We start from the raw sequence: 124,670 nt of genomic DNA on the forward strand, positions 1-124,670 counted from the left end.
ATATGTCCATTAACCATCTTTGCATCTTGCTGTAATTTCATCTACTACAATGCTTGCTTTAGAATTGTATGTAATTCAGTTGGCCAATACACTATAAAATATTCCATGCGGTGTAATTGCATACTGCGGAGTGTTGCCCACCTTCTTTAGCCCAATCAGGAGCAGGCGTAAATCTCACATTCTTTTCGTGTATAATATTGTATCAAATCTTCGTTCCGTATTGTTACCATATTTGTAGTATCAGCATAAGGACTGTCACTCAGAGGTAACACGAAGGAGTTTTTATCAAAAGAAAATTTCAAAGTTCATATTTTGATATTTCTCTTGATGCTAGGGTTCCCCGGTTTGTAATTCGTAATTGTATGTTGCCTTACCCATGTGTAGACCTACCATTAAACAGAGTTTTAAGCGTCAGTTTGTCAATGAAAAAAACATATTTAAGTCTGAAAACTAAACTTTATACTGTCCAAACAGGGAAGAACATTGTTTCCATTGTAATAGCGGAGTTCGGGTGTTCTTGTCAATACAACCACAAAGATAGACGACATCTACGGCCATTATTCAAATTTTTGAAAATCTCTCTGTCAACGAAACCTTGAGGCTGTCAATGGCGAATGTTTTCCTGAGCATTTTTTTCAGAAAGATAGTCACTTGAAAATAGTGTTAATCCAAGACAGAAAAAGTTTCGGCCCTCAACCTCTTCCAAGTTCATGACTTAAAGTTAAAGTTATTTAACTGACCTGAAACAAAAGATCACAGTTTCTGTACAAAAATTTATTATTTTAGGTACTATTATCATTTTCTGTTTTCTTGATTCTAGTGAAATACGATTTGGATGTTAGTAAAACGGTTGACTGTATATTTCAGTTTTTTAATATATTATCAAGATAGCTTTTCGCTCTAAATCTAAAAGGAACTGAATTATGTTGTTGAATTTCACTAAGTTTATATTGGCCTTGTAGACTGTGTTATTTAATGTTAATCCATTGTTCAAGAACATGTTTGGTGTTTTTTCAAAGTTGCCTGGCTATATTTTGGGGTTGTTCTAAGGGAGAGTTTTAGAACTATTTAGATATAGATTATAGAGATTAAACTCAGTTCAATACTAACCTTTGCTGCTGTAAATAATCTGTTCAGATACACCCCTGTTCCACACTCATTATAGTCTTATGTACCAGGTGCTACGTCAGATAAAAAACAATAAGACAGTCTATCACAGAACAATGGCTATAAATGTTGCCATCAAAGCAACGAAATCTTTCTGTCTTGAAAATATAATTAGTCTATGGACCTTGAAGATTGGAACATGGATTGTCTGTATTTATAATGAAAACCAGTTGATCTTTCAAAGTACATTTAGCCTGCTAGATGAATTGGCCTTTTGTCTAGTTTTATTGAGATAGATTGTATATCTAAACTTTCGAGTACCATCGAGCTTCAAAAAATAATTTCTGAATTAATTGACACTGGTTTATTTAGGTACGTCAAGTACTCTTCAGCATAATATGGAATAAAGTGTAAGAAGTCAACGAGTGGACATACTGTTATAATATATTATGGTCAGGTCCAGTTTGAAGTGGACACTCAAATTATATGGTGTTTTATCCCTGTTTATTCTTGACCTAACAATGTAGGTCGTGATTGTGTTGTTGATTGATGTCACTAGGCAATGCCCAGAATGAAGAACACTATTGCTACAGAATAGGACTTTCTTGTTGAAATTGCTTAACTGCTAACTGAACTTCAACGATCTAATGACTAAAACTTGAGCTTAGTGAAAATATTTTCAAACGATATCTTGAGAATTTTTATGAAGTCATAACTGACCCTTGACCCCTGTTAAAATTTTCTAGAAATTGACCCCTTATCATCTATATAACTAATCAAAAGTAATGTTATAAGGGTTTTTATGATCAGTTGTAATTATACAGGATTATTTAAAACTAGTTTATATTATTGACTATTTTATTATCTTACAATTATTATAATGTTACACCCTACAGTTATAACATATAGATCTGAAATCATTTGTAAGAGTTGGTCCACTATATCATAAGCATTAATACACCTTTTATTTAACTTTTAAAAAATCCAGCCTTAGTTCTACATTTGAAACATTGTACCTCACGTGTACATGTAGAGCACAATTTACTATCGGTTGGTTGTTTCCATGTCAAATTAGAGATCTTGAAGGCCGAAACATCAAATCAGGATAATATTTCATTTATTTCAAGTTGGGAATAGTCTAAATGCTAAAGCTTTCGGAATATTCACTTAAGGGAAAGAAATTTCAATATATGTACAATTATATTTTATATTTGCAGTGGTAGAGGATGAAGAAACCAAAGTTGAACGAATAATAATGATGCATTGTAATTAAAGGATTAATATTCGACTTGCCGTTAATTAATACTGTGATATCAAGCTGTCTTTCATTTCAACTTTGATTTATAACTCACCTCGTCTTGTAGCACATATTTAAGGTAAGCATTATTTTTTAGACCAGTTAATAATAAAACAAAGCTCGTCCCATGTGACGAATGCACAATTTTCATCAATACAGATAGTTTTAGAAAATGATCGAAGGTTAAATTTGAGCAACGTTAGATAATTTTCTGAACAGGAGTGAGAATTCAAGAATGAGAAATATTCTACAGCACAAACATCTTCGAATCAAACCTTATTTACTAGAGCTCGTCTGTCGACAGATGTTTGGGATACATAATCCTCAATAGGTCGCTAGGTTTGAAAAATACGGGGGGGGGGGGGAGGAGTTGGTATTCCTCTTAATTCGACTAGTTGAATTAGCATCACTTTAGTCTGAATAGTGTTTTCATGTTTGAATTCTTTAAAATAGACTGTAAATCAAATTAGTTTTACATTACAAAATAGAGAAAAACTCCTTCAACTCAATCGGCACCTGTTTGGGACATAAAATTCATCATCAGGCCAGTTAGTCAGAAAAGAATATTCATGTCAACCTGAATTTGAAATGTTGAGTTATATGTCAGTTGCACAATGAAGGTCCAGATGTTTCGGTTAATTTTAATAGGGGTTACCGAAAGTGAGGTCGCCTTTCCAAAAATTCGAAACGAAACATCTAGATGCACATTCAAAAGATTGGTGCGTTGAGTTTTGATTTAAATGAGATTTCAGAACATTCAGATTTGTTCAATATTTTATTTTGGAACTGTTGAGTTGAGGAATCAAATATTACATTGTTATAGATAATTAATCAGCGAGGGCGCATATTATCTGACGTTGCCTCACGTTGAGTGCTAAATGTATTATCGAATATCATGCAATGATTCTGGCGGAAGCTTGACAAAGTTATCTCACACATTTGACTTAAAAATAATTTCCATGTGTCCTCAATGAGCCACCGTAGAGATGCGGTAGAGTTTAAGTCAATTTTATAAAAAGAGAATAAATTAAACATAGCGACAATAAGGGAATAAAAACACGGAAACATGGCCGAATAAACACTGTTGTTAGATTTTGTTTACATCTTGGCTAGTGTATGAACGGTGTTTTATAGCCTGGTATGTGATGGAAGTATTCAGATTTCGTACTCGGACCATTTTCATTGTTAACTGATGATCGATTCTGTCTATATTAAGTTTTGAACGACTTTGTTCAAGTTAATACGAATTGACTATACATTGTGTAGATATCGAATTTTTCTGATATATTTTTCATGCCTTTTATATTTCTATCAGTATTACATTTATGTCCTATGTAATTTGGTTTAATATTTCCTCTTTGGACCGATTTACAATATCATTAAATGTCATTTTATAAAATTTGTGTTATATTCAATTTCACAAAATTTAGACGAATCGTTTAGATAGTTTCGTAATATTCTGAGGGTAACTAACTACACTACACATCAAATTCAGTAGGCTGAATAATCGAAGTCTGCGTTTTAATCAAATTCATACAGTATTTGTGTTGTATTATTATACATATAACTCAACTTTTTTTAACAACATAATCTATCTGGATGATTAATATTGTAGAGAATAACAATAATATCTGTAGGCTGACTGTATATACTAATCAATATATTTTCATCATTTTAAATTTATAAACATTATTACCAACCAAGTCCCAAAAACAAAATTTTATCGTTAGCCTAAAATTTCCCATGTTATGGTTCTCTCTTATGACAATGGTCTGTCGTCTGAACACTATCAAACTTGCCAGTTATGACTTGTGGCTTTATCATCATCTTGATGGATGTTTCGGGGCTCTAAGTTCGCAACTGTCAATTATTTATGTCAGTTCTCTCATACCCTTCTTGCTTCCATGATATTTATATTGAGAGTCACGTTCTTAGCGTTCGATCTTGTGTTTCACATATATTTTTATAACATTGAGAAGAATTGTGAAATGCATCGATCCGAAGGAAATTACAGGAGATACAACAGCAGTGATGATTAAAAATTATCAGCCTCTCACAAAACATGTTTTTATTTCGTTATTATGTAGAAATCTAAATAAGTAGTTGTTCACACGTAAAATAATGGCGTATTGACCACACCCAATATAACATAACATTACCATGGCAACAAGTATATCAATAATTAAATATATAGACTATTCATTAAAACATCTCTTGTTACCATAGTTATCTTAACTTAGTCTCTTAAACAATATTCCACTGGTTTCATCTCAAGGTGCAAATAAGGGATGAGTTTATAGAATGAAATCCATGCGCGCCTTTTTAGAAAACGTCATTGTTGGTCGCATCTACTTGTACATGAAGCACAATGCCTAAAGAACACCTCTAAAAATAATAACACCAAGAAAGCACCAGAAAGTACTGAAGAAGAACGATCCAACTGGGAGCACAGAACATTAGCCCCACAAAAAAAACTAACAAAAATTGTTTATATCAATACAAGGATAACTTTGAATTATTAATAAATATGACTGAGGAACTTCCTTAATAAATGAACCAATATCATACTAAACACATTTCTATAAAATGATATAACGGGAAATTAAAACTAGAAAAAGCTAAAGAAATGATAGGAAGTTAATAGAATAAAATGAAATTGAAGTAATGATGGATTGTGTGCAATATTAAAATAATATTTAAAGAAGAATGCATAATTTGAAAGTGGTGCGCCCTTCATTCTGTTGCATTATTAATGCGTTTAAATAGATCTTTCGTCATGTCACTAACCCGAAATGAAATTTTTTACAGGTAATTAAGGGGCGGTAAACGTAACCATTTATATTAAAATGTATAGATTTAAGGCCTGACTTTGAAATACTAGATTATCAATACTCTACCCGATATTTTCACTAATTATAATATCACGATTATTAAAAATAAAATAACAAGACTTATAGAATTTCATCAATATATTATTACCTGGTTAGATTATCATCAAATTACATGATATATTGGAAAATAGATTAATTAATGGATAGTTCTTCATCAATATTTCATATCATATTTCAAATTTATGTCGCAATTTACTAAGTTTACAGTCGAATGTTCCATGCCAATGTATAAATATACAGATTTAATAGAAGTGGAAAAACATTCTTGCTGTTGAGCTCTATTTCTTTTACTACTGACAGGACAGTACCACAAGTCTAGTTGTTACCACAGACAGAGGTTGTTACCACAGACAAATGTTACCAGCAAGAGGGGTTGTTATCATAACTGCGGATGTTACTACATACAGGCAGGGATTTTATGGGTTGCTACCAAAAATTTGGATTACATAGATGGTTACTCTAAACAGTGGTTGAAATTAAAACCGAGTTGTACCACATTTTTTTTTCTACAGACAATGCTAGTTTCTCTGTCACAATGGGTTTCTTTATTGATCTCAGGTCCATTTTGCCACAGAAAAGAACAATTTGCATCGTACTAATTGTATTCATATAACTTCATTTATGTTATATTGTTCTATAAGCGTCAATTTTGAACCAATTATGAGGCTAATTTTATTTATTTAATTATAAAAAACTAATAAATGATTATGACAGTCAATATTGATTTGGAGTGGTCAATACACAGATTATTGATATTGGCCGTGACAGTAATGTCATTAGAGTTGTTTGGCTGGACGTTATACATTGATTGCAATCGTGGAACGTTTATGGCGTATTAAGAATTGAAGTCAAATTTCTTAGTGGTATTTCAAACTTTCGGAGCCTTTCCCTTCGTGCTACCAAGATAGTTATTAAACGTTGTCAGGTAAGGGTCAAAATAAAGAATAAGCAAATTGAAAGGTGTGAATTTTCCAGGATGACCAATATTATGACTAGCGTACTTCCAAAGGTGCCTATTGTTAATAATGCTTCACAAATACCTTGACATCTTGTTGACACGACTTTCTCATTTTTAGACTAATATCATACCTTGGCATTTATCAATACCATAATGAATCTTCTAGTCTCAGAATTACCTGTAGACAGACGAAGGAAGCTTGGGAGGTGGTGGTGTGTGATCTTTATAGATTAATACTTGCTGAGAGAACACTGACTATGTTCTGGATTGTTTTGCCTCAGCAAGACCTTGTGCATGGACATTCCTTCCAGAACACAACCACATTGAAAATAAGCTACAGATTTAATATGTAATGATAAAAAATTCTCTTATTGAGAACTTTAACCTTCGAACCTAACCTTCAACTCTATGTTGTAGGAAATTTGAAGGTCAACGAAGTTCTATTAATTCCATATTCTTATTGATTTATCTGATATTGTATTGTTAATTATCTTGTATCAATCATTTCATAAAATGTTTTAGCTGTTTTACAGGATATATTGATATCGTTAATAAAAGACATATCAATCTCTTCAGTGTGCACTGAAACAGAAATTTAACATTTCATCGTTAGAAAAATGATATAGCATGAAACTTTTCAGGAATATTTTAGATACTTTTTTCAAAGATTTCTTTCAAATGGCACGAATTAAAATGTACTCAAAAAAATCAATTGACATTGGTAAAAGTGTCTTGTTCATCATAAAATCTAAAATGTAAAAAATCTATAGCTGTTTTTTCACGGTTTTCTCTTTTCTACTGTCGGATGAAAAAAGGTACGAGGGCGGACTTTGATAGACTCATTCCAGATGTTTTTTTCTACATCGTTTTTCATTTTGGGAAGTTTGAGGTGCATTTCTGATTCGCTGTCAAGAGATTTGGCACCCATATTGATTTTCTTTCTATATGTGCTGTATCATTGTTAGTGGACAACATCTACACCAACAAATTGATGAAGCCATTTCTTACATGATTAACTGAATGAGTATTGTACACATTATCAATCTATGTAATGATTTGAAAATTGTCTTACTGGTTAGCTCACTCTTTATGCCTTCTCATTCAAATATTACCTTTCACACAAATATTGATTAATTCGCTTGAATACAACTGATAAACTTGATGCAAATAATACACTTAAAACTGTATATTTTTAATTCACAGAGCGTTACAAAACGTGTCTTGATATTTGGTTGGGTGAGCATGATTATATTTTTTGAATGAGGAAATACCTTATAATAGACACCTGTAGCTGATTAAAGGGACTATAATTGGTACTTCTATAGTTTTGGTTTGTTAGAGTTTTGGGAAATAATACGAGCATAGTTCTGCATCGTAAAGTGGACATGGGTCTGGTTACATATTAGAGATGTGCAATGTTTATGATTGCTTGGGATTCGGTGAAACTACAAATTTGAGAATAAACTTTGGATTTGTCTTGAAAGATCATTTTCCTTTAACAGAGAAGACTCTCTTCATATAATGTAATTTATTTCTCTTAAAGAATATATTTAAATGAAGTAATGATACTTTATAAATTCAATTACACGTGTATTAAGTCAATGTGTACAAAATGCAATTTTCCACTCGATGCAATCAGAAAAATAGATTGTGAACAAGATATGGGTGACATTTATACTGAATGGATTTTTAATTGACACCTTATAACCAATTTCTATGAACATATTAGTTATATAGATGATTTGTTTTTAAATTTTATAGTTGATTTGCTGTATTTATAACAAATTAAACTGTCTATGGTGGGAATTTTTCTATTTGTGAACAAATGGCATAAGTCAATGGCTATAGAAATAGAATTTAATCATTATTATTAACGTACAACACGATTTTTGAACCAATGTATATATAACTTATATATCATCTTGGCGATATTTCTTAAACTGAATGGAATATTCGGGCACATGTGGAGAAAATATAGGAAGTAGTAGTTTTAAATAGTAAAGCAACTTGGTAAGCTGAAAGATACAAAATAACTTTTCCTATAAGGATCTTTCTTTAGAATAACTCATTGTATATTTATACTTGCAACAGGATTGTTAGATTCTCTGCTCATTATGTAGTTTTTCTCTAATTTGCGCTGAAATGATTCATTACAAAATGTAGCAGACTCTAGAGGAAACAATCCCTGCTACTTGTTAAGTGTCTTAAATATTCCGGTGATTTATTTTATTAAGTTCGTAACATCTGTCACAGATCAGTTATAAAAATAAAGGTTAATGTTACAGTTTAACATAAACAATGTCAACTCAACAAGAAATCAATATAGTTTTAAGGTATAGAAACCTCCCACCTCCGATAGTTAAAACAATGTGTATAACACTTTACCACCTCTCTTTCCATACAGTACCCTATGCAATTATGGGTTATTGGCGGTCCGAAATCCAAGATCATACAAATTTTGACAATTTAACATTCTATAGAAAGCGGACCTGGTGTAGTAGTAAAATACTATTTCAAAGAGACACAAACTGTATGGCTGAAATTCACAAAATGTTCTATAATATTTTATGTAGTAGTCTATGACCTTATTTAAATTTCTTAAAGATTGTCAATAATTTTGTATAATAATATTAACTGACGAGTGTGTCATAATCATATGTAGCTTACCAGAAAAAGGCAATAAAAGGTGGTGAAGAATATTCAAGGAAACCTTTTCACCCAAGTAGAAAACAGTTAAGCATATTAAATAGCAAGATGTATACAATTTCAAACTCGTGTTGAGTTTTCCTTGTCATTGTTATACGAGTGTTTTAACCTAAACATGAATTTTGGATGTTAACGCACAAGTCTAGAATAAATAAACCAAGTACTAACGATCCGGACCGAAACCCGAAATCTATTACAGCATTTTGACGAAATATTGGTAGCAGCTAATGAAATATATGTATCATAAGTGAGTAAGTATTTCTTAAAGAAATACTGATTGAAAATGATCTACTGCCGTTGTATAGTGTTAGATCTCATTGTGCCAATAATTGAAATAATTTAGCCAATAAATTTTGTGGTTTCTTGGAAGTTTCAGATTGTCTTTTATTTGACTAATTTTTTGATGTTTGTGAAAACGTTTGGATATAGTGTGTTTTATTTCATTTCGATTAATATTTCTCTGAGATCAATTATATTGTAAAGAAAATATTACACTCAACCTGTCTTTTGAAGTCTGAATAGCAGACAAATTTCAATTCACTGACCATGTAGGCCATTATCATTTTTTCTTCCTTTCGCTGCGCTTAAAACGACCAATTTTGAAATTCAATTTTCATAATTGTTTGCATTTTCAGAATAATGGCTCCCGGACACAAAAATCTGCAAAAGAAAGTGAACCAAAAATTTATAGATTATATTTTACTATTTTTACTGGTGATAGATATTGGTAAGTATGGTAATGTTATACTCATTTCGTTTTACTTATAATAAATTAAGATTGTAGTGAGAACTAGTGGAACACGCATCTATGTCCATTGCGGAAATTAAGTGCAATGCTGGTTTATTACCGTTTTGTAGAATTTGGAATCGAGTTGATGTCGACTTTAGTAATTGTAGCATGATGTTATGTCTATAGGAAGGCATACTTCTATGATTTACCGAGAAGTTGACAATTTTTTCCCTTAACAAATTACACCATTACTATGGTATTTTACGTGGATCCTGTGTTACATTTTGACTCAGAAGCATTCATATTTTTTCAAGGACCATGTCTACCAGTTGATTCTTGGTGGCAATGATTTTTTGCAATCATAAGCTTCCTATGTGCGTATTTTATTTTTGGTTTGTTATTTCAGTGATAGCCAATAACCCACCAAGATTGAATATTAAAAATGTTTTAATTTGGCCAGAGAATACCCAAATTGGTAAGTAAGAACAAAACGTGGTCTTACTAATTTGAATGCCACATGAGGTCTAACTGTTTCTTTTAAATGATTCAGATTTAGGTCTCATTTACTTTTACTTCAGAAGGGACTTATTTGCTTGTTCCTACATGTACCTGTGTTTCAGATGTGTCTTTTTGTTCCTAGTTTCTAGTCTGCCTCGTTTACTAGTACCTCAGATGGTTCTCATTTACTTGTACCTCAGATGGTTCTCATTTACTTGTTCCTGCAGGTGGTTCTCATTTACTTATTCCTACAGGTGGTTCTCATTTACTTATTCCTACAGATTGGTCTCATTTACTTGTACCTCAGATGGTTCTCATTTACTTGTACCTATAGATTGGTTTCATTTACTTGTTCCTACAGATTGGTCCCATGCACCTGCATGTACCTGTATCTTACATGCGTCTCATTTACTTGTACCTCAGCTGGGTCTCATGTACTTGTTCCTACAGATGGGTCTCGTGTACCTGCATGTGCCTGCATCTTACATGCGTCTGATTTTACTTTTACCTCACATGCGTCTCATTTACTTGTTCCTACAGATGGAACTAATTTATTTTTACTTCAGATTTGTTTTATTTACTTGTTTCTACAGATGTTTCTCATGTCGTTGCATTTCAGATGGGTCTAATGTACTTGTATACCTCAGATTTGTTTCGTTTACTTGTACCTTAGACTTGCCTCATTCATTCGTTCCCTAGATTGGTCTACTTTATTCTTATACCAAGTGGGTTTTATTTACGTGTACTTCAGATGGATCTCATTTGTGTAATTCTAAGATTATTGATAGTGACTCATTCACCCGAACTTTATATATTATGTTCCATTCATCGGAATATTAGATATGTCTTTTTCAACTGAACTTTACATGTGTCCCATTTACCTGAACTTTATAATGTTACATTCACCTGAACTTTATAAATATTACATTCACCTGAACTTTATAGATGTTACATTCACCTGAACTTTATAATGTTACATTCACCTGAACTTTATAAATGTTACATTCACCTGAACTTTATAAATGTTACATTCACTTGAACTTTAGATATGTCTCTGACATTTATTTGATTATTGTTTCTAGCTTTGTTTGTGTTCCGTTAAAGTCGAAATTAATGTATAACAATATTTTTCAATTTTTTAGGGACTATAATAGGAAATCTAACTGGTATTGATGAGGATGGTCCTAGTCCGTTACAATTTAAAACACATACCCAGGAAACAGGAAAACTGGTCGAACTGAGTGAACCTCGTGATGTTGGTGCTGACACTAGAGTGGTAGATATTATACTAAAAAAGGAACTAGATAGAGATTACGTAAGTCATTGAAGTCATCTTTAGAGACTTTAGAGTTCTGAATAGTGAACTATTTAAATTAGTCTGATAATAGAATAATGCCCTGATCCTGAACATTGACTTCTAAACAAAAATCAGACAGATCAAAGAGTGACTTTAAAAGGCTTTAACTTGAAGCGTCTCAAAGGCCATACACACTATGAGCCACACAAGTTATCAAAGTGAACACTATTGATCTTATTTTTTAGGAACCACCAGAAAGAAAATTGTATTTTACGGTCACGGATTCAACGAGTGAGGTAAAGACACTTTACACAAGTCTGTGATCATTGACGGCCCAGAACCTAGAAAATCATATATATATGTAACTGCTCAATTGATTCTTGTACGGCCTGTGTATTCATAATACCTACCTGCATGTGCACAGGAACCGAACACAAGAACCAACAACCACCTCTGTGCATAGTCTGAAGGTGCAGGTGTAAGTTACCCAAGAATGACAGAAGCATCATCAAGTTTAGCCCCAAAGTTTGTAGCAATGCATAGTATTACCTTCACCTATTCATTTTCTAGCATGTGTTATGTTTAATAATTTATGTTTTCTAGGTATCTGCCCAAATTTCCCTATTTTTAAGTGATGTTAATGATGTCAAACCTCAGTTTGAAAATTTACCATATAAGGCAACAGTAAATGAGGTAAATAATAGAAATTTACTCTTTTAAATAAGTAACAATGCCTCCCCTCCTCTGTTTTGTACACTTCTTGATTGCGTGGGTTACGTGTGTAAATGATGCAAAGTTGCTTCTATAGACTCACGCAAATTGGTCACATTTTATTATTTTATTTCATTAGTCCAGAAAAAGGAAAACCTTGGTTATTTTTTATATTTTTATAAACGACTGTATTTCAGAGTGTGGTGCCAAATTCTGTGATATTTAGTGGAGTTCTGGCAGTAGATCCTGATAATGGTAGAGGTGGAACCGTACAGTATTCTATGGAAGTTGGGGTAAGTTGTCAGCCTAAGAACCTAATATAGATTACAATAGTTGAAAATCTGAATTTAGTCTTCTTTCAGCAAGTTGAAAAGGTTGCTTAAAAAAATGTTCAGTCTGAAATTCTATTACCCTGAAGATTAAAGAAATTTCATTCCAACCACAATAGAACATTATCTCTTTATTTTTCAGTCTGATGCTCAGGGAGCTGATGAAGACTACAGGACAACGTTTCAGATTGATCAAGTAACAGGCAATATCAGTGTTATTAAACCATTGAATTATGAAAAACATAACTTCTATCAGTTTAAAATCAGAGCTGAGGTAAGATAGAATATTGTTATTATATAGTAAGAAACATATTGTCTAAGGTAAAGTTGAGTTGACAAACCTCGTCACAACTGAAGGATCTGCATAAAATGCCTTGCAGACTACGTAGCAAAATATGACTGCAAAATATTTTTGCTGTTAAAATATTGTTGAATACATCAATATTTTAGAGTGATATGGTAGTATTAAAAGTGAACCTGTTACTCATAGTTCGAGCTGTGTGACCTTCAAACAACAGATCTACCTCAGACTATGTTCTCTCCCTACTGGAGTTGAAATTATTCATTTGTATGACTAAATGTGAATAATTAACATAGATCTAACTCTTTGTTTTAGGTCAAGCGGGGTTGGTTGAGGATCTAACTCTTTGTTTTAGGTCAAGCGGGGTTGGTTGAGGGTTCTCTAGTGTACAAACTCAGCAATCTAAAAAAATTGATATAATGTATTAGTCAGCCAATCATAGTGTGATGTTTTCCTACATTTTCCAAATATTATGAAATAATTTCTGATTTCAGGATGGTCTAGGTTTAGAAGGTATACCAGTAGATTTTGTAGTCACAGTGTTAGATGTTCAGGATACACCACCTTATTTTGTTAATTTACCTTACAATGTGGAGGTAGAAGAGGATGTTGCTGTGGTAAGTTAGGAGAAATTGTTCTTCTCTCGTGCAAATTTAATCAGTGTTTTGGATGTCTGCATAGTGACTAATTCTCAAAAACACACTCTTAAGAACACTAATTTGGAGAGAAATAGAGGTAATCATATAACTGTGGTAAGGCGTTGTTATTTATTGCGTAGAGTTATATACTCAGTATGGTATATATTATGTTAAATGATGATATTTTGGTATATTACAGGGAAAGTCAATATTACAAGTTACTGGTATAGATGGAGATCGTGGTGTACCAAATAGTTTAACTTATAACTTCATCAGAGGTTTGTATATCACTCTATTTTCAGTTGTCATTTTACTCTGGTTTATTTCTGAGCACAACCTTCGACCTTTATGCATTTTTGAATGTTTTGGAAATTGTAAACTTTTATTGTAGTAAGTTCATGGTAGGACTATGTCTAAGATATAAGAGATAATCAAGCATTTTGGTTTTATAGCATGTAGGCCTAAATGTTTTGGAAAAAGTGCAGACAAAAAAGAGGCATTACATCTGAAATCTGTGTGTCTGTTTTTCTCTAACTCTTTTTGTGGTATTTCATGATCTTTTTTACAACTTTTGATTAAATGTTGAATACCAAATATATCTACACTGTTTTTGATGTTTGTCTTTTGAAAACAAATTGACACTTTGAGCACCAAATCTTTCCTTTTCACAACCTTTTTCTCAATGTACACAAATTTTTTACAGAAAAGAATATCTATGGGAGAGGTTTGTACTTGGTGAAATTACACCTGAAATAATCATTAATATATGCACATAAATCATCATTTATATTAACTCATTGGTCAATGATTTGTTATAATTAGGAATTGATGTCCCCTAAAATTCTTTTGATCCAGTCTATGGAAGAATTTGGAATTTTTGAGAATGATTTAATGAAGAATTATTTATAGAAAGTAACCAATAAAAAATATGAATTAAATTAGTAATTAAACAAATATGGACATCAATTGTTAACATTTATTTTAATAGAATTTTTCAGTTTTGAAAACCTTACAATTAATATCCTTCTTTCTTTCTTCAGTTTAATATAATCACCTCTTCTCAGAGAATTAATATATAATTTAGATGGAATAAGTTTTCAGTTAGTATTTAGTTGGAAATAAGTTTTTGTTATAAAAATATGTTTGATATAATTAAACAATTGAACTTTTAAAAAAAGACAAAGTTATAATTAATGCCAAATCATTACTACAGCATAAGTGAAGAAATTTTTTAACTTTTATTCCTAAAATGAATGGTCTCATTTCTTGGTTTCATATTAAAAAATATCCAATACTTTGACAAGTTAAAGAATGTATATTATAGATTGTATATAAGATGAGAATTACATTAAAATATTTTAGGAGATTTTGAGAAGTTTAATATAGATCAGAGAACTGGTGTTATAACAGTAAATACGTCTCTAGATCGTGATACACCAGATGTAAGAAATACTGGTGGAGTATACGCTATGTATGTTGAGGTAGGTACAGAGCATCTTGTTGATCCCTCTGGTCAGTGGCCACTGTCGGTGATGCAGGTAAGAGGGGCTGACATGGAAAAAGTGTTTAGTCGTTTGGATGGGACAATAAACCAAGGCTCTGTGTGCCACAGGCTGTGCACGTTAATGATCCCTCGACTGTTGGAAATCGAAAAAGAGCAGGCTAATGCCGCTGTCCTGGCAAAATTTCTTCTCATCGCACCCTGCATTGCGTTGCCCGTCTTCAACCGCCCACATGGTGCATAAAAGGAGGACGTAAAACTCTATTCATTTCATTTCATTTGGTCAGTTGCCTTTCAATGAATCAAGATGTGAGTAGAAGTCAATGAATTGTCTCACAATTGCCCTTCCCCTGTTGAAACTCCATTACTATTCATACAGTTCATCGCAAAAATCACAATAATTTAGTTTGTGACATGACAGCATTTTTCAATAAATATTAGAGCTATGGAATAAATAATTGCAAGTTAGCTCCCAGTATTCTATTTCCCACCAAAGTGTAATTAACAGACTAAATTTAACCGTTATATTTTGCCTGGATACCCTATCTATTTCTATATTACAGGCAAGTGAAATAGTACCAATAGATCAAGTCAATAATGGTGATACTGTAGCTACCACATTAGTTACTGTAACAGTACAAGATATAAATGATAATCAACCAGCCTTTGATTCCAGCAACTACCAGGCTTCTATTCTAGAGAACATGCAGAATGGTGTTCCTATAGAGTTTCAAACTGGTACTATGAGATGTTCAGATGTAGATGAGGTTAGTGGGATAAATGACAAAAGTTTGGTGGTGTTCTCCAAAGAAGCTGCCAAACTCAGAGTGTTCTGGCAGTGACCTTTGTGACCTAGCTGTATATTGGGATATAACTGTGTACAGATAAAAAAAAAGGCCAATGCCAATTCTAGAATTCCTGGTTGACACATTTGTTTTATGTAGAACACTCACACAGCAATTTGATTTAGCTAAACTGAGGTATTTAGCAAACTTCATCATTTCAGTCATGGAGTAACAACATGTTTTAGGTTCTGTTTTAATATTTGTAATATGTTGCCATGTTATTGATTTTAATTCCAGGGCACCAACAGTCATTTTGTGTTGTCTCTAGAGCAGAATGGTCAACCATATTATGATTTTTCTCCCCTACCTGCAGAAGTTTATTCTGAATCTACCATCTTAATACGAGTCAATAATTCGGAGAATCTAGATTATGAGAAAAATAAAGAGATAATATTTGAGGTTTGTTGTAAATTAAAGAATGTAATTAGGAAACTGTTATTGTACAGATTTATAATCCTATTGTTAAAATTGAATATTGGAAAAGTTGATTAAGAATACAGTGATTTAAACATTGAAACCCTGTCATTTAATGCCAAGATACTTACAGAGCATCTCACTATGTGTTACAATCTAAAGACTATATGTGTTATATTGATTATTATATTTTGTAATATAGGTTGTAGCTAGAGAAGTTGATACAGTAGAAAGAAGATCTAGTACTGCTACTGTGACTCTTCAAGTTAATGATATGAATGATAACCCTCCTGTCTTTCCTAATGATACATATCTTGTTAAAATCAATGAAAATACTCCAGTTCGTACAGAAGTGATCCTTTTAGAGGTAAGGTTCAGTCTAATTTCTCCAGTGAAGTTGTGTTCAGTTAGTAATAAATGAGTTTAGAGTAATAAGTAAATCATATTTAGTATAAGAGAAACTCTCTTATAGAAGCACTGGCCTAGTTCACAAGTAGATTGTGACATCTAAATAACAAAGATTTGGTATCTTCTCAATTTATTTTTGGAACCATCTGTCTGTTTAATACAATACTTAAACAAAAGATTGTCACCTCGAAATATGATCTAAATCAAACATTGTTGGACATAAAAATGGAACAAAAATCAAAAGTTACATGTACTAGAGGATGATCAGAGGGCACATAGAAGCATTGCATAAAACTGTTACCAGTGACTGTTGTTTCATAAGGCTGTGTGTATATATCATTGGCTTATGGTTTAACAGTTGTATTATTTGTCTCTATGGTAACTGTTGTAGGCTACTGATGCTGATGATGGACTATATGGAACAATTGTTTATTCAATACGAGGGGCTAACAATAAGTAAGTATCAATATCTTTCATGTCAATGAATCTTTTCATCTTTGGTTGACTCACATACATCTGTTTTGTAAGTCTAATCCCTGTACAGTTTGAGAAAATTTCAGCAATATTACAGTCCTGAAAAAAACTGTCCAGATGTCAAATTTTTAAGGACATTTATCTAATTTAATTTTGGACATTTCTCTCGCCTGACTGAAACATGATTTTAAGACAAGTATCTATATATAGATTTGGAATCCAGCCAGCCAGTGGTCAGGTGTATATTGCTAATGATATTGATAGAGAAGAGGCAGATGAATATTATCTAACAGGAGAAGCTAGAGATGGTGGAGGATCACGAACACCAGTTGAAGTCAGGATCATAATACTAGATGTTAATGATAATGCTCCAGAGTTTAGACGAGAAAGTTACGAAGCCATTCTCAGAGAAAGTGATTCAGATTTTCTCCGACCTTTATTTGTTGAGGTATGGGAATAATTAAAAAAATAATCTGAATCACAAACGTTTCCAAATTTTCTCTGTATCTTTGATACCCAATCATTTATCATGTTAACTTAGCATAAGAATATGGCCCTAAACCAATCAATATCTAATACTGTGTAGTTAGTTATGTGCCAACTTTTAGCATGTTATTTCCATTCTATTATTCTATTGATAACACTACTGGTACAGTTTGAGCGTGTGAAAAAACAGTAGATAAGCCTTTGTGCTCTTATTGCTTATTCATATGTAAGCAAGCTTTGACATTGTCTTTAATGTAATAATAATAAAGCTTTGTAATTGTAGGCAACAGATGAAGATCAAGTTGGGACTAATAATAGTATAGTAAAATATCGTATAGTAGAAACACCAGCTAACTTAGAGTCTAATTTTACTATAAATCCCGATACAGGCCGAATACAAGTTATAGATACAATAGATTATGAGGAATTAGATCCAGTATTAGATGGTATTATTAATCTAAAAGTAGAAGCTTATGATCTGGCTGTTGATTCTTTATCTACAGTTATTAATGTTACTATTACAGTTGAGGTATGTTTGATTTTATTTTTATTATGAGCCATGAAATATCATTATGCCAATAATTGTGGAGGTTTGCTACATCATAATGTTTGAAATAGTCTAGACTGAAAAAAATAATTATAACTTGCACTAGGCTTTTCTTTCTGTAACCATACTTCATTAAAACTAGAGGAAATATAATCCTTCCATCAGAGAGTCACTTTTCTTGATTGTTTTTAGTAGAGTGTGTTTAATTTTCTAAATGATGATAAGAATAATAGATTGTAAGTAAATATTGAGCCAAACAGTCATTTGTAATTATCCCAATCCTCTGCCTGAAGCGATGACACAGTATATATTATGTTCTTTTCTTTAGGATCGAAATGACAACGTTCCTAAATTTGAAAAGAATGCCTATACAGCTACAATTCCTGAAAACTCTACTGAAGGCAAGTTGATATTATTATAGTTGGAGACTAAAGGGTATTAACTCTGTCAAATGCTTTCAGATTATCTCCCTTTAGTCTTCAAACTAATTTCTCTTATTTATATACATGTACCTTAGCGTTATAAAAAAAATTACTTTTATGGCAATTCTATAATTTTACTGTTTATGACTCATTCCAATCTATTTACAGGAACTGTATTACTGGAAGTCAAAGCTTCAGATTCAGATGGAACAAACCCCAACAATGAGATAATTTATAGAATTGAGAGTGGTGCCTTGGATAAATTCAGAATTAATTTTGAGACTGGTCAACTGTTGGTAGAAACAGGAGCTAGACTGAATCGAGAAGAGAAGGATGTATTTGTTATGAATGTATCGGCCATTGATAAAGGCACCCCACCACAAACTGGACGTTGTACTGTAACAGTTACTCTCACTGATGTTAATGATGAAATGCCAGTTTTTAAACCTGCCAGTCAGACTGTAGGTATTATAGAAAGTGCCAATGTGGGTGATGCATTGTTGAGTTATACAGCAAAAGACAATGATGACAACAGTCAACTACAATATGAGATTATGAAAGATCAAATCAAGGCATATAATGAAAGAAATCAACTTATTGATGCTGAATTGTTAAATGTAACTGTAAGTATAGAAGGAGATTTTCTTATTTTTCTGGAATAAAGAAAAACTTATCCAACACTTCATCTACAAATATTATTTCTTTAATTCTCATTCAAGACTAAGTGAGAATTATCCATAAAAATAATGTGGGAAGGATTTGTGTCTACAAAATTTTGAGTATATTTTTGATATTATAGAGGTCATCATGTATTGAATATTTTTGACCTGTCAGAAATGAAACACGTATAAATGAATATGATTTATTTTCAGGATTATTTCACTGTTGTGACTGACAGTGGATTGGTTGTTATCTCTGGGAAATTAGATCGAGAAGTAGCAGAGAGAATTGAACTACCTATAGTAGCTACTGATTTAAACGCTTGGAGACCTGCTGAACAAACTGCTAGTGGTAAGATAAAATAGACATCACTATATACTCATCACTCATCAAAAATCTATCTTTAAATAAATGTTTTCTATTATACTTTCTGGAACACCTAATGCCACTCGACATTCTTTTGAGAAGTCCATATAACTAATATTGTATATTTTATATATTTTAAGTACTAACGATCCGAACCGTAAAACCCTAAATCCAAAACAACATTTTGACGACACATTGGTAGTAGCTAATGAACTTTTCGCAGTAAGTATATCAACCACAAGTCTAATTTTATAAATCTAATTTTAATTTCAGCCATTCTGACCATAGTTCTAGCAGATGCCAATGATAATGCTCCTGTGTTTAAACCTAGCTCAACTTATACTGTTAAGATATCAGAAGGCCAAGATATTGATAATGAGGCTCTACGAGTCGAGGCTACAGACCCAGATAAAAATCAACTGGTAAAATTTACTCTTGGATCTGATGGCGAGAAACACTTCAAAATTGATGAAGACACTGGTGAGTAGGTTTCTTTCCGTGGAATTTCAAGTCATGAAAATCATACATCACAATTACTGCTCTGCATTTCAGAGCACATCATGCCACTTGAGTGTACAATTATATTTTATTTCTTCTGAATTTAAAACATCACTAACAAAATAGAGTCAAACAATCCAAAAGATGAGAAAATTCACTTTTGAATGATATTCAGATTCCATATATATTTGTGTTTTTAAATTTTAGGTATAATTAAGATCAAACAGAAATTAGACAGGGAAAAAGAACCCACCTTGACATTCTCAGTTGTAGCAGAAGACAATGATGTATCACCACTGTCATCAACAGCAACTGTTTCTGTCACTGTTCTGGATGTCAATGACAATGCACCAATATTTAGAGAACATCCTCAGTTTTATACTGTCAGAGAAGATGCTGATGTCAGTACAGAGGTTGGTGAGATCCAAGCAGATGACCCAGACACTGGAAATTTTGGGAAGGTGTTTTATCAATTAGAAGGAATTGACAGTGATGGAACTTTTAAAATTGATGAAAATTTGGTAAGCAGATTTAGCTATTTCATAATACCAAGTTATCTAAACAATATCTTAATTTCTGATGGTCATTTAGATAATTTGATTGATAAAGAATTGGTATCAACTGTCCTGGACGCAATTACTTAAAACACTTTCTTTAAAAAAGTGACTCGTATTAAAGCCTTATTTGTTTTTTTTTTCGTTAGGGTGTGATTTCTGTTGATAAAGTTCTAGACAGAGAAAAGAAAGGTGAATACAGTCTGGTTGTCGTAGCAACTGATAATAAACCAGATTTAAAAGATCAACGATCCAATCGCACAACAGTAACAATACGACTGGACGATATTAATGATAATTCTCCAGTCTTTTTAAACAGTGATTCTGATATACCAAATATACCAGAATCTTCTCCTTTAGATACAAACGTCTTCACAGTGCAGGCCTCAGATAAAGATCTCGGAAAGAATGGAAGTGTAGAATATTCTCTGGGAGTAGACACAAATGCTACAAACAACAATGGAGAACAAATTTTTAGAATTGATCAGAATGGGAAAATCTTTGTTGCAGCTGATTTACGTAGTGCTCTTGGTTTACGTTATGTCACAGTTGAAATTCAAGACAAAGGTGTCCCTCCTCTTACAAATAGTTCAGCATTCTATTTCCGAATAGCAGATGTGAATGACGATCCACCATCTTTTAAAATTCCTGATCCAAATAATCCAGTTGTGCTTACAGAAGAGGTGAGAGATTATTTTCTGAGCCAGCCATAATTTTTACGATTTATTGAACAGGGTTACATTCCGCAGACGTAACTATTGGCAGATCGGTAATGATACAAACTGAACAGTGTTATAAGCCAGGATCCAAATAGACCTTATATTCATTATTATTTCGTATTTTTACTCATGTAACCATTTGTTCCATTTTATTTTATATGGATTCATTCCATCTTCGCCAGGGCCAGCCAATCAATACAACTGTAATAAATATAGTAGCTGAGGATGATGATCAAGGTGAAAATGGACGAGTTGTATATTCAATCATGTCTTCACCAACAGATGAGGATTGGAAGAAATTTGACCTTGACCCTCTTACTGGTCGTCTGAGTAACAAGGAGATCCTTGATCGAGAAACACAGGAGAAATATGAGGTTAGTGGAGTTGATTTAGCATAAAACATCCGATCAATATCTACCTCATACAATTAAGGTAGTGTGATTAAATTAAAACAAAACAATGGACTATGCTTCTGGAATATTCTTGCACAATAGTTATATATAAAATTCATAGATAGATCATATATATTTCTCCATTGACATGCTTGATTTGACTACAATTTATAACAAAACACTAATATATAAACTTTATTTGGCACTAGGGGACTACACAATGTGAATATGAAAATTACATAATTGAATAATGAATAATGGAAGGGTGAAACCCTTGATAAATTGTGAACAGATGATCTAAGCAGAAAAGAACATCTCATTAATAAACTAAAATTTACACCCCTACTACTTTGGGGTAGAATGAAATTATACTATAAAAGGCCAAAATAAACAAATGTAAGCATTTGTGTAGTTCCCAAAGTAGTTAAAGTGGATGGTTGTAGGATTTGAATTTGAATATTCAGGAAATGAGATGAAGAGCATTCCTGACTGATTGTAAATCTGGTCTAATGTAACGTCTTTAACAATCAGATGACCATCTTCCTAAAAGTTTGATCATATGATCTTGAACTTGACTACACGTGGCAGATGTAGCGGCTCCTATTCTAAAAGAATGGCCATTATATAAATAATGATTATAACCTAAATATTCCAAAAGAGAATGCAAATGATTAATGAAATAAATACGAGTAACAGCCTTGCCATCCTCAGTGAGAAATAATGGATCTAAATTGTAGAAATATCCATTACGGACAGAAATGTGATTAATAAGTTGAGAAACCGGACAAATTGATGAATTATTAGGGAACAATGTTATATAAACTCCTTTATGAAAATAGTCTGATTTAGAATTCTTTAAACGTAATGTTATATATTCTGGATATAACAATATATCTGAAATAGATAAGTGCTTTTGACTATTATAAGAATCTGTAACAGTCAACTCACCACATCTCAAAAAACCATAAAAAGGCAGTTGAGAACATTCTAACAACAAACAATCAGCATATCTGTTGAAAAATCCTGTTCTTAAGACTGAACAAAGATTACAAAGAATATCAAAAGTTATAGGCAATCGTGGCCGTGTTATATTACATTGCACCTTTTTAACTGCCTGTAATACACTAAAAATACGAATATTTCTGTCAGGAGCCTCAAAATACTCTGCTTTACCTGACTCTAAATAAAAGAATCTGATTCCATTTAAATATAGCTTGATAGTGTCATGCTTAATCTGTAATGTAGGGCAATAAGCTATAAAATATATCAGTAATTCTTGTGAAATAGGAGGCATAGTGCAAGCATACCCATGTACCTCATACAGCGCTAAAATTCTTCTATAGAGATTAAATCCAGATGAATAAACTTTACGAGTATTAACTGATATGGCATGTGCCCATATTCTTTCCACTACAGAGTCGAGAGTCCCCAGATAATATCTTCCATTTTCGGACAAAATTTTCCATATTGATTGTCATTTTGTAGATTCGTGTGAGAGCTTCTGATAATGGATTACCTAGAAATCATAAAACAGATATGACTATCATAATAATGATCAAGGATGTTAATGACCAGGATCCTGAATTCAGTCGTCAGAAACTAGAAACACCACATAAAATGGCTGTATTAGAAGAATCAAGTACAGAATGTGTAGGAAGTGTGGGTCTAGCAGATGATAAAGATGTCATGGAAAATTTCACTATGATCTGTTACTATATAGTCAGTAAGTTGTCTTGTACATTGACATTTTTAAATTTTGATTGAAACAAGAATTCAAACAAGAAGTATAATGACCATATGACATATTTATATTTATCAGAGAAAGGGAAAACTGAACAGAAAACGTAATTGAACCTCAAAGTTTTACAAAGAGTAACTCTTCAATATGATATAGTTTGATAAAAGTTTTCAGCATTTACGAAATATCACATCTTTTACAGAGTCATCATTAACAGAAAATTGCTTACAAACATCTCTCTTATTTTCAGGTACTGGATTAGAAGATACCTTCACCTTAACTACCTCAGGACAACTGTGTGTTCAAAAATCAATTGATAGAGAAGTAGTTCCTTACACCTATCTTGTCATCAAAGCTTCATCTAATTGTTATGAAACCATCACCCCAACAGTGATTCCTGGAGATTCTACAGTACCACCAGAATATGTAGAAACAGACTTGACACTACTCTGGGTCAATGTGTCTATAGCAGATATTAATGATAATAAACCAAAGTTTAAACGGAGTGAATTGCTCCTGGGTATCACTAAAACTATACAGTTTGGTACTTTTATTTATAATCTAAAGGTAAGTTGCTCTTCTAATCTTGCTGACTTTGAGCTTTGATACACAGTTATCATAAACTGTCAGGCCTTGGCTAACAATTCTTTATCAAATTAAATGACTTCCCAATCTTTCAAGTTTTGTCATTTTGATTTAGAAATCTGTAATCTGGAATTGAGTTCCTGTATGCATATTTAAAAACTTCAGGCATGTTATAGAAAAAAAGTATATTTTAATTGTTTAGGAAGTAAATACAGAATACAAATGATTTTTGATTTGAAATGTTTCTTTCAGAACGAAGTCAAAGATTTGGATTCAAGTGAATTTGGAATCAGTAAATTTACACAAATAGGTGATGTTGATATCCAACCAGAAGCATTACGTAATGAACTTGCTGGACAGGTTCCATTCCTTCTGTACACTAATGGCAGTGTTAAAACTAACGCCTACTTTCGATCTACTATGTATGGTTATTTTATACTCTCAATGGTGGTTCAAGACAAAGGTGGCAAAAATGACACAGCAAAATTGAGGGTAAGCTAAATAGTATGGAGTAATTCAAATTTATTTTAAATGGATTTTATGATGATGTGTTACATAATATTTTTTTAATCCATAAAATTTCTATTCTAGATTTCATTGATAAATGATAACCAAAGGTTAAAGGTCATTTTCAGAAGAAAAGTTGCTGTGGTAGGAAATTTTAAAGATGAATTTGCTAGGTAGGAACACCTAAATCTTCTTGCAATGTCAAAGTTATAAACCAAATTCAAACACACCCTAACACTTATTACCTCTAGTAGAGGCAATCAATCAGTTCATAATTATAAGATAATTTATTCTACCTTTTAATGCACTATTAATACATATAACAAATAAACAATATCAGGAGCTATGTGGACACTTCCAAAGGAAACATGAGTTGATTAACTCAATCACAGACTGGTATAGGTATTGCAGAAAACTTTATGTTTCAAGCTTCGAGTGTTCTAATTCCTATTAATTTGTTTTCCAGTGAACTTCAGAATATAACAGGATTTAGAATTGTAGTAGATGATATCAGAACTCATATTAATTCATCAGGCATGCCAGAATTAGACAAGTAATTAATTATTATATTAACATCATTTATTTTTACAGATGAAATTTTGACTTTTTAAACAGAATAAACTTAAATGTCTTAAAGATAGTGGAATAGACAGTTCAATAAATTTTAGCTTGAGATATTAAGAATATATTAATATTTCAGAACTGATATGTTTATACATGGTGAAGATCTAAAGACTAATGAAGTTGTACCTGCTTTAGATTTACTAACGTAAGATTTTCATCGTCTAATTGTGTATTTCATGAAATAATGTGTTGATGACAATCGAAGGCTCACTGGTTTTTAATGAAGAAGTATAGGCTACTATTTTCTTTGTTTCTCGGCTTGTGCTGATCAAAAACCACTAAACTTATAATTAAAAGTTATGCCACAAATTAAAGATAAAATCTGTGGATATTGTGAAATATGAAATGATTTGTTTCTATCTAATTATAGAGCTATAGATTACAGTGCTGAAAGAATGGTAGATATTTTGAATGGATATAATATAGTTAAAATTGTTGTAAGTATCAGAAAATCATATATTTATAAGCAATTATTTCTAATCACCAAATTCAAAGATACCTTGTAGAGGAACGAGCTTAATTAATATCTTAAGAGTTAAAACTTGGAACATACCTAGTTGCTCTATACTTAAACTATATCAAAACTTATAATTTAACATTGCAGGAAACAGACCCAGCAGAGAAAGAAGATAATACTATCAGGAATTTGAGAATGGCTCTAATTTTAGTCTCTGTAATTCTAGGATCATTATTAATTATCCTGGCAGTGGCATTTTATTTCAGTCGCAGGAAATATCAACGTAAACTAAAAGCTGCTACTGCTATGGCTTATGGTAAGAATAATTTAATTCATGCAATCAAGGCACTGTGGGAATTAATAGAGACTTAAAGATAGAGGAGACTGTTTGTAATCCATAGCAATTTCCTTCAATTGTAGATTAAATCTGGGAGATAGTAGATGTAGAGCAGTTTGCCATGTCACACCTATATAATCAGGTGTTGCCATTGAGAGCTGATGTCATCTAAGCTAGGTCATTAAGTCATCTGAATCAGCCCAAGTTGATGTTATGACCTTTTGTTTATTTGAGGATTTCACATTAAATCTTGATATTTTTATATTTAGTGTCCAATTCTAATGGAAATTTAGGTAAACAATGAAGTATTTTTGAATAAATCACATTTTTTTTTATTTCATTTAACTTTGAATTATTAACATCTATACTATTATAGTTCAATCTCTCTTTATATTTCCTTATTTCATTCAGGATTGTTGATTTGGTCAAATGTGCCAGTCCTATGTGTGTTGAACTAATCACTGATTTCTTCTGTACATTAACACTATTATTTATATTTTTCTCTAAATATCTTTATTTACTAACCTAAGTAATTTAGTTTTATAATTCTCTTTCTTGTGAACGATAACTATATTTCACCTACTATCACTAAATATAGAATTAATATCTTCTAATTATCTCACCTTAATTATTTATTTCTTAATTGCCAGTAATATTTTGGGTATTTCTCAAATTTTTATCAGAATAAAGTTATTTGTGTTATTTTACTATTGTTTCATTCCAATGAATGTCTTCAGGTTCATAAAACATATCTTTACTTAAAATTAGTAATTGAGCTTATATTTTAACTCATGAAAACAATAACAAAGTGAGCTCTAAGTGACCAAATGCATTTAGATTAAAAAGAAAATGTTAATCTTTGAAAATCTGTCTTGATCAGAATGTTATATTTCTTAAATTTTCTCTCTTGCAGGATCCAAAGATTCAGATTTATATAAATTAGAGATGCCAGGAACGAATATTCATTCCTATGAGAAGTAAGACCATCATTTATTTACAACTAATTTATAGCAAAGAGTGCATTTTGAACAGTAGAATATACACCCACATTGTAGCCAGATTTTCATTTTGCAATTTGGTAATGGCTGTGAATTTAAATTTTAGTTTTGAATTTTCCTGAATTTTATTTTTTTTGTTTTTAAATACCCATTTTTAAATTGTAGAACCTATATGACTTTCGTGGATTGAAATCATAGATAGGAAAAGTAATTATAGATTGTTTGAAAGTTTTAGCTTTTGATTAATGATTTTAAAGTGCTGGTTGAATTTCCACTAGTTTTTTCAAAATCATTGAGTTGAATTATTTTCTGAATTATATATTTAAATTTTATCAAAAGATTACAACCAGTCACTTTGTTTGTATTTTGTTTTTATTGACAAACAACAAGCCAGTACCAAATTTGATTAACATTGTTTGTAGCAGTTATTACTTACAGCACTCTTGTTTATTAATAACAATACTGAACTTATAATTTAAGTTGGGAGGGGGGAGGGTGAAGAACTAGGCATTATACACTTTAGGGTATCATTAGAAATTGTTTATTTACTGATTTGTAATAGTAAGAACCTATGACTGTAATGGAATGAAACTGTATTTCTCCAAAACATTATCTTAGATCTTCAAAAGTCAAATTAAAACCCTATGTTGGAGGTTGAACTCTCAAACATTATAATAGTTAATAAGTAATAATTTTTAGGTAAATCGTCTGGAAAGTGCATTTGTTTTTGACGTTATTAGGGGCATGCTATGATATACAATAAAATGTGGGGTAGTTCCTTATAGTTTTGTTTTCATTAATAGGATTTAGTACAAACAACTTTATGTCATTTTGTATCAAATTATCTCAAGGCTGTGGATTTCATGCTTTAAGTATATTCACCCAATTCCTGAATTATTTTGACTGATCCATTCTTTCTGCCTCCAGGCCGTACCCCAACTTGCCTCCTCAATCATTTGATGATGGACGGACACGGTTTTAAAACTGGTAAAATATTTAAATCCCACCCTCTTTTTATTCTCTACTTCTGATTGGTTGATTTGTCAAACAAGTTCTGCTATGGTTCTATAGAGATGTCTTGATGTTTAATTTTTGAAAATTTATTTTTCACTGAAAAATTATTATTTTGATTATCAAACTATGTTGATCCAGTGAGAATTTATTTTATGACTCATGGATGTAATCTATGAAATGTTGAGCATTATGTCCTCTCCATAGCATAGCTTATTTTATTTTATCTTCCAATTCCAAACCTTTTTTGTGTTTATTTATTAATTCATATTTTCCATCATTTTAATTCATATTTCACCTATTTAATTTTCTAGAAATTGTTTGTTTAAATTATTAACTGCATGAGTTTTATATTATGGGATAGCAAGGTTCCGCTTTGGCTTCATTCATTCCTTTTTTATGATAAATTTTCTTTTTCATTTTTCAATCATCATCACAGACTTTTTTTTTTGAAAATAGGAATTACTTCAATAGGTCAATTATCTATGTATATAAAACATTCTTAATATTACATTATTCTGTGAATGTAAATAATCTGCAGACTGCTTTGCATGTTTAAGAGATGATTCTGCCGATGAAAACATGAAATAATGTGTCTCAAAGCAAATCCAGAGAAAAAAAAGACATTTTGTAGAATAGTTGTAGATCTACTATTTTAGATAGAGTAACTGTCAAAACAGATGTCATACAGACAACATGGACCATGTAAAATTTCTAAAAGGAATTACCGTATATTATTTTCCAGTATTTCATAAAAAAAACTATTATTATTAATGTGGGAAAGGGAACTATGTTGTTTTAGCGCTTGGTGTATTTGGTCATGATAATAATATTTTGATAAGAATTAGAAGGGTTTTAGTCTATTACTAAATTACTTTTGAATCGAAAATTGTATTGCATGAATGATGTCCAAATGTGTCTGAAAGATAATCTGCATGCCCGCACATCCTTCCAAATTAAGCGCACAAAGAAATATGTACTCTGTCCATATACTGGTATGACTGGAATAATTGTAGTCACTTTTGCATGAAATTAGAATCTTGTAGAATGTTATAATATTGTAAATACAGAATGTCCTTCTTGTAGCATGATGATACAGGGGCTAAGGAAAAGTATTGGTTGATTAAATAGTGTTATAAAATTTAATGCAATAGAATGAGGTATGGGCTGAGCATTTTAAGGCATTTTAGTTATAGATATATAAATCATACATTTTGGACATGAACATTGCCAGAATAATATTTTCTATGGTACTTTTCTGCACAAAGCACGTCTGAAAATTTCATTTTCAAATATTTATTTTATTATTTCCAGTGCCAATCCTATTTATTTAGAAAAAATTCTTCTGGCTGAGGGAGAAGAAGATGGGTAGGTATATTTTTTAGTTTTTTTCTAGAAACATGGTAAATTCTCTCTATGTTGTAGATGTTGAATTAAGAAAATACTAATGATTAGAAGTAATTTAACCCAACCCTAGTACTATTAGTATTAGAATGTATTGACTGTTAATAACAAGATACAATAAATATAACACCATGTCACTGCTAGCTAGATATAGAAAAAATTTACAAGAAATTGTATATATTTGTACATTTATTAATGAAAGATCATTTCTGAATTGAAAACTATCAAAGCAATACCATTATTTCTTGATAGTGTTAAATAGCCTGTGATACGGTTTTTAAAGGCTTTATATACCCATTAATTTTAGGAAAAGTAATAGCGCCAATGCTTAGAATAATTATTAAAGGTAAGAGTAAGCAAATCCTGGCACAGTTCTTTGGCTTTTAATATTGTTTGATTAAACCTTTATATTGTTATGTCTTCTTGTGATTTTTTATCATTTCAAAATCTTTCTGTGTTTTTGATTCTTCGCTTTTAGAAGATTTTTTTCCTGTTTCGGTTTTGTCCAATAATTTGAAAATTTTACTGTTTTTAATGATGTTCAATTTATTCTGTTTCTAGTTTACCTTGTACACGTTTGATTTTAAAACCTTGAATTTCCTTGACATAAGGAACAAAAGGAATTTGTGAAAGCCATTATTCTCAAATATTGAATTTTAAAATGATTAAAAATTACTTCAGACATGAAAATATATATTGAGAAGGAAATCAGACAAGATTATACATTCTATTTTTAAATTAAACCTTGGATATGGTACCAAATTCAGCCAACATTTTAATTCAAATAATTTTCTGGGTGATAAAAGCTTATTGTCCCTACTTATTGTCCCTTATTGCAAATTTTCTCATAGTCCTTTCTGTAATTTTGAAATTTAAACAAAATATAGTTCAAGTTCTCAATTAATGATAGGTTAATCTTATGTAGAATAATTTTAATTAACAAATCAGATAACTGTGTTTCTTGGAGAAATGGGGCAATTTTTGTTAATTTAGTAGTTGATAGACAGTTTTTAGTCTTTATTGTCCTGTTTATGTTTTTTCAATGAAGTATGATTTGATCAGGGAACTATGTGTTGAAGTTTCTCTGGAATTCATATTTCTATGAATAATTTTTAACTTTTGTAGCTGACCTCTGGAATATACTAATTCCACCCTTTTGCTTTTAGTAAAGTAGATAATTATTATGATGTTTTATGCACTATTAAATCTAAATTAAACTTCTTTCTTGCACCAGTTTTTATGTCAAGTTTGGCCCAATAACAAAGTCCTAAGAATATTGTAATGTGGACTGGTAATCCATTTCTGTTAAGAGATCATCATGAAATTCTTTTACATAATTTTTTTTTAGAGCATATACTATAAATATTGTCCTTAATCAAAGCTCTTTAAATCCTTGAAATCTTTCATGATTTTCTTTTCTTTTCCTCTAAAAATGAAATAAATTGTAAAAAAATATTGGTTATTTTAAACTAATCTAATATAAGTCTATTTTACATTTCAGTCAAAATTCATTAGATGAAAATGCAATAGAAACGAACCCAAATTATGATGAACAGGAAGTGACAATGAACATTTACCCCGAAGATCGTGATCCTGGGAATGTGGAGGGGACCACAGATGTTTATCTAAAAGCAGCTTTAAAGGAACATGAAACTTCTAAAAATTTGAAAAATAATGAAATTAATAAAAGTATTCCAAATGGAAAGTTAAAAATACGGAATGGACAAACGACTTCACCAGTGGATGAGAATGAACTCAGTACAACGCGAAATATTGATGGCCTACAGACTACAGAAATTTAATATTTCCTTGTTTTTGTGATTTTTAATGTCTTTCTTGTTTTAAACATCAAAAGTGAAGTGATGATAAATCTTAGTGTGTCTGTGTACAATTTCTCAGATTTCAGATTTTGATTCCTAGTAGCCTTAACTTATAGAGCAACTTAGTTTTCAGCTAAATTATGTATATCTTTTCCACATGCAGTTAGTACACAAGGATATATGGTAGAAAAACACATTGTTAAACTTTGTATAACAAAACAATTATATGTGTACATAACTTGCGATGCCTTTATTAGTGTTGAATAATACCGGTTACTAAAACTTTCCCCCCTCCTCCTTTGAATCAACACTCCATGCTGGACATGAGAGTTGCAAAGACTCCTGGCTTTTCATTGTTCAGATTAAGAAATGTCAATTAAAGAAATCAATATATTTGTAGGCCTTTGGTTGTAAAATAAATGATGACATTTGGTAGAAAGTCCCACTTATTTTTGATAGTTTATCTTCACAATGAATGTATAAGGCAAAAAATCATTATTTTGTTAAGTTCACTTATTCTTTTTATATTTTCTATGTAGAATGATAATTTTGGAGTTATTATGGGATGAAAAATATTTGAAAAAATATCCAAGACTTTTGAAACATTTATTATAATTAAACTATCATCATGTACAGTCAATCCATCCATGTTATTATATAAATATTGTAGTACTGAATATAACACATCCTATGACACAATGGTGTTCTTGATTTGTTTTAGACAATGTTATAAAAATGTGGATTGGTATTAGATTTTCATTATAAGATGAATAATGTTAAGGAATAGTACACCATGGTGTATTGCTACAGCTGTTTTTATTTATCATAAGATTGTGTTAATTTGAATTTGGACCAAAGTGCTTTTAATCTCATATCATAAATTAGACATGTATATATTTATAATTTTAAATATTTATTAACAATAGTCCCATTGTTTATTCTTCCATCTAAATTATTACTTCATCATATATATATTACTTTATTACCTCTCTCTACAATATCCATGAAACAGATTTCAATATTTTTTTTTAATTTCAAGTTGTAGGCCTATACTACTTTAGATGAAGTTTGGGTAAAAATTTGCCTTTTATTGAATCAATCCATCCTAATGTTTTTTGACTTGAAATGAACTTGCCTTTTTAACATTCCGCCCATAAGTCCTACTTTGGCCTCCATAAATATCTTTATTTTTTATCTCACCAATGTTTATAGTACTATATTATTGGGTTGGATTGCTTTTACAGACTAACAAACCAGACACAAAAACTGAATTGGAAACTGTCATAATTATAATATACCAAGCTGACTTATGGCTGGGATACATCCACAAAAGAGATGTCATTGATTTTATAAGTTGTTAGTTTGTAAAATTAGTCCACTTTCTTATACTCTCATTATAAATGATTGTTATTTTTTTTTATCTAATTTAAATTTGTGCAATTAATTCATTTTCATTCCACTTATTGCTTTGCTTTCATCACAAATTCGCCTTGACCAATTTAAATTGCCTTCTTAACTCAATGTTTCATTTGCTAGTTTTTATCACTTATTGATGCTTCACCTTCTAAAGGCTTTTTCACTTTCAAGACGTCTGATTATCAATAATATTATTGTTAAGATTACTGGAACCCCTAAAAAGAATTCTACTACATATTAAGGTGTATTGTATTGGTTGGAACCAACAGCATATTGAAGCATTTGGTAGATTGAGAGCTTTATTAATGTTCTTTTATATTTTTTGGAGGCATTTCCTTTCTAATTTAAAATGCAAAAATTTGCCTCATTTCATTTTCAATTTTATAATTTGAAGATCTAGATTGTTACCACTATAGTTGTTATGTTAATGCATTTATTGATTTGTTTATTATTGTATTTTACATGTCTATAGAAGATTGTATATAACTTGATACACTCAAAACAAAATAAATATATTGTATACAAACTGAAAAGTTTCTTATAAGATAGTAATCTTACCAACTGAATCTGCCCTTCATAGTTACCAATGCTACCCTAGTAATGGTAGATTAGACAATCTAAGGAACATGAGTACATCTTGTCTCTAATACTTACTGTCACAGCATCAAATATCTGTGATTACTACTGTGCACTTTCATGAATCTACAGTTTTATACATGTTCAGAAAATCTCACAATTAACTTTGTTGTTATATTGATTCTATAGTCATGTTCCAGGCCTATTAAGGAAACTTTGACAGTGATGAGAATATTTAATTGACAAGAGCTAAATTGAGAAGATTTTTCTTTAAAGATAAATGATTTTGATATTTGGGTCTACAGGCTGAGTCACTAAGCGAAAATCCAGAATTTAAGCAATGCAACAAGTTGTTTGGTTCAAAAACTCAACATTACAACAAAAACTGAACAGAATGATAGAATTATAAGATACAGCTTGGTGTTTTTTACAACAATCACTTTTTAAAGTGTGATTCTCAGACAAGAAACAAAATAAATGAGAGAAATGATGTTTATGTTTTATTTTAGTATAAAAATATATGATATCAAAACTTATTTATAAAATGAATTGAAATATTAAAAGAGAATTTGAATCATGTTGAATTGTACTAATACATGTACATGAATTAGTACATCATCTAGCTTGTGAAAATTCGAGATATCTAAAATCTTAGAAGCCCTTAAAATGAAGAAGTCAAATGATCTGAATTGTCAGACGGAATGTTTTTGTGATTGCCATCGTTAACATGTACATTTTAGAGATTTGCTGCCTCCATTACTTAAAAGTTTTAATGTAAGTTACAGATAGATATACAAATTTAACTTTATAAATGTTAAAACTCTATTATACAAATTTTATAATATATACAATATACAAATTTTATATTCTAAATCTTATTTACAATTAACTAACCAATATAGGCGAGAGCCTGTTTCCTAATCCATTTCTCTTATTAATAAAATATTGTTTACAAAAAAAAAATGTTGAACCTGGATTACTATCTTCTATTCTTTAACAGAAAGATCTTGGAAATGAGCAAATAAGAGATGAACAATAGAATAACAATCAAATTCAATTAACAAGAAATACTTTCCTATTCTTTCAGAAAGCATTTTTGCTATTTTTATAAGAAAGATTGTTGTCCTACTATTATCACCAAAGATAAAGCACTTTATAAAAGAAAATAGTGTTATTGAGACAAACTAACAGATGATCTTTTATTGTGGAACCATATCTGAAATTCAAACAAGAAAAGATTAAGTTTATGAATATCGATTAGTCTAACCTACAGAATCACATCGATGGGCTCCTTTAGATGTAAACTATTACACATTTTGACAAGAAAGTGAATCTCAGACTGATATCTACCTCTATCCAACTCAATACAAGATGTAGATATGACAGGTATAAAACAGAATTCTATACTTACATGTTTTTCTGGTATTCATATATCTTTTATAACTAAAAAATAACAATGTTATATAGTTAAACAACTATGGTGTAATATCAACTGTTCATATTTCCTTACTATATTTCCTCTGTTTTCATTTGGAGACTGAAACAGGGTTTACTAACTTCATTTAGGTAATGAGTTACATTTATGTGGTATTTTATCCTATTCAATATCATTTTATTGTCAGTATTGTATATAACCATAAGTTTCAATTAAAAGGAAAATAGTAATATAGAATACAATGAAGAAATTATACTTACTTTCTGTGTAATATGATGATAGCAATGATTAAAATTATACAGCATATAAAAATAAAGATGGCCACGGCAACCAGCACCCACCAGAGGTCTCTCCAATTGATACGATCTTCAGAGCGACTTGCTAAGTAACAACTCTGGAAAGCAAAGAAAAAAAAGATAACAGAACTAAGCCTGAACTTAATGATGGAAAGACTCTCACTTGTCAAACATTGTAAGGATACTTAAATATTTCTTCTTTACATTGTCAACCAGCAAAACTATTCTTTAATCTTGTTGAAATATGTATTAAAGGTCTACTCCTTATTTGGTATCTGAAGTCATAGTTAACCAGAGTTCCAAATTGTCTAGCTGTAATTTTTATACAAAGGTTGGCTTTTATAAATACAATTGGATTTTTTCATAAATTTATACCCAAAAATATTATTTTAATATGTTCAGAGCATAACATCTATGGAAGACATGATGATGATGAACCCTTGTTTGATGCATATAGACAAAGAGTAAGACAATGATCGTGGCAAAAATAATTTTCCTCTACTGTATGGTGTTGCCTGTAGAACAATAACAAACAGAGACCTAAAATTCTTACAACTTACCCCTGTATCCATTACATTATATTTCTTCAAAACACTTTGGTAATCTACAAGAGATTGAACTTGTTCTTCACCTTGTTGAACTGTTAATATGGACTGATCTCGTACCATCACAAAACATACATCAGTTCTATAATCAATATTAAACTATTACATATATACACTATTAAATATATACACTATCAAATATATACACTAACAATGCTATGTCATTTATATATCTGTAAATAGAGACATATGCTGAAATCACATTACTACAGTGATAAAAATGTCAGTACAATGAAGCATGTCTTGAAAGTCAAGTCATCTGATTGAATATTACCATTCAACATGATAGTACATGTTAATTCCAGGTTATCAACCTTGTCCCAGGTAGAATATAATGTTTTATAATCAGCAGTAACTGAACAGTAGAATATACTGGATATTTTGACATTTTTTAACCATGTCTTTTAATATTGATACTAAACTTTCAATGGATGTTTGAAAAATCTCTCTTACTTGGTGACATCTGTGTTGCCGTTAGAAACAGTATGGTAAGATATTTGTTGTAGTTTAAATTCATTACCAGAAGTACTGGAATATTTATTTAGTTCACTGAAAAAAACAATCATTATCATTACATCATTGAATTATCATAATAATATTGAAATAGGTTTGCAAAGTTGAAAAAAAAAATTGTGAGTTACAAATACAAATAATACCAAAGTAACCCATTACAGAACTTTTAAAATCATGTCAAATGATATTAAAACTTTTCCTAACTAATATCCTAGCTATATTATCAGATTGAATTTAATAAGAAAGTTATATTCATCATGCATAACTGCACAATAGCAATCCCATGCCTTACATTAACAACATTCTAACAACAATCATGTGTCATACTGGTCCTAACTTACTCAATAATGCTGGAAGCTTTGTTTATACCAGTATCTGGTGTTTCATCCAAGACAAATTTCAAACTCTTTGTTTTATCAAAGATGTAAACCTGAAATATTAAATCCAGATTAAGGTTCTGGAACAGATGTATGAAGAAAGTGAAGGTAAAATATCTTCATTGGAGATTGCTGTTACATTCCTTTGTGAGCTAACAGCTAATTAAGATGCATGAGAAACAATATTTTTCATAGCGTATGCACACATAGGATACACCTTAACAGGTTTTTTAGGCATAATACAATCGACTATTAACCCATAGGCAATTGATCACAGATATATTTTATAAAGCATTGTCTGTTGTCCTTCTAAATTTAAATTTTTACCAATATTGTACACAGCTGCTTTATGAATTCAAACTTCAAACAGAATACTTACATAAATAACAGCAGTGTCATTCAATCTTGAATCATAAAAGTCTTCAGCTAATATATTAATTTTAAAATATCGTCCAGAGAAGTCTGTGTATGATGGAAATCCAACAGAAATCATACCAGTGTCAGGATTGATTAAGAAAGAACCAGGCAGAGCAAAGTTTTCATCTTTATCAAAATAGCGTATATCAATAATAGAGTAGCGAACTCTGTTGAATGGTGCTGCATCCTTATCAATAGCTGTCACTTGTCGTACAGATTCTGACACTGGTACAGACAACAGAACTAAAAATAAAATATGATACACTGGATAAAAGTATAATTCATTATGTTGGACAGATATCTGACAGATAAAGATAGAAAAACAATGACCACTGTGATTCAGATTTTACATTTGAGTCTGAAGATATCCCCAAAAATTACATTTGAATTTGAAGATATCCCAAAAAAATAAATTTGTCTGTGAAGATATCCCAAAAAATTACATTTGAGCCAAAAGATATCCCAAAAAATTACATTTGAGCCAGAAGATATCCCCAAAAATACCCTTTGAGTCAAATTAACCTACCATGTTGTAATTGTCTAAAAGGAAAGATTGGTCTGTTGTCATTCAAATCAGTTAACTTAACTTCAACATATGCAACTTTTGTGGTGTTAGGCATAATATCATAGTTAAACACTTCACGTTTTTTACGGCCAGATGATGTATTGACTTCTTGTACTCTTACACATACTAAATACACTTCCTGTATTTCACGATCTAGAACTTTATTAGTATAAATACTTCCATTTCTAGCTACTATAAAGTCATTCTTCTCCATTTCTGTTTTACCTATTAAATTCAAATGAAAAAGTTAAATGACTATGTCTGTCGTGATGTGAAACGATGTGTATTTTAATTTCTATATTTGATTCAGATAGTCCTAAGAAAGAAACAAATATTATATGATAAGGATTCCCCCAGCCCATCCTCTGGACTAGCATCTTTTCTAGATTACATCTTGACTACTAATTTGGCTCTTCTAAAATAAGAGAGATGATTTATTTAAGTTCACCAGTTTTCCCATGGTGTAGATACAAATATACAAATTGTACATTAGTTCTAATTTAACCGTGAGAGATGACAATTTTATTTTCTTACATTGTGTATTATTGTCAGACATTTCTGGAAAATATTCCATTCTATTGCTAGGATATGCATCAGGATCACAGGCTACAACTCTATATACAAATGTTTCATTAGCTAACTGTTCTTGAAGTTCAATTTCAACTGGAACTGGTAACTAGAAAAATCAAAGAGAAATCTTCATGCATTGATCATTTATTATAGAAGATTTCATGTAATTATCTGCATTAGGATCTCAATCTTCCTCATCTTAGATCATAATATTGATGTTTTAATCTCAGCTCCAATCTAAATCTAGTACAGGGGTACCTAAGCAACAGTACATCAATGGACTATCTCTGTAATGAAGTTGAGTGTCTTTTGGAACTTTCTTTATCTACAAGTGACATTAAAAGGTATTAGGTGGTTACTAACCTGTTTGTTTAAGCAGGCTTTGTATCTTTGATCAGGTTTAAAAGATGGTTCATTATCGTTTTCATCTGTAACTTTGATATTGACCAGACGATAACTTTCATTTCTAGTTACATTATCTGTAGCTCGTACAATTAACTATCAAATGAAATGAATGAATGGCGTTTTACATCTTACTTTTCTGCACCATGTGGGCTTATTTAGATTGGCTACATACCAATACTATTTCTAACTGTTTCTGTTGCAATTCTTTTTGCATATGCTCTTTTCTGGGGATGAGGACCCCTTAGGGGTAGGGGACTTGGTTGAACCAGTCCCTGTGGTAGTTAAGCCACTTAATATATCTGAAAATGTTGTACCAGTGTTACAAAGTGTTTAATTACTTACTGTGAGTGTTGGTGTAAGTTCATGATCTATATCACCAGTAACTGTTATTTTGCCTGTAAAGGGATCTATATCAAACTTCTGGTAATCTGGGTTAGAGTTGGTTAGGAAACTGTATTCAATACTTGCTCCATTTGTTCTGGCTCTGGCTATAACTTTAATCACATCTGTGTCTGGTGCTGCATTCTACAAAATATCAGTCATTACTTTTAATAAATCTACCAAATTAAAAATTTACTTTGTTCTTTATACTTTTCATACAAGGTCTGAATGCAACACTGTGACATATATAATAATTCAGCAATAAATCAGAAATAAATGCAGAAATTTCATTTTGACTTCACAGATGCAGGAAGAAGAGCGCTAGTTATTCTGACAAACAATATGTATGCTTTTGCTAATGTTCTTGTCAGACTTCATTAGAGCAAAAAGGCAAGGCATAAAAATTTATTTCATGTCAAGCAAAATGTTTTTTCGAAACAATCACTCACTTCAGAAACAGGAACAATTTGATCAACAAGTGGACTGGAGAAAAAGGGACTACCATCATTAAGCTGTCCACTACTGACATGTATCAATACATTAACCATCGAAGATAACTGTGGATTTCCCAGATCTCTTGCTATAATACTCAGTTGAAATGGACTGCGAACAGATTCTCCTCGTAATGATCCTCTGGTTGTTATTATACCAGTTATATGATTGACACGGAATAATGAGGCAGCTGAAAATCATTTCATAAAACTTAAGTTAATTCAAATTCACCAGAAGTATACATAGTAGTATAAAAATCAGTGAAAGTAATTTCCTCAATTACTTATAATTTCATACTCATTGAAGCTGTGTAGAAACAAACCATAGGCCTACATTAGATACTAATATAGTTCAAATCATTACTGTCTCGAACTTGAAATACTAGAAGACTAAAATATGATGAAATGCCCAATATTGAGAGTAAATGTTTCAATGAAATAATCAGGTGGTTTAAAAGCAAGGTATTTGATTGGCTATACATACCGTTATACTGTGGTGATGCTGTTTTTTAATTGGTTGTTAAAAATAGATAATAGATGAAATAAAAAGAGGTTAAAATGTTAAAATTTTGAAAATAGGAAGAAATATAAGATGATACAAATATAGGTAATTGTAATGTAGAGGAATTGTTAATAAAACAAAATAAGCTTTTAATTTAGGTCTTAATATTTGTAAAATTTTAGTAAATTCTTGTTCTGGCTTTAAACCAATGCATAAATACCAAAAGCAAATTAAAAATCAAATATATTGACCATGGTTTTGAAGGTGAAAAGCAACATATATAATGTTAGGTATTTGAAGTGACAGGTAGTGAGCAATAACAGATCATGGTATTAAACACAATATTGTCATCATCTTTACTATTCATTAAATAAATGTGACCATTTGAAAAGTAATGAAAGATAAAGTCTACAAGTAGTATTCTATTAATAGTGGTTCTATCTACATATCTTAAAGTGTGTCAATATTTTTTTAAAATGAAAACATGAAAGTAGGTAAAAATGGTTACTTTAAAATATTTTGAAATAGGAACAATACCATTAAATACATCTAATAACTTTGTGCATGGTGGGGAAAGTTTTGATTTGACAGGCTCAGATTTAACTTCATGATTTCATTCACTGACTAAAATTCAAATTCACGATTAAACTGACCAAGATTAAATCTAATGATATATCTGACCCAGATTAAATCTAATGATATATCTGACCCAGATTTAAGTTCACTTTTTAACTTTTTTAACCCAGACTTAAATTATGATTTTATTGAACCACGCTTAACATTATGATTGAACTTACTTAGACCTAACTTGCCAAGGTAGGAAATGTAAGAATCCTTGCGCATAAAAAAATCACAATCTTTTTGAACAAATTGACATTATTAGTCAGTTTTCCAAACTATCATAGTAATAGTGCAACATCATATCCTATCAGGTTAAATGTTTAGATAAAAGAATATGAAATCAAAGGTCTCTGGGCACAAAGTCATACGTTATTAGAAGTATTTAGTGAGAAACTGTCATTAAAAAGATGGTGCAACAACAACTCTCAACCTTGAATGGCTTGAAATATACAAACCTGCAGTATTTGATGCCGTAAGGAAGTAATTAACTACTCCATTAGTTCCCCCATCTCTATCCTCAGCATTCACCTGACCTACTTCTGATCCTACTGGATAACTCTCCACTGTATAAAATTCTTTCACCATTATTTCAGGGAAAACTGGCTCATTATCGTTTTGGTCTAGGATTTGAATTTTCAACTGCATAAGAAAACATCACCAAATAATACAAAACATGGAAGTCAGTTTAAAGATTAAGTAATAAATATAAACCTCCTATCAATTTACACCCATACAGCTTATCTTATAAAGCTGATAAATTATAATTGTTCTTAATCATTTACAGGTAGCAAAACATGTACATAGAACATATTGTTGGAACAATTGATTTTAAATTTGTCCCAGTGAAAAAAACATACCGGAACCGAAGTCTGTTTCCTAATCTCAGATGTAGTAAATCTATATTGTGGGTTGTCTGTTGCGATAGCTTGTAGATTGTATTCACTTTTTGTCTCAAAATCTAGAGTTGTATTCTGAGCCACAATAATTAAACCCTGAAACAGAAAACTTGGATGTATAAAATGGTAAAGTCTTTTTCAGTATAACTTCTTATTCTTAACAGCTGCATTCTAGTAAAAATGATGCCGGTATTTGCCAAATATGGATAAGACTCATCTTTTATATGAGCATATTTTCCAACGGAACATCCTTGCAGACAATATCCACATTTGTCATTTGTCATTTGGAGCTGAATAAATAAACTAAGTACATTGTACAAACGATTCAAAATGGACTTGAAACTCGAAATCCAAAAGAACATACACAAGGAAGATTTCATAATGAAAACTAGAAAAGCTCTTTATCAACTTGAACACAAATCTCTATATCATGCAGATTAAATTGTCTCTTATTTTTGATTGTAAATTGCGATGTCCGATAAAGATATTAAATAATCTTACAGAATCTTTAAAGATGAAAAAATCAGAAGCTCTCTGTCCAGCAAGTGAATATTCTATCAGACCAAAACTACCACTGTCCTTATCTGTAGCCTTAAGTGTTCCAACTGTTTTAGGGTAGGCTTCTGTTTCACCAACTGTAAACACACCCTGAAAATATCAGATATAACAAATATAATAGGTGGTTGCAAAAATACATCACATTGAAAGTTCTTGATCACCAATATGAATATTATTTATAATATCATGTTTTAGCCATGACATTCTGCAACCTCTTAAAAAACATCACCCTATAACGGAAGCTGCCACATACTTAAAATAAGTCAAGGGCAATAGCTAAAAAACTGTAGCAAGTAGTGGTGAAAACAGTACAATACCAGGTTTAATCATTAAAATACAATAAAAATTCTGGCCTGTATTGTACTCATAGCTAATATTGATGTATTTGTTGATTGTTAACCAAGCTACATAAATATTTGATCAAAACTGCTTCCTTAGTTGACAGTATGCGAAAGCCCACATTACATATTTTTGCATTTCATAAAATTATATAAATGATATTCATAAAAACTTACAAATGGTAGAAATTCTGGTATATTATCATTGTCATCATTAACTTCAACAACTACAGTTGCCGTAGCAACACGGGTATTATTACTTCTACCCTCTACTACGATTCTAAACATACGCTCATTGACAATTTCATAATCTAGTTCAGTAGAATCATTGAGTCGAACTTCACCTGCAGACAAAATAAACATTTAACTTAATATTTTGTTAATGTTATGTTTTTTTTCTGGTATCATTCGAACATCCAAGCTGGGTGGTAAGTACTGACAACTAACATAAGTTGTCCCACAAAGGTACTTGATGCTCACCCTAAAATTCTAATCATTACCTGATCTGAATTGCTGCTTAAACAATTCTTTGTGTTTGGGTTTTGGAGTTTTGAGTGAAAATCAACAATGAATAACACAAAGATATGTAGTCTGAACAATCACAAGTCGGGACTAGTTATCTCCCCTGTTGTGCATCACGTAGATGTCGCTACACTCATTCTTAATTCGATGATAAGAATAAAGGCATTATAACTACTAGACTTGTGATTGTTACTTGTGGTTTTATTAAAATGAAGAATGTGAAGAATGAAGCTTTATCAACTCACCGGTTGTTCTATTTACAGTGAAATAATTTGTTTTCATTTGATTGTTGTTAAATTCATCTATTTTAACATAGTTCCTAAGAATACAATTTCCACATGCTGGGTCACGTGCCGTTAATGTCATGATTGTACCAGGTTCACGACTTTCCAAAATGTTGAAGTTATATTGTGGTAGTGCTTTGGTCCATGGAGGGTTGAATTCAATGTCTGATATATCTGTTCCCAGAACTGTTACAGTAACTTCGGCTGAACAGAGAAAGATAAAAATTATGAGCTTCACGTATGTACAGAGGATATTTTAGTAAAGACTATATCAAATGATATGAAATGTTTCCAAGTATCCTATGACGTCTGAAATGAGAAATTGTGTTACAACTTCCATAGTTGAAAAAAAAAACTATCAGAATGTCTAGACCATCCTTGGTATGTTCATAGATTTGGACCATAATTAATTGAAGTCTGGCAATGGTCTATACATCATATATTTCCATATGTCGCTTCCAAATAATTGGCTATGTAAGGCAATAAGACTGTTTTTTTTTTAGGAAACTGGAATATATAAATTGTCAATTGTTGCTATACAAGCAATAAAGCATATGAACTTTATTCTGAAAACATCTTGTATCATTGACCCAAAAACATGAGACTTCATTGCGTAAAAAAGAAACGATATTTACTATTAGCTGTTTGTACTCCACTTTCAGATCTAGTATCATTAGCACGAATGGTAAATGTTATTTCAGCTGCAGAATCTCGACTCAGTTCTAAATTAGTTGTCACTTCACCTGTTACTTCATCTACTATAAATGCATACTGAAATCAAAAGATAAAGCTTTGCAAATAAGAAGCAGAAATTCAGTGAAAGTAGAAAAGATATACTTTTAAGACGACATAAATGAAAGGGAGAAAATGATGGTATGACTGAACTACACAAATATTCATCTTTCCAAGTATACCTGGGTTTTGCAGATATGAGGTATCTAAATAGGTTTAAAACCCCTGTATCTGCGGCGATGCGGAATGACCCCATTTTAGAGGGCTTATTTTTTCTAGCTCTACACCAGCTGAAATCTGTCCTAATAGCTATCAGAGGCTGGAATAGAGACAGATATTTTAGCCTAGGGTTTTACATGCTATTCACTATCATAGCTCAACGTCTATTCGTCTGTACTGAGGAAACAGGGGTGGAAATAGTTACCAAGGTTACTTACCCGATAGTCAAAAGGTGAATAACTATATATGTCATTACCACCTTTATCTTTAGCCCTTACTAGAGATGTAGGAAGAGAATACCGTATTAAACTAGTACTGTCAGTATCAGTTGCATTGATTTTAATGACTAATGTTCCAATGGGAGCATCTGAAATTAAATATCATAGAGTCTTATATATTTTGAATATCATTCCCCTCTGGAATAAGTTGATGAACTGAAGAAAGAAAACTTCACCTCTTTTCAATTTTTCATACTCTTCATTGTGCAGTATATCTGAACAAGTTTGACACATGTATGATTAAAAGATCTTATCATTAATAATAATCATTATTAATAATAATAAATCTTAAATTATATAAGAATATAAAGAAATCTCACTGTCGGGAACATTTCTGTTATAATTCTCCTCCTTTATGACAGGAGGTTTATTATTGGCATCTGTCAAAGTTATAAATACCGTAGCTGTGCCTGTCTGAGGAGGACTTCCTCTATCAGTAGCATAGATCTGAAAATCACAACACAAACTCAAACTAATGGTTTAATTATTGAATACTAAATATGGTTTGATTATAATAATAAAATATTTTCACTGTTAAAATAGTGCTTAATTGTAGAGTGATATAGAAATATAACTACTACAGTTTATATTTTTGCTTTGAAAGTCGGACAGTGGAAAAGCACACAAATGAGCAAGATGTTGTATTTCTCTCTCAGTTTATATTTGATAATTCAAATGCTTTGAAACCTTTTTATGCCATTTGATATCAATAATAAAGCAGTCAAACCTTTTTTAATTTGGCTGAAAGGCTAATGCCTGTAGAAGTAAAGAAATATCTTTTCTTATCGTTAATTTGATAAAAACTTAGAAAAAGTCAAGGAAAATTTTACCAGACTCTAGATTGGAATGTGATTGTTACGTCTGATTCCAGAAATAAAAACTCACCACAACTGAATACCCCTTGGCAGCATCATAATCAAAGTTGGCTCTTGAACTAACTGTGATGACACCACTGATTGGATTAATCTCAAAATTATCTAAACCTCCACGATCTATAGAATAACGAATTTCTCCGTTGGAACCCAAATCAGAATCTGTGGCAATAACTTGAACAATTGATCGTCCTGTAATAGAAAGAAGGAATGTATTTAAGGAGCAGTTCTACAAACTATCAGGAGAACATTGTGACAAATTATTTTGTGAAAACCAATGAGTCAGGCATGTATTTTTAAGGTAAATTTGAATTCATGTTCCATTGTGCTTGTGAAAATATCAACTGGATTGATTTTAAAAAATTATACAGAACTTACCAATAGATTCAATCTCTGAGATAGTTTCATTATAACTTAGTGGATTAAATCTTGGTATATGGTTATTTTCATCCTATAAATATATTGATAACTGACATGGATTAGCATTGATTTTACACTGTGCTAGTTTGAACCTTATCAGGACTCATGAACATGGATTTTTCATCTGCACCTAATAAAGGGCATTGAACTTAATGTCTTTGAGTCCTACAATTTTGTCATGTATATGCTCGACCACACTTTTTTCCATGTATACTAATTTTTCATGTCACCCATAGAGTTAAGTCTTAATTATATAATCAGTTAACTAGACATCTTTTAGCATAAGTAATGTAATTAATGTAGAGCAATTAGAAAAACCCATTCTAAGTGGCATCAGGTGTTCTAGAGGGGTGAACATGTTTTGACAAGAAGCAGCAATAACATATCAATCATACCTGTACGTTAACAGTAACAGTTATATTAGTGCTGAGACCAGATTGTCCATTAACACCAATATCTGAGGCTTGAACTACCAGTCTCACTCTAAAATATATATCATGCTATGAGTAGAGACACAACACATGAAAAAGCGGTAAATATATGGCAAGTGGTAAATATATGAGAGGTTAGAATAGATTTAACACATGAAATACTGGTAAATTTATGAGAGGTCAGAATAGATGTAACACATGAAAATAGTGGTAAATATATGAGAGATCAGAATAGATGTAATACATGAAAATAGTGGTAAATATATGAGAGATCAGAATAGATGTAACACATGAAAATAGTAGTAAATATATGAGAGATCAGAATAGATTTAACACATGAAATACTGGTAAATTTATGAGAGGTCAGAATAGATGTAACACATGAAAATAGTGGTAAATATATGAGAGATCAGAATAGATGTAATACATGAAAATAGTGGTAAATATATGAGAGATCAGAATAGATGTAACACATGAAAATAGTAGTAAATATATGAGAGATCAGAATAGATGTAATACATGAAAATAGTGGTAAATATATGAGAGATCAGAATAGATGTAATACTTGAAAATAGTGGTAAATATATGAGAGATCAGAATAGATGTAATACATGAATATAGTGGTAAATATATGAGAGGTCAGAATAGATGTAATACATGAAAATAGTGGTAAATATATGAGAGATCAGAATAGATGTAATACATGAAAATAGTGGTAAATATATCAGAGGTCAGAATAGATGTAATACACGAAAATCGTGGTAAATATATGAGAGGTCAGAATAGATGTAACACGTGAAAATAGTAGTAAATATATGATAGATCAGAATAGATGTAATACATGAAAATAGTGGTAAATATATGAGAGATCAGAATAGATGTAATACATGAAAATAGTAGTAAATATATGATAGATCAGAATAGATGTAATACATGAAAATAGTGGTAAATATATGACAAATCAGAATAGATGTAATACATGAAAATAGTAGTAAATATATGACAAATCAGAATAGATGTAATACATGAAAATAGTGGTAAATATATGACAGATCAGAATAGATGTAATACATGAAAATAGTGGTAAATATATGACAGATCAGAATAGATGTAATACATGAAAATAGTGGTAAATATATGACAGATCAGAATAGATGTAATATATGAAAATAGTAGTAAATATATAACAGATCAGAATAGATGTCACACAAGAAAATATCTTGAGGTATATATATATATTCAACATATGAAAATAGAATTAACAGATGAGGAAAGAGTTAAATTGAAATATGAGAATAGAGATACAGATGAGAAAAGAGTTATATCAACATATGAGAATAGAGATTACAGATGAGGAAAGAGTTAAATTAACTTATGAGAATAGAGATACAGATGAGGAAAGAGTTGAATGTTGCATGTTGGATACTATGATACATCATATGTCAGAACTGATAGAACCATATAACTACTTGTTATTAGTTACCTTGTAAGTGTGTACAGATATGTCACAGTGATAATTTCTTAGAGAGCCAAAGGTTAAAAATTAGTTTAAGTTTACTTACATTCCACTTCTGTTTACTGTCTCATCATAGTCTATCAGACGTGTAAGAGTTATGTTGCCTTCATTTGGGTCAACTCTAAAGGCATTACCAATATTACCATCAACAATTCTGTAGGTGATTCTACCAGCTGGGTTTTCAGGATCAGTTGCCTGGTAAATACAATGATTAATTTAAGTCTAAAAGATCAGGACAAAATTTGAGAAATTCTTCCTTTAATATCTGATCTTGTCGGAAACCGAAAAAATTTATTAGCATCCTTAATCAGTTGAAGAGAAATATTCATTGTGGTACATAACTTATATTATGATTCAATTTTCATCCATCATGTTTCTGATTTCAAATCATTCCATATCAGCTTTTTATTGATTTACAGGCACCTCTAACTGTCATAAGATTTTTAACAGCATACAATCCAACAGGTAAAATTTAATATTATACTTAATCTGTTTGATGCTTGGAAATCATGTTTCCAGGTTCCAAGTAAAATGAAACATATTTTTGATGGAATTTCTAGAAAGAATTTCAAATGAAATTTTCTCTCCTTGATTAACTACTTTGAATCAATTTTTTTTTCACATGATTTAGTTTCAATTATTGGAAAAAATTTAAGTTACATTATTTCAAAATGGCTTCTCCTCTTTCCATTGAAAGACGCCAGTTACATGTAATTGTTACATTACAGAAGGAGACTAGAGGTAGATATAACCATTAAACCAGGTAGATGGTGTTTAAAAACTGCTACACACAAACTGAATGATTATCAAAATTGTGAACACTTACTTGAACTATGACAGGAGGTTGAAGTGATGTACTTCTCTCGAAAACATAGGTTGAATAAGATTTTTGTAGAAAGCGTGGCGGGACATCATTCACATCTGTTACACTAATAGACAGCTGAGTAGTACTCTCTCTTGACGGCTTTCCATTGTCAGAAGCCACAAAAATTATTGGGTATTCCGTCTGTTCTTCAAAATCTAAAGCTTTTTCTAAATACACGTCTCCAGTTGTTGAATCTATTCGAAACCTGTAAATATAACAGACAATAAAGTAAAGCATGGAATGAAAAAATACGAAATGTGAAATACAGAGTAATAAATCTTTGAAATATTAAATACAAATGAACTAAAATATAAATCACTCCCAGTCTAGAATATAAATCAGTGTGATAATTGAGTTTCTTTGCGCTCTAGAATATAATCTAAGGTTGTGTGATATATGGGACATGTGTTGTGTTTTCTAGAATAGAACCCACGATTATGTGATATATGGGTTGTATGTGGTCTAGAATATAAACAGTATGATGTGATATATGGGTTGTATGTGGTCTAGAATATAAACAGTATGATGTGATATATGGGTTGAGTGTGGTCTTTAATATAAACGAGTATGATGTGATATATTGGCTGTGTGTGGTCTAGAATATTTTTTTTTTTTATTTACAAATCTCAGTAGCAGACCTCCAGCCCATATTACATATGACAATATAATATATGTACAATTATATTACATAAATAATATAATATATATAACAAATCATATACAATTGAAGGCTAAACAGTTTATTAGCATTTCATTTTACTTTTTATCAAATTAGAATATAAACCAGTATGATGTGATAGGTGGGTTGAGTGTGGTCTAGAAATTAAACTAGTTTGATGTGATATATGGGTTGTATGTGGTCTAGAATATAAACCAGCCTGATGTGATATATGAGTTGTATGTGGTCTAGAATATAAACCAGTATGGTGTGATAAAGGGTTGTATGTGGTCTAGAAAACAAAACCAGTATGATGTGATATATGAGTTGTATGTGGTCTCGAATATAAACCAGTATGATGTGATATATGGGTTGTATGTGGTCTAGAATATAAACCAACATGATGTTAGATACTGGTTGTGTGTGGTCCATAATATAAACCAGTATGGTGTGAAATATTGGTTGTGTGGCCTATAATATAAACCAGTATGATGAGATATATGGGTTGTTTGTGGTCTATCATATAAACCAGTATGATGTGATATATGGGTTGTGTGTGGTCTATCATATAAACTAGTATGATGTGATATATGGGTTGTGTGTGGTCCTTAATATAAACGAGTATGGTGTGAAATATTGGTTGTGTGGTCTATAATATAAACCAGCATGATGTGATATATGAGTTGTATGTGGTCTAGAATATAAACCAGTATGGTGTGATAAAGGGTTGTATGTGGTCTAGAAAACAAACCCAGTATGATGTGATATATGAGTTGTATGTGGTCTAGAATATAAACCAGTATGATGTGATATATGGGTTGTATGTGGTCTAGAATATAAACCGGCATGATGTTAGATATTGGTTGTGTGTGGTCCATAATATAAACCAGTATGGTGTGAAATATGGGTTGTGTGTGGTCTCTAATATAAACGAGTATGGTGTGAAATATTGGTTGTGTGGCCTATAATATAAACCAGTATGATGAGATATATGGGTTGTTTGTGGTCTATCATATAAACCAGTATGATGTGATATATGGGTTGTGTGTGGTCTATCATATAAACTAGTATGATGTTATATATGGGTTTTGTGTGGTCTAGAATATAAACCAGTATGATGTGAAATATTGGTTGTGTGGTCTATAATATAAACCAGTATGATGTGATATACGGGTTGTGTGTGGTCTATAATATAAACCAGCATGATGTTAGATACTGGTTGTGTGTGGTCCTTAATATAAAAGAGTATGATTTGAAATATTGGTTGTGTGGTCTATAATATAAACCAGTCTAATGTGATATATGGGTTGTGTGTGGTCTATAATATAAACCAGCATGATGTTAAATATTGGTTGTGTGTGGTCTAGAATATAAACGAGTATGATGTGATATATGGGTTGTATATGGTCCTTAATATAAACGAATATGGTGTAAAATATTGGTTGTGTTGTCTATAATATAAACCAGTATGGTGTGATATATGGGTTGTGTGTGGTCTAGAATATAAACCAGTATGATGTGATATATGGGTTGTGTGTGGTCTATCAATATAAACCAGTATGATGTGATATATGGGTTGTGTGTTGTCTAGAATATAAACCAGTATGATGTGATATATGGGTTGTGTGTGGTCTATCAATATAAACTAGTATGATGTGATGTATAGGTTGTGTGAGGTTTATGCTCAAGAATATAAACCAGCATTATGTGGTATATTTATTTTAAGTGCTCTAGAACCACATGTACTGAAGGTTATAAAACAGTGGACTATCCTCTGAAACATAAACCAGAGTTGTGTCATAGTTTAAATGGTGATTTAAGCAAAACACTTACATGTCAAGGTCAGTACCACGTAATGAATAAGATATATTACCATTACTACCTTGGTCACCATCTGTAGCCTGAAATATATCATTATTTCTTTCATTCAGAATATCATATTCAAGGAGTTTGAGGAGTTGTATAAATGGTACAAATCCTGTTCCTGTAATATCTTTATTGTTTTACTTCATGTGTACTCTATCCTTTCATATTTGATAGCTATTTCAATATATCATAAGTAAAATTGAAATGAAATGGAGATTTACTCTCCTTTTTGTTTTGATTGTCCCTCTGACCTGCAGCATTGATGAAGAAAACAGGGTTAAAATATCTGAAGGCACTATCTTAATCTATTCTGAGATAAACCAGCCAGACTCCTAGTTGGCAAAAACAAACTCACTGAGCAACCCTCAAAGGAAGATATCAAACACAAGAAAGATGTGGATAACTAACTTACTGTTATTTTGATCAGAAAGCTTCCTACTGGTTTGTCTTCTCTTACAGACACATTATACATCTTATTATCAAATACTGGGAAGTTATCATTCAAGTCTAGCAGGTTAATGGTCACAGTTGCTGTGGAGGTTTCTTTACCACCTGAAACTTCTGTAGCTTCAATCTGAAATATTCAACATATATTTTTACATACCTATGTCTGACAGACATTCAAGTAGTAATCATATTTCAAGGGGAAATATCTGAGTCTTTTTACTCAATATCATGTTCAGTTTAGATTGAAAATATCACAAGCAGATCATGTTCTTTGTAGATAAAATTTACATATTGTATTGTTTGTATAAGTTTGTGATTAATCAGTTGACTAAAGTTGAATATCATTTTTCAAAGATGCTTTGTAGTTCACTAAACTATAGATTTAAAATTTACTCTTGTAAAGTATTTCTATGTCCTGTCTTTATAATATAAAGAGTCTGTTCCATATCTATTGTAACAACAATACTTACTTTTATAATATGTATTCTATTATTAGGCTGATCATAATCTAAATATCTGGAGTTTTCAATTACTAAATTTAGAGTAGTACTTCCTATAAGTCTGCCTTCTGGAAACACTCTGAATGTATTGGGAAATGTCTGGGATGAAATTCTCACATCATATTCTGCATTGCTGGCCTGAAAGTAAAACAGAATATCATTTAGCAACCATTTTAGACTTTCTGTTAATCCTGCATCTTTGAAACTTTCACAACAATTCAGAGAGTAAAATATGTCTACGTCAATACATATGAAATACAAAAGATATTTACCACTTATTGTGCTATAAAAACTGTATAATTCCATTTCATTTTAAGGATCACATATCCTCTGACATGATGTATCACTAACATGGAAACTGACATTTTAATTTAAATTAGATCATTTAAAAGAATGACAACCTTCCTTCAAGATCCTTAGCTTTAAAAAAGTCTTCCAACGCAAATTTGGAACACATTTTGAAGACCTAACCTTATACTAGGATTAAAGGAGCACCAATCATACCTTAGTTTCAGAAAAAGGAATTTTTTATCTTACATAATCAATAATAGTGTTCACAGCTCAACGTCGAAATTTGAGCCTTCAAATTCATGTGTATCCATAATCATACTCGTTTGAAAGTTATAAATTCAACTCGAATTTTAGTGAGATTATACCATATTGTCATACTGATATTATTAGGTCATATTGTTGTCTTAAAACTAATTGTTAAGTAAGAGTTATCTCCCATATTTTCCTTCTCAGTAAAACAGAGTTGTCTGCTCTAAAGGTAGATTGTCATGTGACAGAATATGTATTTTTGTGAGTTGAAGGCATGATGTAAGAGCTTGGAGATTGAATAAAGCATGGCTGAAATCAATCCCCGAAAATGCCGACTGTTCTCGTTTAAACTCTAGATCTCTGAGAACAACAACTTAAATCACTAAACATAGTCTCTCTAAAAATATTTCTAAATGAAAATGTTTGAGTCAACTTGATGTAAAACCATATAATGATAATATCTGAAGAGTCTTAAGCAAAATTATGACTAAGGTCACTAAGGTTTTCACAGTATGTGTTGAAAGTTATAAGTGAGAAATTTTTGTGAATGAATAATCAGTGATTCTTAATCTAAGGCTCCTGGTCTATAATCATTGACTAGTTATAACTAATACTCACTTCATCTGCATCCGTAACCTGTATATTTAGACCAGGAACCTGAGAATTCTGGGCAGACGAGTCAGCTTCAACTTCTGTTAAATTAACGTTGAATTGTGAAGGAGTAAAGACTGGTTTGTTATCATTAACATCTTGTATGTTGACTGTTACTGTAGTATTAACTTTAGCATTGGTTTCAACATTCCCTTCCATTTCAACTGCCTAGAAAACAAGATTCTACACTATTGATTCTTACTCTATCATGAAATTTTTACAAAGAATTTCATCAATACAAATGGGATTGTCATCTGCTAGGCAATTAGAAGCCCAGGATAAAAATCCTCCTCAAGATAAAAAAAAATGTTTGATGCCTATGCCAGTGCTTCCAGGAGTCTACCCGGTGTCAGCCCTCACCAACAGTGCAAGGATGCAGAAGGGTATTGACATGGACAAAAGTTTGATTGGTAAAGCTAAGCTGTTTAACTGAGTTCTTTAGAATTTCCTAACTAAATGATTTCAAGAACTTCAATTGGTCAATATTGTTATATTTAGCATATCAGCCAATCAGATATTCTAAGAGAATTATGATGTTTTCAGCAGCAAACAGCAGAATGATGTTCTAAGATGAGGTCATTTTTTACTTACCTCAACAGTGAAAGTATAAATATTATTCAACACTTCACGATCTATTTGAGATTTAACTAAAACTGGAGCAGAATAAAACACCTGACCAGATCGTTGAGCAGTTTCACCAATACTAAATAAACCAAGTGGATCTAAAAAAAAAAAAAAAAATCACGATATCTCATCAAAAATTGTTATCTCAGATTGCTGGAAATAGTGTTTACAACTGGTTATTCTTAAAAATGTCCGCGGATAAACTCCCCTCGCAAACCCCATCCCTAACCACCATTCATCGAAGCAGCGTCCACTTTCAATCTAGTCTAAGCATAGAAAATAGAAACTTTTTCCAAACAAGTGGAGTCCAAAATTTCAACTTTTGGAGTCCAAAATTTGACTTGAGGAGTCCAAAATTTCGAGTTGTTCAAACTATATTCAGAAAAATAAGAATACAATTATATTTTTTTAGGTGTGCCTCAAAGGCTTTCGTAATCTTCCCTTCTGTTCCCTTGTTTGATACTTAATATTTAAAAAAAATTGTGAGGCAGAAATTGAAATTTTATTGAAGTCTCCTGTTGTTAATAATTCAATTTCAGGGAATAGACATACCTGAGAGAAGTTTTATCTTGACTGGACGGGGTGAGCCATCATCTTGATCCTGAGCACTTATCAATGTTGTTAATGGAGTATTCTAAAAATCAATTAAAAACTAAAGGATGTTAGCAAAAAGATTATTTCAGATTACAAGTAAAAAGACAAAATTAAAGTAACCTATTGCTAATAGTGATTTTGATAATCCTCTAGATCAAACAAATCCACCACAATTTAGTATCAAAAATAAGTTATCATTGTGCTTGATATTTGGGCATATGTTCTCTTTCCCAGTAATACTTGACCTATGAGAAACTTACTATTGGAGTGTTCTCTTGTACATAAACTGTGACTGGTATGTTAATAAACTCTGGTGGAGAGTCTTGAGCATCCAGTACTTCAATAATAATATTAGCTGTTGAGTTATTCTGCGTAAGGTTACCATTAACACGTACTCCACGATCCTGAAATTATACAATAATTCATCCCTGTATAATACTAAAAATTTCAATACCACAGCCATGGTTTTCTGAAGATTGTCTTCTTTCACATTTCAATATGTATGACAAACACAGTCAAATAAATGTTTAAAGGGACATTTTTTTTTTAAACAAGGCCATTTTTTTTTTTAAACAATCATACCTTATACCCCTTTTACACTCGGCTCCGATAAAGTGGACCAGACCCTGATTGGTGCCTGGCCTACTTCAATTTTACTAGTGTAAACGGAAATAAGCCAATTTAATCGGGCCTGGCACCGCAATAAGAGGTGGGACAGGTCCGGATCGGTGCCTGGCCCACTTCAATTTTACTAGTGTAAAACGAATGCGTGCCTGGCTCTGTTTAAAAATTCTTCTACACGTTTGCAGGGTTTACAACTTCTGTATCGGCGGCCATTATAAATCTACAAATGTGAACCTTTTGTAATCTTTTTAATTAGAGAGCGCACGCTTATTTCCGTTTAAAGTGATCACAGAACGCCAGTGTAAACAGGTTCTCTTTATCGGGCCTAGTGTAAAAGGGGTATAAGTCTCAAAAACAGGAATTCTTTAGATAAGCCAATCAGATATATTTCACAGCTCACTGTTGAAATTTGAGCCTTCAAATCCATGTGTGTCCACAATTGTATGTATTTGAAAGTTATAAAGATGAGTCGTCCTTTCTTGGGACACTACCATATATAGAAAAGACATCTATAGAAATTGGAAAAGAAATTCCTAGAAATTGTGTATTTTTCATACATTGCTAGTAGTTCTGAAGACTATTTACATATATTCAAGACTCAAATCAACCCCCAAAATGGCACAACTGTCCCTTTAAGCCCTTGACATCATACCATGAAGTTAAATCAACATTAACTTGATATCCTAACTAGTTATAGAGTTATGTCATCAGGATTCATTTCAAAGGATTTTTTTAAAAATTTATAATGAATCTTATTAATTCTAAAAAAAATTGAAACACATAAGCATGAAACAGAAATTCAAAATTATATGTTTTCCAAATAAAAAAACACTTGCACCAAGTTTCATCAAAATCCATTTGGAATTTTGCTTTCTAGAGTGTTTACTATTGATTGACTTTTCAAGAACAAGGGCAAAACTAATTTTTAATCTTTTTTGATTCTTCTGATTCTATTCTTTGGTGTCAAAATCCGTTAAGAACTGTGCCTTAGGAGCTAAAAATTTTACGCGTTTTCAAGAACATGGGCAACATATTAAATATTTTTCGATCGTTCTGATATTTTTTTAGTCAACTATATGAAAAACATACCTTGGCTAGTAGTGTCATGAGATAAGAACGATCTTGTTCATAATCAACTTTTTTCTTTAAATAGATTTTGGACTCATAGCGACCTTGACCATTCTGTACAGTTCTTACACCAAAATATTCACATGCCTTCACACTCTGAAATACAATACAGTTGAAAATGAAGGGGAAGGAAAAGGGAAAGGCCGACGTAAAGGGAAGCTTATTCTTCCTGAACATCTATTTCATTATATATAGGACATTTTTTATCATCTTTCCTGATGAAAAATCCAAATTAAATTAAGAAAAAAAAGGACTAACAAACTTATCCCATCGTCAATTTTCTTAATATAAGATAGCTTGTCAGACAAGGTAACAAATGCTCACTGGCAGCTGTCAGAAATGATAAAACAGTCTTTAGTGAGTAAAGTATGAATTTTCTCATATTAAAGAAATTTTAATAGTTTGAATACAATGATATATTTACTGCCAGTTATTTATGCTGAGAAATACCACAAAATTTTAAAAAATCAGTATCTATAACCCAAATAAATCTACGGAGCCCCTTAGACGCAATTTTCCATACTTTTATAAAATAATTCGTTTAAACGAAGTAAGTTATTCGATTAAACGAATTCGTTCAAACGAAATAACGTCATATATTTTGTTTAAACAAAATAAAAAATGTATTTCGTTTAAAATAATTAATTTGTTTAAACGAAATAATTAATTTGTTTAAATGAAATAATTAATTCTTTTAACGAAATAAGTAAATGAATTAAACTAATAATAATTATTTCGTTAAAATGAAATAAAAAATGTATGACGTTATTTCGTTTAAATGAATTACTTATTTCAAAATATTTTATAAAAGTATGGAAAATTGCGCCTGTATAAATCAAATGATCACACCAAATTTTACTAAAATCAGTTAAAAACTGTAGTCTCTTTTGTGTTTACAAACAAATTTTGACGCGTTTTTCCTAAGTCAACGGCAATAACTCAAAAACTGTTCATCGAAAGATCGTCAAATTAGTATTTGACCAATATCTCATCAATATAGATGATCACACCAAATTTCATTAAAATCAGTTGAAAACTGTAGTCTCTATTGTGTTCACAAGAAATGTTGACGAACCAACGGACAGAGGCGACGGCAATATACGTCCACATTTCCATTTTTTTTTATGTCTTAGAGATTTCTTCAGATATTCTTTAAAATAATTAAAATTGGTTTTAATTTTCTTTATGAATTCCTCACTTTGACCCATATTTCATGAGCAACCGACAAAATGCGTCACCTATTTTGGTGTACAATGTTTGATCTATAAATAAGTCGAGAAAAACACTTTATAAGATACGTAGTGTGATTTATTGCTAAAAGTCATTGAAACAACATAAGAATATGGCCCACATTGTGAATTTTTCTGCTGACATGGAATCTGCTAGTTTGTCACGTGACGTCGTTCGCTAGAATATATTCTTGCAGACGACACTTGGAATTCCAATAACAGTTTGGGATTATAAGGAAATTCGGCCGATAAAAAATGTGATATTTGGTAATAAGTGAAATCCGCCATTTTGTTTATATCAAAGTATACATTAATACATTTTCCTTGCTTGAAACTACTGGATTCATTCTACTAGCTGAAATTGTAGAGATAACCCATGTTTATCAAAACAAGCAAATGCCGAGGTCAAACAAGGTCGCACATGTAAATTATTAATCATTTCCGGGGGTGAACGAAAAATAGGTTTCCACGAAATTAGGTTACTTGACTGTACTATAACTTTGTTAACTAATAACAAGATATGTTCTGTTCTGACTTACCAATGCTTCAACAGGATCACCTATATAACATGTCACATCAACTTCAGCATTAGCTCCCTGATCTCTATCTGTTACATTGATAGCTAAACTAAGTTGTGTACCAATAGGAGAATCCTGGAAAACAGAAACTTGTTCTTTCAACATTGATTGTGTTAAGATAAGCAAATGTCTCTTACCCAATTAGCCTATAATAATAATACATAACAAACCCCACCAATCAAAAAAAACTCTTATTCTCCCCTTGCATACTCTTTTCAGACCACAATTACATAACAGGTTAACAACATTACTACAACTTAGCAAACACTGCAAAAGTCTGAAGGCAATGATCAAGATTGACGAAGGTGTTCCACAAACAGAATACATACCTCTCTTATCCTGTCAGAGAAGGCAGCAGCACCACTAAAAACAGGTGCATTATCATTGGTATCTGTGATAGTTATTGTCAATGTATATTCAGCCTATAATATAAATCATATCATTCTTAGTCCAGTTGTCTCAATATTACAGACAAAGAAGGTTGAGTACCGGTACCTATAAATCTAGGAATTGTTTAAATATTTTTAATTTGATATCAAACAATGAAAAGATCAAGTAGGAATATTGATTTAGACATAAATATACTTTCTAAAATCTCTTGTAGTTAATATATCTGGTAACTTCTATAATGTTTACAATATATATCTTGTTGCCACAGACCATCTTCAGAATTAGGTGCAGAAATAGTAGGCCGTAAAACTCCATTCAAATTCATTTCATTTATTGCCATAGAAACTTTGTCTTTGCAACTTTCATTCCAAAATTAAAACTGTAATAGTTGCACTTTGCTGTTCCAATTTGAAAGTTCATCTTAATGACATCAGTATGCAAGGAGGATAATTTTATCAGGACAGTGCCATTAATATCCCTTCTCAGACAGCTAAAATATCTACATATTAATCCTGATACTTACAAATAATCCTCCTGAATCTGTACATCTAAATGTTTGTCGTAATGGAGAGGAAAAATCAGTTACTGCAACAGGTGAATTCTGACAAAGAAATATTATCATATTTATCATATATCAACAATAACAAGATGATTATTCTCTTGTTACCCCAATTTATCCTTCAGTAGAAAAAATTATAACATTTAAAGTACATTTATAGTTATAGTTAAATTCAAAGAAAGTATTCTTGTCATGGAGTAATTCCAGAAAAAAACTGAGGCAGATTATGAAGTCACCAGTGTAAATATTATTCAAGCCAATATAGTAGTCTCAATAATTATTACCTCTTTATCAAGTTTACGATTTAAAACAACAAAGCCATCAGATTCAACTGTAACTGTTTGTCCATTACCAGTGTACACCAGCTTTGCATCATCATCTTCAGCATCTTCACATTTTAGCTGGCCAATATCAGCATCTTAAATCAGAATACAAAACTGGCAATAGAGAATCAGATATGAGAGGTTCTTTTTTTAAATTCTAGCTTCATGAGAATATCTTTTGTTGAGAGTGTCAATATAGCACAAATAAGTGTGACCAAGTTGTCAACATAGCATCTTGTTCTTTGTTTTGTCATGTCAGTTAGATGGTAGTCTAAACTCATTTCAGATCTCATCAATATATATAGTAGATTATCAATACCCACATTGGATTATACTACCAAGATTTGCTTTTGTTGAATTGTACGAAAACTGAAAGTCATATTTCAGTTCTGAAAAGAGTTACAGATAGCTTTAATATTCCATAATCAAAAATAAAATGACAGGAATAATACTTACTTAACTCCATGGACTCAAGAATTCCCTCCACTGTCAAACGGTTATACAAATTACCATCAACAAATGCTCCTGATGCATTTTGTGTTTTAAATCTTGGTCGAGCTGGAATATAAATAACAAAATATTCACCAAATATTTGAATTGATTATGTAAATGATCGCAATTATGAATTTCAAATCAGATTATCTTTTTCATTTTCAAAGAATTTTTGTATCAATTCTCCTTGATGTCCCCAACATGTTTCTGATATCATATCTATCATCATGATAGCTATTTAAAATGATGTCTACTGGTACATGATAATATATTACACTCCATTACACATACGTTCATTTCAACTGTTTTATGCTAAAATATTGTTAGACAAATTAAATTTGAACAATGATAATATACTTACTGTTTGCCTCAGACTGTGAACATAATTCTGAAATAAGAGAATTGAAATTCAAACCAATTTAATTAAATTAAATTACACATTACATTAAATTGTAGAATATCTTTAGACGAAACAATCTCAATCCTAATATCTAATACTTGATCAATATAAACAGAATATGTATTAAATTTGATTTAAGCTTCGAGAGACACTACTATTTTAAGATTAAAATGAGATGTATAGAGGAGGTCTGGTGCTACTAATGTCTGATAGGAGCTCAGAAATGGCTGGTTGTGCTGTACAAAAGACCCAATTAACTATTAATTCTAAAATCTTACCTAAAATTAAGAATATTGAAACCAATATTCCTTTAAAACTAAGCATTTTGATAGCCTACCCTTTATATAATCTGAAAAAAAAAAGGAAATGGCAATGGATCAAGAAATGATACCAAGTACAATGAGGGAAAAATTATCTTTAGTATGTATCATTTCAATGGCAAGCAGGTTGAAATGTCAGGAATAATCAGGAGACAATGGTAATTCAAGGGACTATAATGAGCAGGCTCCTGTTAAAAAACCTAATGGGCTACAATTCCTGTATTAGTAAATGAATACTAGCTAACTGTCTAAATCTGTGAGTATATGATAACAGAACATTTTATTTAACTAGTTATCTTTTTAAATAAGTGTCACAAATTATTAAAATATAAATATATACAGAAAAATTTTAAAACTTATTATGAGACACATTTAACAATTAAAACAAATTTTAATAATCCAATACATTAGTTAATATCCAGTTGAAATTGAAAAGACCAATTCAATAATGATTGCCTTAAAAAAAATAACATTATTTGTTTCAGGCCATTGTCTATATACAGCACATATAATCATCAAAAAATATAGAAAAAAAAATAATTTGAATTTGGGAAAATATAACTTGTACAGATTTCTATACCATTCATTTAAATGAATTAATATATTTTACACTACAGAAAAAAGTGGATTAATTAATCAATTTCTATTCTATAATGACACATAGACTTGAAGCTTGAACCCATAATTGATTATTGCCAATGTCCATGTGAATAGAAAATAAATTTTACATGGGCAACAATTATGCATTGCTACAAGTAATTTTCAAGTTAGTTTAAGAATTGATATCCCTTTACTTTACAACAGATCCTCATTTCACCAAGGATTCACAAATCCCCCAAAAATGTTCAGAAATTAACAATTCACTCACATTTGTATTTATTTCATAACTCCATATAAGTGGCCCTAAATATTCCACCTCTCCCTTGCACACCCTTGATACAGAAATTTAGGTTTATATTGTGTTATTTTCAAAGACCGGTTTGACAAGTTTAAAAATAAACCCATTATTAATATTGAGATAAACTTGACTCCGCCCCCTTCCATCTGGGCTCCCCCCACTTCATTTATTTCCATAACCAACATATAAAGTAAAACGAAATATTAAATATATGAATATTAAGTGTGAGTTATCAGTTTAATTTAAAAGTCCTGTACAAAAAAATTATATTTTGTAATTTCCATATTTGAATGAAGAAATAAGTGAGTTTGAAAAACAAAACTTTGAAAAATATTCATATTGCGGTTCATTATAGTGAAATTTTCGTGCTCAACTTTGAGCAATCCAGATTTCAATGGTGGCAAATGTAAACAAGAACTGGATGAATGATTTTAATAATGATCAGTAAAAACTTGCCAAACCGGTTTTCTTCAAAGGCGATTGCTATGTTTAGATTTTGTAAGAAGGTAAGAACTGGCATGCCTTCAATTGAACCCGTCGATCCTCTATTAGGGTGTGAATAAGGGTGGATAATTTGTGATATTTTGGAAATCCATACCTGCATCCCAGTGAGGTGGAGGTAAGGAAGGAAGAATGGGGTAGGGGGAAGGAGTTTGTCTCCAGGGAACAATTATGGTTTAGGGTATATATTGTTTTGTAGATAACTAGCAATTTTAAGCAGAACTTTGAATTTGGTCAATATATTATTTGGTATAAATTTATATTTTGTGATGTCTTTCAACAGTCGTCAGTGTGACTGGCATCATTGCCGTTTGCTTCTGTTCTTTCAAAAGTATTCAGAATTTTAATCTTCAATTCTCTAGCAATTGTCTTAAAATGTCTTTGTGACCATTGATTACTAACATTTGATAACACAAATGAACATACATGTACTGACTTTGAAAGTTCTAACTTTTAATTAAAATTCTTAAAAGGTAATTTTTTATCAGTGTTGAGAATGTTCAAAATTTTTCTAAGCTTCTGACCTTTTTTTTTTGGTATTGGTACTAGAACAATTAGTTTTACATGGTGTTAGATGTAAATGACAGTTTTATTTTGTCTGTTAAAAAAAGCTGAACAGAAATGAATTTTAAAGCATCTATGAATAAGTTTTGATTAACTCTTATGGTCATGTGTTGATCATAAATATGATGCTAGCATTTTTTTTTATTCTAGTTCCCCTACAATTTAACATTTATGTACTGTGCCAATTTAGTCAGTGAGAAGGTTATATTCCATTAGGATGGAAATATACCTGTTATATACCTGTTCTTCGGTCTGTTAGTAAGCACTACAACTTCTTGACCGTGAATTTCTGATAAGACTTTCAAATTGAAGTTAAGAAATAAATAATTTTGTTTCTTGTTTTTGTGCGCATACAACTTGTTATGGAGAATTTTTTGTAGTTCGTTAGATTTCCATAATGCTGGGTCTGAATTTGATATCGATGTTCTTCCAAACTGTAGTAAGATTAGATTTGAATCGTTTAAGACTAAGAGTTGATTACATAGCCTGGGATGGAATTCCAATCATTGATGACATGCACAGAAAAATAGTCTATATTGTGGTTTAACAAATTTCTTTTGATGTCCTCTGGTTCTGGTTTCTTGATATTGTTAGAATGATGTGTCATCTGTCTCATTATGTCGTTTATAATTCTGAGTTGGATGTCTTTCTTCAGGGTAGGATGCCAAACTGCGACTACATATTCCATGTTTGGTCTAATAAATGATTTGTAGAGTGGAAGGAAAGTCCCAAGACACCACCCTGTACCCTTGTCCATGGTGAATAAGTTGAGTTAAGAATGACTCTTTGTTTCCATCCAGTTAGAAATTCTTCAATCCACTTCAGTATGTGCCCTTCAATACCTTGGTGAGGATCTTTGTCGAATGCTTTTTGAAAATCAAAATAGACCATGTCAATAGGGTTATTCTCGTCAATGGCATTAGTCAGGTAGTCCAATACTTAGTAGTTAGAAGCTTTCTTCTTACAGCCTTTTTTAAAAAGTTGTACAACATTTACTTCTTTCTAGCAATCTGGTAAAGTTGCTTTATTCTAGTGATATTAAATATAAATAGTTTATATTTATCTGAAATGTTGTTTTGTAATTTAGATCTATTTATTTATTTTAAACCAATCCTCATGAATTTTTTATTGATTTTTTTATTTGTTTCAGGAAGAAAAATTTAAGCAGAAGAGTGGATTCACCTTGGTAACAAACCAAGATGGGGACCAAAATTCTGTTATTTGTGGTGCTTTGTCTCCTGCTTAACTTTGGTTAGTAATTATATAAATGCTTGAATTTATCAAGCATAATTCGTAGCATAATTTCACTAGCATGGCAGGTCATGTATTTGTTAAACCAAATGGCTCTATGTGTCACACTAGAAGCTTCAGGGATTTACAAATATTTTGTAAATGTGGTTAATTTGTAGTGCAAAAGGTAATATCACATCATAATGGCTCTGCATAATACATAACACACATAAGCTTATGTAACCACATTCAGAACACAATAATCTTTCCAGTAAGATAAACCTTTTTGCTACTGTGTGGTTCTAAAATTTATCATATTATATCAGTTGATCATGGTCAAATTTGACGTCAACTTCTGTATGGAGTAAGACAGGTCAGGTCAACTTCTGTATGGAGTAAGACAGGTCAAGTCAACTTCTGTATGTAGTAAGACAGGTCAGGTCAACTTCTGTATGGAGTAAGACAGGTCAGAACAGTAGGATATATATGAACCTTGATGTGCATAGATGAAGTCTCTTGAAGTGTATTTATCTGCCTCCTTTTAATAACAAAAACCCTTTTGCCAACACTATAAAATAGCTTTTCTATTATTTGCAGTTAAAGTTTTTTGTGCACCGCCAACGTTTGAGAGCGATTTTTCGAAGTTTACAATTAGTGAAGATCAACCAATAGGTTTGTTATGCATATTGTTAGTCATACTCACAGTTGAAATACTCCTCAATACATCAATTGTAGAGCGTGATATCAAAAATTTTTAATTTTTATATGGCTGAGTCCCATCATCTTCTTTATCGGGTAGATGCAGACCCTATTTCTATGAAATCTTTTATGTATGATTTCTATGTTTTAAATATGCTTCGTTTTTCAATTATTCTAGAATAAACTATGTAAATGTTTTATGTTTTGTGCAGGGTCATCAGTGTTTCAGTTAAAAGCTGTTGATAGAGTAGGTGGAACCAAAGTAACATATGGAATTGTAGCTGATATGTTTGCTGTAAACCAAAATAATGGTGATGTTTCACTTACACGTACAGTAGACTATGATGTTGGGGAGAAAAATTTAGATATTCGAGTTACTGCTCAAGATGCCAATGGATTAGAAGTAAGTATTACACACAGAAAATGGCTAAGATTTAATGTTTGAAATAGTAATAGCACAAGTTTCCAATTGCCAGACATAATATTATATTGATATTATGACTTTATTGGTAAAAACTGTCCCTTCAGTGGTCTTTTGATTTATATGTAAGTCAGATAATCATTCTGAAAGTTGAAAGTATGTTACTTTCTGTAAAACTTTTAAAGTTATTTCTTTGACTAAAACATAAGTGAATTTAATCTTTAAGAAATTTACAAAAATTTAATGTTTCAATACAGTACAGATAGACTTTGCATTGATAAAACATAAAGTAGTTGATGTCTACATAAATGTACTTATCACAGAAAATTCCCCAAAAGTATCAACCTGAATTGACAATGAGAATACAAAGTATAGTAACGTGTCTGATAGTGAAATTAAGAAATACATATTGCTGTGGTTTGCTAGAGTGGATGATAAAGATATATTTTACAGTCAGCAGTTGATATAACAGTGGTAGTATTTGATGCCAATGACAATCCTGCCAAGTTTACCAAGACAACTTATAAAGCTAGAATTTCAGAGGTAATTTATAAGAGAAATTAAGTCTTTTATATCCTATTCATGTATCTTTGCCTCATTTGTTGATTCCATTGGGTTCTAATTTTGGAACCATCTGGTGTTAAACGCATTTTTTGGAGAATTATATCAAGTCAGATCATTTTGTAAGATGCTCAAGGAGTTCTGGTAATTTTGTTGCAATCATTATCATGATTACTAATCAATTCTTGAAATTTGTTAAATGAGAAAATGTCAATTCTTTTTTTTTTTTTTTTTTTTTCGATTTTTCCACAGGGCACACAGTCTAGGCTTCGTCGGCTGCATCAACGTTTCTACATGGGTAGACCTTCTGTAGTGGCAACGTACAAAATGAATATAAATTGAAACATTTTTGCACAACCGGAAGTGCCACAGTTCAACATGTGCAAAAAGTCGAAAATCGGCTCTAGAAGGCGCAATTTTGCCTCGATTTTCATCAGGTTTTCATTTTTACAATCTACCTGTAATTTCTGACCTGATAGCACTTCAAAAATTACGAAATTCGAAAATTCGTAGCTCACTCTTTTCGATCAAATTTTTCAATTTTTTTGCAACTTTTTTGCTTTTGCATCGATTGATCTGAAATTTTAAATGCAAAGAGACTTCACTAATGTAGATAATATGGTAAAGTCAAATTTTGTACGTCATTTCCGGTTTTAAACAGGAAAGGGACTGAATTTCAAATCTACTTCCGGTTGAATAACTTTCGGTGTTATTTATGTACTTCAACAAAATTTAGCTGATCTTTAGCAAATAAAATCCAGACCGGAAGTGATACTTCTGCCGCCATATTGAAAAAACACACAAAATGGGGCCTCAGGGTAAATATTGATATGCTCTAATTTGATGTGTATGTATTCAGCAATCGATTGCGCAAAAAACGTTGCGAGCCGAATTTTGAATTTCGATTTTGCTTTTTTGCAACTTCCGGTTGAATTTTTTTAAAACTTTAAACGCACATACCACGTGACCTTGACATTTGATGACCTTGATCTTTATAAGGTCAAAGGTCATTGACCTTGGCTATCATTTGATACTTTGACCTTTGACCTTCGACATGTACTTCCGGTTTTATAGCTATCCGTAAAAAGCCAAATTCGCAACTTTGGACTGCTCTAGCACGTGACCTAATTAACCTGGAGAGTTAATTTTTTCGATTTCCTAATGTGCTTCTCATGCACTTTACACCGATATAGAATAATCGTTTTTTTAAAGCAAAATTGAAATTCGTGATTATTTCAAATTTGAGTTTTTTTACAATATTCGGTCTTTTTGAGCTTAGTGTATGTATATCTTATGATCTATTTGATGTAGAACCTTGATATTTGGAATACAACTAGACACTTTGAATATGAATTCACCTATGACAAAAAAATTACTAATTGTTTACATTTAGAGGCAGGGGCATAACTCGCATAGGATGCGTTTGTTCAAAAAGGGCCTTTGCACACAATTACCTCATCCTTTTGACTTGTAATATGTAGGAGCTTGACATTTGGAACATAATGTAACATTTTGAATATCAATTAACCTATGCAAGAGAAATTGAGGTGGGCGCAGCACATCCGGGTTAAATTACTCATTATTGACATTTTTGGCCAGGGACATAACTCGCAAAGTATACATTTGTTCAAAATGGAACTTTGCATACAATTACCTCATATTTTGAGCCACTTTGTCTTAGAATTTCGGTTGTTTCCACTTCATAGTTCATAAAAAGGAACAGGTTTTAGATATTCAAAATTTTCAATTTTTGACCTTGACCTTTGTTGACCTTGACCTTCGTAGGATCAAACGTCATTGGCATTGGCTATTTATACTTTTATATTTGCTGTCCTATGTCAAACTTCCGGTTTTATAGCCGTGTGCAATTTGAAATTTTGATGACGTATATCTCTTGATCTTGACCTTTTTAGACCTTCTCCTTTACAAGATCAAAGGTCATTGACCTTGGCTATCTGATGATACTTTTATTTGTGAGGTCTGGCGTCTACTTCTGGTATTAGAATCTTCTAAAAAATAATAATTTCTCAACATTAGACTGTTCTTGAACTTGACCTAATTATCGTCGATGGATGATTTTTTTGGGGTTCTTTAGCAAATTACTACATTTGCAAAGTCCCACTCTGTGCCACGTGTGGCTCTAGTTTCTTTTTGATGTGGGATTAATGATCAAGACCCTAAGAGTTATAGGTTGTTAGAACTAGATATCATTCTTCTCTCTATTTTATTATACAGGATACACCTATTGGTACTGTGATTTTTGATAACCTCTCAGTACGAGATGTAGATTATACAAGAAATGGAGGTATTCAAGTAACATGTGATGACTCACGTGTGGATATTGTTGTAAGTTAAAAACTTGTTATCAAGATATCATTTGGTTTTAATACATTTACGCCTTATTATTCTGATAAAAGCATTAAGGTTCATAAAGAGTAATAAGAAAATATGGCATATAGAAAATGTTAAGCACTTTGATCTCTTTTGATAGTTTATTGATATTTACCTTTTACTTTTAATGTTTTTGAATTTTCTTTACTAGTTTCTTAAATGCCCACATGGAAATGTGGATGTATATGGCTGTCTCCCCTGTCCGTTGGTCCGTCAACATTTCTTGTGAACACCATAGAGACTACAGTTTTTATCTGATCTTAATGAAACTTAATGTATATTGATGAGATCTTGGTCAAGTTCGAATTTGATGATTTTTCGATGAAAGCTTTTTGAGTTATTGCCCTTGACTTAGCAAAACGCATCATAATTTGTTTGTGAGCATAATAGAAACTACAGTTTTCAACTGATTTTAATGAAATTTGGTGTGATCATTTATATTGATGAGATCTTGGACAAGTTCGAATTTGATGATTTTTCAATGAAGGGTTTTTGAGTTATTGCCAAGACTAAGGAAAAACGCATCAAAATTTGTTTGCGAACACAAAAGAGACAACAGTTTTCAACTGATTTTAATGAAATTTGGTGTGATCATTTATATTGATGAGATCTTGGACAAGTTCGAACTTGATTTTTCGATGAATGGTTTTTGAGTTATAGCCCTTGACTTCATGAGCTCAATAGATATTTTTATGAAATGTGGTGTGATGATTTACATTGATGAATGAAATGAATTGAGTTCTACGTCTTTTTATCTGTATTGATGAGATCTTGGTCAAGTTTGAATTTTCAATGATTTCACTCTAACCAGTTTTTTTTACCCTTGATATTAGAGTTGTGTGATTTAATAACTTGATCTATTTGGGATATTGATATTGATTTTTTAAAATTTTGTGGAATATCTCAGCATGAATAACTGGCAGTAAATATATACATCATTGAATTCAAACTAATAAAAAAATTTTAATATGAGAAAATTCGTACATTAGTCACTAAAGACTGTTTTATCATTTAACTATTATTTCAGTAGAATATTATCTTAATTATTATAATCATTGTTTTTAGTACAAAGATTCCTGTAATATATTTAATCTTAATCGTGGTGCCTATTCCACTCGAACATGGACTGGTAATATTACATTAAATAGACCTCTAGATTATGAATCAAGACCTACTCTACAGTTATCATTAAAAACATTTGTAAGTATGATAGTTATTTTGATTTAACCACTTGAAATTTGAATGTTCTCTATTTGTGACGGTGTATATTGGTATAAATGGCACCCTGAATTTCTTTCTAAAAAGTACTAAATAACTTTATTAATGCCAAAGTATTCATGTATCATCTTGTCTGTGTTTTAATCTACTCACAAATAGCTAACTAAATTAATTGCATGATTTGTATTTTTGGAGTATAGGTTGTATGGTACTCCTCATTAAGTTAGGGGTTCATAAAACAATTTTGCAATTGTAAAAAAGTGCATGCTATAGACTACTTTTTGGAATAATCTATCCTTTTCACTTTGTTCAACTATGTTTTTAATTATATTTGTATTTTTATAGGATGGCTCAAATAATTATGTACAGAGTTTAGAAGTTGAGATTTTAGATGTAAATGATGCTCCACCTTATTTTATCAAACAAGTAGAAGCAACTGTTAATGAGTCTATTCCTATAGTAAGTGTAGTTCAGTATTTATGAGATTTAAAAAGGGTTTTCTAATCTTTGCAAGAATCAGGGACACTATTAGAGAAAAACTTTGAATTATCGATGACATGTTATACAGCTATGGTCTCCAGTTATTCTGATACAAAAACTTTGATTAATGTTGAGATCAAAGGGATAAACAGACTTCAGACCCCAGTGTCTGGGTCAAGACCTAGGCCTAACTTGTATAGTTGTATATAAGCTAGAGTTTGAGAAAGGTTTACTATATTGGCTTGACAAGAAAAAAGGATAACCCCTTTTTCATTCAACGATTATCTAGACAGTATAGAAGCATAGACTATTATATTTTGAATGATATTTATGATCTGCTTTAAGTATCTTTTTTTGACTATATAAGAATATAAGATATATAAACTAGTGTCCAAAAGAAACGATACCAACTTATTTTCAAAATTGTTTTTTACTAAGTGAATTGTCTAATATGAAAACATATTCGTATTGCACATCCCAAACACAACATAGTCGATAAAAATACCGGGAACACGTGATCACTTCCGGGAAAAAAAGTAAATTTCGTGAAAGTGACATTTCCCTGTCTAGCATGTTCTGCACGTGCATAAAAACTGTATAAAACGGCTGATCAGACACGTTGATATCACAGCAACAAAAAGAACACAAGATATGCCACTTTTGACAGCCATCGACAGAGAGAGAGCCGTTGGAATGGTCCAACAAGGAGCGACACACGTCGACGTCGCCAGAAGGTTGGGCTGCGCACGCATCACTATCACCAGGTTGATGCAGCGGTTATGTCAGACAGGTCAGACGTCAGACAGGCCCAGGAGTGGAAGACCACGAGTAACCACGCCCCATGAAGATCGGTACATCCGGGTATTACACCTGAGGAACCGCACCGTAACAGCAACGTCCACGGCAGCTACAGCACTGGGACACAGGATCAGTCGACAGACCGTCTACAGGAGACTACGGCAGTATGGTATCCGGCCACGTCATCCCTACCGCGGACCGCTCCTGACGCCTCGACACCGGAACAACAGACTGATCTGGACCAGGCGAGTTCGACGTTGGCAACGGGGAAATGGGCACGTGTTATGTTCTCTGATGAGAGCAGATTCCTCATCTTCAAAAACGATGGACGGTAGCTTGTATACTGACGATTTGGTGAACGTTTGGCGCCTAACTTTATCCAACAGGTCCGGTCGTTCGTATGTGGTGACGTCAAAACGAGGCTTGTCGTAATTCGTGGAAACCTGAATGCACAGCGTTATGATGATGACATCCTACGGCCTGTTGTGGTGCCCTTTATTCAGCAACAGCCTCATGGACTCCTTTTCCAACATGACAATGCAAGGCCACACACAGCAAGATTGACACAGAACTTCCTTGCCAACGCCAACGTACAGGTTTTGCCATGGCCCGCATGTTCACCGGACATGAATCCCCTCGAGCACTTATGGGACCACCTCGATCGGCAAATCCGACTTTGCCGTGTGCCTCCAGTCAACGTCCAGGACTTGGAACGATGTCTCCTCGAGGAATGGCAACGAATCCCTCCCAACGTCATCAGACGTTTGACGGCATCAGTCCGTAGGCGTGTTCTGGCATGTATTGATGCTCACGGTGGACATACCCGCTATTGACTTGACTTTGTGACGTGTGGTGTGACATTTCCCGTTGTTTCTGTGATCAGTGCTCTAACGAAATGTTCTTTTTTCGACCCCACCCATCTTTAAAGGCTTGTCATATTGGTTGTACAGATTTTATTGAAATGAAATTTTTGTACAGATGTTGTGAAAGGATTTCTCAAAAGCATAACACCAATCCTAAACTTCTGCATTGTTTAGTTTTTCTTTTATGTCGTTGCAAACAGGTGGTATCGTTTCTTTTGGACACTAGTTTATATAAATAGTGGAAGATATGGGTTGAATTGTAAAGAATTGTATTTATAAAAGAAATAATAATGGTTTTTCCTTCAGAATTCTTCAGTCAATAATGTAGTTGCTGTTGATGGAGATAAAACTAATCGTAGAGATATACGATACACTATGAATGGTTGTAGTAAGTATACTTTAATATTGAACAAACTTTACTTACATAAAACTCATCAGCCCAAATCTATGATACAGTTTTAAAACTTAAGGTCTCATATCCCTGTTACAGACTGATTTCGTTCTGTTCATCTTCCAATGTTTGTTCAAAGCAAGTGATTGCTCTTTCTCCTTTTTATTTCTCCATTTATATACATATAAGATGAGTTTAACCACTTGCTGGTAATCTAGAAATCCCGACATATTTTATGTATTTATGTAAAATTACCCGATCTGGTTTCCGTTTCTGGATGGCTGTGATTGGCAACCAATTTTCAAAATTATATGGTAATTAGTATTCATAATCTAGTAGCATGTCATGGTGAGTTCTTGTTCCGAATTGGCGGTACTTATGATGTCGCTTGATCAGTGTTCAATATATAGTTATTATGGGATTAAATAATCAAGCTATCATACCTGAATTTCATTATGGCTACGGAACAAATCTAACATTAGTGGAACAGCACAGAAATTTGTTTTTATAAATTAGTGAATTCTAAGGAAACCAATTTATTTTTCACAAGTAATTTATAATAAATGAAAAATTATAAACAATCGGGGTTTCTTTACTACGTATTGACCCTAAAAGTACACACGTCTATCATATCTATAACTCAAGTTATGGAATGGCATGTTTCAATTATCCAGTATTTGCTTAAACCGCTCAAATTTTTGGAGGATGGAAATGTGCAGGAACTGAGTTTCTTTAACTTACCAACTTGCTTCTCCATTGTTAGTGTTGCAGGTGTGATAGTCTGAAATGTTCTGCTCAAATAGAAATTGAGAAAAACTGGATGCTACTGCCTTTGCAATTTGTTTTTATTTCAAACTACATGACAATGCCCTTCATCATTGGTCCAGTAAATAACATAAGACATAAAACACCTTTTGGGTTTACTTTATAGATGAAGGTGGCTATTTTGAAGTGGATTATAAAACTGGATATATAAGAAATATAAAGAAATTAGACCGAGAGGAAGCATCTCTACAAAGAGGTTTTGTTGTTTTGTGTATTACAGTAAGTGTGCTTAGTTTATATTGACCTTCAGATTTCAAATACGGAAATATTTAATTGAATTATATCTCCTATCTGTAAAAATAAAGAAGTTTATTGTAAGAAATATTTTAATATCATGATGATATATATCTCAATACCTACATCATAATCTATTAATCACATATCTTCAACTCAAACTTTAATAGATTCTTTTAAAACATCATCTCATTTTCTCATTTCCTTTAAGGCTCATGAGTTGATCGATAATACAACTCAGCCAGAAACGATTGGACAGGACCCTCAAACAACAGCTAAAGCTAATGTGACTATCAATATACAAGATGACAATGATAATGCTCCAACATTTGACAGAAATTTTTACGAAGTCAGTATTCTAGAAAATATCCCCAATGGATCTGGATTACCCAAATTAATCATGACAGTAACAGATAGGGATCAGGTAAAACTCTAAAAGTATTTTCAGAAAGCAATTAGGTAGTGTTAGGGTGTATTGAGACAAGTCTCAATGAAAGCACTGGCCTAGGTCACAGATAGTGTCATGATAGCAGAAATTATATCTCGAAGTAACATTGTTGTCACATGAATAAACAGCGGCCCTCAGACAATTCAATTCCTGTTTTTCTTATGTAAAATGTAAACAAGGATATTGTTTTGATGTACCAGTATGTGAAGATTTTTTATGAATTTTTAATTTCAGGGCACAGCCAGTTTTTATGATTTTAAGTTGTTAAACCATACTGACATATTTGCTATTTTCCCTGATGAAGGTAAAGGTACAGCAACAGCCAGTATCAAAGTTATAGATACAAATAAAATAGATTATGATAAAGGCCCTAGAGTTTATCGACTACTGGTAAGTGTATGGAGTTATTGACCTTGAAAAAGATAGAATACAGGCAGTTTTAGGGAGTAATGGTAGTAAGATTGCATTGAAAATGAAATATTATGAAAGCACAGACACAGGGTTAGGTTATTGAAACAATTTACTGAAATTTCTCATATTATTGTTAACGTCCACCAAGACAGCATGTATTAAAAATGAAATTTAGCTAGCTACTTACATACAAATTGTGGCAGGTTAGACTGCTCTGTATTATTCCTTGGGAGCCATCCAGGGGTGATTTAAAGCAAATTCCAAAATAATAATATTGTTTCCACATAAGCACAATCAGCTATAAAAAAAACTTAAACATAGACTAAAACACATTTTAATTTCAATTCATTTCTCTATAAATATTAATTAGTCAAAAACCAACTATGAATCTACTTATGTTCTTATATTTTTATATGTGGATTTACTCCTGATTCAATAATAAATTCCTTACTTTCAAGGTACAAGCTGTAGAATCAAGAACTTCTAACAGATTAATTGGAACCAGTACTGTAATAGTTAATATTTTGGATGTCAATGATAACGTCCCAATCTTTAACCCACCAGATTATTATGAATCTATATTGGAAAATGCTCAAGGTGGATCTCCAGTTGTTACAGTTACAGTAAGTATTTGACAACAGATTTTGAGGAAAGCTGATGAGATTTATATTATATTCCTGATTATAATTTAATGTTTATATTTCTTGACAACTGATGCTAATTATAATTAAATGTTTCTATTTCTAGGCAACTGATGCTGATTATAATTAAATGTTTCTATTTCTAGGCAACTGATGCTGATTATAATTAAATGTTTTTATTTCTAGGCAACTGATGTTGATTATAATTAAATGTTTCTATTTCTAGGCAACTGATGCTGATTATAATTAAATGTTTTTATTTCTAGGCAACTGATGTTGATTATAATTAAATGTTTCTATTTCTAGGCAGCTGATGCTGATTATAATTAAATGTTTCTATTTCTAGTCAACTGATGTTGATTATAATTAAATGATTTTATTTATAGTCAACTGATGCTAATTATAATTAAATGTTTCTATTTCTAGGCAACTGATGTTGATTATAATTAAATGTTTTTATTTATAGTCAACTGATGCTAATTATAATTAAATGTTTCTATTTCTAGGCAACTGATGCTAATTATAATTAAATGTTTCTATTCTAGGCAACTGATGTTGATTATAATTATATGATTTTATTTATAGTCAACTGATGCTAATTATGATTAAATGTTTCTATTTCTAGGCAACTGATGCTGATTATAATTAAATGTTTTTATTTCTAGGCAACTGATGTTGATTATAATTAAATGTTTCTATTTCTAGGTAACTGATGCTGATTATAATTAAATGTTTTTATTTCTAGGCAACTTATGCTGATTATAATTAAATGTTTCTATTCTAGGCAACAGATGTTGATTATAATTAAATGTTTCTATTTCTAGGCAACAGATGTTGATTATAATTAAATGTTTCTATTTCTAGGCAACTGATGTTGATTATAATTAAATGTTTTTATTTATAGTCAACTTATGTTGATTATAATTAGATGTTTCTATATCTAGGCAACAGATGTTGATTATAATTAGATGTTTCTATTTCTAGGCAACTGATGCTGATTATAATTAAATGTTTCTATTCTAGGCAACTGATGTTGATTATAATTAAATGTTTCTATATCTAGGCAACTGATGCTGATTATAAATAAATGTTTCTATTTCTAGGCAACTGATGTTGATTATAATTAAATGTTTTTATTTATAGTCAACTTATGTTGATTATAATTAGATGTTTCTATTTCTAGGCAACTGATGCTGATTATAATTAAATGTTTCTATTTCTAGGCAACTGATGCTGATTATAATTAAATGTTTTTATTTATAGTCAACTGATGTTGATTATAATTAAATGTTTCTATTTCTAGGCAACTGATGTTGATTATAAATAAATGTTTCTATTTCTAGGCAACTGATGTTGATTATAATTAAATGTTTTTATATATAGTCAACTTATGCTAATTATAATTAAATTATTATATTTCTTGACAACTGATGCTAATTATAATTACATGTTTCTATTTCTAGGCAACTGATGCTGATTATAATTAAATGTTTCTATTTCTAGGCAACTGATGCTGATTATAATTAAATGTTTTTATTTATAGTCAACTGATGTTGATTATAATTAAATGATTTTATTTCTAGGCAACAGATGTTGATTATAATTAAATGTTTCTATTTCTAGGCAACTGACGCTGATTATAATTAAATGTTTTTATTTCTTGACAATTGATGCTAATTATAATTAAATGTTTCTGTTTGTAGGCAACTGATGCTAATTATAATTAAATGTTTTTATTTCTAGTCAACTTATGCTGATTATAACTAAATGTTTCTATTTCTAGGCAACTTATGCTGATTATAATTAAATGTTTTTATTTCTTGACAACTGATGCTGATTATAATTAAATGTTTTTATTTCTAGGCAACTGATGCTGATTATAATTAAATGTTTTTATTTCTTGACAACCGATGCTGATTATAATTAAATGTTTTTATTTCTAGGCAACTGATGCTGATTATAATTAAATGTTTTTATTTCTAGGCAACTGATGCTGATTATAAAAACAACTCTGGTAGTGTTCCAGATATCTATTTTAGTCTGGTTGGAAATGGAGCTGACAAGTAAGTTTTAATGATATTAATAGTAGAATCTCGAGATTGCTGTGTAAATCATTACTTACTATTCCTTACAATTACTTGTATATAAAGTAGGAAACTATCATGTTGTGTTTGATAACATTTTTAGATTTACAATTGGGGAAACATCAGGCGTGATTACAGTTAGTCAGTGTGACACTCCAGGTGAAGGCAAGTGTATAGATTATGAACAACGTAAAGAGTATCAGTTAACTGTCATGGCACGTGATCAGAAAGGACAAGGACGGGCCAATACTGGTAAACTTACTGTTCAAATACAAGATGTAAATGATAACCCACCAGTATTTATTACTACGCAGTATACTGCATACATCAATGAAGGCGAGTCCAATACCATTGATGAACTGAAAATTGAGGTAAGATAAGTTCATTGCTCAACTGAGAATGAATTGATAACAAATTCAACAATTGATCTTGCTATTTGACAAATTGTATTGTGTAAGATTTGAAAAAGGCCAAGAGATGTTTATGCTGTATTATTATAGTATCCAAATTAGATAATTTTTTTAATATACTCTGCGTAATCTGACATACACTGGGAAAATAATGTCCGATTAGCGACAGTGTCGGAGTACTTAAAGTTTCGACATTACTTAACAAGTGCCACGTGTTACTATTCCTTTTTTAGTCAACAGATGTAGATACAGTTGGTGGGCCGACCATATATTCTCTTGTTGGTGGTCAAAGTGACCTGTGGCAAATTAATAGTAATAATGTCATCTCAGCTATTCGAAATATACGTTATGAGGACTCATTTAATGGATCGTGAGTTGGAATCTTTTTTTGTTAGATTGAATTTCAATATATAGTATGTATAAAGTAAACAGACATTATTCTATGAATTTCATGATTAGATCAAATTTCATGATTACCTTGATTAATATTTACCAGTCCAATGCTAATCTGTCTTCCGAAGTTTTTTTCATCCAATGTTAATTTCATAAATTTTATGAATAAAAAGGTTGTTAAATCAGTAATGTATTATATATTTATTTCAGGTTTGTGTTTGAAGCAAAAGCTGTAAATACTGCTCCAGTGAACTCATTTCCAAGAACAATTACAGTTACTATAAATGTTTTTGTAAGTATGATTCATTAACTGATGGACTCTACTGAGGTTTCTTCAAGATTTTGTTAATAATTTAATAATTGTTATTCTGAATATAACTAAATGTGATCTACAAACAACTGATCATTTCAGTTTATGTCCTGGTATTATTTGGCTAAAGTTTAAAGAGTCCTCATAGTGGGTAGCTGTTTGAAAATTTCAACATTTTTGTTCATGTTTGAATTATATATTTATATTTAGTTACATTTGTAACAGAATAACACATAGATAAAGGTTTATGGTTATTTTTTTAGGATCGTAATAACTATTCACCTGTCTTTGATCCTAAGAATTATACAGAAACTATTGATGAAGATATTCCACCAAGTAAGATAATATCATTGTTATATCTACTGGCATCACTTATAATTTCCTAAATTGATGAAAATGCATATCAAATGAATTTCAATTTAATACCAAATTAAGTTCAGGACAGTTAAACTGAATTATCTTCCATATAATGATAATGTTATATGGTATTTCTATATTTTAGATACTCGTGTATTCACAATAACAGCTACAGATAATGACTCTCCAACTTCTGATAATGGAAAAATAGAATATGTCATAGAGACAGGTCATCAAGGAAAATTTTCTATTGACCGTAATAGTGGTGCCATTTCTACTACTAATGATGCAACCTTTGATTATGAAAAACAGAGAGTATATAAACTTATTGTAAGTTTCACTGCCTGTATTTTTTTGAGATAGTTCATTATTTTTCTTCAGAACAATTCACTATGTAGTCAGGTTTGGTGGTCAAAAACTTGATATTTTATTCTTCAAAGTTTTTATATTTCCAATTAAGGAATATAATGTGGCACTAGTAATTGGAATAAAAAACAAGACGGTCTGATAAAGTTGTTTTATGATATTTGGTTACAGATTAGGTATATTTCTTCAGGTTGTTGGTCGTGATGGAGGTAACCCCCAGAAAAGTGGAACAGCAACAGTCAATATATTAATAAGAGATAAAAATAACCGGTTACCATATTTCTTACCAGTAATTCAACGTACTTCTGTTCTGGAGAGTAAGTAAATGAATGATATGTACAGATTAGCTTCCAAGAGACTTATTTAAGACTATTTGGTATGTTTGTATTGAAAAAGAACATATACTGGTACAGCTGCATTGTTCACTATTCTTACTTGCATAAGAATGTTTACGTTTCTATTAAATTTGAACCTAAATGCTCTAAAAGTTAGAGCAGACAGAAATGTAGTTGTTTCCTGATTCCCACATATATACATACAGAAATAAAACCCCTTTTATCATAAAGAAATTTCCAATGTCCTATATTATAGAAATTTATTTCTCTGTTGTCAAACCATCATAGCAGATTTACATTTCAATTGGATTTCTTTAATTGGTTATTTATATATAATAGCAGACCAGTGTTCAGCACATAATATGTCCCGATTTCTCTCTTCATGGCAATTACTTTAGCACAATAACTGGTAGAGTAAGATGCTCAATTCTCAAGAAAAGAATTTGATTTTTAGACGTAGCAGCTGGTGTAGAAATCTACAGAGTGTCAGCTTATGATCCTGATCAAGATAGTGATTTACGATATCGATTTGAAGGTCCTAAATCAGCCATTACACCATCTGGTACTTTAGTGAATGTAAATGAATATGACTTCACAGTAAGTTTTTATTTTCTTGATATTGCACCATCTTAATAATCTTGACAAATCTTCTTAACGTCTTTACATGCTGAATTTGATCTCTCGTTGTAGCAAAGAATAGTAGTAGTAATAATTACTTCTATTGTAGAATCTATTCCGTATCGATGAGAGAAGTGGAGCTATTTTTACTGATAGTAATAGATTAGACAGAGATCTAGCCTCTGTTATTACCTATCAGATGATAGTCGAAGATGTTGGCAAGGCTGGTTCACAACAGCTTGGTACAGGTAAACAAATGTTTTAAATATATTTTCTACGTTTTTCAACTCACTTGGGTCAATGCATCGATATTTTGCACTTGATGATAATAGTCATATTAGACAGACTATTATACACAAATAACTAATGACATCCAAATGTATGAAATCTTTAATTTTTGAACTAAACATGGCAATAGTAAGCCTATCGACAAAACATTGCTAGTAGTATAATTCTGTTATCTTAAAATTTACAGATACAAACTTTGAAGATAAAGCGTACGTTTTATCTATTAGCCCATATTGCTATATTTATTGCACGCAGCCCCTATATTTTGATATACATGGTATCATGACATGATTGGTAGTACCTAGAACTAGTAGTTTATGTAAGCTGTGACAGGTAGCTTGTTAGAAGTTTATATTAATGTCTATATTATTATTATAGGAACTGTAATCATCACTATACTAGAAGTTAATGATGAACCTCCAGAATTTGAGAAGAACATTTATAACATTACTATAGATGAAGAATTACCAATCGGAACCTTTATTATGACGTTAATCGCTAAAGATAAAGATGACATCATATCAGCTTATAGACTGACCTCGAACCCTCAGAATTTCTTTTCTTTAGCTCAACAAACAGGTAGAGTTGTTACATTGGTGTTTCGTTTTTCACTGCTCAATGGTGAAGTCTAATTTCTTTAAATGCATTGAAAGTAAAATATTTTGACATCTCATGTAATTATTCATGTTATTTTCTGAAGTTCCAGCAGAACTTTCTTGTAATTAAGATCTTTTACATGTTAACATCAAATATTCATAGTCAGTTTCCTCAATATCCCAGTCAACTCAGCTGTAAATTGATATAAATAATCTCTAATTCATGTTTGTTCCTGAGACTTTATATATAAAATGCCAGTGAAAATGTGATGCGAGTTGCGACATGGATTATCTTCTTGTAGAATGAGATTTAGTTTCAGGGATAATATTAAGGTTTGTAAGATAATACACTTCCCCTGGGGTTGTTGTAATATTTGAAACCCTTTCCCTCTGGATCTCATGTTTCATTACAATCCTCAGACGTATTTTTATACATCCACATGAAATGGGGGCGTATATTGCCGTCACCGATGTCCGTCGGTCCGTCCACAATAGCTCGTAAACACTCTAAAGACACAATTCAAAATCAAAGCTGCCAGTGGGCGTATATTACCTTGCCTGGAAAGCTATTTTATCACATAAGATATTGTGGAAGTCAGTATGTTTTTAAAGTTAGTTTAAGAATGTTAACTGGTTTGTATATTGTAGGTGTGGTGAGTATTAATAATCGTATTGATTATGAGAAGATACAGTTTACACAGTTTACAGTGGAGGCTACAGATGATGGATCTCCTTCATTAACTGGTACAGCTACTGTCTATGTTACTATCAGAAACATAAATGATAACAGCCCCAAATTTTTAGAGGTAAATTTTTTTTTCTAACAGTTGTTCATTGTGTTAATGTTTGAATGATTTCTTTAAAATGTCACAAAATAGTGCCACTGTATGTAGTTCAGATTAGGCCTATGGGAAAATCTACCCAAATGTCTTTCAAGCAGTTGTTAATTTTCTTTTCTTATATGATTTCAGGATCCTTATTCTGTAAGTATTGTGGAAAGAAGAGGGCCCAGTGATACATTAATGACAGTTGAAGCCACTGATATTGATTTTGGAGATTTTGGTGAGGTTGAATATCGACTCAGTGACACTGAAACAAGATTCTCAATTGATAAGATCACTGTAAGTATAATCTGTAAAGAGTGAGAGAATGAGGGAGATAGATAGATTACAAGCTCATAATTCTCAGATTTCACCTTAGCTATATTACTGTTTTACTGTTTTTAGTTTCAAGCTGGAATAGGTTGAAAGTTGACTCTAGTAATTAAGTCAGTGGTTCCCAACCAATTTCTTCACACCCCTGGAGCAATCACCTGGACCTTTCACACCCCCAAAAATTTATTTCATCCACATTTCCAGCATGTGATGATGTAAAGTGCTCTCTCAATTCAAAACTAATTCTTCTCCTACACCAGTTGGTCACACCCCTGACCCCTAGTCCCACACCAACAGGGGATGAAAACACTCCAGGTTGAGAATTAAGTAATGAATAGTGTAGATATATTGTAGGTATTGTTTAAATGTAAGGCAGGGTAGATATTACACATACTTCTGTTTTTATATGCCCAAATGGAAATGTGGACGTATATTGCCGTCGCCTCCGTCCCTCCGTCCGTCCATCCACATTTGTTGCATGCACGATAGAGGCTACAGTTTTTATCTTATCTTGATGAAACTTGGTATGCATGTATATTTTGATGAGAACTCGGTCAAGTTTGAAATTGGTAATAATAGGATGAACGGTTTCAGAGTTATCGCCCTTGACTTAGTAAAAACGTGTTAAATTTGGCTTGTATGCACGATAAAGGCTGCAAGTATTATCGGATCTTGATGAAACTTAGTATAAATGTATATATTGATGAGATCTCGGTCAAGTTTGAAATTGGTAATAATCGGATGAATGGTTTCAGAGTTATTGCCCTTGACTTAGTAAAAACGCTTAAATTTGGTTTGTATGTACGATAAAGGCTACAATTTTGATCCCATCTTGATGAAACTTAGTATATATGTATATATTGATGAGATTTTGGTCAAGTTTGAAGTTAGTAATAATTGGATGAATGATTTCAGGGTTATTGCCCTTGATTTAGTAAAAAACTTACAAATTTGACTTGTAGTCATGAAACAGGGTGCAGTTTTTATCTGATCTCAATGAAACTTGGTACGCATATGTATGTATGGACAAGATCTCAGTCAGGTTGAAATTGGTAAGAATCGGGTGAACGGTTTTGGAGTTATGGCCCTTGAATTAATTCAAGGCCTCAATTTGGCTTGAAGGCCTGATAGAGACTACATTTTTTATAGGATCTTGATGAAACTTAGTATGAGATCTCTGTAAAGCTTGAAATTAGTAAAATTCGGATGATTGGTTTCACATATTAAACCACTACAGACTTTGTTGTCATTTCTGACAGCTGATAGTAGGCGTATGTTACCTTGCCTGGCAAGCTATCTTCTTTATTTCTATCAACATGAATTAAGAATTGTAAATTATTTTCAGGGTGAAATCAAGTTATTAGCTGGACAAGAATTAGACCGTGAAGCAGAATCCATCGTATCAATACAAGTTACAGCTTATGATTCCCCGAATACGCCTAAAGCAAGACGAGAATACACTATTCCTGTAAGTAAAATATCTGATATTTAAGATTTTAGCTGAAATGGTAGATATCAATATATTATATATATATAATCAATTATGTAAATAGAAATCAAGTTTGTCTATAATTAGACGATAACATATAAGACCTACCCATTAAATTGACGTCATCCAGATCTGGTAATCTACTCTTCAAAATTTATAAATTAAACCTGTTATTTATGTTAGAATAGTGTGCTCTATAGATTACATTCTATTAAAATTGATTAATAATTGTGACTGGAACATTGAAATTGTTTGTGTTAGAACAGAAGGAAATTTACACAACCATGTTAGAAGGCTAATAATGTGTTGGTACAAATTGTAAAATCTGGATCTAACCCTTTTTTGTATTATCTGATCATGATTTCATATTAAACAATATTTCATGTGCAAAATTTGTATTACTTTTTAATTAATCTCTACAGTTATTAGTGTTTTGATCTTTGACCAACTTCATAAAGACTAATTTTATGTTTATTATTGTAGGTGTACTTTGTGTTAGAAGATGCAAATGACAATAATCCTAAATTTCAAAGGAGAGATTATTTTACAACCATAATAGAAACCACCCCTATAGGTTCAGCCATTTTACCTTTACTGGCCTCTGATAGAGATTTGGGCATTAACAGCGTCTTGGCCTATTTCAAAACAGAAAGTACTTTAGACCCTGAAGGTATGATTTGATTACAGTTTTCTTCCTCAAATATTTGATAGTTTAGATAGTAATCACGATATATATTCCAAGAGAGGGTTTTCCATACTATTGTCAGATTATGTAAACACTAGACATCACTAACTCTGACTTATATTCCAGTGGGTTGTCCATGTAAATAGGCTGTTGACTCTTGGGTTAAATAAGTTTTGTCTATTTTTTATTTTAGATCTATTTAATGTTGGTAGTCAATCTGGTCAAGTTGAAGTCAAGAAAAGTTTACTGGGTAAAGCTGGTATTTATAAGTTTGAGGTGACAGTACGAGATCTTAATGGAGATCTATCTGGATTAAGTGATATATCAACTGTTACTATTGAAGTTTTAGAAGCTACCAATTCACCACCCAAATGGATTTTACCACCAAGTGAAAATAGATCTATTGATGTTCTGGAGGTATGTAGAATTACAGAATATACCTGTATTTATTATCGTAAAGATAATGATGAGTTGATTGGTATAATTAAACGATATTGATTTAATCCAGTGCAGATATATCACATGCACCATTAGTAAAAAACAAAAGTGGACATAAAGAAATTTATAAGTATTAAGCAGTTTGACCTAGTTTCGGTGATTGGCTTAATAATGGCTCGTTATATTTAGTTGAAATCTTAAGAATACGTAGGAGACATATTTCTCTACAATTAGGCGTTTATTTACTCAAATCCGTGCAGAGTTTTTTAACAGCTTCCAAAAAGCATAGCAAACTTTTAAAGGTTACATAACCTTTTACGTAAAGTTTTGGCGTTGAATAATTTACAGCTGGATACTTTATGGGATACATTTCTATAGATTTCGGTGTATATTTTTCACAAATTTTCGCAACAAATTTTTCGACCTACAAAAGAAGCAGAATGTTCCTGTAAGATATTGAATTAATTGTTTATATTTTTTAATTTTAGAGTCAATATCTAGGAATGTTAGTATATGATTGTCATGCTATAGATGATGATAAGGGTCAGAGTGGAATTGTAGATTTTGGTTTTATACATGATGGTAAATTTACCAATCAAACTGCTGAGTTCCATATTAATTCTGTAACTGGAGTTATTCGAGCAGAAATTGTTTATGATAGGGAACAGGTTGATTCTTATCTGGTATGTATAGATATTATCTTTAAATATATAGAGATGTTGTTTCTAATTCATTTTAAATGTAAATGGATTGCAAAATAATTAATCTCATCTTTATAAGTATAACATGGACAATTTTAACTTCCATTTGTATCAAACCCAAGGTTTGTGATTCCTGTTTTGCAAGTAATACAAGCCAAGTGAAAGTATTATTGGGACAATAGAAGATATCAGTGTTCCTCTGTCATACACAGTACACACTACAAATTCATTCTCAATACCTTTAAGGAGAGATTTTTCTTAATGAAATTTTGATGGAATAATGTTTGAAAAGTTGAAAAATGGTAATTGTCTGCTTGTGAATAGAACGAATGACCAATGCTGCAGCCATAAGGTATACATACCTGAATTTGGAGGGTCTGCACATATAATGTCTATGTTTCATCTTAAACCTTTTGTCTAAATTTCTAATTTAATGATAGTTTATATTATTTTTGTAGTTACAACTAGTAGCTCGAGATCGTGGTGATCCTCCTCTTCAATCCACAAGATTTTTAACAGTTAAAATATTGGATGTTAATGACAATGTTCCTATGTTTCCAATGTCGGTTAGTATGTTATAAGTTTTACAGTCAACCAAATAGTCATTTAGATCACTACGACTTGACCTGAAGTAGTAGTCCCCTACATGTATACCAACATTATTATTATTTTTTAGCTGCTCATACTTGTTTGCTTCAGAATATATTAAGAATTATGTTTGGTTGACGGAATACCAAATTATTCCTTAAAGTATTTGATTTGAGATGTCATTACTCTAACAATAGTAATCATGTTTTAACCTTGTGTTTTAAATATCCCAATTAAAACGATGATTTCCTGGTGAGGATTTGATATCTGAAACATGTTTTCGCAGCATGAGATAAGCTCTTCTCAATCAGTATTAATGTATTTTCTGTACAATGTTAGTTGATTTTCTGTAATGTATTGTATTTTAGAATGGAGTAGTATTGCCTTATAAATTCAGTCTATCTGAAGGATTAGTAACTAAAGGAACTAGCATCGGTGTTGTCAAGGCAACAGATTTAGATTTAGATGAATACTCTAAAATATATTATACCATTGTTGGTAAGGATGTTTTTTTGTGGTATACAAATCTACTACATAAACTTAACATTTGTAACAAAGATTTTTTGATAGCAAACTGATTGTAATTTACTTTCTTTCTGCATTTAGATAACTTTGTTTTATTTTTTTATACTAGCTGGTAATGAGAAGAATTGGTTTAATTTGGATAGTAACACTGGTAATTTGACCTTAAATGAACCAATAGATCGTGATATTCTAGAAGATGATGTATTAAAACTCTTTATTCATGCTACTAATAATGTCAGTGATTATAGTGTAATCCGTAATAAAAGACAGGTTGATCCAAGCTACGTTGAAGTCCAGATTAAAGTTATTGATGATAATGATCAGACACCGACCTTTATCTATCCTACTGGTACTGATCAATACCATGGCTGTAAGTTCTTCTTTATCCCACTATAACTAGTTCTGGCATTATATAACTATATATCAATATATTGTGCAATGACTATTAATTACTAGTAATATTATTTTTGTAAAATTGTTACTTTTTATATATTACCTCATATCAAAATACATAGTGTGACTTATAGTTTGTATCATGATACCCATCACACCAGCACTACACAAACAATAGAATTTCCTCACTCCACAATCTTTGCAGATCTATTCTTGAATTAATAAAATTTATTTACAGTGTAGATGTTAGAAGTATATGTATATATTTTACAGCTGTGTTATATATAGCTTGATTCACTTTTTATTTCATTTTTTTTAAAATAACTATTCTTTTGGTGAGATAGAGGTGATTCTTGAAATCGTTTATGCCTCAAGCCAAGATAGCCATGAATAAATTGCCAATAATTGTATATATATATATGAAAACATGATTTCCAAAGGGTCCTTTTGTGTGACCTTAATTCAAAACTCTGACTTAATTCACAATATAACCATAGACAATATTCTACTCTAGGTATTTCCATTAACGCTCCATATGGACAGAGTGTTATCCAAATACAAGCCAACGATATGGATTCAACTGGTCCTGCTGGATTAGTCTACTCTATTCAGGAAGAATCCAACCTGAATAAGATGTTTGCTGTTAATCTGAGAACTGGAATGATTTCAAATCGTGACTTTCTGAACAACTATGACACCAGAATTTATAAACTTATTGTTATTGTCTCTGATGGTAAAAATTCTCAACAGACAGAAGTAAAGGTTAGTAAATATTATGAGAACCGCGATCAAGATGTTCAGTTTTGTGAAATAGGCATTTTAAGAATTTTCGACTGATTAATAAGACCAAATTTAATACTATTAATTCTATCTAATTTATTTAAAAGAAATTTTACTTCATTTTCATTGTTTATCTTCTCAAATAGCACTATTTTATTGTTATTTGACAGATTTTTGTAACATCTCCCAGTAATGAACAGAAAATAGTCATCAGTCAAAAACCGTCTGAAGTTCGCTTGATGACTCCACAATTAATAAGGTAAAATATTAATGTTTTTAATGGTGATCAGTAATCAGCGTATTCTCAGCCTGTTTAATTGTAGACCCAATCGAATTGGCTAATATAATCTCCCCTGCTATTATTATGCTCAGAATAAAACAGTTTTTAATGAACATAATGATGACAACTTTATTTGGTATAAATTCTGTTGAATGATAATAATATTATAATTTCAGAACCCTATCTGGGGTAGATGATATACAGTATGTGTGTGTAATGAAAGTTACAGAACATATTTTAGCAGATGGCACATTATCAGAATCTCAGTGAGTTTATTCTCTCTATTTTCTTAAGTTGAAAATCAACACTCTCTGATATTCATTAGAAAGATAGAGAGAAAGAATCAACTATTTTTACCTTGTCCATGTTGACATCAATCTTTCCTGCATTTTATGTGCCCATTAACAGTTGGGTCAACTACATAAATTAGGAAAGATCACGAAATTCAAGGTCAACAGACTTTCACACGCTAATCAAGATTACAACTTAATACCCATTCATCTAACAGACATGTTAAAATCCTGCATGTTTCTAGCCTCTAAACATCATCTCTACTTGACAATGAGGCAAATAGATAATACACATTATATAAAAATACATTAATATGGAATTTCTATCAGTTTAAAAGATATAGATATATTGTGTGCCTATTTTATAGAACTGATGTATATGTTACTGGTATTGTACCAGGAGGATCAGCTGATTCCTACTCTATTCTACCACAAGATAATCTAAAGAATAAATTACAAACAGCTCAAACTAGTAAGAAGAAAGATGAGTTTGAAGCCTTGTATATTGATAGACTTGGAGTAAGTACAGAAATATTTCAAGAATGCAATGTTTGCTATGTTATTAATGCTGTGGTTTTTAGGCTAGTAAATCATCTATAAAATTAGGTAGATGTGGTTCTTAAGGGGCAAAATTCCATCTCCAAGGAGTTGACAATTTGACTACTTACTATTTACCCACTGTTTTTCATGGGTTTGTGATTTTCTGAATGTTCGACTTTATACTTAATTTTGTGCACTGTTCTGAGTAAATAAAATATTTAAGCCATGCAGTTCAACTTTCTGGAAATCTGGCAATTCAACAGTAAAATTATTCTTAACACTCTATATCTTCTACCTCATGCTCAGTCAACTGTTGCTATAAATAACTTTGTTTATATGGAAGATGTTTGTATTTTTCAGGACTCTTCATCATCTATCCTGACAGTAGAGAGAACACCAGTATTAGTTGTATTAATAATAGTTATTCTACTCATCATTCTAGCTCTAATACTATTCTGTCTCGCTTGTTTCTGTATCAGAGATGCGTAAGTTTTCATTTTTTTCTGACATTTATTAACATGAAAGACGATTCTAGCAGGTGTTAAATCCATGATTTTAAAGGTACTCTACCCCTCAGAATGAACATAGAATTTGAATTCCTTAACTTGGCAAATAACTTGGCCGGTAGTATTTTTGATTTATCAGATTATACAATTCTGTTGTATAGTTCTGACACCAAATAAGTCCATTAATGAATACTCTTATAGGCAATGTTTGAGAATTTAGATTTAATGATCATTCTAAGAGGTAAAATAGCAAATTATTTATATCTAAATGGTAGATCTTGGAAAAGTTGATTTTTTTCATTAGACAACCTCGTAATTTTCACAATCATTACCCTTGGCTTTTATTATTGTAGTAAAAGAAAGAAGATAAAGAAATATAATGCTGAACATGGACGAGTTGTAACAGTTGCTCAACAGGTAACATGCTTTTAATATTTTTACCTAATTTTTATTAGTGGATTATTCCACTAGAATTGAATTCATAGAAATTTGTTTTACAGTAGCTCAGTAGAGTGTAGAGTAAAGTTTCATGTCATTTACAGGGATGCAAGACTTCCTCATTTTAGAGGAATTACTCAATATTTCTGGCCAGTGGTATATAAATAGATAAAACCTTTAAAAATATGGTTTTAGGGATTTAAAGATTTCTTTATAGGAAATGATAAAGAATATTAAAATGGTTAGATCTCCTTCCCTCACGTACACCTCATAAGAGTCTGTCATCCCCTTGACCCTCAGCTGATATTTTCTATTTCCTCAAATTTTTTTTGTTCCTTACTGAGATCCTTGCATTTGGGGGCAGAAAATCGATGAAAAGGGTTGACTAATGACCAGCTGCTAATCTCTTGAAAATATGAGTGCTACATTCAATCTTTTTCGTGTTGATGTTCTGAGCATCACATACATTCAGCATGTCTAATAAAGTTTGCTTAAAATTACCAATGATATTTGTCATTCCAGCCAGTAGAGCCTACTAAAACAGTAAATCCTGTGTATAACAATGCTGCCTTTGTTCCTGATACAAGAGAGCGAGCACCAGAACCAATTCCTCATGCAGAAATAATTGATGAGGATCCAGCAGTCTTCCATGCTGCACCTCTATCAGAACCAGAACCCAGCAATGATTATTCAGTTGTTCAGAAACCAGATCCAGAGGATATCGATGAACCTGTTATAGTTACCACATTTGAACCAGAAGACAATTCAGAACCTGAAGATATTCCACCTCGTGAAGACTCCCCTGAACCTGTTATTGAAACAGAAATAGAGGACCACCCACCTATCAATCATTCTCCTCCACCTCCAATCCTAGAAGAGGAGATTGAAACAGAGATAATTGATGATCCACGTGAACCAAGCCCACCACCTTTTATGAGGGAGAATGAATCCCCTAGAACTGCTCTTTAAATTTCCAAAACCTACATTGGACTCTTTTTATGGTTCTGTTTTTTAAAATATCTTCTGATTTTCTTTTTTAAGTTTAAAAAAATTTTAATATTGGATCTTTACAGAGGCTAGGTAAAATACTTAATAATTTCAACTCATGGGAAAGCATGTAAACATGTGTCCTATTGTATGCTCATGTTTCATATTTCTTCATGCATCTTTGAGAACTAATCTCAAATTAATATTTTTATTTGCTTAATATTGTTCTAAAGAAACCCAAGAAAGGTTGATAATATCAAGAGATGTATATTGTTTATGATTTATGTATATTGTTTATTATTTCAATAGTTTTATTGTGTTATTTGTCCCACTATAGCCCAGAATTAATTCATATCATATTTAGTAAATTTTATTTTATATTAGAAATGATCTTGTCTCATTGTATCATTGATCAAATATTTGTCAAATTTCTATATATGATTAGGTATAACATGCTCTCTCCAAAACATGATTATTGATGAGAGGTTTTGTTAACTTAACATGACCTTCATGGTCAGCTAAAAAACTACAACTGAGAGCAGATCTTGACATAAAAAATGAAGTTGAAAATATACCTCCTGTTTTCAAATAAAATTTTAACCTTCTTTTTCATTAAGTGTAAAAAAAAACAATCTTAACGTACTCTGTTAGTTTGACCTGTTTGTAGATTAAAGATAAGGGTATCGTGTATGTATTAATGTATATAGAAATTGGGATCAAATTGTATCATAGAAAATATATTTTTATATTTTATAATCAAATTGTATATTACAGTAACGATACTAAAATCATTTTTCTAATAAAATTTATATCAAAATATACTTTTTGTCTTCAAATCTCATGGGGGATCTTTGATGACTAACTTGAAGATCAAATCCCTCAGATTCTTAAACCCAGTTTCCCTCTGTTGGTAAAACAGGTAACCAATCGTTCAGATGAGACAATAAACCAAGGCTGTGTGCTACAGACTGTGTGTGTTCAAGATCCCTTGACAGTTAGAAATCAAACAGTGACTGATTCTGTTGCTTGCACTTTTTAGTTAGTTTTACGTTATCAGCAGTAATGTAGGCATTTAGAAAACAATGAATGCTTTATAATCTAAAACATTATTTTTTCAAAGTAAAGCTGGTTTGGACTGAAAAAAAAGCTCGAAAGAAGGAATTAATTTTTTTTTTTTTAACATACATGAAAGAGTTTTCAAGATTTTTTTGTACAAATTTTAAATACAATAATGAAAATAAAACTTCATATATTTGGACAAGGCCAGATAATTTCACATAAATTAACACAAATCAAAATGTAGTTGCATTTGACATTCATCATTATGTCTTTAAATTCAATATCTGGTCTGGACTGTCAAAAAGAAACCATACAAATCAGAGCTAAATCATTCATAGAAAATTGTAGGACAATATTTTGACACATCGACCATAAAATCTTGAAAGAATAGATATAACATTCCAAGGAGAAGATCCTTAATTAGATTTCAAAGAATTTGTGAAAATCTTCAGGCATAATGTTTCAGCTCACTACTTATTATGAACACTTTGGATGACCAAAATATGGTAGAGAAATATGTCATGAATATTTAACAACAAAAACATTGCAACTTGGTACAAATATAATTGACCAAATATTTCATACATGTTGGAATTACTCAACCAACAAATACGATTTCTATTCAATTAAATTATAACTTAACCTGAAAAATTAATCAAATTTTGAAAAATTTGGGTGTGAGCAACAAATTGCTGATAAAAGCACTGCAAAAGGATACAGAGTGCATGTATTTTTCTTAAATCAGTGTTTGGTTGTATCTTAAGCAAAGAATACCAATGGGGACAACAGATTCATATTCATTTATGACATTGTGTTTTCTTATGGATATTTCTTGTCTCACCAAATCAAGTCGAACAAGGAATGATAATATATAAGGGATGTATTCTCATGATCATGGTTCAATATTATGTAAAGCTGACAAGGCTTCAACTAACAAAAATTGAACATATTTTTTGTGGATCTGAATTTTAGTTAAGAATTGGAGGTCACCCAAAATCTAGGATTTCTTGGATATCTTGTTCTGATAAAAGTGGAGCTGTGTACAGCAAAATATACTGTTGAGTTACCAGTCATTTAAGCCTGAACCACAATCATGGATACTAAAATGAAAAGCCAGGAAGCAGAAATTCCAATAAAATGCTCTCTCTATATTTTACAATTAATTTTAATATCAAAATTCTACTTCATATTATTTACAGAACATTTTCTTCAGTCTTACTTTATTTTCTTAGTCTTTTGAATCAACAGGTTTCATTTCATATTAACAGGTAAAACACATCTAGTTGCTCTGCAAGATGGTTTTTTTAGGCTGTACTTAAAATATATCACTAATTTCCGGCAATTTTAGACAACTATTAAAATATCATAGGATGCTATACACAAATTTAATGCAAAATTCAAAGATATTCTTTCACCTTGGAGAACCTATCATTCCACAAATGCATTAGTTCAAATGATAAGAAAATATAGTAAAACTGGTGTGAATCACATAAAACTTGACACATTCACCGTACATCCTGTGTTCAGTAGATATATGATATTGGTTGTATTTATATCATCTATAGGCTACAGGGATGGTTTAAACTTTCACACATATTTCATCTTTATTACATCTAGTATTTATTTTTATATTGAACTCACCAAGCTAGTAGAATGGATGTACCATGACTCTACAACTGATTATAAGACAAAACTAAATCATTTCTTCTTCTTTTCTTCTTGGACTTGTGACACAATTTCATCTTATTTGTTGGGTTTTGAGAACCAAAATGTCCCATTGTAATTACTGATTTTTTTGATAATTTTGACATCATTATCCCTATAACCGTGAGTGTCTTAGTTGAGAAATGTCTTACGAAAAAACAATCACCAAGAGTCCAATATAAGAATAATGAATGATATAATTAAGATGAAATATACCTAAAATTCAGTCCTATTATTATTTTTGTTATTTATATCAGTTTATATACTGAGCTAACCAACGGAAACCTTCTCCATAACCTTGACGTTTTAACACTGTACACATAAATAATTCCATGGGTCGTCCTGGTAATTCACTACGTGACACGGTACCCTGAAATACAAATTAATGAAGTAAGTTGAAAATTATTCAAAACTAATTCTTAGTTCTTCTGTCAGAACTCTCAGAATAAGCATATACTCTACATTTTTTATTGGGTTATCAGAACTTATTGTTAGGTGTGGATTTAGGGGTAAATACAATTATAGTATAATCATAACCACAAAATCTAAAGTAGATCTTAGAATAACTATGAAATCGGGAGGGAAAGTGGTCCAAGCCTAATAATTGAAAAAAAAAACTGTAGTTTAATTACCTTGCCTGTAGTCTGACCATTTAAACCAAACCAATGTCTGATTTCATCTTCACTAGCTGCTCCTGGTTTATCTATCTTATTACCCAAAACTAATATAGGGGCGTTAGCTACCTGTTCATCTGTTAATAAACTCTGTAATATAAATTATATGGAATGTAGAAATAACTTAGAGTCCAATTATACAATATAAATCAGTCTATATTCTTCTACATTTGAAAATTGCTTAACAACATTCATTTTTAATATCTGACCATTATTGTTATTTTTTCAAGAAACAAATGTATAACAGGCCTATTTTGATCAATTTAAGATATCTTATTGATTATCTAAAATTATGAAATAATACCATGATGCTTCACATTTAAGGATATAATCAAAATGCAACAGAAAGAAATAAGACATATTTCAGGATCAAGTCTACTCACGTCTAATTCTGCTTTTGCTTCCACAAATCTTTCTCTATCACAAGCATCAATTAAAAATACAATACCATCCACTGCTGGGAAATAATCTTTCCATACTCTTCGTGCTGAAAATATATCATTACAATTGATATAATACAATAATAAAGTATTTTCACATTCAAATAGTACAAATACACAAATTGTAGAACAATATAGACTATTATATGTTTCAACAGGCAAGTTATAGCTTATATTTTTTTTAACCGCATTGAAGTTTGGAATTCAATTTGTAGACCAAAAATTTGTATCAAATAAGCAACAATCATTGGGAAAGAAAAATCAGTAAATGTAATCCATCAAAATTCTGGTGTTCTTGAATAATAGGAGTTGTTTTCTTTTGCTGCATGCCTTACCTTGTCTGTGACCTCCAAGATCAAATGTTGTAAACCTCATACCACCCATAGATAAATCTTCTGATGCTAAAAATGAAATATTATATCTTATATTCATATTTCCACCATTTTCTAATACATTAAATAGACCTATTTATCACACATATTTATCTTAAAATAATCATAATAATCAATAAAAATATCTCTTCTGAAAAATTTTACTCATTCTAATTAGAATAAAAATGCACAAAAACATGGTTAGAGATCGCTCAACTATTTACTTTATATACTATATTATTGTAAATTCTTTCAAATACAAGAAATCTTTGTTAACAACAGAAAAAGCTGGAGAAAATAAATGGTTATTTTAATAAGATTGAACCTTTTGAAAACCTATTCGAGAAAAAAAAATTCCTAAATGTCTGTCTATCCAGCCTTATCTATCAAAACAAGCAAGCCAAGCATAATAGTTGGGTTATTTAATTTCAAAGGTTTCACCCTCTAAAATGTCTCGATGTTAAAATATATTGAGGTTGTAAATAGTATATCAATCATATATTTCATACTCATTACTTAATCATTGATTTTTTCAATTTCTCTTCCCTTTTTATCAATGATTCAATTACTGTACTGGTATATAAATTTAGAAAACTTCTAGTTCTAGAGTTGACTAGGAGTCAAATTATTTACAACCTTCAATACATATGAACACCGTGTATTTCTGAAGTGGTTTATGGAAGAAATTATTGTCCATTTGTAAGAAAATTCAAGATTGAAAGGAAATGAAAATGAGAGTTATCTTACTTGGATGGAGGGTTGGAACATGCTGTGCCATACGATCATCTTTTAACATGTGTAATAGTGTCGTTTTACCGGCATTATCTAAACCTAAAAACACTAATTTACCCGATTTCTTCCATAGACCTAAAATGATATTAATATAACAATCATTCTTCATGCTGGTATGGTAGTTAGATTTATTACAGGCAAGCTTAAAAATATTGATGGGTTATATGGTACAGATTTAAAAAAAAAAAAAACAATAATAGATGTAAATGTTTTCAATTCAAACATGCTGGCTTTCTACTATAATCTTTACAATTATCTGTTTTGTTTAAAAACCTTCCCGGTTTGGTATTCCCTTTTTCTACATCACTGATGACATATTTATAAGCTTACAGTTGTATTTTCTTTATAAACCAATACAATTACTCGTTTACACCCTTTAGATTGGCTTATTGTCTACCTTAGTGCCCTGTTCCAGCAAGTTTTATTTTTTAATCTTTTTTTACTTTTTCATACTTCTTTGGGTTTTAGATTTTGTATATTCATATCATTTATAAATGGGTCAATTTTCATCCTGGACATCTCATCATGTATGAACTTGATGGTATAGTAAGGTACCACAGATGGTCTACCTGCTATAGTAACTAATTACTGGTATATTAGTATACTAATAGACTTTACTTATAATCATTCTATAACCATCTGTTACTCTATTAACTATATTATATATTAGTTGACAATTTCTACTATGATGGATGCTCTTGTTTTTAAAAGGGTAAATGTGTATATGAAACAAAAATTTGGGGATCTAGTATCCAAACCATACTGTATTGAACTCAAAATATTATCTAGTACCGTACTATATTTATCTTGAATTAATATCATTGTTTTATGTATGTATTAACTTTAATATGGATGAAATAATCTAGTTCAATAGTAATATAATTTAAGATTTTGTCTGATAAATTGATCCATGCTATGAATAGGACAATCCCATATCATCAGACAACTCATTAGTCAGGCAAACTATAACAATATCCACACATGAAACTAAATAGATGGTTTTAGATCCAAACTTTTGGTTGGGGAGGGGGGGGGAGACTTGAATCTTGTGAAAAATAGGCATTAAAGTAAAAATATTACTGGTAGTACTGTAATGGGATAAACATTGATACATGGTGCCAGTGTTCACATGGCTAGATTATATCAAGGAAAATTACTATTATTGAAGAGCCCACCTCTCTTAATAATAAACAAATATAACAAGAGATTCAGGTGCATGAGATATTTCATTAATAAATAAACTAAATCAAATTGTTGAGGATCAAGGATGAAGTACAAAGACATTGTCTGAAATGATATTAATTCAAAAAACCATCTATCTGAGTTTGAGAATGAAATGCCAGCATGCTACAGTCTTAGACTTACTAGGATGAAGAGTTGGAACAGGCTGAGTTAAATGCCCTTCCTTTAAAACACTAAGTAATGTTGTTTTCCCAGCATTGTCTAATCCCAGAAATATTAATTTTCCATTCTTTTTAAATAAACCTATAGATGTGTCAGACATATTATATAAACTGGTTATATTTATATGAGTAAGCTTATTTTTGATAATTGTTCCACTAATCCACTACTTGTACAACAAATTGGGTGCTCTACATGGCTTAATCCATTTAGTGCATACTTGCATTGATCAGCTGAATAGCTTTCCTGAACTAGTAAAACTATTTTTGGGTCATATCTTTAAAAAATCTTCAACTTACCAAGAAAGTTTAACACTCCTGAAAACCAATCCCATAAAAACATTGTCCACTTCTACAATAAAATCAAATACTGGTAATAAACTAAACAAAAAAGTACATTGTTTAAGTGCTACTACAGGTATTCAGATTATCTCTATTTTCATTGTGACACATTTTAAACCTTTCTGTGATGCATAACTTGTGAAATCAGTATAAAGGGGTTGTAAAATGGTTTTCTAAAATTGTGTGTGTATCAGGGTAACTGATAGAATCAATATGCACCTTTAGACATCTTGAAGTTCTTGCAATTCCAATAAAGCCTGTCACTAATCACAAATATATTTGTATCACATAACGTACTTTGTGATTAGTGACGTTTTGGTGGAATTGCAGGGACGACTAAAAATCATTAATTAGCCTAACTTGACCAAATCACAAAATGGCAAAATAATAAATATGATACCATAGGCCGAAAGCTAAATATGATACCACGGCACAAGCTTACTCAATGTTTGTTCTAATTCTGCCATTACTTTCCACAGACATGTTTGGAAAATAGGCCTATGCTAAATGAATGACGAAAGATCAATAGATTTGTAAAAGGTTAATTTTCTGTTTTTACTTTCGACAAACACTGTTTGTGCCTCACTGATTCACTCTGTGACTCGACTCTCATCTCTATCCTCACTGATCATGTCTGGATCACAAAACTCGTTTATTAACAGAGAATCTGGTGTTTTTGAACCTTTTGGCTTTCAGGAGTACCCAGGATACTATGGGAATGAAAAATATAACACCACAATACTTACTTTGTACAGAAATTAGAGTTACAATCTTAAATGTGTTAATTATTTTCTCAAATACGTCAAAACGTAAATTGTCTTCTCTCAATACGTGTACTAAGTTAAGATGGCCGCTGATGACGTAGTCAATGTGTGTGTTTGTTTTCCTGATTCTGATTAGTTGATTTATTTTTATCAACCAATAACTATCTAGTGTACAACACTCTATAGGCCATAGTTATTTTTATTCCGATTTTAGCATGGCTTTTTTGACACCTAAGGTAAAAGCGTATAATTTCTCAAGTTTACTTATATTTCTTGCCTCAAAATATTGCAGTTTCTAAAAACCGACTCATCGATTGATTTCATGGCATACACAAGAAGCTTTTGCAACGTCACACTCACAGGGTTTGAAAAATCTGATGAAATCCACTCCAGTATTGTAACAGAAATAAATGTCTACTTTCATTTTTTCCCTTTATCTTTAAGCTATTATACATATTATTTTCGTCAATATTGTTTGTCAATTTATACAATTGAATAATTGAAATAGGAAGAATAGGAAATTGATTAGGCTTAAACTACGATAAACCGAATCGTTTAGAATCGAATCAACTTATATTTTTTTATCGAGTTGTCTCCCTTTACATACTCTTCAATCAAGCCAATAAGGTGGAAAGACACTATCTCTGGAAAGTCATGTTTGAATGAAACCAAAACTGAATCTGTAACTTTTGTAAAAATCAACACCAAAAACAAGTAGACATTTGACACAATCCTTATCTTCACGCTATCAACTTTTCGTGAAGCATTGTTAGATGAATATATAGGTTTCAAAGACTGATCTACTGATTCAAGTTGAGAAGAACTCAAAAAGAGTCTTAGTGGTGGTGAAGTATACAACTGAGTAAGGTAGTGGCAGTGGCAGTTCAATATTATACCAAAGAAAAACTTTCTACCTCAACAAAGTTTGCCAAAGCAATCTAGTTATTCTTTTAAAATGGGAAGAAAAGCGACAATAGCAGCCTGCACCCTGAACCAATGGGCTATGGATTTCGCTGGAAATTTTCAACGCATCAAACACAGTATCATCGAAGCAAAAGAAAAAGGAGCCAGATATCGAAGTGGTCCTGAATTGGAAATACCTGGTTACGGCTGTGAGGATCACTTTCATGAAAATGACACATTTCTTCATTCATGGGAAGTTTTTGCGGAACTTTTGAAATGTGATGAATTCAATGACATCTTGTGTGATGTTGGAATGCCAGTGATGCACAGGGACGTAGCATATAATTGTCGAGTTATCTTCTTGAATGGAAAAATTTTGCTAATTAGACCAAAGATGTTAATGTGCAATTCTGGAAATTATCGCGAGGAAAGATATTTTAAACCATGGAGGAAACATCGACAATTGGAAGATTATTTCTTACCAAGAATTATTCAAGTCATCACAGGGCAACAAAAGGTCTGGATTGGAGACGGGGTAATTTCAACTCAAGATACCTGCATAGGTGTTGAAATATGTGAAGAATTATGGGCTTCCAAAAGTTGTCACATGGATATGTTCTTAGATGGAGTCGAAATTATCACCAATGGCAGTGGAAGTCATCATCAGTTAAAGAAAGGTTATACTAGAGGAGAACTGGTCAAGTCTGCTACCTTTAAATGTGGAGGAGTGTATCTGTTCAACAACTGTATTGGTTGTGATGGTGGTAGATGTTATTATGATGGGAATGCCATGATTTCTATCAATGGAGATTTCATCGCTCAAGGACCTCAGTTCTCTCTACAGGAAGTAATTGTAACTACAGCAACAATTGACCTTGAAGATGTTAGAAGTTATAGAAATTATTCTCGAACTTCATCAGAGCTTTCTACAACCCTACCAAGCTTTCCAAGAGTTGATGTTGATTTTGTCTTGACAGAATCTGAATTTGAATTAAGTCAGTCGTCTCCTGCTATCGAACTTTATAATCCCATTGTTGAAGAAGAAATTGCTTATGGACCTGCATGTTGGATGTGGGACTACCTTAGAAGAAGCGCTCAAGGTGGATTCTTCTTGCCATTAAGTGGAGGAATTGACAGTTCTAGTACAGCTTGCCTGGTCTCATCCATGTGTCATCTAGTCTGTGATGCTGTCTATAAAGGAAATGCCCAGGTTTTGTCAGATTGTAGAAGAATTGTTGGGGAAGGAGACTACTTTCCTACAGATCCAAAAGAGCTTTGTGGACGGATATTCACCACGTGTTATATGGGGTCGGAGAACAGTTCCAGTGAAACAAAGAAAAGATCAAAAGAATTGGCAGAAGACATTGGTAGCTTTCATATGAATGTATCTATAGATGTTGCATGTACTGCTATAATGAGTATCTTTACAGCGGTAACATCACTGATACCGAAGTTTAAAGTTCAAGGAGGAAGTATCCGAGAAAATTTGGCACTACAAAATCTTCAAGCTAGAGTCAGGATGGTGATAGCCTACCTGTTTGCTCAACTGACTTTGTGGTCCAGAGGTCGGCCTGGTGGGTTGTTGGTTCTTGGATCTTCCAATGTTGATGAATGTCTACGAGGATATATGACTAAATATGACTGTTCCAGTGCTGATATCAATCCTATTGGTGGAATCAGCAAGACTGATCTTAAGTCCTTCATCTTGTACTGTACCAAGAGGTTTGGTTATTGTTCTCTTAAAGATATTTATGCTGCACCACCAACTGCTGAGTTGGAGCCACTTGCTGATGGAAAGATTGCTCAGACAGATGAACAAGATATGGGAATGTCATATGATGAACTCTCTGTTTATGGGAAACTCAGAAAGCAAAAATTTTGTGGACCATATAGTATGTTTTGTAAATTAATACACATGTGGCAGACCCAATTTTCACCAGCAGAAGTTGCATCCAAGGTGAAGTTTTTCTTTCGGTCTTACTCCATTAATAGACACAAGATGACAGTTGTCACTCCATCGTACTATGCTGAAACTTATAGTCCAGATGACAACAGGTTTGATCATCGCCAAATTCTCTATGACATTTCTTGGAGTTGGCAATTTGAAGCCATTGATGAAGCTTTGCAGAAGATAAGTCAAAGAAAGATTACGTTTCTCAATGAAGGAAAGGCTGAGCAGATCCAAAGCTGTAACCCTTTCTCTAAAATTAATGAAGGGAAATTCAAAGATACTACTGGTACATCATTTTCGAGTCCTCATGGTCCAAGTGGAGTTACTGTAAATTTGAATCCCATTGACGATGAAACATGGACTGCAACCAAAACAGAAGATGGAAACCATTCAGTTCGTTCCAGAAGAACTCAACAAGAATACAAAGAATTGGCTAAATTTAGAAAATTTCTATCAACTACTGCATCTGATCCTGTGCACAGCTCAAATAGTTCAGCAAATAGTGAGCTACCTAATACAACAGAGTCTGTAGAGCCAGAGCTTAGTGAATCTTGGTCTGATATAAGAATAGAACAAATTCAACAGACTGAAACTTCTGAATTGGAAGTAACGTTTGAACATGTACCATCATTGGTTCTAGAAGATTCTGATCCTGAAAACCCAGAACAGGAATGCTGGAGTGGCTCTGAAGTCAGTTTCCCAGAGGAATCATTTGAGGATCTTGCTCATCCGCTTCAACTAGAATCTAATATCAGTTCAGAAGAAGAGTATATTAAAACTGCGGAAGATGAATCCACTTCTGAAGAGAATGTAAAGCTCTTCAATAATGAAGATGAACAAATTCTTCTGGATCAGAATCCAGAAACCAAAGATAACACCTTGCATAAATCCAATGGCATATCTGATGGATGCAGTGAAGTCTCTGAAAATTGCTTTGTTGAATATAACACTAGATATTTGCTAAATGAAGAACAGTTATCTGAAGATAATCTATCTTTTGAAAAAGGAAATACTAACAGTTCTGATATGCCTAATGTAGCCACTAATGCAGATATCACTCAGGATGGGTTGAAGGATGAGCTTATATCTTATACAGATGGCGATGTTCCTGAAGAACTTAATCAGCTTGTTCAGAATACTATTGATGAAGAATCTGTGGATGACACTGGAGAAGTATATCAAACTGCCACTGATCACAGTCAAACAGTCTCTTTGGATGACAAACAATTTAATGAAGACTATCAATCTTTTGAGGAAAATCTTGATAATTCTGAAGAACCCAATGGATTACATGATCATGCTAGTGAATTAAATGAATCAAGTACAAGGTATTATCTGAACAAATCCAAAACAAATGAAGATATCCTCAATCAGTCTTCCTCTGAAGAAGAAGGATCAAGTTTTATAGATCAGTCAAGGTCAGAAAATTCTAGAAGCGATTCAAATGATTTAGTTGATAACAGCAAATCACAGACATATAATAATGATGACATCAACCAAATGGATGGATCTAATAAACAAGTTTCAGATTTTGAACAAGTAGATAATTTGGAAAAATTTGGAGACGACACAATGGATGATGTTCAAGACATAGCAGATTCAACATATAATCTTGATCTTGGAGACAAAAACATCAAAAATAGCACATACAGTATTTGTGGAGCAGATATTGCTGATTTCAGCAGTCCAATCCCTGTTGCCAGTTCAACTTTCAACAAGATTACAGATGAAAATAACAATAGTAAACATATTGACAGTATCTTAAACAAAAATTCCACATTTAATATGGTTCATCTTGAAGCAAAAGAGCCTGAAGACTGCAAGCAAGAAAGTTGTGCTAGTAACCCAACTGTTACTATAGTAACTGCTGATTATAACCAGCAATCACCTAATCCATTCTACAACCATGCATCAAATACTGGTCCTAAAACTGAAACAACAGATTATGGAGTTCACATGCAGCATGAAAATGAGAAAATCATAAACCGAGAAACATTTGTTAACCCTTATTTCAAGAGTTTCCAGAAAGTGACTTCAGAGAAAGACTGTTTAGTTGACCTTTCAAACAATGCTTATGATACTCCTGATAATTCTCAGGTTGTTTCAGAGATGAAAAAGGAATGCCAGGAAGGTAGCTGTAAAGGTGGTTCCATTGATCAATTTTCCAGCCCGATTAATGCAAGTAATGGTAAATCAGTGCCTTCTGCTCTGAATGCCTCAATTGACATTCAAAATGGTGCCATTAACGCTGTCCTGTCAGATGCTATCGAAGAATTTCTTGAAACTAATAGCAGCTGTACAGAAATTCAAGATATTAGAATTATTTCTGATGATGATATCGAAGAATTTCTTGAAACTAATAGCAGCTGTACAGAAATTCAAGATATTAGAATTATTTCTGATGATGAAATTTCAACCACCAACAATGTCAACACTTATCAACCTTTGCAGATCCTCGAGGAACCAATCACCAAGATAACGGAATTGATGCAGTCTGAAGAGATGGTAAACCAAAATGAAGAGTCACAAGAAATTCTTCATGATGAAACCAGTGATCCAGGAAGCTATAGTCTTGGTGCCCCTGATTCAGAGAAGAGTATTGGTAGCATCTCAGACATTTTTAAAGATACCCCTGACCAGAGTCCAAAACATTCCAAGTCACCAGGAAAATGTTCAAAGTCCAAGAAACACAAACCAGAGTTCCGCTTGACAATCACTACCAATCATAAAGATGGTGCTGAATGGAATGCAGATGGTGTTACTACCCAGATCACAGTTTCATCCCGATGTTCTGGTAGTCGTAAACAGATCAACAGAATGCATGTTAACCTTTAATGATGGTGCTCAAATAAATAATTATGGTTTTATTTAACCAAGATCATATCAATCATAAACAAAATTTGTAAAAAATCTTTATAAATTGATAAAAAAAAAACCAATCTCAGAATAAAATTTTTTTTACTAAATTTTAATTACCGGTACATTTTGTAATGACTTCAATATTTCTATGCATGGTTGAATTAGGCAATTCAAGTCAAGTTTGAGCATTATCTAAGGGTATACAATTATAACTTTTAAAGGGGGATTCTGCTTTTTTTGTAGGTCGAAAAAATCCTTTTGTGCAAATTTATGTCCCTAAACGTATCTGAAAGTTATAACTTAACAAAAAATCAAACTGTCAATTTTTCAACACCAAAACTATTAAACATTTAAGTTCGTGTTGTGATTTTGAAAGCAACTGTATGGATTTAAGTAGAATAAATGCCTAATTGTAGAGAAATGTGTCTAGTAATAATAAGGTTTCAAGTAATAATATCAAGCCACTATAAAGCCTAACACCAAACACGGTCAACTGCCTAATTAACAATTAGTATTCTCCGTTCTAATTTATAATGTGGTCGTATACATATTGTCCTCACCCCTGTCAGTCGTACACAATTGGCTTGTGAACACGATAGAGCCTGCAGTTCTTATCTGATTTTAATGAAATTTTGTGTAATCATTTATACTGAAGAGATCTAGGTCAAGTTTGAATTTACTGATTTTTCGATGAACGGTTTTTGAGTTATGGCTCTTGACCTAGTAAAGGCAATAATGAAATATGGTGTGATTATTAATATTGATGAGATCTTGGTCAAGTTTGAATTTGGACGATTTTTGATGAACGGTTTTGAGTTTTGCCCTTGACTAAGTAAAAACGAGTCAAAATTTGTTTGTGAACACAATAGAAGGTACAGTTTTGATCTGATTTTAATGAAATTCTGTGTGATCATTTAAAACAATGAGATCTTGGTCAAGTCCGAATTATTGTTGTGATAATTAAAATTGATAAGATTTTGGTTTAGTAAAATTTAATGATTAGATTGGTGACTTCCCTTGATACACCAAAACTTTATCAGCGTATCTTGCTAGACAACCACTTGTGAATTATCCTTTTAAAACAAATTCAGTTTAAAAAAGGAGATAGATTGATATATATAGCATATAAAGCAGAATACCCCTCTAATGTGATTAGCTGATATAACTTGATTTAAGGTATCTTTATCACTTTTCAGAATGAATATTATATTTCTATTTCATCTACAATGAAATGAAAACAAATTTTTGTTATCCGTAGACATGTTAATTTTGAAAAGTGCTGTGGATAGCCAAAATTAAGCTCAATCAGATGGTATTATGGAGTGAAAATTTACTATTTTCTACCAAAATTTGATTATTTCAAAATTTCTACTTCCAAGAATTTTTACGATAGAGGTACTTTAAATAAAATTATTTAATGTTAGAAACAAATAGCTGATACTTTTAATGTTGAACATATATGATTTTATAATATTATTTTGATTCTCAAAATCAGGTAGCCTATTCACAAAGCCTATACTTAATAATTTTAGCATTTTCTTTATCTGATCACAAAAACCACGTTTCCACTCAGAATTGTATTAATGTAAATGTCAGTGTAACGGTTCGGCAGTTTGCCCAGTGGAAACACACGAAAGCTAGCTTACAGCCAGCTATTTCCCTCAGCAGAAACACAGTTTAAGTTAAATCAATATCATGACATGTACATTTCTAATATATAGGCCCTATATTATTTAAAATCTGGATTGTTGCTGGAAATTCAAATTTTGTTTAAGGGTATAATTGTGATCATTACCGGATATGTAGATTGTTTGTTTTTCTGTGTTAATGAATTCAAATATTGTTAAATTATTGATACCAATTGCAAAAAATTTATGTTTTGAAATCCATATTTTCACTGTTTTTACTTGTAACATGTACACTAAAACAGTTTGTAAAGAGGCGTTATGTGTACTGGGAACACTGACAGCATCAATTTGCACCATTTCAATTTCAGTCAGAAGTCACCATTGCAAAAGCTGCTAATAATAGCATTAAATGCTTGGCTTTAGTGGAATTGCAGGAACCAAGGAGATGTCTGCAAATTAGAATGGTGCAAAAAATTTGTTTTCAGTGTCACAGATACACATAAAATTTTAAGAAAACCATAAAAATGTTTCTATTAGAACACAAGTTGAAAATTTTTTAGCTAAACTAAATCACAAATGTAAGCAGGGAGATTGAAGAAAGTGTGGTCTGTATGACCACATTAGCTTGTGAAGGTAACAAAGACGATGAAGAACTGTTTTTGAGTTATTCCCCTTGATTTGCCCTAAATATGTCCAAAATTGGCGAGTGAGTCAGTTTTAATCACATTTCGATGAAACATGGAATGCTTAGATTTAAGCTCTAATTGTTAAGATTTATTTGTGTTTTCACGATTTCTTGAACTCTAAGCCAATTTTGACATATTATCTACCATATTATCTTTCATCTACTAGTAAAAATATTACAGCAATATACACAAGTATGTCGTCATTCATTGCTATCAAATTAAACTGTAGTCTCTAAAGTGTTTCAAAATCAAAAGCATTCAAAATAGACAACACAGAATTAAAATTTAGTGCATAAACTATCCTGATGCCATGAACACTTATACACAGTCCAGTTGAATAAAAGATATTTAAGGTTCTATACTAGATGAAGAATTAATTCGAACATTATTCGACAACTCCATAAATCATAATGTCCTACTTTTAGATTACTGTATATTAATGAATATTGACTTTCGTGTTGAATTTCTGTGAGATTGTCAGTATAGTTTATTGAACCACTGCATCGTCATTTTATGAAGCCATATTGGATTCCTACATAAGAAGAATGTTGAAAACCAGTGTATGTATGGGGAGTAAGAAGACAGGGGTACTAGTGTACCGTACTTTCAGCATTTCAAATAAACTTCAACATTTTAATTCAATACATCCAGTAGTAGACCGGTCTTTTGACTATTGTCCTGTATTTAACTCTTATATTTCAGAAAAGTATTCTGGCACTACAACAGCTACAACGTCTGTTACGTAGAGGTTTTCAAACCTCAGCCTGTTCATATCTCAACACGAAAGCTGGTGTACCTAAACCTTCTAAAGGTAAAATCGAAACATTGAATTATGAAGAGGGCTTGCCACCATATGAAATAGGAGTGAAAAAGGCATGGAATTCCTGGAACACAAGTGAGTTATTGTGCTCTTTCTTGTATTATTTTAAAAACAGGAATGTTGATATCATGGGTGTCTTGACCAGTCATTTACAATAAAAGAAAAATTCACTGTGGACATAATTCTCTTTAAAGATGAGTTTTAAAGTTATATATTAAAGAAACTTAATCTTGCTAAATTTAAATGAGTGTTTTTGTTGTTTTCAGCAAATTTAAAAGATGAAGGAGGAGCATCAGAAATTTTGCTGGATGACATGTTTATTAGGAAATTTATGATTGGAACATGGCATAATCTCATAGTGTCTGAAATTACCATAAAACGACGATTTAACATTATCACTATAGGCATTTTACTCAACCGAAAATTCTCTCCAAATCAGGCTTATTTTCTATTAGGTTATACAGAAGAGTTGTTAAGTGCTTGGTTTAAATGTCCTGTCAAGTTGGAAATTTCTACAGTTAAAAATGCACAAAGAGACATGTTTTATCGAAACTGTTGAATGGAAATCTCTGTATAAAGAGTGAAACAACAATTTTATATAGATCTACACAGACATTAACAATAATCATAAAAAGTTATGTTGAATCTAGCATATTTCATAGATTTAAAAAAAAAATCTTATATGTAATTTGATTCTTTTGTTAATATATTCTCTGTAGATGAATTCTAGTTATCAGATATTAGTATTATGAGTGAAAAAGTTCCTAAAGTTAATGATATGTTGGGCTGTAAGACTGTGTATGACTTTTTTACTCTTTGCCTATGTTGTGTTGGTACATGCAATTTTGATTGTCATGGCCACGTTGCTTAAAAATTTCTTTACTACGGCCATACTTGCAGAATTTTCATTTTTTTTTGTTTTGATGAACTGTCAATGTTATATGTGTACATAGAATATTGACACACTTTGTATAGAATGGGATAACACACTTATAAGAAGGCCCTGGTTCGCCATTTTCTTCAGAAGTACTAGAAATGTACTAACCTTGCATAAATCCTTCAAAAATACCTCAAACTAGAAATTTCACTTTCTATCATAGATCAAGAAAAGACAAGTTGTCATTTTAACTTTCAGACTCAGACACACGTGGATGTGAAAGCTAAAATTTAAACAGTGATAATTTACCGTTTCTGAGACTAAGGTAAGATTGGTCAAATGTGTTCCTTTAATGTACATGTATAGATTTGAGGTGTATATTGTTCACTGATAAACAAAACCTTGATAAATAATGTAATTTTATTGACAAGTCAGGAAAATTTACACAAAAACTTGAATCTGGGAGGACTCTATTTTACATTAGATACAACTATTCTATCCATGGATGATTTTGTAATCTTTAGATCAATGTGTCTTAAAAATGAATTCTAGTAAATTGATCAAAAACCAGAAGTTGTAATTCTTAAATTAACCCTTATATTTCAGGGATAAAGTAATATAAGCTTATACCTGCAATATTACTATAGAGAAATCTAACTGTTAAATCATCACAATACATGAATATATTAAAATATTCTATACAATTCCTTTTCCATTGAAATATTAACATTTATACAGACAAAACACATTTAACAACAACATAGAGACCCACCCCCCAACAACAAATAAACAAAACAAGTGATTCATTCAACAAATGAATAATATTTAAATTATGAATTAATTGTAGGAGGGTGTATGATACAAATAAAAGCATTTATGTACAGCACACAGGGAATAAATTTACATTTTAAATACAATAATGATTGGTGGATTCTATTTAGATCTAGTTGACATCTACCAAGACAGTAAAATAGTCAAATTTATTTCAATTCTTCATTTACTCAAACACCTATACACAATATGAATCAATAGAATAAAAAAAAAATTCACATTTTTAACATAGTTGGTGAAAGTAGACCTACCGAAGCATGTCATGTCAGCATGAATTGAAATAGAACATAATGAGATCAAAAAACTGATAAGCATCTGTGACTATATCATTACTATACTCATAAAAACCCAGAAACTGAAACATGTTACTCAAGAGTTTCATGCTGTTTTAATATGTGTATATTACTCTACAATTGACGTATTGAGCATTATTTCAACAGTAAATATATTTTATTATCATTGTTATTATCACACAAGTCTTTTTAATAACCACTATTTTGTCAACTGGCTAGTTTCAAGGTTATCTGAGGCTACAAAAAGTACATATTTCACATTAGTCTTGAAATAACAAAATATCTGATGAAACAAAGTATTTCCTAAGAGCACCACATCTCTATTTTAAAAACTGACCTGTGCAACTCTTATTTTGCTATCACAAAAGAGAAGATTCATGATAAACATCCAAATAAGTTTGCTAAATTATATTCACATACAAATCAAACATAAGAAAAATCAGCAAAAACTCTATCGCCTTGTGAAATATTTACTTTTTTAAAACAAAGCACTAATATTACTTGCTGTAGTTTATCTACTTGTAGTAGCTCTGGTATTTAGAGCAGGATCAGTAAGTGTCATAAGGAACAGATGGGCTGATGGTACAAGCCCTTAGAAATGACATTATGTAGAACAACCCAAACTGGAGTAAACATCAATCAAAAGTGGGCTTAATTATTAACATGAAAAAAACCTAAATGTTAATTCAGAAAATTATTATAAACATTCCATTTCTTAAAAGAAAAATGTGATAGATGGCTTTCAAAATATGTACACAACACAAACAATGAAATTAAAACATAAATAAATATCTATTACTTATAATATATGTTTATTGGTGCTTTTATTCAAGAACTAGATGTTTTCTTTGTATGATACATTTTTTTTTTATTAAACCTTCTTTTGATTTAAAACCATACATTAAATTTTTCATAGCAATTCTTTCTTTGGCACATAATGTCTTAGCCTTAATTATGCATAATTAATATCAATGATATCAATCAATATTTATATTAAACTTACACTGAAGTAATACATAAGTTTGTTGAGCAAAAGCATATGATCTAAATACCCAATGCCTTTTAAAATGTTGCATTAAATTTAAAATAAGATAAACGCATTATATTTTGACACAAAACAACAATTATATTCATTAATCTACAATTATTCAAATTTCACATAATAGTAACTAATTTGCATAAATAAATGAATAACATAAATATTGCCATCAAATATTGATTGAAAATGAAAGAGGAGCCAAGTTCGAGGATTTTAGAGACACCAATAAAATAACATATTTAACTTCTACATTTTCTTTGGATGAAGTAATTTGACACTGGAGACTGGAGTCTACTTGGTTTACAGTAAATACTGTGGTATGAGAAGATATAATTCAATTGAATAATGATTCACATTAAAGGCTTGTTTTCACCAATATTGTTAGTTATAAAAGATTATCTTAATTATATATCTCATATTGTAACATCTGGCTATATATGAACAATACTGACAAATTAATGAGAGCTATATAATTATATATATATAAGCTCAGTTACAAGATGTTTGCTGATACTGGCTTATAAATTTTAAGAAGATTGATTATCTAATACATATTCTAGTTTATACTCTTATCAATCAAATAAAGAGAATATATTTTTTACACGTCTTGAGCCAGTGACAGGTCATTTTGCATCTCTAAACCATTGTTGTTACCAATAGGACAACCTGTAGCTATTGTTTTTTTTCCCTCTCTCGTCTATAACTCAAGCTGTTGTAATATTCACTGATTTGATACAAATTTCTGTCATAACTATCACAACTGCTTATTCTATTTTTAACAGGCTCAAGATTATAGCTGGACAATAAGCCATGGCTGGTAAATACACGCAATTTAACATGTCCAGCTATAAGTTAAGTGTGAAAGTGACAATAAATCTATTGCCCCTTATTTAATCTGTTGTTGAAGATATTGTAAAAATTCATAATATGACATACTGGACTCAGTCCTGTCTTCTACCATATGTTGATAAAATAAATGTCGAGCCTTACTATCATCTCTGGAAAGAAAAACAAATATATTCTAAAATATTTGAAAAAACAATCTAAGATTTACTAAAAATTCAATGTATCTTCAAATTATATTTTCAGTGTAGAAAACTTTTTCTTAAAATGGAAAAAATGTAAAATAAAACAATTGTTTTGACTGTAAAAATGTAAGAAAATTTTACATATAATCTTATCAATGATATAAAGACATGCATTACTTTACCTCATGACTAAGAAAGTTGAGCCATTAGGACGACAATCTAATAAATAGTTAATAAAATTACGTAAATCTATTGATAATGGATTCTCCATTTCTGGTAAATCACTCTGAAATAGTAAAATAATATATGATTACTCAAAAACATGAACACATGATATTCATAACACACATTGTCCAATGCTTCATCTCAAGTGAGACATGACTTGTATATACCGAGAGATAACAACTCTAGAGCCATAAAACTGACTCCAAAATCCAGAATACAGAAGTTGTGATGTTTTTAAAAACATTGAACAGGATATGGCAATCTAGTAACTCACCATAGTGTCTGGAATAGACATAAAATTAGGTTTATCTAGAACATTTTGACAGAATGTATCACTAACGGAACCTCCCACTATCATATAAACACTCTCCCCTGTATCCATTACATAAACACCATGACGATCTATGTTAGCAGACGACAGTTGAATTAATGGTGGCATTCTTACAGACGTACCAGATTTCACTACTTCTGACTGTAATAGAAACGTTGTTGATTACAGTAAACAATAGTTATGATGATATATATGTTTTTAGTTATTTGATTTGGAAAATCCCAAAACAACAGTATTATTTTAACAGACTTCAATACTGTCTGCAACAGTTGTATCAATTGTCCTGGTCCTAATGGCACCCTGAATTTTCTGACATCATGAGGAATTCAAACCATGCATACACAGATAAAAGCTCAACTGAACCTGGAAAACAGAAAATGTTTCCCACCACAACAAATAAGTTAGATATAGATTTATCAAGATAGTACAAACCTGTTCTGTTATATTATGTACAGGATAGAGTGAAGGATATATAGACTGTAAGAGGTATGATATAGGTAAAACTTTAAACTGTTGTAAAGCAAATACTCTATCATCTGTTTTGGTATTGGTATTTCCTTTAAAACCAGTCTGTAATTAAACAAACTATAACAATGAAAAACATAGACCAAATCATAAATAGATTTAAATAAAAAATTTCTACAAGTCTAAAATTGGACTTATCAGTGGCATCACATCTTTCCAAATGAACACGATGAATTGAATTACTTTCTTTTGCTGCAAGCACAAGAGAACATTGAAAAACCCGGGAAAAGGTCAAAATTAAGGTAGCTTTATCATTTATGATAACAGAATCAAAATAAAACAAGACTTACACTTTTTAACAATCCCAGTATAAACAAAGGTACTATTCTTAAAGAGTGAGGGAGAACTACAGCTCCCATTTTCTGTGAAGAGTTGAGTTGAGTAGAATAGGATCCTATACAATCTATAGCAGCATTCATCAAGGCATCCCTAGCATCACCCATACTGGACGTTAATGATCGATCTACAGCTGTAATATAATTGAAATGAAAGCTGGTCAAACAATTTGCTCATGTGTATTAGTATAAGCTTGGATACGCCTTTTTTAGCAGCCAAAAACAGTAGTCATATAGTAATAAAATATCTGCTGACTACTTTGTTATAACTAATTTAGCTTAAAGATAGTTGGTTTTCTCTTACTATTTAGATATTTGTATTGTACATAACTTGCATGGTTAGGAGCTTCTGACACCACTTTAACATGCAAATCAAAGTGAAGATAAATTCTACATACCCATCTTGGCCAGTAAAGATATTATAGCCTGTTGATCTGCTGATGAATAGACCTCTGATATATGGTTAGTCACTGGTAAACACAGGGTGTGAACTCGGATTCTACGCTCACCTATCAGGAGAAACAACAAACAATTAACAACATATTATTATGTATGTTATATATCTACAGTCATGATATATCCAATCCTAACCTTCTTTGATTTTTTTATTCATCATTCAAACATACAGTAAAATAACAATTTAATGACTAGAGCCACATGTGTCACAGAGTGGAACTTTGCTTTTGAGGCAGAAAAAAGGTGTGCGACAAATTTTCCAATTTCGAATCTCTTCAAGTGCTATCATATTAGATATTACATGTACATTCCAAAAATGAAAACCCAAAGAAAATCGACCCAAAAAGCCAATTTTCTACTTTCTTGCAGTCTAAGCACAGGTAGGTGTGTTAATTTTGAAAAAAAAAAAAGAATTGAAAATTCGAAAACAAACTGGGACAATAAACACAATCAAAACAACATTTCCTATAATACAGTTCAAGAGAGTTTACATACCTTTACTAGAAGTATAAAGTAAGGCAGCTTGAAAACAGACAGTTGATGCTTCAGCTAGTGTATCCTCTATAGACATTTGCATCCCAAATCCTGCATCAGGATTAATGTTAGGCAATGATAATAAATCTGTTGATCTAACGAAGAAGTTACCATGAAAGGTATGGATACTTAGTCCTGAAAATATAAACAAGAGATTTCAGAGATATTGTTGTGAACAAAATTTCATGACAAGAACAAGATAAACTTATAAGCTTAGGACTTTTAGATAATCTCTTATCATAAACCAGTTATACAGAAAATTCCATACATCTTTTAGGCCAACTCATTTTGCCACTGTTTAAATAAGCTGAATTTAAGTGCTTCCTTAGGGTAAAAAAAAAGAATTGAAGCAATATTGATAATAAGATAGATAATCAAAACATACCTCTTGTACATCTTATTCTCATCACAGATTCAAACCCTATCTTTCTGGTTAAATAACGCCGTAAATCAGCTTCATATTTCTCTGTTACTGGGATATTCTTTATAGTATGGAATGATGGGTAATAGTAAATACAACCAGCTGAATATTTTGAAATACAGGCTGAAATTACGGAAATTATTTATATAACTTTCAATGATTACAATTAATAATTATCATAATACTACCCACCTGCATCCTGCTAAAAGACTAACACATCCTGATAAACATCACTATTGTAAATGCTGTATAGTTAAACATGATAATAACACCCCAGACAGAGAAAGAATCTATACAAATTACAACCCCATACATACAGTAGTAACACATACTAGACTCTATGTCTTTTCTTATATTGTCTCTTAAACTTTGAGCTCAATACTTACATAATGAAGCTATATCAGCATACTGGCCATTTAACATAAATAAATCTACAGCTATCTGCTGTGCTGAACAATCTAATGCTAATTTTTTATAAAAATCTGTAGCTGGACCAAGGTGTGGGATATTCTGCAGAAAAATAAAAGAAAATTTAGAAAACTGCAAATCCATATAATCTATATTTCATAAACTCTGTTAAGCGGGACCCTAACATTTGACTTCTGACATGAATCACTCTTATTACTTTGTTTTAAAGAAAGCTTTAGGGATACCACCTAAAAAAATATAAAATTATGACTAGCTCACCTTAGCAGAAGTTTGAGAAGATGACTCACGAAGTTGTAGTGCACCTTGACCTACTGTAGGTAAAACTGTCTGCATGACTGTGATTCGACCACCAGTTGGATGCTGAAATGGAATCGGAAATCAAAGTATGATCTTATTGAACAAAGACATATGTCCTTTAAAATCAAATAAAGAATAAGAGTAACTGAGGCAATGGTAAATAAGTTAAAGTTGATTCTAAAACAATTGTCAATGCATCCAAATCTTGACTTACCATAAGTTTATATGCAGCTTGTAATGCAGCCCCTAAGGCACTTCCAGTTTCCATGTTACCCTCGAATAAGGATGGTAAATTGTTTAATAAATCACTAATTAACTCTTTACTTTCATGTAGATTCACTAATAATTCATCAGGGAGGGGTAGGAAAACATCTGTAATATAATTCATTACATATTAATACAATTCTTGCTTCTTTTATAGAAATCCATAATGTCTTGATGTTATCTGACATGCTAGCAGATTTCTACTGAACTTGACTAAATTTGACAGGAAATCTTCAAGTTATATAATACTATATACTATACTTACCATCTAAATCTGGAACTATTAACATTTGAGGTTGTGATAATCCTTCAGATAAATTAAAGAAATATAATGATCTATCATAACATAAAAATCCAATCTGAGTTCTAGAATCACCAGGTATTTTATCTAATTCATCTAATAATGTCTGACAGAACAGATTTAAATAACCTGAAATATACCAATAAATACAAATATAGACATAATGTAAAAGTAAAGATATTTTCAGAGGGGTTCATGAGAGTTTCAACAATAAGACATTACCATATCATAAGTTTATTTCAAATAGATTCATTAATCCCCAATTTCTTGGCCAGTGTATACCTGCAGCATAGCATGTGTTAGAGATTAACTTTCAAATGATTCCTATCTCCCTTCTTAGTTACTTACAACATACTGGTAGTTTCTTACTCAAACAAATGAATATTATTAACATGAGTTGATATCAGGAAACCAGTATCCTGCAATTGTGTATTTATGTTTTTAGCAGTAATGGATTTTTGTAGTAAAAATGATTACCTGTACTAATAGCATTGAAAGACACATCTAATAGATATAAATATACAGCAGGTTGGGGAGGACGTAACTAAAATAGAAATTTATAATAAGGCACATAAGTACATAGGATGTCTAGTGAATGAATAAAATTATGTATTTTAATAAACTTCAATGATCATACACCTTATTATTCTTCTTCAACAAAGATAGTTGATTCATCTACTGTACACAATAGTTTTACTCAAAAGCATTTACTTAAACAGGTGCCAACTCAAAGCCAAATCAAGTTATAAATTAGCATTCAAATCCTCAAATTTGAAATATTCAGTGCACTTTGAATTTTTAAAAAATTGTTCAAACAAGCCAACAAAATGGGTTAACAACATCATGATCTCTAGTAAATTGGATGTTAAGTTACTTACCATATATTCTGAAGGAGCTATAAATTCTATAGTTGCTGAACGTATTTCTGGTCGTCTTTGTGGATCACCGTATGTTTTAGTTACTGGATCAAAACTAAATTCTTCAGGTACTGGAAATACAAACAGTAAAAAATTATTTGAGAAAGGTCATTGTGTCCAAACTAGAAAATAGAAGCCTTGTTACCAAGAAATGAACAGTGAATAAACAAAATAATCTTGTAACAATTTTATTCTAAGCTTCACGCAAGTCATTATACATAATATTCATACTTACAATCATTAACTCTATAACATAGATTACACTTCCATCGTCGCGAATCCACAAAATGTACATAAGGATTGATATAGGTTCGACAGGACCGACATCTCACTATTACACTAGACTGAATTACTGGTAATTGCTGAAAATATAACAGAATTTCTGGTTAAATCTGAGGATAAGAACACCTGGTCCAGATTTTTATCTGTCAGAAAGGTTTCTATACCAAATAACTTTAACAGCTAACTTTGTGATTTGACAGAGACAATTATGTTGGAAGTTGTCACAAGCTAAGTAACAGTCATTAAGTTTCAGATGATTTCCATCCAAAAAATACTTATTATAATAATATATACAGTATCTTTCTCATAAAGTTGATTTTGCTTCCCAGCAGTTAACAGGTTTTCATCAGTATCATTCATTAAATGGTGGCATATGGGATGATAAAATAGAAAGAAACGAGTAAATGAATGAGTAAGGTAGTGCTATAAGATCTAAAAATAAAATATTTGAAAATAATAAAAGTATTTTAAGTATATCCATTTCCTAAGTGCTCAAACCTTAGCCCTAGAACTAGCTTACTAATAATATAAGAAAGTACATGTAAATAAAGTTCCCTACACCCTTAATCCATATCATTTACTCACAAGATAAGGTTTTTTCTCCTGAAATAGCCATGACGACTTTCTTTATTTCCAATCAATTTTTCTAATGAATTGCAACAATTTTAAACAAACTATATATAATATGTAATGATAAATATATATATAGAAAGGTCTATCATTTGAAAATCTTCTAGAACTTTATAACAAATTTTATATCTCTTTCGAGATCTGTATCAAAATTTATCACAAAATTTTATTGATAACCAAATAATATTTAAAGCAAGGTTAGAGCTAATTAACTGCAAAACATTCAAGAAGCAAATAGTTAAAAACAAGAAATAAGGAGAAAAACTAAACAAGGACTGAAACTTACCGAGAGGTCTTTAAATGGATGTATTAATATTCCTAATGGTAAACGAGCTTTATTTAATAATGACGAAGTTTGAGGCATTGCATTTAATGTACATCTAAAAACTCTGAAAAATAAAAACATACAATAAATTATAGGTACGTAATGATAAAACCTCAACATGTATACATAAATTCAACAAAATTTAAAGTATCTTTTTAGGACAAGGCTTCTCAATAGACCTAATATTTTTGTGATCATATTTCAGTCAATTCTTGTTTAACGGATGTATCTTTAACCTCTTTTCTCACCTAGACCTATAAATCAATTTGATGTATATTAAATATACTTACTCAGGATTACAATGGACCTTTTTAAAATCATGTTGTAAATTGGGTTTTACCGTCTCTAAACCATCACGATGTATTAAATTCTTTTCGTTTAATAAATTTATAGTTGTTGTAGTGCGTTCCTTAAAACATAAAGAAAAATAATTTTCTTATTTTTATAAGGCGTCAGACTGTTCTGGCAAAATTGCTTAGAAGTATTTTTAAAACAATATCATTTCATTGGTAATATATATATAGATTCAGTCATAATATTATATATAATTTCTAATAAAACTAATGAAGCTACTTACGTTGAAAGCTAAATTTTTAAAATTGGTAGATAGATCATTTGGATTAGGGTTTGGATTGTAACCAGCAGTAGAGGGTTGGTACCCTGATACTGGTAGTGTAGGGGGGAGGTTTGAAGCTTGAAGATTACCATAGGGAGGCATACCCCCTCCTCTCTGCATGGGATCTAGTGGTTTATTTGGTTGGTAAGCCCCATAGTTCTCTCCTGGCTGAAATATAAAACAGAAGTCATTAAGCTCCTCAAAGCAAAATCGTAATAGAGGATAAAGCTTTAATGCCTCATAGCACAGACACATTAATTGGGGGATGTCTGAATATTTGAATATATTAACTAAAAGATCATTCTGAGCTATATGTATCAATTTTGAGATATAAAGTCCTACAATAAATACATACCGTACTGAAGAAATTTTGACTGTTGGTACTTTGTCATGTAATATCTGCAGCAGAAAATTCAATTCTAATCTTAGCCTGAATGCCAAATGATCCAAAATAATGTAACAATCCTTTACCTGAGTAGGAGCTTGCGGATATTGACGTCTGCCTGTAATACCAGTTGACCTTTGACCCATATCTTGATTGGCTGGCGGTTGATTTAGGAGAGGAGGTTGACTAGTACCTACAAGAGGTGAAGGGGGATGACCTGAAAAATAAGCCATTTTTAATCAAAATATCTTGACTGCAGATTACCTGCATGATTGGTGAATCAGTCAAAATTAATTGGTGCTGCTAGTGTTAATACTCCAAAAACCAATGATAGTATTAATACTGGTAATTTGTAGAGAGGGCCTTGGGTTTGGTTCCTTATCAAGATTAGCTCACATAGGCAATGTACACTACAAACCTAGAGTAGAATTCACACCTTGAGTACCTACCTTGTTTAGTTGGTGTAAATTGACCCTCCAGAGCATCGTATGTCTGACCACTGATAGGAGTTGGTGCTCTTGAAGATTTATTGGATGATGGTTCTATAATTATAAACACATAATCATATATATGCATACTGGAGATTTCCAGTATTTGGTTGGATCTAAACATGCAATTTAACTGAACTAGATACAAAGGTATTAACAAAACAAAACATTGCAGTTGATATTAGACAAGCTAAGTATAGATATAAAATTACATGCTTGTTTGAGGCACATTTGAATAATCTCTTAATGTTCTGTGTGAGGTGAATTACACATACATGAAAATTATAAGAGTAGAAAACTGCACGCTTTCTTTACACATTAAAAACATTTCTAACTAATTTCTTTCAATTAATAAACGTCAAATGACTTGGTCTTTACTTCAGAAAGTTACAATAGTTTATACATGCACATTGTTAAAATAATTGTAAAAAAATGCACTCAAGCAAAAATTTAAAAGCTACACAAAGGCATGAAGATGTAGAGTCAATCAAAGATATTTATGCACACTGGAGGTGTCAGATAAACCAGTCTACTACTGTCTTCAATATCATTATCAAACTTCTTGTCCCATTCATGTCAAAATAATCAGTAAAATAAGATTACCAACAAAAGTGTGAAGACACTAGTTTTATGTGTAGTTTTATCTGATCAATGAATTGTTTGTCTATTTAGTACCTGTAGTCTGTACTGCCAGTAAAATAACAGTCAACAGTTTGTATTTGACTTTGTCTTATAGGTGTGTGCATAAACTTCTTTAACAGACACAAATGATTGGGATTTATATGGTTTGATCACAGGCTTAACAATGCCAAAACTATATATTATATTCCCTGATGTTTTCTAATACAATTTCTAGATAATTCAAATAATTATTTTAATTTGAAATAATTAGCCATTCTTAAAGCTTTCTTAGGTGATCAAATAGTCTTAAAAGAAATTTTGATCATACGACCATTAACTTTAAACTTTTCATTCAATTTAAAGAGACTTAGTTAATATTTGTTTAACCAGCTGATAGAAATAAATTTACCTGTACCACTTAAAAACCTAACTTAAAACATGTCTTCAATTAAATGAAAGCTTATGGTATTGATACAATACACATCAGTTTTAATCATATTATAAAAAGTGATACGGATACCTTCAATTGAGTTTATCAGAGGTTAAACCAAAATATTAAAGTATTATATCCCTTTAAAGATAAAATATTTATCAAGAAAGAAAGATCTAACCTGATCCAGGGGAGAGAAGCATGGAAGGGCCAATTTGATGTGAATATTGAGCTTGGCCATGAAAAGGAACTGGTAATTCATCAGGTCGTATATCTACAATATAGCACAGTAAATAACATGCTTTAATTCACACAGACGGAAAGTATAAAGCGAAAAAAACAACACCGAAAAAAGAAAGTAAACTGTAACAGGTGTTAATGTCAATATGAATGTTATTCCTATATAGAATTATAATACAAATATTATTCCAATAAGGGACATGACATTCAAGGTAAGGTAAATTTCTTTATTATGTAAGCTTAAAATTTTCAGCACTGACAGTCAATCTTGTTAGTTTTGTGGTGCTAGAAACCTGTGAATGTGTATTTTAATGTTTGATTTTATGGCATTTATAAATGATGCAAGTAAACCTCTGTCAACATCGTCCCTATTAACACCTTCATATATATATGTTAGCTTTAAAAATGTTAATTAGTGCATTAGGGAAATGAAATGAATCTACATTTTTCAAAATTGGCTTCAAAAATATGGTATGATAGATGTTGAAATGAAAGTTTATTAATTGACAATTGTGTTTATCTTGTACATATAGTTGACTGAAACTTATGTCAGATATAAAATCAATTTTCTAGACGCTGACTTCGAAATATCTTCTTTACATACTCTACTGGTACTTCAAAACAAAACTAATCAAACCCAAAAACACTAGATTACTCACCACTTTGTGTATCATTGACCAATGGTGTTGGTCCAAACTGATTCTGATTTGAGGCTGAAGGTGCTGGTTGATAAACTGGTGTATTATTAGATGAAAAAATCCCATTATTATTTGCAGGAGGAGGTGTTCCAGATGGCGCGGTTTGAACTTGACTCATAAGAGGAGGCCTTTGTCCCATTTGTGGAGGTCCTTGCACCATTTGTGGAGGCCTTTGACCCATTTGTTGAGGTCCTTGCCCCATCTGTGGAGGCCTTTGACCCATTTGTGGAGGTCCTTGCCCCATTTGAGGAGGTCTTTGTCCCATTTGTGGAGGTCCTTGCCCAACTTGTGGAGGCCTTTGTCCCATCTGAGGGGGTCCTTGACCCATAAGAGGTGGCCTTTGACCCATTTGTTGAGGTGGCCTTTGACCCATTTGTTGAGGAGGCCTTTGTCCCATCACAGGAGGTCCTGGTGGGGGCATTTGTTGGCCCGAAGGTGGAAATCCTGCTGGTGATTGCTGAGAATTAGACACTGGAGGTGGAACTGCACCAAATTGTTGCTTAAGTCCAAAGTCCATGGAGTTTGGTGGAATTCCTGATGGTCCATTCATCAATCCTCCATGAGGACCATTTGGCATGAAATTTCCTTGTGAGTGTCCATTGATAGGACCAGCTTGACTAGATGGGTTATAGTTAGGAGGAGCCATACCAGGTCTTGGTGGTACCCCTCCTGGTTGAGGTGGTCCTGGGAAATTTCCCTGATGATTCATAATTTTTCCTGAAAAGAAAACAACATTATATTATAGTATTAGCAGAAATAAATGTTCAATTGTATGATAAACGATTTGACTGTGTTTACTGAGTTAGTTTGACTGCAATAATAACAAAATCAAAGCTTACATCAATGACTTAATAGAAAAAAATATTAGTTTTTCAAAAGCTGTATTATGACTTTCTTTTATTGGGACTTACAATCAATGAAAACATCTTTTTTTTCAGAAAACATAAAATCAACAGAAAAGAATATTTAAGAGAGCTTCATTTGATCAAGTTGAATAGAACACAAAAATTCTACTTTAATAAAATATGCTTTCATTTGTTTAAACAGATAGTCAGCTTTGCTTTACAAGCTGATATAAATCAGCTTCATAGTTATTATAATCATAACTGTACCTCTCCAAGGCATAGCCAGAATTTCATAGCCAATGTTCTAATCGCTGTTAATTAACGATCTTTTCAACAAAAAAAAAAGTCCGGCTCAAATGAGATTGTACCAGAAATTTGCCAAAAATGTACCGGACAGCGTCTGTGTCTGGACGCTTATTTCAAGCCTTGTCTGTATCACAAGGTCCAACCCAACGAGTTACTTGATGTCAAATGTTCTTGAAGTTCATGAAAATAGTGGAGAGAATTTCATTATTTTCAATCCCTGCCAACCAATCGAAAGTTTGCAATAAATAAACTTACTAGGTGTTGAAATTTATGGACTTTAGTAGTGTGGATGTGTTTTTCTATTCGTGAAGTGCATATTGGATAGATATTAAACTCACAGTAAGCTTACAATTTTACCATAAATCTTGTCTACACGGTGTAAACAACAAAGCGATTGAGTCATAAGAGCCTGAGTAGACAGTAGTATTGGCATTCTTCTATGATTTTGAATAGCACAGAATAGATTTTACTAAAAGGGACAAGTGCACCATTTTGTGGGGTTGACTTGAGTGTTGAATAATGTAAATAGTCCTCATAAGTACTAGAAATGTGATGGCACGTTTTTTTAACTTTCTAACGCAGACAATGGATTTGAAGTGGGGCGGGGCAATATTGATCCAAGCTTTAATATGATATATATCGTCGGTGGGATATCAAAAGGTCATATATCCGGTTTTGGCGCGAAAGCCTTTTTCTGCACTAACGTGACCCCCGTGAATAGGAGCATCGAATGGTACAGATACCATATCTCTAAGCCAATTAAAAGTGACATATTGGGTCATATGATTAAAGGATGTATATCGATTGGCTTAAAATAATGTATGTCAAAAAGACGTATATCTTTGTCAACAATAACAACTGACGTTATAAGGAGCCTAATTTGATGAGGTAAGAAAAGGGAATAAAAAACGTATTAAGTCTATTTATTTAATTCATTTTAGCAGCTTTATTTGTTCTGTGATCACCCGACTTTGGCCTATTTCAAATACCAACTTCTTAAACAGTAATGATACCGTATCATCGTTTAAGTATCGCTATCGAGAACGTCAAATGATATACGTCCTTTTTGCATGGATACATCATTCTATTTCATTTGTTCTTGTTTATTGCAGAAAATGTCAAAAAGACCACCTTCCAGAGGACAGCAGCTTGTATTGTTGTCCCTGAAATCCAGATCTAAAATAAATTCAATAACCGAAAATGGAAAATCACCCATCATAACAAATAACAAAGACTCATCTAAAAAAACAAAAACCATAGACTTACCTGAAACAAGAGAAAACAAAGACTTACCTGTAATAAAAGAAAACAAAGACTTACCTGTAATAATAGAAAACAAAGACCTACCTGTAATAATAGAAAACAAAGACTTACCTGTAATAATAGAAAACAAAGACTTACCTGTAATAAAAGAAAACAAAGACTTACCTGTAATAATAGAAAACAAAGACCTACCTGAAACAAGAGAACGCAAAGACTTACCTAAAACAAGAGAAAACAAAGACTTAATTGAAACAAGAGAAACTAAAGACTTACCCGAAACAAGAGGGAACAAAGACTTGCCTGAAACCAGAGAAAACAAAGACTTGCCTGAAACAAGAGAAAACAAAGACTTACCTGTAACCAGAGAAAACAAAGACTTACCTGAAACAAGAGAAAACAAAGACTTACCTGAAACAAGAGAAAACAAAGACTTGCCTGAAACCAGAGAAAACAAAGACTTACCTGAAACAAGAGAAAACAAAGACTTACCTGAAACAAGAGAAAACAAAGACTTAACTGAAACAAGAGAAAACAATGACTTACGTGTAATAATAGAAAATGGTAACTCGCCTAATATATCAGAAACAAAGGAGAGTAGTAAAATAACACCGATAGAAGACATTTGGACAGCTACGGCAATAGCACCCATAGAAAAATGGATGAATAACAGCATGGATACAATTGCAGGAACAGAAACCTTTGGAATCTGGACTGACAACTCAAAAGAGATTAACGCTGCAAATTGCATAGATGAATATAACCCAGATCTCAAAATGATTGAAAGTATTCTTCAATCAGATATCTCAATGAAGAGAAAGAATGAACCTATGGTTTTGACAGATAACCTAATAGAATACACAACTAGCCAAGAACAAGATAATGCGAACAACTCAATATTTGATATTCAAGAAAATGGAGAACGTTTAAAATTTAGACGATTGGAACCAAGAGTACCAAATGATACAAGTCTTGTTTATACATGGAGTCCAAGATTTACCTTTCAAAGTAATGAAATAATGCCTTCCAATGAAACTGCCACAAGAAGCATGTCACTTCCAGAAAACAAAGAACGGCCTATGTACAGCCAATTATCAGAGGATGAATTAACAGATCTTGATGATTCTGTAGCAGATCCTTCTTACAGACCCAAACGGAGAGAGTTTTTAGACGCTTACAGCAATGAAGAAGAGGAAGTTACAATTGAAGATGAAAACTTGACACCTGCTAAACTCAAGCCAAATAAACCAGCAAATCCGGATCTTTGGACAAGAAATGTAAATATGAATCGACGTATGAAGGGAAAAGATTACATAGGATCTATAATTGAAAATGGAAAAAGTTTAAAGGTACAAAAACCAGGACGGCAACTGCGTCCACGAGGCTGTACTGATTTTTGCAAGAAGTCTAAACAAAGATTTTGTGATGTGTTCTCTGAGGACGATAGACTTACCTTGTTTAATAAATTTTGGGCTTTAAATTGGCATCAAAAGCAGTGCGTAGTAGTCCATTCAGTGTCCAAAAAGAAAGTAGCGGAGCGTAAAGTAGAAGGTAACACAGATGGAATATTCCGAAAAAAACAAAGTCACCTGCTAAAGCACCAAAGAGATCACGAAAGGTACTGAAGACAACCGGAGTTCAACATGATCAAGCTAGAGATTTTCTGCAGTCTTTATGCAAATTAACTTCACATTACTGCAGATCATCAACGTCTAAATCATATTTAGAGCCTATCTTCGTTTCATTTGAAGATCTATATAGAATTTACAAAGATCATTGTTTGTCAAATGCTGGTACTGCTCTTTGTAAGAAAGCATTCCACAGTGTCTTTGATGAGTTAAATTTGGCACTCTTTCGACCAAAAAAAGATCAGTGTGATGTTTGCTGTGCGTTCGAGAATCAGAATCTGACTAAAGATGTATACGACAATCACATCCAGCGGAAGGCTGATGCACGGCTATCTAAGGTACAAGATAAGCTTGTTGATGAAAATGATGAATCTGTCAAGGTACTTACCATGGATTTACAGGCTGTATTATTATCACCTCGATTACAAGCATCAGCAATGTATTATAAAACCAAGCTGGCATGCCACAATTTTACGATATACGATTTGGCTACTAAAGATGTAACATGCTTCTTTTGGCATGAAGGCGAAGGTGAACTAACAGCCAATACTTTTGCTTCATGCATATTCGAGTATGTAAGGATGATGTCGCCAAAAGTGAAAACGCTCATAATTTACAGTGACGGGTGTACGTACCAAAACCGTAACACTACCATGTCTAACACCCTGCTCAAGTGTGCAGCCAACAACGATATTACCATAGTCCAGAAGTATTTGGAGAAAGGTCACACTCAGATGGAAGTGGACAGTGTTCACAGTACAATTGAACAAAAGATCAGAAACAGACCTATCTACTGCCCCCAGAGTTACATTGATTTGATCAAGTCTGTCCGCCCCAAGCAACCCTACAAAGTATTTTATTTGTCTCACACCTTTTTTTCTGATTGTGCCAGACTTGGCTATTACAATTCTATTAGACCTGGAACGAAAGTAGATGATCCAGTTGTAACTAATTTGCGAGTTATACAGTACACTCCAGATGGAATAATAAAGTACAAAATAAACTATACATCCGAGGGATATTCAGATCTCCAAGAAGTAA

At 31.6% G+C, this 124,670-nt stretch overlaps 8 protein-coding genes across 8 annotated transcripts in view; 5 read left to right on the forward strand and 3 right to left on the reverse strand.

The window, feature by feature from the left end:
• Window positions 1-8,551: 8,551 nt before the first annotated feature.
• LOTGIDRAFT_154544 (hypothetical protein) lies at window positions 8,552-31,212 on the forward strand (the record flags this gene model as incomplete). Its single annotated transcript, XM_009063763.1, has 34 exons — window positions 8,552-8,586; window positions 9,595-9,686; window positions 10,096-10,164; window positions 11,330-11,502; window positions 11,730-11,780; window positions 12,088-12,177; window positions 12,393-12,488; window positions 12,667-12,798; window positions 13,320-13,442; window positions 13,663-13,741; window positions 14,826-15,001; window positions 15,528-15,731; window positions 16,047-16,208; window positions 16,426-16,590; window positions 17,023-17,087; window positions 17,316-17,553; window positions 17,875-18,120; window positions 18,656-19,183; window positions 19,433-19,571; window positions 19,860-20,066; window positions 20,292-20,605; window positions 20,788-21,321; window positions 21,540-21,731; window positions 23,235-23,472; window positions 23,738-24,054; window positions 24,325-24,564; window positions 24,664-24,752; window positions 25,046-25,132; window positions 25,280-25,348; window positions 25,574-25,640; window positions 25,808-25,976; window positions 26,911-26,974; window positions 29,321-29,374; window positions 30,912-31,212. 34 exons carry the CDS (start codon window positions 8,552-8,554, stop codon window positions 31,210-31,212), a joined length of 5,805 nt encoding a protein of 1,934 aa, XP_009062011.1.
• Window positions 31,213-33,705: 2,493 nt separating this feature from the next.
• On the reverse strand, window positions 33,706-60,258 carry LOTGIDRAFT_229248 (hypothetical protein; the record flags this gene model as incomplete). The annotated part of the gene is made up of 42 exons (XM_009063764.1): window positions 33,706-34,438; window positions 34,634-34,665; window positions 34,918-35,051; window positions 35,514-35,640; window positions 36,012-36,107; window positions 36,413-36,501; window positions 36,828-37,108; window positions 37,392-37,655; window positions 37,965-38,106; window positions 38,364-38,498; window positions 38,748-38,930; window positions 39,236-39,468; window positions 39,762-39,779; window positions 40,856-41,039; window positions 41,258-41,392; window positions 41,798-41,944; window positions 42,370-42,536; window positions 42,960-43,202; window positions 43,634-43,769; window positions 44,168-44,316; window positions 44,548-44,674; window positions 45,113-45,291; window positions 45,478-45,550; window positions 45,915-46,002; window positions 47,513-47,661; window positions 48,293-48,536; window positions 49,741-49,818; window positions 50,823-50,890; window positions 51,268-51,429; window positions 51,773-51,940; window positions 52,961-53,161; window positions 53,585-53,715; window positions 54,170-54,251; window positions 54,472-54,615; window positions 55,925-56,059; window positions 57,732-57,845; window positions 58,100-58,192; window positions 58,684-58,761; window positions 59,004-59,137; window positions 59,499-59,600; window positions 59,896-59,922; window positions 60,213-60,258. 42 exons carry the CDS (start codon window positions 60,256-60,258, stop codon window positions 34,422-34,424), a joined length of 5,535 nt encoding a protein of 1,844 aa, XP_009062012.1. The 3' UTR covers window positions 33,706-34,421.
• A 3,158-nt stretch (window positions 60,259-63,416) lies between these two features.
• On the forward strand, window positions 63,417-90,197 carry LOTGIDRAFT_229249 (hypothetical protein; the record flags this gene model as incomplete). The annotated part of the gene is made up of 38 exons (XM_009063765.1): window positions 63,417-63,468; window positions 64,045-64,119; window positions 64,359-64,549; window positions 65,021-65,110; window positions 67,364-67,474; window positions 68,585-68,719; window positions 69,083-69,196; window positions 71,185-71,266; window positions 72,201-72,313; window positions 72,540-72,752; window positions 73,011-73,166; window positions 73,646-73,810; window positions 75,812-75,891; window positions 76,016-76,283; window positions 76,556-76,692; window positions 76,926-77,007; window positions 77,289-77,361; window positions 77,528-77,712; window positions 77,939-78,065; window positions 78,538-78,680; window positions 78,811-78,949; window positions 79,368-79,568; window positions 80,234-80,391; window positions 80,557-80,706; window positions 82,085-82,207; window positions 82,712-82,898; window positions 83,107-83,330; window positions 83,840-84,034; window positions 84,511-84,618; window positions 85,009-85,138; window positions 85,275-85,535; window positions 86,073-86,320; window positions 86,509-86,597; window positions 86,795-86,884; window positions 87,277-87,427; window positions 87,809-87,933; window positions 88,308-88,371; window positions 88,915-90,197. The coding sequence occupies 38 exons, from the start codon at window positions 63,417-63,419 to the stop codon at window positions 89,359-89,361; spliced, it is 5,682 nt and encodes a 1,893-aa protein (XP_009062013.1). The 3' UTR covers window positions 89,362-90,197.
• Window positions 90,198-90,454: 257 nt separating this feature from the next.
• On the reverse strand, window positions 90,455-97,008 carry LOTGIDRAFT_210455 (hypothetical protein). Its single transcript, XM_009063766.1, has 7 exons — window positions 96,908-97,008; window positions 96,120-96,171; window positions 94,375-94,494; window positions 93,592-93,657; window positions 93,200-93,303; window positions 92,775-92,906; window positions 90,455-92,512 (listed from the first exon to the last, which is right to left on the reverse strand). The coding sequence occupies exons 2-7, from the start codon at window positions 96,160-96,162 to the stop codon at window positions 92,396-92,398; spliced, it is 582 nt and encodes a 193-aa protein (XP_009062014.1). The 5' UTR covers window positions 96,163-96,171; window positions 96,908-97,008; the 3' UTR covers window positions 90,455-92,395.
• Window positions 97,009-97,880: 872 nt separating this feature from the next.
• Window positions 97,881-105,219, forward strand: LOTGIDRAFT_177462 (hypothetical protein; the record flags this gene model as incomplete). The annotated part of the gene is made up of 2 exons (XM_009063767.1): window positions 97,881-99,963; window positions 105,182-105,219. 2 exons carry the CDS (start codon window positions 97,881-97,883, stop codon window positions 105,217-105,219), a joined length of 2,121 nt encoding a protein of 706 aa, XP_009062015.1.
• A 459-nt stretch (window positions 105,220-105,678) lies between these two features.
• LOTGIDRAFT_107145 (hypothetical protein) lies at window positions 105,679-106,331 on the forward strand (the record flags this gene model as incomplete). Its single annotated transcript, XM_009063768.1, has 2 exons — window positions 105,679-105,847; window positions 106,039-106,331. Coding segments are annotated over 2 exons (462 nt in total), but the record flags the coding sequence as incomplete, so codon positions are not given.
• Window positions 106,332-109,698: 3,367 nt separating this feature from the next.
• Window positions 109,699-116,885, reverse strand: LOTGIDRAFT_210457 (hypothetical protein; the record flags this gene model as incomplete). The annotated part of the gene is made up of 18 exons (XM_009063769.1): window positions 116,690-116,885; window positions 116,403-116,521; window positions 116,074-116,176; window positions 115,111-115,237; window positions 114,837-114,946; window positions 114,436-114,502; window positions 113,923-114,087; window positions 113,608-113,765; window positions 113,355-113,456; window positions 113,054-113,177; window positions 112,632-112,790; window positions 112,208-112,381; window positions 111,655-111,765; window positions 111,212-111,390; window positions 110,829-110,966; window positions 110,340-110,537; window positions 110,023-110,126; window positions 109,699-109,810 (listed from the first exon to the last, which is right to left on the reverse strand). The coding sequence occupies exons 1-18, from the start codon at window positions 116,846-116,848 to the stop codon at window positions 109,699-109,701; spliced, it is 2,409 nt and encodes an 802-aa protein (XP_009062017.1). The 5' UTR covers window positions 116,849-116,885.
• A 6,135-nt stretch (window positions 116,886-123,020) lies between these two features.
• LOTGIDRAFT_154553 (hypothetical protein) overlaps window positions 123,021-124,670 on the forward strand; it is a gene marked incomplete at both ends in the record, with an annotated part of 8,549 nt that continues 6,899 nt past the window's right edge. The window contains 2 exons of the mRNA XM_009063770.1: window positions 123,021-123,619; window positions 123,703-124,352. Coding sequence (XP_009062018.1) covers window positions 123,021-123,619; window positions 123,703-124,352 — 1,249 coding nt within the window. The remainder of the gene's footprint in view (window positions 123,620-123,702; window positions 124,353-124,670) is intronic.

Source organism: Lottia gigantea, assembly GCF_000327385.1.
Source record: "Lottia gigantea unplaced genomic scaffold LOTGIsca_6, whole genome shotgun sequence".
NCBI lineage: Eukaryota > Metazoa > Mollusca > Gastropoda > Lottiidae > Lottia > Lottia gigantea.

Bases quoted from the DNA above. Each gene is read 5' to 3' on its own strand.
- LOTGIDRAFT_210455 (XM_009063766.1), bottom strand. From the start codon at position 96,162: ATGTTTTTATGGGATTGGTTTTCAGGAGTGTTAAACTTTCTTG. The intron at 93,304-93,591 runs GTAAGGCATGCA...ATATATTTTCAG, and splicing joins TCTTGGAGGTCACAGACAAG to CACGAAGAGTATGGAAAGAT. The intron at 92,513-92,774 runs GTAATTAAACTA...TTTGTATTTCAG, and splicing joins ATGGTCAGACTACAGGCAAG to GGTACCGTGTCACGTAGTGA.